Source organism: Mytilus galloprovincialis, chromosome 3 (assembly GCF_965363235.1).
Source record: "Mytilus galloprovincialis chromosome 3, xbMytGall1.hap1.1, whole genome shotgun sequence".
NCBI lineage: Eukaryota > Metazoa > Mollusca > Bivalvia > Mytilida > Mytilidae > Mytilus > Mytilus galloprovincialis.
This window is the reverse complement of record NC_134840.1, coordinates 106,125,499-106,269,677: the sequence shown is the minus strand read 5'-3', so window position 1 is coordinate 106,269,677 and position 144,179 is coordinate 106,125,499. Positions and strand designations below refer to the sequence as shown.

At 32.9% G+C, this 144,179-nt stretch overlaps 3 protein-coding genes and 1 long non-coding RNA gene across 8 annotated transcripts; 2 read left to right on the top strand and 2 right to left on the bottom strand.

Moving 5' to 3' along the window:
• Positions 1 to 24,240: 24,240 nt before the first annotated feature.
• LOC143069702 (2-oxoadipate dehydrogenase complex component E1-like) lies at positions 24,241 to 103,410 on the bottom strand. 3 transcript variants are annotated; one of them, XM_076244474.1, is made up of 22 exons: positions 103,232 to 103,410; positions 98,700 to 98,814; positions 97,900 to 98,074; positions 96,821 to 96,925; positions 94,238 to 94,349; positions 92,097 to 92,194; positions 91,639 to 91,702; positions 90,401 to 90,474; positions 88,983 to 89,120; positions 88,177 to 88,292; positions 86,633 to 86,708; positions 76,395 to 76,586; positions 75,668 to 75,769; positions 73,751 to 73,882; positions 72,910 to 73,030; positions 72,269 to 72,408; positions 31,548 to 31,704; positions 28,987 to 29,087; positions 27,645 to 27,992; positions 26,573 to 26,636; positions 25,887 to 25,972; positions 24,241 to 25,444 (listed from the first exon to the last, which is right to left on the bottom strand). In XM_076244474.1, the coding sequence occupies exons 1-22, from the start codon at positions 103,368 to 103,370 to the stop codon at positions 25,343 to 25,345; spliced, it is 2,757 nt and encodes a 918-aa protein (XP_076100589.1). In that variant the 5' UTR covers positions 103,371 to 103,410; the 3' UTR covers positions 24,241 to 25,342. The 3 variants fall into 3 exon arrangements, with proteins under 3 accessions (XP_076100589.1, XP_076100588.1, XP_076100587.1); XM_076244473.1 differs by lacking the exons at positions 94,238 to 94,349; positions 96,821 to 96,925; positions 97,900 to 98,074; positions 98,700 to 98,814; positions 103,232 to 103,410 and adding an exon at positions 93,968 to 94,102; XM_076244472.1 differs by lacking the exons at positions 94,238 to 94,349; positions 96,821 to 96,925; positions 97,900 to 98,074; positions 98,700 to 98,814; positions 103,232 to 103,410 and adding an exon at positions 93,788 to 93,949.
• LOC143069696 (uncharacterized) lies at positions 34,576 to 46,630 on the top strand. The gene is made up of 2 exons (XM_076244464.1): positions 34,576 to 34,637; positions 42,246 to 46,630. The coding sequence occupies exon 2, from the start codon at positions 42,259 to 42,261 to the stop codon at positions 43,990 to 43,992; it is 1,734 nt and encodes a 577-aa protein (XP_076100579.1). The 5' UTR covers positions 34,576 to 34,637; positions 42,246 to 42,258; the 3' UTR covers positions 43,993 to 46,630.
• Positions 103,411 to 111,406: 7,996 nt separating the features above from the next.
• LOC143069695 (uncharacterized) lies at positions 111,407 to 136,743 on the bottom strand. 2 transcript variants are annotated; one of them, XM_076244462.1, is made up of 12 exons: positions 136,486 to 136,743; positions 133,237 to 133,512; positions 132,470 to 132,574; positions 121,536 to 121,622; positions 120,553 to 120,841; positions 118,409 to 118,691; positions 117,218 to 117,457; positions 116,741 to 116,820; positions 115,896 to 116,006; positions 115,062 to 115,279; positions 112,156 to 112,320; positions 111,407 to 111,747 (listed from the first exon to the last, which is right to left on the bottom strand). In XM_076244462.1, the coding sequence occupies exons 1-12, from the start codon at positions 136,698 to 136,700 to the stop codon at positions 111,615 to 111,617; spliced, it is 2,202 nt and encodes a 733-aa protein (XP_076100577.1). In that variant the 5' UTR covers positions 136,701 to 136,743; the 3' UTR covers positions 111,407 to 111,614. The 2 variants fall into 2 exon arrangements, with proteins under 2 accessions (XP_076100577.1, XP_076100578.1); XM_076244463.1 differs by having other exon boundaries at positions 133,237 to 133,417; positions 136,486 to 136,621.
• Positions 136,744 to 141,561: 4,818 nt separating this feature from the next.
• On the top strand, positions 141,562 to 143,779 carry LOC143069694 (uncharacterized). Of its 2 annotated transcripts, none has more exons than XR_012976463.1 (2): positions 141,562 to 141,689; positions 143,445 to 143,779. It is a non-coding gene; the product is annotated as an uncharacterized LOC143069694 (long non-coding RNA). The 2 variants fall into 2 exon arrangements; XR_012976464.1 differs by having other exon boundaries at positions 141,575 to 141,636.
• Positions 143,780 to 144,179: the final 400 nt, after the last annotated feature.

Here is a 144,179-nt window from a genome sequence, read left to right as displayed (position 1 = left end):
CAAACCCAGTTATCTATATATAGCTTGCTATAAATAAACAACACCAGGTAAGTGTACCAGTTATTGGACATTTTACTTCCCTGTAGACATTCCTTTTCCAGAGCACCAGTAATCAAAATATGTAGGGGTAAGAATGTGTTTTTGAGTTTATTGGTATAAAATGATGAGACAGCAATCCAACAAAACAAAAAAAGAAGACATCTAAAAAACAACATATAAATGATCTTCAACCACAGATAGCTTATTTTGATCATTTTCAATTTTACTGTTCATGAATAAATTATGGCACTTTTATTTCTATAACACTTTATAAAAGCCTGGTTTTCTGTCATTTTGACAGCCTCCTGTTATTACATTTGTAAAGCCATTGTTAAAGCAAAAGACCACTTTCGAGTTCATCGGTTACCGGAAAAAAAACCTCATCAATTATACACACCTTTATGACGTCATTTACCAGATAGAGGGGATCGCCTATATCCCTGCACTATCAACGTTCATCAAGCGTCTTAGTGATCGTCATTGTGCAGGATAAACTAGAAATAATATTTGTTCTGTAGGTTCTTAATCACAATTCCCTAATGACAGCAGAGCTGAAAGACAATTTTGAGAATTCAAGTTGCCGAATAATTTGTACAATATAGCTTTGTAGATCTTTGTAGTTTTCCAACCACTCTCTGAACATTAGAACAGAATTGACAACGCCCCTAAACGCACTAATGATGTTCACTAAAACCAAAGTTTTTTTACGGAAATGCATTGAACTCGAAAGTTGTCTATTGAGGAGCATAACTCCTAAACATAAACCCCTCTGGTAGCATTAATGCTTAAAATGACTGCCAAAAAAAATGAGACAACACCTTCACTAATTGTTCTGACTCTGAAACCTTTTTAGCTCACCTGGCCCAAAGGGCCAAGTGAGCTTTGATCATCACTTGTCCTCGGTTGTCCAGAGTCCGGTTTCCTCGTCTGTGGTCATCGCTAACTTTTACAAAAATCTTCTCCTCTGAAACTACTAGACCAAATTTAACCAAACTCGGCCACAATCATCATTAGGGTATCTAGTTCAAAAAATGTGTCCAATGACCCGGCCAACCAACCATGGGCCAAGTGAGCCTTGCTCATCACTTGGCGTCCGTCATCCAGCGTCGGCTTCCGTCGTCGTTGCTAACTTTTACAAAAAACTTCTCTGAAACTACTAAACCAAATTTCACCAAACTTGGCCACAATCATCATTAGGGTATCTAGTTTAAAAATGTGTCCCATGAACCGGCCAACCAACCAAGATGGCGTCATGGCTAAAAATAGAACATAGGGGTAAAATATAGATTTTGGCTTATAATTCTGAAACCTAAGCATTTAGAGCAAATCTGACATGGGGTTAAATTGTTTATCAAGTCGGACAACCAGTTGTTGGGTTAATGAATTGGTAATTTGTAAGGAAATTTTGCAGTTTTTTGTTATTATCTTGAATATTATTATAGATAGAGATAAACTGTAAACAGCAATAATGTTCAGCAAAATAAGATCTACAAATAAGTCAACATGACCAAAATAGTCAATTGACCCCTTTAGGAGTTATTGCTCTTTATAGTTAATTTTAAACATTTTTCACAAATTTTGTAAATTTTTGTAAATTTCAACAAAATATTTTCCTCTGTAACTAATGGGCCAAGTTGGAGATAATTGTAAGTAAGTAGCAAGAATGTTCAGTAAACTAAAGTAAGATCTAAATACACATCACCATCACCAAAACGCAATTTTGTCATTAATCCATCTGTGTCTTTTGTTTAATAAGCACATAGACCAAAGTGAGCGACACAGGCTTTTAAGAACCTCTAGTTCTTATCTAATTGTCAGATCAACATTTTATAGACAATCTATGTTGGCATCAATTTTTATACAACCGGAAAAATTTTAATTTTTTGGTCGTATATTGCTATCACGTTGGCGTCGTCGTCCTGCGTCGTCTTGGGAATACTTTTAGTTTTCGCACTCTAATAACTTTAGTAAAAGTGAATAGAAATCAATGAAATTTTAACACAAGGATTATGGTCTCAACAGTTTAGGAATAAGGGGCCCAAAGGGTCCAAAATTGAACTTTGTGTGATTTCATCAAAAATTGAATAATTGGGGTTCTTTGATATGCCGAATCTAACTATGTATGTAGATTCTTGATTTTTGGTCCCCTTTTCAAATTGGTCTACATTAAGGTCCAAAGGGTCCAAAATTAAACTGAGTTTGATTTTAACAAAAATTAAATCCTTGGGGTTCTTTGATATGCTGAATTTAAAAATGTACTTAGAATTTTAATTATTGGCCTAGTTTTCAAGTTGGTCCAAATGGGGGTCCAAAATTAAACTTTGTTTGATTTCATCAAAAATTGAATAAATGGGTTCTTTGATATGCCAAATCCAACTGTGTATGTAGATTCTTAATTTTTGGTCCAGTTTTCAAATTGGTCTACATTAAGGTCCAAAGGGTCCAAAATTAAACTAAGTTTGATTTTAACAAAAATTCAATTCTTGGGCTTATTTGATATGCTTTATCTAAACATGTACTGTGATTTTTGATTATGGGCCCAGTTTTCAAGTTGGTCCAAATCAGGATTCCATATCAAGTATTGTGCAATAGCAAGAAATATTCAATTGCACAGTATTGAACAATAGCAAGAAATATCTAATTGCACAATATTGTGCAATAGCAATTAATTTTCAATTGGAGTTATCTTTCTTTGTATAGAATAGTAGTTGATAATATATGTTGGAAATTTGCCAGACATGCTTATGATGTCATTTTCTATTTGCCAATAACTTTATGTAAATAACTTCATTGGAAATTTGCCAATATAAAATGTTGCTAATGAAGCTTTTTTTCCTTATCTTTTCTTAAACCAAATTCATAATGTGACATAAACCTATGTTGTGTCAACTATTTAATCACAATCCACATTTATAGCTGTATCAAACTTAAAAGTTGTGTCCATACTTGTTCTCATTTCAGATTTCATAAATAAAAAGAACATTTCTTCAAACATTTTTTTGACAGGATTAATATTCAACAGCATAGTGAATTGCTCAAAGGCAAAAAAAAATTTAAGTTCATTAGACCACATTCATTCTGTGTCAGAAACCTATGCTGTGTCAACTATTTAATTTTAGATTTAAATAAGTTTGAAGAAGAAATCTTGAATTGATTTGTAAAATCTTGACATTTGTTTTGTGTAAAAAACCCATATAATGTCAAAAATTTGATCAATATCCAAATTCAGAGCTGTATCACGCTTAAATGTTTTTTCCATACCTGTCCCAACTGTTCAGGGATCGACCTCTGCGGTCGTATAAAGCTGCACCCTGCGGAGCACCTGGTTTAAATTTAGTCAAGTTTGTATAAGCCACATCACATTACTGTGCTGCAAACAGAGGCAGAGCTAAGATTTTAAACTGGAGTGGGGTGGAGACTACTGAAGATAAAAACTTGCCACAAGATCGAAATAAAAAAAAAAAAATTTTTTTGCCAAAAAAAGGGAGGGGGCAACAAACTTTTTCCCTATTTCTGCCCTACTTACTTATAAAGGATATCCTGAGAGAGTAATTTTTCTTGTTTAATCTGAATGTTTTTGAAGATTTAATGACCTGATACATAATGTTCAGGTTTAATACCACCATTGATTTCCCCCTACAAGTCTTTGTTAAATTTGCACTTTTCAATAAATCGAAATAATTTATCTTAACTTACAGTGAGTTGACTATGGGTGTTACCGTTTACCTGTAGCTATCGTTCAACCAGATTGAAAAATCTACCTTGATGCTACTTGTAAAAAAAATTATTCAACTAGCCCAAAATTTCAGCATGCTTTTTTCCTGAATTTTTTCTTGACCTAGGATTATTCTATCAAACCAGGTGCTCCCGCAGGGCGCAGCTTTATACGACCCCAGTGGTTGAACCCTGAACAGTTGTGGCAAATTTGGTCACAATATTCAAGCTTGATTCTGTCTGAATTTGGATTGTGATCAAATTTTTGACATAATATAGGTTATGTTACAAAATTAATGTGGTCAAAGATCTAACAAATCTATTGCACAATACTGTGCAACTGAAGATTTCTTCTTGAAACTTTTCAAAATTTGAAAAATTTTGAAAAAAAAGGAAGCCCTTCAAAAAATTGTAAACAAAAAATCCCCCCCCCCCCAACTTTTTGAAATCCCCTTGGAGTAATAAACCTTAAACTCGATCCCATGCTTTCCATTGCAGTATTGAACCTTGTAGTTCACTTTCAGAGAGATCCATACACTTAAACACAAGTTATTGGCATGATTGTTTGGAAACTAGAAACATGCTTCTTTTTTGGCCCTTTTTTGGCCCCTAATTCCTACATATTTTGGACAATTAACCCAAAACGTAATCCCAGCCTTCCCTTTGTTATATGGTACATTGTGGTATAATTTCAGAGAGATCCATACAATTACACATAAGTTATTGCCTTGAAACTAGAAAAATGTTTGTTTTGACCCCTTTTTGGCCCTTAATCCCTAAACTTTGGCATTATAACCCCAAAAATGAATCCAAACCTTCTACTTGTGGTTTTGAACATTGCGGTATGATTTCAGACAATTGAAATACTTCTACACAAGTTATTATCCTGAAACTAGAAAAATGCTTGTTTTGGGCCCCTTTTGGGCCCCTAATTCCTAATCGGTTGGGACCATCATCCCCAAAATCAATCCCAACCTTCCTTTAGTGGTTTTGAACCTTCTGAAAAAATTTCATGAAGATCTATTCACTTAAACTAAATTTATTATCCGGAAACCAATGTGTCTTCGGACAAAGACGACGCAGATGACGACATCATACCATTATACGATCCCAAAAATATTTTGGGGTCGTATAAAAATTGAAAGGGTAGAAATATATTTGGGTTTTCATTGTTTTAAATCCCCAGTATTGATAATATTTCTAAAATTTACCATAAAATCTTAATCAGTTAAATATTTTGTTAACTACATATTTAATATGTATGAAAATTAAAAACTGTTTTTATATAATAAATGATTCTTTAAATTTGTTACCCTCATACATAGTATTGTCCATTTGTCAGTGACACATGAAAGAGCTATCCAGGTGATTTCGGTTTCAATTTTCAGATGGATTATATGTTGTGCATTTCTTTATAATGTCCCTTCAAGCTTTTCATTTTGGATAACGATATTTGCAGTGTTTTTCTTTTGAAATTTATAATAAGAGGATTTTTGTGGAAAAAATTCTGTGTTTACTGAAGGAAATTCAATTTGCATAATATGGAATAAGTTATCTAAAAGGTTATAAAATATCAAACTTGAATGCAAGAAGGAAAAATAATTGCAACACATTCATTATAAATTTTGGGATATATTATAAGAGTGATTCACCTGCTTAAATGGAATATATATATCATGGGAATTATCATAGAAATGAAACAAAATGTTAAATTCATAAAGTGGATATAGTCTAATGTAGTGATAAAGTGAAATGAAAAAGTAAAATATTCCAAAATATGAATGTGAAATTGGAAATAATCATTATAAAGTTCTGGATCTAATATTGTTTAATTGGAATACATTATACATGTAATTGAAATAAAAACTCAACACTGTGGATATAAAAAATCAAGTGATATAGTGAAAATATATGAATAAACTTATCCAAAATATTTGTAATGTGAGGATATTCATTTTAAATGTGATAATGGAAATAATCAAATATTACAAAATTCTGTACCTGTTTTTAGGATATATATAGCATGGGAAATTTAACAGAATATTGATTTAGAGAGAAAATCTAGTTATATAATCAAAAGCATGAACAAATATTCGAAAACTTTCATCATGTTCATAAAATTAGAAAAATGTTATAAATTATTTCAGATAAAGAAAATGGAATACTGGATGAGATGGAAAATATGTAGAGTAAATAAAATTATTTATTCAAATATGATTTTGATATTTCAATATGAATATACATTAACAATTTGTACAAGGAACATGTCAAAAACAAATTATTTTGAGTTATTTCCCATTAAAAAGCCAAAGAGATATTAAAAAGGTTTTTTTTCAACAATATACAAGAATTCAAGCACTCATAGTATTTGGCTATGAAAACATTAAAGAGAAAATGTAGTGAATTATATGACATGCAATTAAATTCCCTTATAAAAACATATAGTCTTTATCTGGCTTGCCTTCTTCTAAAATCTTAAATGACAGTAAAAAAAAATCTCTTTTCCATCTAAATGTTGTGTTTTTTTGGAATTTGAATGATTAATTATTTCAGGGAAAACATACATTTCCATAACAAAAAGTCTAATAACAAAGTTAATTTCTTTACCTGTTTTAGGATTCTCTAATATAAAAACATAAGAAAAGGATTTTTGTTTATCAAATTCACAGTGTTTAGTTAATGTAAGAACATGAAATAAGTTTGTATCTAGTTATCAAATATAAGTGGTCATATTCTACTGAATTATCAGTATTTAGTTCTAAATCAATCCTAATTCTATCTCATTTTTGAATGATAGTTTTTCATATGTGACGTCATGCTGTTTCTAAATTTCATAAATTCAAATGTGGCATAACGTTTCTGCCTTTTCGCCATCGTATGTGACGTCACAATTTTTTTAATTACGTTGACGCTTGGACTGATTCGGATGTGTGTCTATTTTGTGATAAACTTGGGTTTAGTTTTCTGTAATTAGTTAATATTTCAGTTTCATTATGTATATCTCTTTCATATTCATTTGTTAACATTTACTGTTTGCAATAGCATTAAGTATTCTATATTATAAGGATGTTCTTATCCCGTGCATAAAAACAATGCCGTATTTGTCAAAACCTTTTCAACTTTTAATCTTCAGTGCTGTACAACTTTGTACCTTTTTCACGTTCGATCTTTTATATCTAGGCGTTATGTATTCAGGTTTAGTTTTCTGTAATTAGTTAATACTTTAGTTTCTTTGTGTATATCTCTTTCATATTCATTTGATAAAATTTACTGTTTGCAATAGCATGAATTGTTCTATATAATAAGAATGTTCTTATCCCGGGCATAAAAACAATGCCGTATTTTGCGAAACCTTTTCAACTTTTGATCTTCAGTGCTGTACAACTTTGTACTTTTTTCACTTTCGATCTTTTATATCTGGGCGTCACTGGTGAGTCTTGTGTGGGCAAGGCGCGTTTTTGGCGTATTGAATTTTAAACCTGATGCTTTTTGTTATCTATTAATCATGTTTTTCTGTGTCTAATATGTTCTCCTATTTATTTGTATTGTAGTCCTGTAATATTATGTTGTCATTTCAATGTTATATTTAACTTTGCCATTAAAGTGCGAGGTTTGGCATGCCTTAAAACCAGGTTTAACCCACCACTTTTATTCCCCTTTAAAAGTGTCCTGTACCAAGTCAGGAAGATGGTCATTGTTATATATTGTTCGTTTCTCTTTGTGTTGCATTTTAACGTTGAGTCGTTTGTGTTTTCTCTTATTTTTGAGATATTGAGATAAGACGTGGCACGGTACTTGTCTATCCCAAATTCATGTATTTGGTTTTCATGTTACATTTGTTATTCTCGTGGTGTTTTGTCTGATGATTGGTCTGTTTCTGTGTGTGTTGCGTTTCGATGTTGTGTCGTTGTTCTCCTCTTATATTTAATGCGTTTCGCTCGGTTTTGGTTTGTTACCCCGATTTTGTTTTTTGTCCATGGATTTATGAGTTTTGAACAGCGGTATACTACTGTTGCCTTTATCTAGCATTATTCATGCCATATAAACTAATTTAGACTGAATGCATATTATGTTATTCAATAAAGATAAAAATTGAAGCCTTGATGCCATATAAAAAAAATTATAAGTTTAAAAAACAAGAATGTGTCCTCAGTACACGAATTCCCCACTCGCACTATCATTTTCCATGTTCAGTGGACCGTGAAATTGGGGTCAAAACTCTAATTTGGCATTAAAATAAGAAAGATCATATCATAGGGAACATGTGTACTAAGTTTGAAGTCGATTGGACTTCAACTTCATCAAAAACTACCTTGACCAAAAACTTTAACCTGGAGCGGGACAGACGGACGAACGGACAGATGGACGCACAGACCAGAAAACATAATGCCCCTCTACTATCGTAGGTGGGGCATAAAAACTATCTCAGTTATACTACAACCGTAACCAATTAAACAGGTGAAGTGATAGGATAAGAAATACTTCAGGAAATAAGCATGCTGAAAGTTTTGGTTAGGTGAATAAACAAGTGAAACTGCGAGCTACTGCTCACTGATGATACCCCCGCCGCAAGTGGATAATATTAATAGTGTAAAAATATGCAAGTGTTCAGTAAACAGGAAGTTGTCAAGTGATGAATCTGAAAACGCATCACACGGTATGGCTAACATATATAAATGTTGATACCAAATTACAGAAAGGGTGGATGTGTAGTTCCTGAGAAAAATGTGACGAAAGTTTCATGGGACGGACTGACTGACGGACTGATGGACGGACAGACAGAGGTAAAACAGTATACCCCCCCTTTTTAAAAGCGGGGGTATAAAAACTGTACAGGTAGCATCAAGGTAGATTTATATCTACCAAACCAACCGGTCAATTTAAATGTCCCTATTGTATTGTCAATGTTTCAATCTGGTTGAACAATAGCTACAGGTAAACGGTAACACCCCTATTCAACTCACTGTAAAAAAAAAGAAATACTTGGCATAGGCATAAGTTTTATCCTGTCCAGTTCTATACCAAAAAAAATCACATAATGTTTCGTTGCATATAAGAAAATAACCATCACTGGAAGTTAACCAATTAAAGTTTCGCTTCTAATTTTACCTGTGTACAAGCTTTAGTAACCATATAACCTCAAGTTTCCAAAATATTCTATAGAAACACCAAGTAAAATAATATTGGTGCTTTCAAACACCCAAGATATATGTTGATGACCCTGAATTGTTTTACTACAATCAAACGTAAGATTAGTTTCCTACAACTGTCAAATTGAAGGGAATATTTTTTCAACTCTTTTTGTAAGCAACCAGATCGTACTATGATTTGGTGGTATAACTCCTTCCGGCAAAACTCTTACTTATAACAGTATTTCAAGTAAAATGACTTGTTTGATGTCCATACTTGTACATGTTATTATGCCAAATTTTTTTTAAACAATCATTTTTTGTGTACTCTTAATTTCAGAAATAGAGAGAATATGGCCTCATCAGGTGAAGACAATTGCACTCTATGCAATGATGATGATGGAACATCTACAGAAGCTGTCACATGGTGCACAGAATGTGAGGTGCTCCTATGTGCAGGCTGTGAAAAACATCACACAAAATCAAAATCATCTGAAGACCATAAAACTATGTCGACTAAAGACTACCATAACTTACCAAAACTCATGCTAGAAATAAGTAGCCAGTGCCGAGACCACAAGAAAAAGTTTGAACTCTATTGTTCGTTCCATGCCTGTCCCTGCTGTGTACAGTGCATCACTGATAAACACAAAAAATGTCAAGACCTGAAACCCCTGTCAGATATTCTGAAACAAGTAAAATCATCTGCCTCAGTTCAACTTTTTGAAAAAGATTTGAAGAATGTAAAGGAAAACTTAGAGGAGATCATAAATTATTTGAACAGCCGGATGAACACAAACAATAGTCAGAAAACAAAGGCTGCAGAACAAATTCGATCTATGAGGAAGTCGATAGATGATTTCTTAAACAAATTAGAACAAGACATTCTTGATGACCTAGAATCAAAGCATACACAGCTGAAATCTAAGATGAACACTTTACTACAGCAACTGAAAACACCAGCCAATCAATTAAGCCAATTGCATAGTGATTTTACAAAAATGACACAATATGCAACTAAGCTACAGATGTATGTTGGTCTGAGAGAAATTGAAAAAACTACATCACAAGCAGCAAAATACATAGATCAATTAAAAAGTGGAGACAATTTGGAGGAAAAGAACTTAGAGGTAACCATTTCGTCTTCTCTGCAATCAATTTTAAAAGAGGTCAAATCGTTTGGTGATATTCATGTCAATACCAGCCAATCTACTCTTCGACTAAATGCCGGAAGAAAAGATCAAGCACAGAACTTAGTACCAACTGTTCCTAGAATTGAGGAAATTAAACCAACAATGTTGAGAACTCTGACAATTCAAGAAGATATGGAGTCATGTGTACCTGTCTTTAGGATATTACCTGATGGTAAATATCTAATTCTTAATTACAATTTTTCAATTGAAAGTCATGCCCTGCTGCTATTTGGTAATGATGGCAGCTTTGAAAGACAAGTAATTACATTCAAAAAATATCCTTTTGATGTTTGCTATGTCACAAATAATACAGTTGCTGTCCCATTAGGATTCACAAACAAGACAGTACTGGTGGATTTAAAAAAGAATCAAATCATTCAAACAATTCATCTTTCTCATTATTGTTTTGGAGTAGCAAGTGACGGTAAAATATTGGCCATCAGATGTAACCGGAAAGGTACTATTGTTAATCTGAATGATATGTCTCAAACAATCTTAGAAGGAGTAAGAACAACACAAATATCATTATTTGAAGGTTATATCTATGGTACCATTTTCAGGGAAAACAAAGTCTGCTGCTACAAAAGTACTGGAGAACTTCTCTGGACATTTCAGCACCTAGACATTTACCGTCCAGAAGGAATTGCATTAGACAAGAATGGCTTTGTTTATATAGCTTCTTGTAAAAACAACGGAATAGTGGTAGTATCACCAGATGGTAAAACCTGTAAGACAATACTATCAGAAGCTGATGGAATCAATTATCCTGTGAGTATAGACATACAAAGGGAAACAGGAATTATGATAGTGTCAAGTGAAATAAGGGAAACAGGAGTTGCACATGAATTTAGTGGGAATCATTACCACACAGGTTTTATTTATAAAATCTGAAATGTGAATTTTTAGAGACTTGTATGCAGATGAATCAACTATGCTTCAGAAAAGTGTAATACAGATATGCAATTTAAAGCACAAAATGAATTCTAGTGTTGACAAATAGTGTTATTAAAATATCATGTTCATATATTCTGATATAACTAAATGTATGGTCCTTGACAAAAGACTGTGTTTCCAACAAGAAAAACTGGTTCTAACAATTGAAAACAAAAAATCTTAAAATAAACTATTAGGTTTTAGGAAGAAAAAAAAATTCTGTATTCTTATCTTTCATTTTTGCTAATATGCTTTGTCTATATGCTTTTTTGTGTTCCTTTCTCACATATGACATGGCTCTATACTGATACATCCTGCCATTGTGCACTTGTGCTATGGAAAATGTTTGCTTACATATTTGTTTGTTTTATAGTGATTAAGATATCGATGATAACACAATGTTGACTGCTGTACTCCTTATTTTTTGACATTTTTACTTATAACATGTATGTTGGTTTGTTTTGTTCACACATCATTGTCAATATAATGAAATTTTATGCGACTGTTTTACAAGTGAGAGGTTTTTAATTACCTAGCTATAAAACCAGGTTTAAACCACCATTCTTTACATAAGAAAATGCCTGTATCCAGGAATTTATTAGTTATTGTCAATTTATATGATATGTATTGAGCTTTTGATTTTGCCACTTTATTAGGGACTCTCTGTTTTAAATTTTCCTCAAAGTTTAGTATTTTTGTGATTTTACTTTTTTTTTAAATAGTTATATTCTTTGCTGATTAATTATTGCTATTTTTGTTAAAAGTGATTGTGCTAAAAATTTCTTAGTGAGAACAATTAAATTGCATAAAAGGATGGACAAGACTTATTTCAGATGGCAGTCTATGTTCAGCCTCAGCACCACTGCTTAAACAGCTTGGATTGATGAAACAGAATTATAAAGCCTGTTCATATCTCAGTCAAAAGTTTAAAGAAATGCCTGAAATAACCAATATTATTTCAGGCTAAATAAAAGTTACTCCAAGTCTGATAAATTCTGTTGTGTCCAATGAATAATCAAGTTCTTCAATAATTAATGCTTTGATCCTTTTGTTCCTAATTATCTTTATTTTTTTATCTTTACTTGTTGATTTGGTAAACTAAGCATTTGTGGCCTTATTAGTAGTTTAGTGAAGATCACACTATTTGACCTCTGGTTTATATTTATGCTTTATCATATTTTAATGGTTGTTATTCACTTAATATATAAATGCTATTTCATTTTGAAACAAAATACATGTATTCATAATATAATGGTCCCATTAAGAAGTCTCAAATTAAGCAGTGTCTTGTCAGAAAAAATAACTATCATTGTTCCTGATAAAAGTTGTAGGTTTTGAAACTGTTCGCTATTCTTAACACTCAAATTTTGGCATAACTGTTTTTTTTGTCAATATGTATAAAGAAAAATTACAAAAATACTGACCTCCGATGAAAACTCAAAAAGGAAAGTCCCTATTCAAAAAAATCACATCAAACGAATGAATAACGACTGTCATACTCCTGACTTGGTACAGGCATTTTCAAACATAGAAAATGGTAACTGTTTGGTGAATTTTGTTTTGAAATGTAGGTTATAGAACATAGGTATTGTCACAATATGATACATGTGATATAAGACTGATCTTTGTGTTCAGACATGGATAATCTATATGTTTGTTGTATGTTTAATATGTATAAATGTAGCATTTGTTTAATTTTATGTCATTTTTATGTATGTCCTATTATGTAAGAACAGTAGTAAAATTAATGGGTAATGATACATGTATATATCTAAAACATATTCATAATTGAGACAAATAAATTTCATCGTAATCATTTAATGACCTAAGTAAAATTATAAAACCTGATACTGAAAATTCAGAAATGCTTGCATTTAATATTGCAATGTGTCATTTTATACTAAAATGCCATCATACTCTTAGAGATATGAAGAAAAATCCTGTTTAATTCATATAAAAGAATTACAAAATGCAAATTTAGATGATATCGTATTTTTCCAAATAATTAAAACGTTGCAATAATTCCTGAATTAACAGTAATTACATAGATAATTTTGTTTAGAAATACTGTATAACAGTCCTTTGAATATTTTATAGCAAACCTAGCTCACACACCTTACGGTTGCAGTCTTGTAATTGACTGCTCCATACGCTTACATGCAAAACAGCTGATCTTTGAAAATAAAAAAATAAAAAATGCTACATAGAAATTTTTTTTCATGTTCATATCATGTATGTACTAATGTGAAATTGTGATTTAATCCAAAAAAAAGAGGGTCTTGCCACGAAGAATAAAAAGTTACGTAATCCTGAAGTTAAAACATTTTTTTTCTACTTTCTCTTTGCTATTTTTACTATGCCGCACCACTTCCAGTAAACATGATATCCTTCCACTTTCCTGGATTGATATCCTCCAAAAGATGCAAGATTTTTTTAAAGTCTATATATACGTTTCAATTCAGCATAAACCTATAATCAAACAGAAAAAATTGAGTTCAGAAAAAAATTCAGAAAAAAATGCACTATTTTGTTTCCCTCCATGTTTTGACATGCACCGGAAACTGGAGTTGTAATACAAGACTGGTACCTATAACAATAATTACATGTCTTAAAAAAATAAATCATTTACTTAGTTTCATTAAGTAGCCATATTTGAACATAAAAAGTGCTATTAAAATATCTGTTTGGCTGTATTAATAAAAATAACCCCACTTTTAAAGCAGTATCCCTTTCTGAAAACAGGCAAAATTTGGAAATCAGTCATGTCTATCAAATGATCTGTAAATCTCATTCTAGTCTATCTTTATGAATGTTTTCTTATTATTTGGATACTGTGAAACTAGAAGAGTATTCTTATCTATTATTTTTATTTTTTTCCCTCTGTTTGATTGAAGCACATTCAATAGTTTACCCCTCCCCCTTTTTTCAATGAAATCTAACCAAGTGGGCCTCTTGTTTAAGTCAAAATTGAAAAAGTACCCAAAACTTGTTCATATTGAAGAATTTGCTACAATACAACTATCTGAACACAAGGAAGACCATACCGTTCTCTTTTTTGAATATACTGGTCTTTATACATGCCTACCATATCATGGTTTTTAGACTGTACTTGACACACCAATGCATATAGAATTTGAAATAAAATTCAAGAAAAAACAAAATGAATACTCAAGTTGGTGTTTTTGGTAAGAATATTGATTATTTGTCACACCTAATCACAAAAATCCTTGTCACGAAGGATAGTTTTAGAAAAAATCTACTTTTTAAACAAATTTTTAACCCAAATATGAAAATTTCAATTATCCATGCAGTGCCGCAGACAGGAAAAGAAGTATAGACTCATGAAAAATGAACATTTTTGAAAATCTTTTCACCAAAAGTTCATTTTATACACATTCTGCCTAAATGTCAACAATTAAGCCATAAAAATAATAACCCTAAAGAAAAATATTACTTTGTATGTAGCTGTCTCTTCAACTTTGGGCTAATTTTCAATAAAACTGTGCAACTAGAATTTTCATCACAAGAAGAAGATTTCATTGAAAAAAAAATCTTTCTATGTTCTTTTTAATTGAAAATCATGTAAGTAATACCATCAGAATCTCAATTTGCCTGAAACTGTTGTGCTTTATATCTATAAATACTGTTGAATGGTGTCAGGTATAAAAAAGCATAATTATTACATAATTTCAGTTTTTTCAGTGTAACTTGATACCCCATGATTTTTTTCTCTTAAAAAGTCCTTAAATCATGATGTTTTATCATTCTGGGCACACAAAAGTCCACATGAGCTACTTCCGTGCAGTGAACATATGAAAAAAATACCCTATGCAGGTTGCAGTCTTGTAATTGACTGCTCCATAGGCTTACATGCAAAACAGCTGATCTTTGAAAATAAAAAAATAAAAAATGCTACATAGAAATTTTGTTTCATGTTCATATCATGAATGTACTAATGTAAAATTGTGATTTAATCCAAAAAAAAGAAGGTCTTGCCACGAAGAATAAAAAGTTACGTAATCCTGAAGTCAAAACATTTTTTTTCTACTTTCTGTTTGCTATTTTTACTAGGCCGCACCACTTCCAGTAAACATGATATCCTTACACTTTCCTGGATTGATATCCTCCAAAAGATGCAAGATTTTTTTAAAGTCTATATATATTTTTCAATTCAACATAAACCTATAATCAAACAGAAAAAATTGAGTTCAGAAAAAAATTCAGAAAAAAATGCACTATTTTGTTTCCCTCCATGTTTTGACATGCACTGGAAACTGGAGTTGTAATACAAGACTGGTACCTTACACATTGTATAAATGAAATATACTGACATGCGCAGTTGAACCCATGTGTCATTTATAATGACTTTTCAATAAAAGCACTGTTTGTGAGTTCCGTAAACTGTTTTCACCTGATATTTGTAATTACTTATGATATTTGTGTGCATTATCTTCAATATTTTGCAGATGTTGATAATCACTATCCATGTAATCATTTTGATCTGCCAAAGACACACATTGCTTTTTGCAGTTGTTTATGTATCTGGTGGAGTTGTGTGTTGAGTAACATAAGGTTATTTGTTAGTTCCATGTAAATATTTTTATTATATATTAAACTGTTAATAAAATTGTATATGATAAAAATTTGTGTAATGTAACTAAGAATTCTAATATTAAGTTTGACAGCAAGTGTGCAATCAACAAATGGAAGTTTTTAACGACCTTGACTGGCTATACAGCCCTTCCAATTTTGCTAACACTCCACCATTGACATAATTTAGCATTGTTAGACAGTTATGCTTCAATCTTTGATAGTTACATTTATACTTTTATTTCTTAGTCAAATTTGTTTTTTTGCAGACTTTTGAGAGCCTGATTTTACTTTAAGTATTTTATAACTTTGAAAATTTATAAAAAGTTTTTAAAATTGTTTGAAAACATCTTTTATAGTAAGGATTATTGTAGCTGTGCACTTAAAGATATCCACGTTTGATTTTTCTAATCAATGATAATTAAATACATTGTAGTAAACATTTTGCAGTCAAGGGATAGTTTTTAAAGGTCTGGAAACTATAATAAACAAAACAGATTAATAAAGGTATAACCTGTATTTCATTGTTGGTTTTTATTATGACAAATTCTCTGAAGTTTTATGTAAGTTTTCTTACTAGTTATATAGCAGGGTTTTTTGTCAATGTGTATTTTTGCAAACATACTAACTTTCATATGTTTGTAACCACAATAAGGTGAGGACCGTCTGTAAATAGTAAAAAAATACATAAGGACCTTAAAGCTACAGTTGCGCAGCTAGGACATAGTAAACCTACAATCATTTTATTGATATTTATCATTTCTTGAGTTTAAAAATGAATATTTATGCTGAGTAGCTTCTTGTCAAATAAGCTAGAAGTCTTCTTTAATTATCTTATATCTTAAAATTATTTATTGTTTAGACTGAATATCTACTCAAATATCTTTAATTTAAAAAAAATTAATTATTCAAAATTTATATATTTACTTTTGACAAAAGCCTCAACTAACCAGATCATTTTTTTATCATATTGACCAGCAGCCAATAAAAGAGGGGGGAATACCAGAGGGACATTCAAACTGACGACGCCATGGCTAAAAAAGAAAAAAGGACAGAGAAACAACAGTGATAAAACACAAGACTTAGCAATAAGAAACCAACTAAAAACTGGGAATGATCTCAGGTACCTTGGAAGGGTAAGCAGATCCTGCCCCACATGTGGAACTTTTAATCTCGGTAGGTCACATTCATGGAAAGGGTAAAGTTTTGTTTGTATGACGAAAGGAACATATCCTTTATCATCATTAAAAAGGATATTCCATAACAGCCAACCAACTCATGATGGCGTCTGTAAAAATTACGAAGGAACGATTTTAACTTCAACACTTTGAGCTCTTGGTTTGATATCTTCATTTTGAACAGCAACCGCTACAAAGGAAATCATGATGGGAAATACAACCCTTAGGAATATCATATCAATTGGGAGATATATTCTCAGTATGCAGGCGCTGCTAGAAAGTTGCTATATAGAAATATACGACATACCATGTGTATGGCAGATAACATAGCCTGATATAAACACTGCATAAACTCACAAAAATCTCATATATTATCTCAAATGAAAGTTTTATACCTTAAATTTTATTGACTGATAGCAAATAAAACAGTTTAATTATTATGACTGCACTTTTGATCAGTAAATAGTCCTATTACTGACTTTGTCAAATGACTTTAATGAGCTATTAAGTCTTATGTTAAAAGATAAACAGGTGTTATGGGGCAAAGTATTATACCTTGTATTGAATGGAAAATTACCAAGGAGTCTGAACATTTGACACTTATTCCAAAACCTCACCTAAAAAGTAAAAACACAAAAATACTGAACTGAAAATTCAAAAAGGAAAATCAAAAATCAAAAGGCAAAATCAAAAGTCCAAACACATCAAACGAATGGATAACAACTGTCATATTCCTGACTTGGTACAGGCATTTTCTAATGTAGAAAATGGTGGATTGAACCTGGTTTTATAGCTAGCTAAACCTCTCACTTGTATGACAGTCGCATCAAATTCCATTACATTGTCAACGATGCATGAACAAAACAAACATACTCAAAGAGTAAAAATGTCAAAAATAGGGGTACAACAGTCAATATTGTGTTATCATCTTAATATCACTACATAAACAACAAATGTAACAAAGTAGCACAAAAAGGCATACATCAAATTTAACATTCTCATTTTGCTTTTCTTATACGGCTGAATTTATCTATGTAAAGTCTACCCATAAATGAAAGAAGGTTTTCATTACTGGTGTAAAATTGCGCGTTTGAAATTCGCACAGGTAGACATAAAAATAATTTTGTCGTATGACGGCATACATAAATGCAGACTCACGTAAAGTAGATATAACAAAAAACAGACTTACAGTAAAAATAATAAATAAAATAATGGTGTGGTTCAAAGTATGACGGGACACATAAGTACAGTTTCACGTCAAATACATCCTTAAGAGAGTGTAGATCATAAATCTTAAACATAAATCCCTCTGGTATCAATAATTTTAAAACCAAACTGGCAGAGTGAATAAAATTCCTTATGAAGTATTATAAAGGCCAGATCAACATTTTATGATCAATTAGTGTTCCTTCGAAAAGAGTTTTTTTTTTCTGATTGAACTGAATGTTTTGGCAAATTTAAAGACTGATTCTTGATCTTCAGGCAAACTTTATTTTTTCTACTCTAAATTTCAGAAATTAAAAGAGAATATATGGTCTCACCAGGTAGGGACTTTTGCACCCTCTGTTTTGCTGTTACATGGTGCATAGAAAATGTGAGGTATTCCTATGTACAGACTGTGAAAAACATCACATAAAGTCAAGAACATTTGAAGACCATAAAAACCATGTCAACTAAAGACTAACATAAATTACCAAAATTCATTCTAGAAATAAGCAGCCAGTGCCGAGATCACAAGAAAAAGTTTGAACTTTTTTTTTTCTTTCCATGATTGTCCCTGCTGTGTCATGTGTCTCACTGATCATGCTGATAAACACCAGAAATGTCAAGACCTGAAACCCCTGCCTGATGTTCTGAAGCAAGTTAAATCATCTGTTTCAGTTCTACTGTTTGAAAAAAAATTTGATAACTACAGCAACTGAAAACACAAGCCAATCAAATAAGCCAATTGCAATGTGATTTTTCAAAAATGACACAATATGCAACAGAGCTACACACGTATGTTGGTCTGAGAAATATTGAGAAAACTACATCACAAGCAGCAAAATATATAGATGAATTAAAATCCAGAGACCAATTAGAAGAAAAGAACTTTGAGGTAGTCATCTCATCTGACCTGCAATCAATTTTAAAAGAGGTCAAATCATTTGGTGATATCAATACCAACCAATCTACTCTTTGACTAAAGGCCGGAAGAAAAGATCAAGCACAGAACTTCGTACCAACTGTTCCTAAAATTGAAGACATTAAACCATCCCTGTCTAGAACTATGACAATTCCAGAACATGTGAAATCCCCCTTGCCACATGTCTGTATGATATTACCTAAAGGTAAATATCTAATTCTTTATAAATTTATTGATGCAAGAAGTCATACTCTCCTGCTATTTGGCAACGCTGGTATCTTTGAAAGAAAAGTCTTAACATTCACAGAGTATCTATATGGTGCTTGCTATGTCAGAAATAATACAGTGGCTGTGGCTGTCACATTAGATGGTGCAAACCAGACTGTACTGGTGGATATAGAAAAGTATAAAATCATTCAAACAATTCAAGTTTCTCATTACTGTTGTGGAGTAGGAAGTGATTATTATCACTATTAGCCATCAGCAAAAGTACTATTGTTAATTTGAATGATATGTCTCAAACAATCTTAGAAGGAGTTGGCATCGCTTATATTTCATTATTCCAAAAAAAAAATATATATGGTACTATTTGCTCGGAAAACAAAATCTGCTGCTATAAAAGACATAAAAGTACTGGAGAACTTTTATGAACATGTCAGCATCAAGACAATGACAATCCACATGAACTTACATTAAACCAGAATGAATTTGTTTATATAGCTTCCCTTGTAAACAACAGAATAGTGATACTAACCCCAGATGGTAAAACCTGTAAGACAATAATATCAGAGTCTGATGGTATCAATCCTAAACATAACGACATAAACAGAGAAACAGGAATGATGATTATGTCAAGTCAGATAAAGCAAACAAAAGTTAAGAAGGATGATCGAAGTAATTTTTACCAAACAGCTATTGTTTATATAATCTGAAATCTAAATTATTAGAAACTCGGATGCAGACAACATAACTATGCATACATCAGAAAAGTGTATTGCAGATATGTAATTAAGAAAAAAAAAGACTTCTAGTGCGTTGAGGAATAGTTTTAAGAAATTAAGATCTTCATGAATTCTCATAAAGTGCATGATTGTAGCTAATGTCGAAACGAAAGACTGTTCAAACCAATAACTGCTTCTGAAAATATAAAACAATGTTCTGCATAAATCATTGAGTAAAATAATTTTAGGTATTAGAATTAACCACCATCTCTCTTACACACGGCATATTGATAACTAAGGTTGATCTTCTTCACGTACACTGAAGACTAAGAAGTAAAAAGAGTCTTGATGAACTTATTTTTTTGCCAACTGGTGATGGCGTCCGTAAAATTTACGAAGGGATGATTTCAACTTCACCATATGGAACTCTTGGTTTAATAGCTTCCTTGTGAGCAGCAATCCTCTATCAAGAAAATCATGATAGTAAATACAAGCATGGGAATATTGTATCAATTATGCTACTTAGATATGAAAAGTTTACAATTGAAAAGCTTAAATCGTCTCATTTGCGTAAAGATTTATTTTCAAACGATCCTCATAGAATAAACTTCTAGATGTAAGTCAAGATATGAGGCCAACTTAACTGTATCTGTAATATTATGTGTTGCTAATTCGATGGGATAGATGTGTTCAACATAGTCACCAAATTTGAATTATTTAGTGAAAGAACATCATCTATATAGCGGAAAGTAGACTCAAAGGTTATTGTTAACTTGTTATCTTTCTTCCTACGAAGTGCCTGTATGAAGTCAGCCTAATAATAAAAAGAAACAAGTCGACAAGAAGAGGGGCACAATTCGTTCCCATTGGAATGTCGACAGTCTGTTGAAAAACATGTCCTTTGAATGTAACAAATATGTTATCAATCAAGAAATCAATCATCTATAATGAGAGTTACAAAATAATTATATCTTGGGTGACTTCTATATGAAATAAAAAGTGCCTTCCTATTATCCCTCACACAATCATTCTCAAGCATAAGTTCATTAAAAAAGACATGAAAACAAACTTGTAAATGGGATAGCTTGTATTTCGTATATGCATATTTGTCACACTTGCTTTAAACTGTGTGACATTCTATAAAACTATCCAAAAGAAATAAACAGTATCATTTTATAGATGGGACAGTTGTCGTATATGAAAGACTTATGTGTTGTCAAGATATGCTAAAGTAACAAAGGGTTTGAATGGGAACATTTTAATACCGATTTAAAAGTCTCTTTATTTCAATCATCATGAACTGTTAGAAAGCTGGAATGCAATTGGCAAGTGTTGGCTCACAATTTGATGGGAAAAAAAATATATGATTTTTTAGCTATAATTTCCTTTATCTCATATATAAGGCATTGAATGTAAGTTGAGAACAAAGTTTTCTACAAAAGTGATGATTTCAGCTTTCCTGTTGTGAACTTACCATTTCTATGTAGCATGTTCCAGCAGCACATGTAAATATTCAAATTAATACGTTATTCCATGTGTTTTCTCTCATCATCTTGTCCTCTTTAAACGTGATCTACCGAATGAGACGTATCACAGGATACGTACTTACTTGAGCTACACAACGAGTGCAACATTTGATCTTCTTACCTTTGAAGAGCATCTGAGATCCCCTAGGGCTGGTGGGGTTCGTTTTGCTCAGTTTCAAGTGCTTCTTGTTGTGTTAAGAATAATGTTTTTCGTGGTTTGTTTGATGCGATGGGATTGTCAATTTGTAATCTTTATTTCATTTTTGCCTTTTGAGTTTGAATACTTGTATCCCTTTGGTATCATTCGTCTCTCTTTTAAGAAGAAGTTCGAGGTGTACAAGATTCTACCAGCATTGGATGTTGAATCACGCTTGTAGAAGGTTTCTTATTTCCACCTGGTACTTCTAGCAAGCTTTAAAAAATTTGTAAGGGTGCCACGGAACCTAGTGCTTCGCCTACTTTTGCTGTTAATCGTAGGCTCACCAAAAATAAGGGAAAAAATCAATAAAATTATTCCTATTCCGCCTGTCCAAGTTTGGTAACAATCCAGGATAGTTTATGAATCTATTTAATGTTTTAAAAACTTTACCTGCAGACTGTATGTAATATTAACCGGAAGAAAAAAGTCCATTTATAAACAAGATTTATTAGACCGTTGGTTTTCCCGTTTGAATGGTTTTATACTTGTAATTTTGGGGCCCTTTATAGCTTGTTGTTCGGTGTGAGCCAATGCTCCGTGTTGAAGGCCGTACATTGACCTATAATGGTTTACTTTTTTAAATTGTCATTTGAATGGAGAGTTGTCTCATTGGTAGTCACACCACATCTTCCTATATCTATAAGACACTAATTAACAGGTTTAACATTTTAACGAAATTTCCTTCCAGATACAGTAAGAAAGTTTTTTAAACAAAATTAAATTTTAAACACAGATTGAATGAATGGTATCCTTGCATAAAAAAAGTCCATGTATAAGCCTGCTGTTTGTTTTTATGTTTTATCTTTTTGCAGTTTTTTTTTTTTATTTTGTTATTTATTTCTTTTGCTTATGCATTATCTTTTCTATAGCTGCATGTAGTCTTTTACTTGTGCTTATAGTGTTTAATTTTGCATGTTTGCTCTGATATAAATACTATGTGCCACTATATATGTGCTGATATTAGACATTTGTTTTAATATATATCTTGCTTAGCTTTTATTCTACATGTGCTATCTATGTATTAATATATATATGTGCTGTCTGTCTGTATGTTTGTGTTGTATGTGTATCTGATGTTATTACAAGTATGTTTTGTTTATTAATATCAGTCAGTTTAAAGAGCTCTTAAGACTTTAAATAAAGATTACTTTACTTTACTTTATAAGTAAAACACGGAAAAATTTATTTATTTTACAAAATTTTCTTCTGGATACTTTTTTATGATCATAAACAAGCTTCTGTCCAAGTTTGGTACAAATCCAATATAGTTTAAGAAAGTTATTAAAATTTCGAAAACTTTAACCACAGAGTAAATGTTATGCTTTCTAGAAGAAAAACTCACCACGTCAACTTGTATTTTTGTCCATCTGAAAAACTTACCGCGTCAACTTGTATTTTTGTCCATCTGTTGAGTTAAGCCTTTTTCAACTGATTTTTATAGTTCGTTTTTATGCAGTACGGTTATACCACTGTCCCAGGTTAGGGGAGTGTTGGGATCCCGCTAATATGTTTAACCCCGCCACATCATTTAATAATTGCCTGTCCCAAGTCAGTAGCCCTTAATTCAGTGGTGCTCTTTTGTTTTATGTGTTACATCTTTTTTTTCTTCATTTTTTTATATAAATAAGGCCGTTAGTTTTCTCGTTTGAATTGTTTTACATTGTCTTAACAGAGCCTTTTATAGCTGACTATGCGGTATGGGCTTTGCTCATTGTTGAAGACCGTACTGTTATTTAAAGTTGTTAATGTTTGTGTCATTTTGGTCTCTTGTGGACAGTTGTTTCATTGGCAATTATACCACATCTTCTTTTTTTTTTTATATATTAGTCCATTTATAAGTAAAATACGGAAAAAACAGGTTTTTTTTTTACATAATTTACTTCTGGATATTATCTTATGATTATAAACAAGCTTATATCCAAGTTTGGTACAAATCAGGATTAGTTTAAGAAAGTTATTAAAATTGTGAATATTTGTGAATGCTGCTGCCAACTTCAATGACGGAATTTAGGATCGGAATGTCAAGCTTTATTTTTACTTAAGTTGAAGGCTTGACATAAAGGTTATTGATCTTGTCTTCAAGATATCTCAAAAAATCATTCTCCCTATCTTTTTGACCTCCTTGGAGTAACGACCCCCAAAACTCAATCCCAGCCTTCTCTTTGAGGTATGGATCCATGTAGTACAATTTTTAAGCGGTCGATCATAAACTCATACACAAGTTATTGTCTTGAAACAAAATAATAATGCTTGTTTTTACCCCTTTTTTTACCTTTTTCCTGCATATTTGTGGCAATTACCCAAAATTCTATCCAAGCGTTACGTTTGTGATATGGAAGCTTCTGGTACAATTTTAGAGATATCAGTACACTTACAAGTTATTGTCCAGAAACAACTAAAATGCTTGTTTTGGCCACTAATTCCTAAATTGTTGGTACTATAACCTCTAAAATCAATCCCAACCTTCCTTTTCTGGTAGTGAACCTTCATGTAAAATATCATAGAGATCCACCTGCTTAAACTAAAGCTATTGTCCTGAAACCACTTGTATCTACGGGCAACAACAACAACAACAACAACACCAAATCATGAAACAAACCCAACAATTTTTTTTGTGGTCGTATAAAAAGAGTCACATAACTTTCTTTGGGCATAAAACATTTAAATACCATACCCTGTTTATCTTTTATTACAGTTCAGTATTAGACAAAATATCACAGCTGATTAATATGATACAAAAACAATATAACAGAGCAAATCACTAACAACTTTTCAAAATACAAAAATATCACTGATTAGATAATAAAACATACAAATCAATGCAAATACACCAATATAGTGTTTTTCCCGTACTTTATCAATGCAAATACACCAATATAGTGTTTTCCCGTACTTTATCAATGCAAATACACCAATATAGTGTTTTCCCGTACTTTATCAATGCAAATACACCAATATAGTGTTTTTGCCGTACTTTATCTTCACTATTACTGCTGCAGATGTAGATAATATTTTTTGATGCAAATTAAAGATTGGATTTTTTTTTTAAATTGGCACAAATGCAATGCGCACATATCCCACATTACAGCTCAAAATTCAAGGTGAAACTTATTGTCAAACAGAAACTTTATTGTGTTTGGCAAATCAGGAAAAAAAAACACACATTTAAAGCCATCACTAATAAGTTTCTAGCTAAATATTAAATCATTTTGTTCAGTAGAGCCTGTCAAAAATGTCAAAGAAATATTTGTTGAATGAATGGAATTACAAATATAAACTGACACCGTTAATGCAAGAGTTTTAGTATAACTGATTTAAAATAACTCATTCTAATATATTGTTCACAAGTATCAATACAAAATTATGTTATTCTTTAAAAATGTTCTTAGATGAGAGTTTTTACATATATACTGGCTTGAAACTTAGAAGGCCTAAACAAAATAATAATCATTCAAGGCATTTATGGGTTCATTTTGATTTATCATTAAATAGAGACTAGATGGGACTGCATGAATTCCGATTGATAGATATCTTAACCTCCAGTGGCAAATTCTCCGATGGCCTAGACTATGATATTTTTGAATTCTAAAATTTGTCACTGTGACTGAATTAAAAATAAAAATCAGTTTCTGGTAAGTTATAGCTCTGCATTTTTAAGACTTGTGATGTAATGTATACACCGGTAATTTTAGTACAATGGTCAATTACAAAACTTCATACACATGTTATCCCACATATACATTAATGCTGAACATAATTTTTACATAATTGTTCCTTAACTAAATGTATCCTCAATGATTTGTATACTTTCTTGTCTATGTACTTCACCAATACCTGTAGCAGGAGAACCTAAATGATCTCTTCCAACATACCGTAACTACAATATAATAAAAATAAGTTCAGTAAGTAAAGTCCTCTTTATAAGTGACATAGAAATAGGTTTAGGATGGCGGTTCTTAATTTCTGTATTTCCCATTTTTTCTACATTTTTCCCTAGACTTCTTTTTTTTGTTCATAATAGTCTATTCTTTAAAATTTTAGCACCCTATTATAACCATTAGTCTCTTTAAATTTCATCCATTTCCTTATGCTTTTTTGTCTGTTTAATTCACGTCTCCAGCTAATAATAAGTAATAAATAAAAAACTGAAATTATTATTTTCTATAAAATACCGTCCAACATGTAAAATGTATTTTTAAGCAATTTGTTTGTCTTTTATTTATTTCTGGTAAATTATCAAATGACCAATCAGTTGAAATGATTCAGAAGTATTTCTTGGAACTAATTACATTGTATACAAATAAATTTTAAAACCTTACCGTGCATCCAACTAAATTATTAAACCTTGGAGAGACAAATGTCCATGCTCCCATATTCCTGTGTTCTTCTTGACTCCAAAGGAAATCTGAAAAACAACAATGAATATCCTGGTCTTGCTTGAAATACTATAAAATATTCTTCTAACTTTTAAATGGTTATGATGTAACCTTATGTGCTGCTGTAGTGTAAATCAATCATCGATCAATCAATCTAACAGTAGGTGTCATAATACTCAATTTGAGTTTAGAAATAGCATGTATTGGTTGGTGTTTGATGATCGACATAGATAGTATATCTCCATACACTGTATTGCTATTTGTTCGCCATCACTGGACATCACAAAGGTTTCGCGTAAAATTTTGAAGTCATAATACCAAATATCTGACGCCACAATGGAAAAGTGATTGTTGTATGATGTCAATAGTTCAAACGGAACAGATTCTCAGGTTAACCAGGACCGATTTCCAGATAGGGATGAGGTGTATTGAATTATCTTAGTGTTTCATTTGATGCTAAATACTGTTAAAAAAGGCTCTGAGGGAGAACTTTGTTAGGTAATCAAATTGACATCTTGAATCTGTTTGATTATGACTTTTTTTTAATACTTTTTTCTACTACCTTCTTTTAACATTATGCAATTTAAAAAATAGTCATTGCTGTATAAATCGTTATAATTAAAATATACCTGTAGCATTAGGATATTTGGTTACTTCTTGTTGAATTTCCCCTGCTGGGAATGGACATAGACTCTATAATGAAAAGTTAGTTTTCTTTTTAGTAAGTGGTGAGAATAATCTCTTTTAAATATATCAAAGACATAACAATATGTGTCAATACAGTGTAGGACACCATGGCACACTACCTCTATTATGTGTAAAGGTTCAATTACTGGAAAATCAGGGTCAAAATCATTTCTAGTGTATGAAAATCTTCTTGTGTACAGAATACAAATTAAATGTTTAATGAAATTTTTTTTCAAACCACATAATTAAAAACAAGAATGTGTCCAAAGTACATGGATGCCCCACTCGCACTATCCTTTTCCATGTTCCATGGATCGTGAAATTGAGTAATTATCTAATTTGGCATTAAAATTAGAAAGATCATATCATAAGCAACAAGTGTACTAAGTTTCAAGTTGATTGGACTTCAGCTTCATCAAAAACTACCTTGACCAAAAACTTTAACCTGAAACTCCCACTTTCATTTTCTATGTTCCATGGACCGTAAAATTGGGTAATTATCTAATTTGGCATTAAAATTAGAAAGATCATCTCATAAGCAACAAGTGTACTAAGTTTCAAGTTGATTGGACTTCAGCTTCATCAAAAACTACCTTGACCAAAAACTTTAACCTGGACGGACAAATGGAGCCACAGACCAGAAAACATAATGCCCCTCTACTATTGTAGGTGGGGCATAAAAAAAAAGTTCTCAAAAAATGGAATCATAATTTTCAGTCTGCATTATCCCAACTTTTTTGCCAATTGTGTCTGTTTGTTTTGTTCCCACAAAGACCCACATCATTGTCATTGTAATGATATTTTCTGCAAATGTCATAGACATACAAGTGAGAGGTTTTGCTAGCTTTTAAAACCAGGTTTAATCCACTATTTTCTACTTAAAATAATGCCTGTACTAAGTCAGGAATATGACAGTTGTTGTCCATTTGTTTGATGTGTTTGAGCTTTTGATTTTGCCATTTGATCATGGAATTTCCATTTTGAATTTTCTTTGATTTTACTTTTTAGAAGTACCTCTATTCTAACAAGTGCTACATCTTCTAACTTCGTGGAATCCCTCTCCTTATCCAATGTATAGAAATGTTTTCCGCTACAGAAAATGATCTTTTTGACCTTGTCACCTTTAACTTTCTTATCACCAATCACTGGTAAGAATGTTTTTCCAGGTAACATATCATCTAAGGTAGAGGTTGCTGCTGGTAAACGTAAGATTGTTTTAGGAGCTACCACCACCAATGGTTTTCTGAAGTTCCGAACCACCTGACGTCTGAGAAGATGGAAGTATTGAGCTGGAGTTGTAGCATTGACAACCTGAAGGTTGACATTGTCTCCGTCTACTTTGTGTTCACTACTGTCTGTTGCCTGGAAATAAGTGTTTAAAATTTAAAACAGGACAAAAAGAAGTCACTGAACTCAAATCTCAATCTTAGATCAATATGCAAGGCTTTGCTACACAATTTTAAGCTGTACATTTCTTTTTAAAATTAATGGAAAAATTACTTGGTAAAAACATATTTTTTTATAACTTTCAATTTTTTTTTACAAAAAATCAGATGTCCCAAATTCTCTTGAAAATAAATCTTGACCTTTGACATAAATGAACTTGACCTTATGAAATATCCTGCAGAAACCTTTCAATTCTACCTGGTGAGTGTTCAGGTACTGCTCCATTTATGTCATATGTTCGTAACATCATTAAGTAACTCTGAAATAACCGTTTTACAAACCTTGACCTTTGACATACATGACCTTGATCTTATGACATTACTTTTTAAAACCAATCAATTTTACATAATAAGCGTTCAGGTTCTGTTCCATCCATGCAATGTGGTAATAACATCAATAACTTGCTTTGTAATATCCATTTAGAAAACCTTGACCATTGACATAAATGAACATGACCTTATGATATAACCTGTAGAAACCTTTCAATTTTACTTGGTGAGTATTTATGTCATGCTCAATCCATACCATGAGGTAATAACATCACTTAGTCGCTCTGTAATAACCATTTTACAAGCCTTGACCTTTGACATAAATGACCTTGATCTTATGATATTACCTGTAGAAACCGTTAAATTTTACAGGATGAGTGTTCAGGTCCTGCTCGATCCATACCATGTGGTAGTAACATCACTAAGTCACTTTGAAATAACCATTTTACATACCTCAGCCTTTGACATAAATGACCCTGACCTTTTGACATTACCTGTAGAAACCGTTCAATTTTACAAGATGAGTGTTCAGGCCCTGCTCGATCCATACCATGTGGTAGTTACATCACTAAGTCACTTTGAAATAACCATTTTACATACCTCAGCCTTTGACATAAATGACCCTGACCTTTTGACATTACCTGTAAAAACCTTTCAATTTTACAGGATGAATGTTCAGGACCTGCTCCATCCATACCATGAGGTAATAACATCACTAAGTCGCTCTGTAATAACCATTTCACTGAAATAAGATGATTAATGTCAATGAGTTTAATGAGTTTGACTTTCAGTGACGCTTTTTTTTATATAACTTCTTACAACAGGTATTTAATATAGGTTAGAAATAAACTCATCATATATATCAGGCTTAAAATTGTGTATGCCAGTATGTGTTTTTTCTACATAAAACTGATCAGTGACGCTCTAAAGAGAAAAGGTTAAAGGCAAAATAAAGTACAATGTTGAGGACATTGAGAACACAAAATTCTTTAAGATTTTGCTTAATAATACAGCTAAGGTTATCTATTCCTTTAGAAGAAATTTCTTAAGATTTCAAAATAAATAAAGTTTTGTAAACAGTTAGTATTTTTATAGTGTGAACCTTTTTACCAAACAATAATGAGGAAGGGGGGGCAAGGGGTTTAGCTGTTATGCTGTTATGGGGCATTTAATTTAATTCTTTGTTATCTGTTATTCTGAAAATATATTTGCTGTTAGCTATTATTGTGTTATTCTTTGATAGCTGTTATTGGGCTTTTAGTTTTTTTGTTATCAGTTATTGTGATAATGTATCTGCTGTTAACTGTTATTGAAAATTGGAATGTTAGCATTTTTTTTACAGCCAAAATTCGGTAGAAAAATTCCAGTATATCTTATGATTATCCTTTGTAATACATTCCTTTTTTTTTTTGGACATTTATTTAGAATTATCTTATTTTTTTGTATGAGGATAATGTTCCTTGTTTCCCTTACGAGCATATTAAGGTAGCACAATACAAATATTTGTTCACACTCCCAATCAAACATTAACTATAAACTGATGTAATTTCTTCATTTCATCCTTCTATATATTTTATAAATGAGGTACCAAAAGAAAGAAGAAAGATTAATCTTTAAAATTGTGATAATTTCATTATGACATAATTATAATGTAATTAGTTGCTATATTGTGATGTCCACACTTGAATGAATTTAGCGTCTTTGTTCTTCATAGCATTCCAAAATATTTTATAGATTCTTGTACAACACAGCTTGACCTCCAAAACCGTGTCTCACCTTGATTTTTTAGCATTTATCTTTCGTTTAAGAGTGTAAGTGTCCAATTTCATCCTAGTTTGTTTTTTTGGTTTAATCATTAATAAACTTTAATGTATATTTTACTTTGTTGAACATATTTGCTGTTTACAGCTTATCTTTATAATAATTACTATTAAAACTGCAAAATTTCCTTAAAATTACCAATTTAGTGGCAGCAAGCCAACCCAACATTGGGTTATCAGGTTCATCTGAAAATTTCTGAGCTGAAAGAACTTTACCTTATGAACACTTTTAACCCCATATCAGATTTGCTCTAACTGCTTTGGTTTTTGAAATATAAGCCAAAAACTGCATTTTACCCCTTAGTTCTATTTTTAGCCATGGTGGCCATGTTTTTTGACAAAACAGAAAATAAAACACAAACTTTATTCTAGATTTTTGAAATAGTTTACACCAGACAGACGACGACAACGACGGACGTTAGAAAACATGATAAACAAATTTTGTAAAATTGTCCTTAAAGGACAATAACTCTTTAAGGGGTCAATTTTGGTCATATTAACTTATTTGTAGATCTTACTTTGCTTTACATATTTGCTGTTTACAGTTTATCTTTATCATTAATACTATTCAAGATAATAACCAAAAACTGCAAAATTTCCTTAAAATTACCAATTTAGTGGCAGCAACCAAACAATGGGTTATTAGATTCATCTGAATATTTCAGGGCTGATAGAACGTTACCTTATGTACACCAGATGAACCTAATAACCCATGTCAGATTTGCTCTAATTGCTTTAGTTTTTGAGATATCAGCCAAATGCATTTTACCCCTATGTTCTATTTTTAGCCATGGCGGCCATGTTTTTTGACAAAACAATAAATAAAACACAAACTTTATTCTTGATACCCTAAGGATCATTCAGCTAAAGTTTGGTTGGAATTGGTTTAGTAGTTTCAGAGGAGAAGATATTTGAAATAGTTTACACCAGACAGACGACGACGACGACGACGGACGCCAAGTGATGGCTAAAAAGATTCCATTACTGCAAAAAATTGTGTTAAGTTATTTCTCCACTCAAGACAGTTTAAAAATTAAAATTTAAGGGTTGAGAGTTGAGAAATATCGTAATACATGGGTTATAGTGGTGGAATCTGTCTCTAATGATTTATCATTCTTTTCAAAGATAGCATAAACTTTTGTTCTTTAGATGTGAGGTCATCAGACATGGTTGCCTTTTTTCATGACATCACAACAGGATATTTCAGAAGAAAATAAAACGTCATAACTAAGTTTCAACTAATCAATTGCTGAGAATAAATATTTCAATAGTGATGAGAAATATTTTTCTCACACTGCTCAGGAAATGTGAACATAGCACAAAAATAAGGGAAATAACAATTATCAACTTCTAAAATACAACAGTTAATTTGATATACATACACTCTCCACTAGCTATATATGTATCTATCATAATCTGTGCTCCATTGAAGAAGTCTCCAAACTGTGCTTCCCATATAACTAAACTTTTAGGGTCATCTATACTCATACCATACTCAAATCCTAACACGGCTTCTTCTGACAGAGAACTATTAGCTAACTGAAAATAAAAAAAGTACAATAGTTAGGGGACATCTATACTCATACCATACTCAAATCCTATCACAGCTTCATCAGACAGAGAGCTATTGGCCAACTGCAAATAAATAAAGTAAGATTGTTAGGGTGCACCTAATACTCTTACCATATGGAAGTTGAAAGCTTTACTACAAGTGTAACCAGGTGCTCCGCAGGGCGCAGCTTTATACGACCGCAGAGGTCGAACCCTGAACAGTTGGGGCAAGTATGGACAAAACATTCAAGCGTGATACAGCTCTGAATTTGGATTGTGATCAAATTTTTGACATTACATGGGTTTTTTACACAAAACAAATGTCAAGATTTTACAAATCAATTAAAGATTTCTTTTTCAAACTTTTTAAATCTAAAATTAAATAGTTGACACAGCATAGGTTTCTGACACAGAATGAATGTGGTCTAATAAACTTAAAAGTTTTTTTTTGCCTTTGAGCAATTCACTATGCTATTGAATATTAATCCTCTCAAAAAATGTTTGAAGAAATTTTCTTTTTATTTATGAAATCTGAAATGAGAAAAATTTAAACCCCCCCCCCTTTTTTTCACATCCCTATTTCCCTTTTTCCAAAACTGATATCAATTCAAATTTCTAATGGAGTTTGCAACAATAACTACTCTTTTAAATACATCATAAAATATTAAAATGTAAAATAAAGTGCTTGTTATCACTGAATGGTAAAGATTGGTTGGTAGTAAAAGTGAATATACATTGTTTATTGTATAAAACAATAAAAAAAACTTCATCAGCAACATTTTATATTGGCAAATTTCCAATGAAGTTATTTACATAAAGTTATTGGCAAATAAAAATAGAAAATGACATCATAGTCATGTCTGGCAAATGTCCAACATACATTATCTAAAAACATTTTAGATAAGATAAGGAAAAAAAGCTTCATCAGCAACATTTTATATTGGCAAATTTCGGATGAAGTTATTTACATAAGGTTATAGGCAAATAAAAATAGAAAATGACATCATAGTCATGTCTGGCAAATTTCCAACATATATTATCAACTACTATTCTATACAAAGAAAGATAACTCTAATTGAAAATTAATTGCTATTGCACAATATTGTGCAATTAAATTTCTTGCTATTGTGCAATACTGTGCAATTGAAAATTTCTTGCTATTGCACAATACTTGATATGGAATCCTGATTTGGACCAACTTGAAAACTGGGCCCATAATCAAAAATCAAAGTACATATTTAGATAAAGCATATCAAATAAGCCCAAGAATTTAATTTTTGTTAAAATCAAACTTAGTTTAATTTTGGACCCTTTGGACCTTAATGGAGACCAATTTGAAAACTGGACCAAAAATTAAGAATCTACATACACAGTTAGATTTGGCATATCAAAGAACCCATTTATTCAATTTTTGATGAAATCAAACAAAGTTTAATTTTGGACCCCCATTTGGACCAACTTGAAAACTAGGCCAATAATTAAAAATCTAAGTACATTTTTAAATTCAGCATATCAAAGAACCCAAAGGATTCAATTTTTGTTAAAATCAAACTAAGTTTAATTTTGGACCCTTTGGACCTTAATGTAGACCAATTAGAAAACGGGACCAAAAATTAAGAATCTACATACATAGTTAGATTCGGCATATCAAAGAACCCCAATTATTCAATTTTTGATGAAATCACACAAAGTTCAATTTTGGACCCTTTGGGCCCCTTATTCCTAAACTGTTGGGACCAAAACTCCCAAAATCAAACCCAACCTTCCTTTTATGGTCATAAACCTTGTGTTTAAATTTCATAGATTTCTATTTACTTATACTAAAGTTATGGTGCAAAAACCAAAAATAATGCTTATTTGGGCCCCTTTTTGGCCCCTCATTCATAAACTGTTGTGACCTCAACTCCAAAAATCAATCCCAACCTTCCTTTTGTGGTCATAAACCTTGTGTTAAAATTTCATTGATTTCTATTCACTTTTACTAAAGTTATTGTGCTAAAACCAAGAATAATGCTTATTTGGGCCCTTTTTTGGCCCTTAATTCCTAAACTGTTGGAACCAAAGCTCCCAAAATCAATCCCAACCTTCCTTTTGTGGTCATAAACCTTGTGTCAAAATTTCATAGATTTCTATTCACTTAAACTAAAGTTATAGTGCGAAAACCAAGAAAATGCTTATTTGGGCCCTTTTTGGCCCCTAATTCCTAAAATGTTGGGACCAAAACTGCCAAAATCAATCCCAACCTTCCTTTTGTGGTCATAAACCTTGTGTCAAAATTTCATAGATTTCTATTCACTTAAACTAAAGTTATAGTGCGAAAACCAAGAAAATGCTTATTTGGGCCCTTTTTGGCCCCTAATTCCTAAAATGTTGGGACCAAAACTGCCAAAATCAATCCCAACCTTCCTTTTGTGGTCATAAACCTTGTGTTAAAATTTCATTGATTTCTATTCACTTTTACTAAAGTTAGAGTGCGAAAACTAAAAGTATTCGGACGACGACGATGACGACGACGACGACGACGACGCAGACGACGACGCCAACGTGATAGCAATATACGACCAAAAAATTAAAATTTTTGCGGTCTTATAAAAATTGAAAGAAAACTGAACAGCAAAAATTTGTAACCTTCAAGTAAATATGTATGAAGCAAGAATTTCTCAAGTTAAATTTGAAAAAAAAAATAAACTGTACATTGTTTGGAAATATACACTTGCATAATATATATCAGTATAATCACAATATTTTGATCTTAAACAACTTCTTATTGAAAGCATTCTAAATTGGAATATGTCAAACCCAGTTATCTATATATAGCTTGCTATAAATAAACAATACCAGGTTTGTGTACCAGTTATTGGACATTTTACTTCCCTGTAGACATTCCTTTTCCAGAGCACCAGTAATCAAACTATTTAGGGGTAAGAATTTGTTTTTGAGTTTTTTTGAGACAGCAATCCAACAAAACAAAAAAAAGATAACATCTAAAAAACAACATATAAATGATCTTCAACCACAGAAGTCTTATTTTGATCATTTTCAATTTTACTGTTCATGACTAAATTATGGCACTTTTATTTCTATAACAATGGCAACAATCACTTTATAAAACCCTGGTTTTCTGTCATTTTGACAGCCTCCTGTTATTACATTTGTAAAGCCATTGTTAAAGCAATAGACCACTTTCGAGCTCATCTGTTACCGAAAAAAACTCATCAATTATACACGCCATGGCGTCATTTATCAGATAGAGGGGATTGCCTGTATCCCTGCACTATCAATGTTTATCAAGCATCTTAGTGATCGTCATTGTGAAGGATAAACTAGAAATAACATTTGTACTGTAGGTTCTTAATCACAATTCCTTAATGACAGCAGAGCTGAAAGACAATTTTGAGAATTCAAGTTGCTGAATAATTCGTACAATATAGCTTTGTAGTCTTCCAATCACTCTCTCAACATTAGAACGGAATTGACAATGCCCCTAAACACATGAATGATGTTCACTTAAACCAAAGTTTTTGACGGAAATGCATCAAACTCGAAAGTTGTCTATTGAGTAGCAAAACTCCTAAACATTAACCACTCTGGTAGGAATAATGCTTAAAATGAATACCAAAAAAAAATGCAACAACACCTTCAATAATTTTTCTGACTCTGAAACATTTTTAGCTCACCTGGCCCACAGGGCCAAGTGAGCTTTGATCATCACTTGACGTCTGTTGTCCAGCGTCCGGCGTCCTTGTCCGTCGTCATCGCTAACTTTTACAAAAATATTCTCCTCTGAAACTACTAGACCAAAGGAGTATGTTCAGTAAGGTCCTAAAATGGCCCCCTTTTTTAGCGTAAATTTCAAATTTGGATTTATCGACCAATATCACAATTAATTAAAGCTAATATAGTGACTAGATAGGAAATAAGCTATTTTGTTGAAAATTTTACGTTTCTACGTTACATTATGACGTCACAAGTTGCACTCATATTGTTTTTCACGAAAAATCAATGAAAATAGGTAAATTTCAATAGATTATTGGACAGAAAACATAGAGCGCATACGTCGACAACAAAGATCTTTTAAAATAATGTTTGTGAAGACATTTTACATGTCTTATTTGAATATTAAGTTTGTCGACGGCTGCGCTCTATGTTTCCTGGTCCTTAATTTGGTTGAAATCCAGCTCATTTTGTCAAATTTCACCAAAATCCCTTATCTTGACCTTTTTTGGGATGTAAAAATCAACGTCTTAGACTTAAACTTTGACAAAAACAGTTCTGTTTAACTTTCTCACATGTATTTAATGCAACTTAAAACCTTCATTGGCTTGTAACTATGAACTTTATAATTGGGGCCAAATATGGCCCTTACCGAACTTACTCCTTTAACCAAACTTGGCCACAATCATCATTAGGGTATCTAGTTAAAAAAATGTGTCCAATGACTCGGCCAACCAACCAAGGGCCAAGTGAACTTTGCTCATCACTTGGCTTCCGTCGTCCAGCTTCTGTCGTAAGCGTACGTCGTCGTTGTTAACTTTTACAAAAAACTTCTCCTCTGAAACTTCTTGACCAAATTTAACCAAACTTGGCCACAATCATCATTACGGTATCTAGTTCAAAAATGTGTCCGATGACCCGGCCAACCAACCAAGATGGCTGCAATGGCTAAAAATAGAACATAGGGGTAAAATGTAGATTTTGGCTTATAACTCTGAAACCAAAGCATTCAGAGCAAATCTGACATTGGGTTAAATTGTTTATCAAGTCAAGATCTATCTGCCCTGAAATTTTCAGATGATCGGACTACCAGTTGCCGAATTGCTGAATTGGTAATTTGTAAGGAAATTTTGCAGTTTTTTGTTATTATCTTGAATGTTATTATTAATATAGAAAGAGATAAACTGTAAACAGCAATAATGTTCAGCAAAGTAAGATCTTCAAATAAGTTAACACAACCAAAATTGTAAGTTGACCCATTAAGGAGTTATTGCTCTTTACAGTCAATTTTTAACAATTTTCATAAATTTTGTAAATTTTTAACAAGTTTCATAAATTTTGTAAATTTTTAACAAGTTTCATAAACTTTGTAAATTTTTAACAATTTTCATAAATTTTGTAAATTTTTGTAAATTTCAACAAAATGTTTTCCTCTGTAACTAATGGGTCAAGTTCATTATAGATAGAGATAATTGTAAGTAGCAAGAATGTTCAGTAAAGTAAGATCTACAAACACATCACCATCACCAAAATGCAATTTTGTCATTAATCCATCTGTGCCTTTTGTTTAATAAGCACATAGACCAAGGTGACAACACAGGCTCTTAAGAGCCTCTAGTTCTTATCTAATTGTCAGATCAACATTTTATAGACAATCTACGTTGGCATCAATTTTTTAAATTTAGTCAAGTTTGTATAAGCCACATCACATTACTGTGCTGCAAACAGTGGCAGAGCTAGGATTTTAAACTGGAGTGGGGCGGAGACTACTGAAGATATTCTGAAGGGCGTTTTGCATTTGCGCCGATCAGCATTTCATTTGCTCCGATTTTTTCTTTCATTTGCGCCGATTTTGTTTTTCATTTGCGCCTTTTTCCCTATTTCTGCCCTACTTACTTATAAAGGTTATCCTAAGAGAGTATTTTTTCTTGTTTAATCTGAATGTTTTTGAAGATTTAATGACCTGATACATAATGTTCAGGTTTAATACCACCAATGATTTACCCCTACGAGTCTTTGTTAAATTTGCACTTTTCAAAAAATTATGAATAATTTATCTTTACTCAAAAAAAAAGAAATACTTGGCATAGGTAAAGTTTTATCCTGTCCAGTTCTATACCAAAAAAAATCACATAATGTTTTGTTGCATATAAGAAAATAACCATCACTGGAAGTTAATCAATTAAAGTTTCGCTTCTAATTTTACCTGTGTTCAAGCTTTAGTAACCATATAACCTCAAGTTTCCAAAATATTCTATAGAAAACCCCCCAAAAAAATAATAATGGTGCTTTCAAACACCCAAGATATATGTTGATGACAGGGTTGGCAAAGTATTACCTACCTGGGAATTCCCGGGTGGAAAAACCCGGGTTTTCCCGGGCTGGGCAATACTCCCAGAAATGGGGAATACTGGGCATTACTGGGCAATATGATTTTTTTAGGCTTATTTTAACACAAAATAGTAAAGACTTGGTGTAGTTTCATAGTATTACAGCTAAATATATTTTTTATACATATAACCATTGACATACATTTCTAAAAGAATGAAAAATTCAATTTCATTCCCTTCTATGTAGACAAAATACAAGATTTGCACATTTAAGGAAACCTTGTTCATTACCATGCATTGTTTCAATAATCCATACTTTGAAGAAAAAAAATGTTTAAGTGAATTGTTAATTTCAAATTTTATACATTCATATTGCTAAATAAACACCCTAAGGGGTCATGCCATTAACACTTATAGAATTGAAAGGGCTGATTATTGTTACATAAACAAATCTGCATTCTATTCTGAAGGGCGTTTTGCATTTGCGCCGATTAGCATTTCATTTGCTCCGATTTTTTCTTTCATTTGCGCCGATTTTGTTTTTCATTTGCGCCGATTTTTTTTACAGGTAAACTACAGATTAATTACAGGTGAATAGATATAAGAAGATTTGGTATGAGTGCAAATAAGACAACCCTCAATCCAAGTCATGTTATTTTTCATTTACTATTATAGACCTCTTCCGTTAGCCAGGTGCACACTATATTAACATACTTTAAATTCAAGAGATAAAAACATAAGATTAAAGCACTCTGTTTATACTAAAATGACGAATTGATAATTTATTTACTGCATTCCAATCCATGAATAAAAACGGAATACGTTAAAATCACAAATCTGTTTTTGCTGAGTATTTATAGGCAACACATCTAATATATTGGGAGAGGACGTCTCTAATGTTGTTATAACTTGTGTCCAATCCCTTTTGCTACTTATGCAAATAAAATATGTTTAAACTAATATATTCCTTTCTTGTGATTTTGTCTCTTATTTATTTGTCGTAATTGTCAATAACGAAGTCCATCTTTTCTTTGTCTGGCTCACATACTTATTTATGTGTATGGCCGTCGATAGTTAAAAAATTGACTCCTCGGCTTGTTGTGCACAGTGTGCAATATGTCCGTTGTGTTACAGCAAAGTTCCGGAATAATATGATTCAAAATAAACTAAAACCTATATTTATAACCAGATTTTACCAATATACCTTCATGGTATAGTACATGTACAAATTTTAACTTACCTGTAAATCTAATTAGGAGCAATTATAAAATCGGCGCAAATGAAAAAATGAAATAGCCGCAAATGAAAGAATGAAAATTTTAAAAATCGGCGCAAATGTCATACGCCCATAGAATAATTACTTACTAATTAGTGACAGTACATATTCATCATATAAATGTATATTTTTTACATGTAATTGTTACTTCTTAATAGGAGTTATATTTATTTGAAGAAAAAAATGTTTGCTTTATATTTACAGTTTTACCAATCCAGACAAACAATAAAGGTTATATATCTTAAATGTATAACATTTGTTTTTGATCATTGAATCCTCTATAACATTCAGACCAGTATTTTATAATACCCAGTATTGCCCAGTATTACCCACTATATATATATATATATATCTTTATTCTCATCACCAAATACATAGGTACAGAGAAGACGTGCTTGTATAATACAATATATTAACTACATGAACATAAATATACAATATATACAACCAGAGCAAAGACAAAAAGAAATTATTCAGGAGGACACACTCGCTTGTTTATAATTCGTATAAACTTACATAAATTAATGAGATCTGTCCTAGTCGTAGACAACATAATTTTAGTAAATACTATAATATTTTGCCCTATACTAAAATTTCGATTTATAAATTTATTTCTCTCTTCTCTAAAATGTGAACAATTAATAATGTAGTGAAATTCATCTCCAATATCTTGCTTACATAAATGATACTTTCTTTTTTCCCTTTCTATATTGTACCATCTTCCAAGTTGGACTGGAAGTTTATGGTTACATATTCTAAATTTACATAATGTCAAAAAATCTTTTTCGTCTAAAATATTAAAATATTCCTCAAAACACAATACATTCTTAAAAATACAATAATTCAAGGTGTTGGAACAGTTTTGAATAGTCTCGTTCCATGTTTGTTTGAATTGATCACACAATCTTACTTTGATATTATATTTCAACCATACATCATTTAAAAAGAGCTGTGTGTTCCAGATATAAGAAAATCCACATTCATCGAATATATTTTTAACACATATTAACCATTTTTAAAATCTATGTGTTTAGTGCAATACAAGTGGTACAGTAGCTTATAAATAATACATGAATACTTTGACTGCTTTCCCATAATTAATTTAGACCAGTAGGATATCATCCTTAATTTTACATCAATAGAGAGTGGAAAACGACCTAGCTCACCGTATATCATACAGTTTGGAGTGGAAGATTTCAGATTTAGGAGCAACTTACAAAATTTTAGATGAACCTTTTCGACAATATCACAGTTGCTGAATCCCCATATTTCTGATCCATATAAAAGAACAGGTTTTACTACTCTATCAAAAAGATCTAACTGGCAAGAAACTGATAGGCTATGAAATTTCCCCCTTTTTAGTATCTTATACATCGCTTTCGTCCCTTTTTCAACTTGTAATTTAATCGCCTTTTTCATAATTTCCCGTTTTTGTCAGTAAGATACCCAAATAACTAAACTCTTAAACGATTTCTATTTCTTGTTCATCTAAAACAAAGTGTAAATTGTCTGGTAATCTTCCATATGAAAAACATAATATTTTGGTCTTGGATACATTTACTTTTAATTTTCAGTAGTTACAGTATTCATTAAAAAAATCTAACTGTATTTGAAGATCTTGTGGTGTTTCAGACATCAAAACAGTATCATCAGCATATAGTAATACAAGAGGCTGTCACAACGACAGCAAACCGGATTTATTTACATTTATTTGTGTCCTGGCAATATCACAAGAACCATTACTGATGAATGGTGAAAGTGAAAATCATCAATATCATATTTGACCTCCATTTTGTCATCAGTATCAACATTTTGAAATAATAATATTTGAAAAGATTAGATTGAATGGTTCATGAGTAAATGCAACAGCGTGAATGGAAACGCCATTTTACAATCTTTCAAGAACCATAACTCCTGAACAGTAGAAGTCAAAATCATCATTATGGAACTTGACCTCTATTTTGTCATCAGTAACAACATATTAAAATTTCAAAAGCTTTGGTTGAATGGTTCATGAGAAAATGCACGGACACGACGGGAAACACCATTTTTCAATCTTTCAAGAACCATAACTCCTGAACGGTAAAAGTCAAAATCGTCATTATTGAACTTGAACTCCATTTTGTCATCAGTAACAGCATATTAAGATTTCTGAAGCTTTGGTAGAACAGTTCATGCATAAATGCACGGACACGACTGGAAACTCCATTTTTCAATCTTTCAAGAACCATAACTCCTGAACGGTAAAAGTCAAAATCGTCATTATTGAACTTGACCTCCATTCTGTCATCAGTAACAACATATTAAAATTTGGGAAGCTTTGGTAGAACAGTTCATGAGTAAATGCACGGACACGACTGAAAACTCCATTTTTCAATCTTTCAAGAACCATAACTCCTGAACGGTAAAAGACAAAATCGCCATCATTTAACTTGACCTCCATATAGTTGTCAGTAATAACATATTAAAATTTTAAAAGCTTTGGTTGAACGGTTCATGAGTTAATGCACGGACAACATTTGATTGCCGCCTTTCAAGAACCATAACTCCTGAACGGTAGAAGTCAAAATCGCCATTATTGAACTTGACCTTTGTATAGTTGTCAGTAATAACATATTAAAATTTTAAAAGCTTTGGTTGAACGGTTCATGAGTTAATGCACGGACAACATTTGATTGCCGCCCGCCCGCCGTACATCCCCAAATCAATAACCGACATTTTTGTCACAAAAATCCGGTTAAAAATGATATTAAGAAATACATCAAGTTCATGTTCTAATTCTTCTGTAACTGTGAAAAGGCCCTTACAGTTTTTTGTTTGTAAAAAAATTTCCAAGACATTTAAAAAAACTGCAAACAAAAAAGGGGAAACCCAGTAAAACCCGGGTTTTCCCAGTATTTCCCACTGGGCTGGACAATACTCATAAAACCCGGTTTTTTGTCAACCCTGGTTGATGACCCTAAATTGTTTTACTACAATTAAATGTAAGATTAGTAATTCCTACAACTGTCAAATTGAAGGGAATATTTTTTCAACTCTTTTTGTAAGCAACCAGATCGTACTATGATTAGGTGGTATTACTCCTTCCGGCAAAACTCTTACTTATAACAGTATTTCAAGTAAAATGACTTGTTTGATGTCCATTCTTGTACATGTTATTATGTCAAAAAAATTTTAAACAATCATTTTTTGTGTACTCTTAATTTCAGAAATAGAGAGAATATGGCCTCATCAGGTGGTGACAATTGCACTCTATGTAATGATGATGATGGAACATCTACAGAAGCTGTCACATGGTGCACAGAATGTAAGGTGCTCCTATGTGCAGGCTGTGAAAAACATCACACAAAATCAAAAGCATCTAAAGACCATAAAACTATGTCGACTAAAGACTACCATAAATTACCAAAATTCATGCTAGAAATAAGTAGCCAGTGCCGAGACCACAACAAAAAGTTTGAACTCTATTGTTCGTTCCATGCCTGTCCCTGCTGTGTACAGTGCATCACTGATAAACACAAAAAATGTCAAGACCTGAAACCCCTATCAGATATTCTGAAACAAGTAAAATCATCTGCCTCAGTTCAACTTTTTGAAAAAGATTTGAAGAATGTAAAGGAAAACTTAGAGGAGATTATAAAATATTTGAATAGCCGCATGAACACAAGCAATAGTCAGAAAACAAAGGCTGCAGAACAAATTCGATCTATGAGGAAGTTGATAGATGATTTCTTAAACAAATTAGAACAAAAAATTCTTGATGACCTAGAATCAAAGCAGTCACAGCTGAAATCTAAGATGAATACTTTACTACAGCAACTGAAAACACAAGCAAATCAGATCAGCCAATTACAAAGTGAGTTTTCAAAAATGACACAATATGGAACAGAGCTTCAAATGTATGTTGGTCTGAGAGAAATTGAGAAAACTACATCACAAGCAGCAAAATACATAGATGAACTAAAAGGTGGAGATAATTTTGAGGAAAAAAACTTAGAGGTTATCATTTCTCCTGCTCTGCAATCAATTCTAAAAGAGGTCAAATCATTTGGTGATATCAATATTAATACCAACCAATCTACTCTTCGACTAAATGCAGGAAGAAAAGATCAAGCACAGAACTTAGTGCCAACTGTTCGTAGAATTGAGGAAATCAAACCATCAATGTTGAGAACTCTGACTATTCCAGAAGATATAAAATCTGACAGGGCACCCATTTGTATGATATTACCTGATGGTAAATACCTAATTATTAATCGCCATTATAGATATAAAAGTTGTACCCTGCTGCTTTTTGGTAATGATGGCATCTTTGAAAGACAAGTAATTACATTCACAGAATATTCTTTTGATGCTTGCTATGTCACAAATAATACAGTTGCTGTGGCATTAGGAGTAAACAAGAAGACGGTACTGGTGGATTTAAAAAAGAATCAAATTATTCAAACAATTAAACTTTCTCATGATTGTTATAGAGTAGCAAGTGATGGTAAAATATTGGTCATCAACAGTATGGAGAAAAGTACTATAATAATTGTTAATCTGAATGATATGTCTCAAACAATCTTAGAAGGAGTAAGAGCATCACATTTATCATTATTTGGAGGTTATCTCTATGGTACCATTTCCATGGAAAACAAAGTCTGCTGCTACAAAAGTACTGGAGAACTTCTCTGGACATTTCAGCATCATGACATTGACGGTCCAGTAGGAATTACATTAGACAAGAATGGCTTTGTTTATATAGCTTCTTGTAAAAACAACAGAATAGTGGTAGTATCCCCAGATGGTAAAACCAGTAAGACAATACTATCAGATGTGGATGGAATCAATGATCCTGTTTGTATAGACATAAACAGAGAAACAGGAATTATGATAGTGTCAAGTAAAAATAGGGAAACAGGTTTTGTACTTAAACGTAGTTGGAATCGTAAAGCTTTTATTTATAAAATCTGAAATGTGAATTATTAGAGACATGTATGCAAATGAATTAACTATGCATCAGAAAAGTGTAATACAGATATACAATTTAAAGTACAAAATGACTTCTAGTGTTGACAAATAGTGTTATCAAAATATCATGTTCATATATTCTGATAAAACTAAGTGTATGGTCATAGGATAAAGACAAAAGAAGAACCAGTTTCTAAAAATTGAAAATAAACTTTTTTTAAGTATCAAAATTAACCCTCATTTTTCATGTACAGGGCATATTAATAACTTATTTTAACCTATTCAACATACACTGTATTTATTAGTTTTATACTAAACTAAGAAATTTTTAAATATTGGATCCAAAAAGTTATCTGTTGAATTCTCCAACTGATTGATTTTCCAAGTGTTTCGATTGATTTTGCTAAAAAAATAACCTAGTGAGAATTATTAGATTGCATAAAAGGGCTAAAAGACTTATTACAGATGGTAATCCATATTCAGCATCAGCATCACTGTTTAAATAGGTTGGATGGATGAAACAAATACAACAACCACCACAAAATAGTGAAAAAAATGAGAGAACAAAAAAAAGTAAAAAAAAAGAGAACTGCAGGCCCTTCAGGAGATTCAACCGTAAATGCACCAGTAAAAGACAACAAACCATCCTGTCAGGATTGTAAGAACAATAAGTGCAAAGCATTCAAAGAAGAGGAGATTCAACAAGTTTTATCAACAGTCAGAGGTAATGGTACATTATATTATAAACTTAAGTTTACCGATAAATCAAGAAACACAGAATGGTATTTTCCAAGCAAGGTCCCAGCAAAACTAATACGAGAATTGCATGCACAACGTACAATGAGTGGTAAGAAAAGAAAATGGCCATTACAGCAGAATAAACACAAATTTTTCACAAAACCAGATCCAGCTGTTAATAGTGTACAATATATTTCAACTAAAGTCACAGCCGACATAAGCACTCAAACTGAAACCATCAATGGACAACATCAAAGAATTGAACATCAACAGTTATTAATTAGCCATAAGAATTGTTAACAACCGACCATACTTTTTAATTAAATCTAGAAATACTACAACATGTACAAAATATGAATCAATGACTTCAGCACCAAATACTGCATGACAAGTTTAAATAGATCATAAGGAACGTTTCAAACAAGCTCTTTTACAACAAGACATTCATTATGCTATGGAGAAAAGATTAGGAAAGGAAAATCAACGTGACTGCAGTTTTCAAATAGCTTCCGATGGAAAAATACGTGAAATTAGATACAACATAGATGGTACAATGGAATATTTATCAGGATACAGGAATCCAGTCATTGCACTAGAGTGGGATACGTTGGATAGTCTGTCAAATGCGTCAATTAATATCTTTAAAAATGTATTAGAAACACAGTTCAAAATTGAAATAAGTATAAGGAGAAAATAAATGTGTGAATAGTACATGTACAATTGTTAAATATGAAATGAAATAATGAATTGTAGCTACTATTTTTATTAAGCCACAAAGATGGGCAAAGAATAGATTTTTTAATAAAACCACATAGATTGGTACATTTTGTAATAAGAAAGTTATAGAGTTAAACCACATAGTTTGATATAAATGAGAATATAGATTGGTATAAATGAAAATATAGATTGGTATAAATGAGAATATTATAGAGTATAGCCAAATAGATAAGCAAATAATGAATTGCATGTATATAGAATATAGTTAATGTAAGAAGTACCAGTACTGTAAATATGTTGTTTTGTATGTTTTATGTTTGTACTTTTATTATTTAGTTTTTTGTTACATTTTTGTTTTAAAAGTATATTAATGCTGATAAAAACCATTTGGAGTTGGACTGGTCATTCAACTTCACACCCTGCACTTGTATAGGGCTGACCACCAAGGAGCATACAGCTAAATATTTTGTTTGTTTTTATGAAATTCTCAGTCTAGAATTCTTCTTTGCATATATGTCTTGTCTTATTTTCATTTTTAGTCTTGCTTTTCATATCTTATCTGGCAATTTTCTTAATCTGGCAATTTTCTTAGTCTAGCAATTTTGTCTAATATTGAATTTTTCATCTTATCTTGCACAAAATTCTATCTTTATCTATGCATTTTCTTGTGTATATCAATTTATTCTTCATGATTATTGTATATATTTTCTTTACGTTTAATGTTTTTGTACATATATGTGTATTTTCTCATGTTTGAGGACAAACATATTGGAGAAGGGGGAATTTATTAAAGGTGTTCTTTTAGGTAAAAGTTTTTAAAGTGAATTTTATTGAGAACATATATTATTTTAGAAAATATGAAATTATGAAAAAGTTTATCAAAAACTTTAATTTAATTACTAAGGTAAATTTTGTGAAACATGTCGCTTGTAAATAATTGCTCTGAGCAACACTTTGGTATCTTGTCAATTGTAATTAATTAATCTGAGCAATCTTATGTTTTAATTGTATCTCTGTAAATGACATTATTCGGTGTCTTCAGCCTATGCCAACATTTGATAAAAATATATTCAACCTATGCCTACAAACAAAATACAATAGGTGTTGTTATAACAATTATTAATTAATAAAAGGTAAAATACAGTCAGTATATTTAAGCATTAAATATTACTATTTAAAAATTCAGAAACAAAATTAAACTGTCAATTGTTCTTGAACAATTGAGAGGTCTGTCCTTTTCGTAATGTAAAATACATGTTCCAACAGACGTAGAATGTATTGAAAAGGTCAAGGTCAACCTTAAAAAGCTCGAAAACACACTAAAAATCCTTTATATAAGGTTAAAAACACTAAATTCGCTATCTGGGACATGACCTTGACCTTTGACCTTTTGATCTTTGTCAAGGTCATTAGTCCCAAATGTCATTGCTGAAGACCCCATGGGTCTAGGACCTTTGGTTATATAGTAAAAGCTGATTTTGTCTTTCCCGAAACCTAAAACAGGGGTTATGCCCCTTAAAAAAGGGTCAAATCTCTTTGGTCAAAATGTAACAAAGTTGCGCCATAATGACCCAAACATTTTCCACTATTTAAAACTTCTATAAGTATAATGGTTACTGAGTTGTATTGATAACAAGGTGTTAGGTCAAAGGTCAAGGTCAACATTCAAATTTGACCTTGAGGTATTTTTCAAAGATACATGAATTGATGATGAATGGTGAAGATCCTAGGTGTCTACGACTTACGGTTTCTGAGTTTTGGTGGCCAACCGACACCGGTTAATTTTCATAGGGGCATAACCCTACCAATGAGTCGTTGAATCTTTTCGATCCAAATGTAACGAAGAACCGGGGTCTGGTCCTGAACAAATTTCACCCTTTGTTTTTTTTCTACCTATTACGGTTACGGTGTTGGAATGATAACAAGGTTTTTGGGTTTCGGAGGGATTACTCCGAACCGACAAAATATTTCGACTAACAGGGTGAGTTCCGGATAGATATTCATGACACCGATACAAAGTGTGAACATGAAAGCGACACGTCTTACGGTTACGGAGGCTAACTTCATCAAAGTTTAACGGAAGAATAATAATAATAATTAAACTGTCAATTGTTCTTGAACAATTGAGAGGTCTTTCCTTTTGTAATGTAAAATACATGTTCCAATAGAAGTAGAATGTATTGAAAAGCTTTATTACACACTAAAAACCCTTTCAATAAGGTAAAAAAAACATAATCCGCTATTTGGGACATGACCTTGACCTTTGACCTGTTGACCTTTATTAAGGTCAATAGTCCCCAATGTCCTGAACATTTTGCACTATTTACTATTTCTGTAAGTATAATAGTTTTTGAGATATCCAATAAAAAGTGAAAGGTCAAAGGTCAAGGTCAACCTTAAAAAGCTTTAAAACACACTAAAAATCCTTCATATAAGGTTTAAAACACTAAATTTGCTATCTGGGACATGACCTTGACCTTTGACCTTTTGACCTTTGTCAAGGTCATTAGTCCCCAATGACATTACTGAAGACCCCAAGGATCTATGACCTTTGGTTATATAGTAAAAGCTGATTTTGTCTTTTCAGAAACCTAAAACAGGCTTTATGCCCCTTAAAAAAGGTCAAATCTCTTCGGTCACAATGTAACAAAGTTGCGCCATAATGACCCAAACATTTTCCACTATTTAAAACTTCTGTAAGTATAATGGTTTCTGAGATTATTCCATAACAAGGTGTTAGGTCAAAGGTCAAGGTCAACATACAAATTTGACCTTGAGGTATTTTTCAAACATACATGAATTGATGATGATTGGTGAAGATCCTAGGTGTCTACGACTTACGGTTTCTGAGTTTTGGTGGCCAACCGACACCGGTTAATTTTCATAGGGGCATAACCCTACCAATGAGTCGTTGAATCTTTTCGATCCAAATGTAACGAAGAACCGGGGTCTGGTCCTGAACAAATTTCACCCTTTGTTTTTTGTCTACCTATTACGGTTACGGTGTTGGAACGATAACAAGGTTTTTGGCTTTCGGAGGGATTACTCCGAACCGACAAAATATTTCGACTCACAGGGTGAGTTCCAGATAGGTATTCATGACACCGATACAAAGTGTGAACATGAAAGCGACACGTCTTACGGTTAACGCGGCTAAATTTGTTAAAGTTTGGCGGAAAAAGAATAATAATAATAATAATTAAACTGTCAATTGTTCTTGAACAATTGAGAGGTCTTTCCTTTTGGAATGTAAAATACATGTTCCAACAGACATAGAATGTATTGAAAAGGTCAAGGTCAACCTTAAAAAGCTCAAAAACACACTAAAAATCCTTTATGTAAGGTTAAAAACACTAAATTCGCTATCTGGAACATGACCTTGACCTTTGACCTTTTGACCTTTGTCAAGGTCATTAGTCCCAAATGTCATTGTTGAAGACCCTATGGGTCTAGGACCTTTGGTTATATAGAAAAAGCTGATTTTGTCTTTTCAGAAACCTAAAACAGGCTTTATACCCCTTAAAAAAAGGTCAAATCTCTTCGGTCAAAATGTAACAAAGTTGCGCCATGTTGACCCAAACATTTTCCACTATTTAAAACTTCTGTAAGTATAATGGTTTCTGAGATTATCCCATAACAAGGTGTTAGGTCAAAGGTCAAGGTCAACATACAAATTTGACCTTGAGGTATTTTTCAAAGATACATGAATTGATGATGATTGGTGAAGATCCTAGGTGTCTACGACTTACGGTTTCTGAGTTTTGGTGGTCCACCGACAACGGTTAATTTTCATAGGGGCATAACCCTACCAATGAGTCGTTGAATCTTTTCGATCCAAATGTAACGAAGAACCGGGGTCAGGTCCTGAACAAATTTCACCCTTCTTTTCTTTTCTACCTATTACGGTTACGGTGTTGGAACGATAACAAGGTTTTTTGGTTTCGGAGGGATTACTCCGAACCGACAAAATATTTCGACTAATAGGGTGAGTTCTGGATAGACATTCATGACACCGATACAAAGTGTGAACAAGAAAGCGACACTTCTTACGGTTACGGAGGCTAACTGCGTCAAAGTTTGGCGGAAGAATAATAATAATAATAATTAAAATGTCAATTGTTCTTGAACAATTGAGAGGTCTTTCCTTTTATAATGTAAAATACATGTTCCAATAGACTTAAAATGTATTGAAAAGCTTTAAAACACACTGAAAATCCTTTAAATAAGGTCAAAAACACATAATTAGCTATATTTGACTTGACCTTGACCTTTGACCTTTTGACCTTTGTCAAGGTCATTAGTCCCCAATGTCATTGCTGAAGACCCCATGGGTCTAGGACCTTTTGTTATGTAGTAAAAGCTGATTTTGTCTTTTCAGAAACCTAAAACAGGCTTTATGCCCCTTAAAAAAAGGTCAAATCTCTTCGGTCAAAATGTAACAAACGTGCGCCGTAATGACCCAAACATTTTCCACTATTTAAAACTTCTGTAAGTATAATGGTTTCTGAGATTATCCCATAACAAGGTGTTAGGTCAAAGGTCAAGGTCAACATACAAATTTGACCTTGAGGTATTTTGCAAGGAAACATGAATTGATGATGATTGGTGAAAATCCTAGGTGTCTACGACTTACGGTTTCTGAGTTTTGGTGGCCAACCGACACCGGTTAATTTTAATAGGGGCATAACCCTACCAATGAGTCGTGGAATCTTTTCGATCCAAATGTAACGAAGAACCGGGGTCTGGTCCTGAACAAATTTCACCCTTTGTTTTTTGTCTACCTATTACGGTTACGGTGTTGGAACGATAACAAGGTTTTTGGGTTTCGGAGGGATTACTCCGAACCGACAAAATATTTTGACTCACAGGGTGAGTTCCAGATAGGTATTCATGACACCTATACAAAGTGTGAATATGAAAGAGACACTTCTTACGGTTTACGCGGCTAAATTTGTCAAAGTTTAACGGAAGAATAATAATAATAAACAGAAGAAATACAGTAAGGTCTTTCCCTTTAGTAAAAGGAAAGACCTTAATAATAATAATAATAATAATTAAACTGTCAATTGTTCTTGAACAATTGAGAGGTCTTTCCTTTTGTAATGTAAAATACATGTTCCAATAGACGTAGAATGTATTGAAAAGCTTTAAAACTCACTAAAACCCTTTCAATAAGGTAAAAAACACATAATCCGCTATTTGGGACATGACCTTGACCTTTGACCTGTTGACCTTTATCACGGTCAATAGTCCCCAATGTCCTGAACATTTTGCACTATTTACTATTTCTGTAAGTATAATAGTTTTTGAGATATCCAATAAAAAGTGAAAGGTCAAAGGTCAAGGTCAACCTTAAAAAGCTTTAAAACACACTAAAAATCCTTTATATAAGGTTTAAAACACTAAATTCGCTATCTGGGACATGACCTTGACCTTTGACCTTTTGACCTTTGTCAAGGGCATTAGTCCCTAATGTCATTGCTGAAGACCCCATGGGTCTAGGACCTTTGGTTATATAGTTAAACCTGATTTTGTCTTACCAGAAACCTAAAAAAGGGGTTATGCCCCTTAAAAAAAGGTCAAATCTCTTCGGTCAAAATGTAACGAAGTTGCGCCGTAATGACCCAAACATTTTCCACTATTTAAAACTTCTGTAAGTATAATAGTTTCTGAGATTGTTCCATAACAAGGTGTTAGGTCAAAGGTCAAGGTCAACATACACATTTGACCTTGAGGTATTTTTCAAAGATACATGAATTGATGATGAATGGTGAAAATCCTAGGTGTCTACGACTTACGGTTTCTGAGTTTTGGTGGTCAACCGACACCGGTTAATTTTCATAGGGGCATAACCCTACTAATGAGTCGTTGAATCTTTTCGATCCAAATGTAACGAAGAACCGGGGTCTGGTCCGGAACAAATTTCACCCTTTGTTTTTTTTCTACCTATTACGGTTACGGTGTTGGAACGATAACAAGGTTTTTTGGTTTCGGAGGGATAACTCCGAACCGACAAAATATTTCGACTAACAGGGTGAGTTCCAGATAGGTATTCATGACACCGATACAAAGTGTGAACATGAAAGCGACACGTCTTACGGTTAACGCGGCTAAATTTGTCAAAGTTTGGCGGAAAAAGAATAATAATAATAATAATAATAATAATAATAATAATAAACAGAAGAAATACAGTAAGGTCTTTCCCTTTTGTAAAAGGAAAGACCTTAATAATAATAATAATAATAATAATAATCAGAAGAAATACAGTAAGGTCTTTCCCTTTAGTAAAAGGAAAGACCTTAATAATAATAATAAACAGAAGAAATACAGTAAGGTCTTTCCCTTTTGTAAAAGGAAAGACCTTAATAATAATAATAATAATAAACAGAAGAAATACAGTAAGGTCTTTCCCTTTTGTAAAAGGAAAGACCTTAATTTAAATGTCAATTGTTCTTGAACAATTGAGAGGTCTTTCCTTTTCGAAATGTAAAGTACATGTTCCAATAGGCGTAGAATGCATTGAAAAGCTCTCAAACACACATAAAACCGTTAAAAAATGACAAAAACAATAAATTCGATAATTTGGACATGACCTTGACTTTTGACCTTGTGACTTTTGTGAAGGTCATTGGTCCACAATGTCATTGTAAAAGACCCCATGGGTCTAGGACTTTTCGTTCAAGAGTTAAAGCTAATTTTACCTTTTCAGAAACCGTTAACGGCGGTTATGCCCCTTAAGAATATGTCAAATCCTTTCGGTCAAAATGTAAAAAAGTTGTGCCTCAGTCACCTTAAATTTTTTTACTGTTTACTATTTCTGTAAGATTAACCGTTTTTGAGATATCGACTAAAAAGTTGAAAGGTCAAAGGTCAAGGTAAACCTTAAAAACACTTAAAACACACTCAAAATGCTTAAAATAAGGTCAAAAACACATAATTCGCTATCTGGGACATGACCTTGACCTTTGACCTTGTGACCTTTGTCAAGGTCATTAGTCCCCAATGCCATTACTGAAGACCCCAGGGGTCTAGGACCTTTGGTTATATAGTAAAAGCTGATTTTGTCTTTTCAGAAACCTAAAACAGGGGTTATGCCCCTTACAGAAAGGTCAAATCTCTTCGGTCAAAATGTAACAAAGTTGCGCCATAATGACCCAAACATTTTCCACTATTTAAAACTTCTGTAAGTATAATGGTTTCTGAGATTATCCCATAACAAGGTGTTAGGTCAAAGGTCAAGGTCAACATACACATTTGACCTTGAGGTATTTTTGAAAGTCTCATGAATTGTTGATGAATGGTGAAGATCCTAGGTCTCTACGATTTACGGTTTATGAGTTTTGGTGGTCCACCGACACCGGTTAATTTTCATAGGGGCATAACCCTACCAATGAGTCGTTGAATCTTTTCGAATCAAATGTAACGAAGAACCGGGGTCTGGTCCTGAACAAATTTCACCCTTCATTTTTTTTCTATCTTTTACGGTTACGGTGTTGGAACGATAACAAGGTTTTTTGGTTTCGGAGGGATAACTCCGAACCGACAAAATATTTCGACTAACAGGGTGAGTTCCAGATAGGTATTCATGACACCGATACAAAGTGAGAACATGAAAGCGACACGTCTTACGGTTTAGGCTGCTAACTTCGTCAAAGTTTGGCGGAAAAAGAATAATAAACAGAAGAAATACAGTAAGGTCTTTCCCTTTTGTAAAAGGAAAGACCTTAATAATAATAATAATAATAATAATAATAATAATAATAATAATAATAATCAGAAGAAATACAGTAAGGTCTTTCCCTTTAGTAAAAGGAAAGACCTTAATTAAAATGTCAATTGTTCTTGAACAATTGAGAGGTCTTTCCTTTTATAATGTAAAATATATGTTCAAATAGACGTAGAATGTATTGAAAAGCTTTAAAACACACTGAAAATCCTTTAAATAAGGTCAAAAACACATAATTCGCTATATGGGACATGACCTTGACCTTTGACCTTTTGACCTTTGTCAAGGGCATTAGTCCCCAATGTCATTGCTGAAGACCCCATGGGTCTAGGACCTTTGGTTATATAGTAAAAGCTGATTTTGTCTTTTCAGAAACCTAAAACAGGGGTTATGCCCCTTATAAAATGGTCAAATCTCTTTGGTCAAAATGTAACAAAGTTGCGCCTTAATGACCCAAACATTTTCCACTATTCAAAACTTCTGTAAGTATAATGGTTTCTGAGATTATCCCATAACAAGGTGTTGGGTCAAAGGTCAAGGTCAAGATACAAATTTGACCTTGAGGTATTTTTCAAAGATACATGAATTGATGATGATTGGTGAAGATCCTAGGTGTCTACGACTTACGGTTTCTGAGTTTTGGTGGCCAACCGACACCGGTTAATTTTCATAGGGGCATAACCCTACCAATGAGTCGTTGAATCTTTTCGATCCAAATGTAACGAAGAACCGGGGTCTGGTCCTGAACAAATTTCACCCTTCGGTTTTTTTCTACCTATTACGGTTACGGTGTTGGAACGATAACAAGGTTTTTGGGTTTCGGAGGGATTACTCCGAACCGACAAAATATTTCGACTCACAGGGTGAGTTCCGGATAGGTATTCATGACACCGATACAAAGTGTGAACATGAAAGCGACACGTCTTACGGTTACGGAGGCTAACTTCGTCAAAGTTTGGCGGAACAAAAAGAATAATAATTAAACTGTCAATTGTTCTTGAACAATTGAGAGGTCTTTCCTTTTGTAATGTAAAATACATGTTCTTATAGATGTAGAATCTATTGAAAAGGTCAAGGTCAACCGTACAAAGCTTGAAAACACACTTAAAATCCATTATATGAGGTTAAAAACACTAAATTCGCTATCTGGGACATGACCTTGACCTTTGACCCAATGTCATTGCAAAAGACCCCATGGGTCTAGGACCTTTGGTTATATAGTAAAAGCTGATTTTGTCTTTTCAGAAACCTAAAACAGGGGTTATGCCCCTTATTAAAAGGTCAAATCTCTTTGGTCAAAATGTAACAAAGTTGCGCCGTAATGACCCAAACATTTTCCACTATTTAAAACTTCTGTAAGTATAATGGTTTCTGAGATTATCCCATAACAAGGTGTTAGGTCAAAGGTCAAGGTCAACATACAAATTTGACCTTGAGGTATTTTTCAAAGATACATGAATTGATGATGATTGGTGAAGATCCTAGGTGTCTACGACTTACGGTTTCTGAGTTTTGGTGGCCAACCGACACCGGTTAATTTTCATAGGGGCATAACCCTACCAATGAGTCGTTGAATCTTTTCGATCCAAATGTAATGAAGAACCGGGGTCTGGTCCTGAACAAATTTCACCCTTTGTTTTTTGTCTACCTATTACGGTTACGGTGTTGGAACGATAACAAGGTTTTTGGGTTTCGGAGGGATTACTCCGAACCGACAAAATATTTCGACTCACAGGGTGAGTTCCAGAAAGGTATTCATGACACCTATACAAAGTGTGAATATGAAAGCGACACGTCTTACGGTTAACGCGGCTAAATTTGTCAAAGTTTAACGGAAGAATAATAATAATAATAATTAAACTGTCAATTGTTCTTGAACAATTGAGAGGTCTTTCCTTTTGTAATGTAAAATACATGTTCTAATAGACGTAGAATGTATTGAAAAGGTCAAGGTCAACCGTACAAAGCTTGAAAACCCACTAAAAATCCATTATATGAGGTTAAAAACACTTAATTCGCTATCTGGGACATGACCTTGACCTTTGACCTTTTGACCTTTGTCAAGGTCATTAGTCCCCAATGTCATTGCTGAAGACCCCATGGGTCTAGGACCTTTGGTTACATAGTAAAAGCTGATTTTGTCTTTTCAGAAACCTAAAACAGGGGTTATGCCCCTTATTAAAAGGTCAAATCTCTTTGGTCAAAATGTAACAAAGTTGCGCCGTAATAACCCAAACATTTTCCACTATTCAAAACTTCTGTAAGTATAATGGTTTCTGAGATTATCCCATAACAAGGTGTTAGGTCAAAGGTCAAGGTCAACATACAAATTTGACCTTGAGGTATTTTTCAAAGATACATGAATTGATGATGAATGGTGAAGATCCTAGGTGTCTACGACTTACGGTTTCTGAGTTTTGGTGGCCAACCGACACCGGTTATTTTTCATAGGGGCATAACCCTACCAATGAGTCGTTGAATCTTTTCGATCCAAATGTAACGAAGAACCGGGGTCTGGTCCTGAACAAATTTCACCTTTTGTTTTTTGTCTACCTATTACGGTTACGGTGTTGGAACGATAACAAGGTTTTTGGGTTTCGGAGGGATTACTCCGAACCGACAAAATATTTCGACTCACAGGGTGAGTTCCAGATAGGTATTCATGACACCTATACAAAGTGTTAATATGAAAGCGACACGTCTTACGGTTACGGAGGCTAACTTCGTCAAAGTTTGGCGGAACAAAAAGAATAATAATAATAATAATAATAATAATAATAATAATAATAATAATAATAATAATAATAATAATCAGAAGAAATACAGTAAGGTCTTTCCCTTTAGTAAAAGGAAAGACCTTAATAATTAAAATGTCAATTGTTCTTGAACAATTGAGAGGTCTTTCCTTTTCGAAATGTAAAGTACATGTTGCAATAGGCGTAGAATGCATTGAAAAGCTCTCAAACACACATAAAACCGCTAAAAAATGACAAAAACAATAAATTCGATAATTTGGACATGACCTTGACTTTTGACCTTGTGACCTTTGTGAAGGTCATTGGTCCACAATGTCATTGTAAAAGACCCCATGGGTCTAGGACTTTTCGTTCAAGAGTTAAAGCTAATTTTACCTTTTCAGAAACCGTTAACGGCGGTTATGCCCCTAAAGAATATGTCAAATCCTTTCGGTCAAAATGTAAAAAAGTTGTGCCTCAGTCACCTTAACATTTTTCACTGTTTACTATTTCTGTAAGATTAACCGTTTTTGAGATATCGACTAAAAAGTTGAAAGGTCAAAGGTCAAGGTCAACCTTAAAAACACTTAAAACACACTCAAAATGCTTAAAATAAGGTCAAAAACACATAATTCGCTATCTGGGACATGACCTTGACCTTTGACCTTGTGACCTTTGTCAAGGTCATTAGTCCCCAATGTCCTTGGTGAAGACCCCACGGGTCTAGGACCTTTGGTTATATAGTAAAAGCTGATTTTGTCTTTTCAGAAACCTAAATCATGGGTTATGCCCCTTACAGAAAGGTCAAATCTCTTCGGTCAAAATGTAACAAAGTTGCGCCATAATGACCCAAACATTTTCCACTATTTAAAACTTCTGTAAGTATAATGGTTTCTGAGATTATCCCATAACAAGGTGTTAGGTCAAAGGTCAAGGTCAACATACAAATTTGACCTTGAGGTATTTTTCAAAGATACATGAATTGATGATGAATGGTGAAGATCCTAGGTGTCTACAACTTACGGTTTCTGAGTTTTGGTGGCCAACCGACACCGGTTAATTTTCAGAGGGGCATAACCCTACCAATGAGTCGTTGAATCTTTTCGATCCAAATGTAACGAAGAACCAGGGTCTGGTCCTGAACAAATTTCACCCTTTGTTTTTTTTCTACCTATTACGGTTACGGTGTTGGAACGATAACAAGGTTTTTGGGTTTCGGAGGGATAACTCCGAACCGACAAAATATTTCGACTAACAGGGTGAGTTCCAGATAGGTATTCATGACACCGATACAAAGTGTGAACATGAAAGCGACACGTCTTACGGTTAACGCGGCTAAATTTGTCAAAGTTTGGCGGAAAAAGAATAATAATAATAATTAAAATGTCAATTGTTCTTGAACAATTGAGAGGTCTTTCCTTTTGTGATGTAAAATACATGTTCCAATAGACGTATTATGTATTGAAAAGCTTTAAAACACACTAAAAATCCTTAAAATAAGGTCAAAAACACATAATTCGCTATCTGGGACATGACCTTGACCTTTGACCTTGTGACCTTTGTCAAGGTCATTAGTCCCCAATGTCATTGCTGAAGACCCCATGGGTCTAGGACCTTTGGTTATGTAGTAAAAGCTGATTTTGTCTTTTTAGAAACCTAAATCAGGGGTTATGCCCCTTACAGAAAGGTCAAATCTCTTCGGTCGAAATGTAACAAAGTTGCGCATTAATGACCCAAACATTTTCCACTATTCAAAACTTCTGTAAGTATAAGGGTTTCTGAGATTATCCCATAACAAGGTGTTAGGTCAAAGGTCAAGGTCAACATACAAATTTGACCTTGAGGTATTTTTCAAAGATACATGAATTGATGATGATTAGTGAAGATCCTAGGTGTCTACGACTTACGGTTTCTGAGTTTTGGTGGCCAACCGACACTGGTTAATTTTCAGAGGGGCATAACCCTACCAATGAGTCGTTGAATCTTTTCGATCCAAATTTAACGAAGAACCGGGGTCTGGTCCTGAACAAATTTCACCCTTCGGTTTTTTTCTACCTATTACAGTTACGGTGTTGGAACGATAACAAGGTTTTTTGGTTTCGGAGGGATTACTCCGAACCGACAAAATATTTCGACTAACAGGGTGAGTTCCAGATAGGTATTTATGACACCGATACAAAGTGTGAACATGAAAGCGACACGTCTTACGGTTTAGGCTGCTAACTTCGTCAAAGTTTGGCGGAAGAATAATAATAATAATAATAATAATAATCAGAAGAAATACAGTAAGGTCTTTCCTTATAGAAAAAGGAAAGACCTTAATAAACTGTCAATTGTTCTTGAACAATTGAGAGGTCTTTCCTTTTGTAATGTAAAATACATGTTCCAACAGACGTAGAATGTATTGAAAAGGTCAAGGTCAACCATAAAAAGCTCGAAAACACACTAAAAATCCTTTATATAAGGTTAAAAACACTAAATTCGCACTCTGGGACATGACCTTGACCTTTGACCTTTTGACCTTTGGCAAGGTCATTAATCCCCAATGCCATTACTGAAGACCCCAAGGGTCTAGGACCTTTCGTTATATAATAAAAGCTGATTTTGTGTTTTCAGAAACCTAAAACAGGCTTTATGCCCCTTAAAAAAAGGTCAAATCTCTTCGGTCAAAATGTAACAAAGTTGCACGGTAATGACCCAAACATTTTCCACTATTTAAAACTTCTGTATGTATAATGGTTGCTGAGATTATTCCATAACAAGGTGTAAGGTCAAAGGTCAAGGTCAACATACAAATTTGACCTTGAGATATTTTTCGAAGATACATGAATTGATGATGAATGGTGAAGATCCTAGGTCTCTACGACTTACGGTTTCTGAGTTTTGGTGGTCCACCGACACCGGCTAATTTTCATAGGGGCATAACCCTACCAATGAGTCGTTGAATCTTTTCGATCCAAATGTAACGAAGAACCGGGGTCTGGTCCTGAACAAATTTCACCCTTTGTTTTTTTTCTACCTATTATGGTTACGGTGTTGGAACGATAACAAGGTTTTTTGGTTTCGGAGGGATTACTCCGAACCGACATAATATTTCGACTAACAGGGTGAGTTCCAGATAGGTATTCATGACACCGATACAAAGTGTGAACATGAAAGCGACACGTCTTACGGTTTAGGCTGCTAACTTCGTCAAAGTTTCGCGGAAGAATAATAATAATAATAATAATAATAATTAAACTGTCAATTGTTCTTGAACAATTGAGAGGTCTTTCCTTTTGTAATGTAAAATACATGTTCAAATAGACGTAGAATGTATTGAAAAGCTTTAAAACACACTGAAAAACCTTTAAATAAGGTTAAAAACACCAAAGTCGCTATATGGGACATGACCTTGACCTTTGACCTTTTGACCTTTGTCAAGGTCATTAGTCCCCAATGTCATTGCCGAAGACCCCATGGGTCTAGGACCTTTGGTTATATAGTAAAAGATGATTTTGTCTTTCCAGAAACCTAAAACAGGTGTTATGCCCCTTAAAAAAAGGTCAAATCTCTTCGGTCAAAATGTAACAAAGTTGTGCCGTAATGACCCAAACATTTTCCACTATTTAAAACTTCTGTAAGTATAATGGTTTCTGAGATTATCCCATAACAAGGTGTTAGGTCAAAGGTCAAGGTCAACATACAAATTTGACCTTGAGGTATTTTTCAAAGATACATGAATTGATGATGATTGGTGAAGATCCTAGGTGTCTACGACTTACAGTTTCTGAGTTTTGGTGGTCAACCGACACCGGTTAATTTTCATAGGGGCATAACCCTACCAATGAGTCGTTGAATCTTTTCGATCCAAATGTAACGAAGAACCGGGGTCTGGTCCTGAACAAATTTCACCCTTTGTTTTTTTTCTACCTATTATGGTTACGGTGTTGGAACGATAACAAGGTTTTTTGGTTTCGGAGGGATTACTCCGAACCGACAAAATATTTCGACTAACAGGGTGAGTTCCAGATAGGTATTCATGACACCGATACAAAGTGTGAACATGAAAGCGACACATCTTACAGTTTAGGCTGCTAACTTCTTCAAAGTTTGGCGGAAGAATAATAATAATAATAATAATAATAATAATAATAAACAGAAGAAATACAGTAAGGTCTTTCCCTTTTGTAAAAGGAAAGACCTTAATTAAACTGTCAATTGTTCTTGAACAATTGAGAGGTCTTTCCTTTTTTAATGTAAAATACATGTTCCAACAGACGTAGAATGTATTGAAAAGGTCAAGGTCAACCTTAAAAAGCTCGAAAACACACTAAAAATCCTTTAAATTAGGTTAAAAACACTAAATTCGCTATCTGGGACATGACCTTGACCTTTGACCTTTTGACCTTTGTCAAGGTCATTGGTCCCCAATGCCATTACTGAAGACCCCAAGGGTCTAGGACCTTTGGTTATATAGTAAAAGCTGATTTTGTCTTTTCAAAAACCTGAAACAGGGGTTATGCCCCTTATAGAAAGGTCAAATCTCTTTGGTCAAAATGTAACAAAGTTGCGCCATAATGACCCAAACATTTTCCACCATTTAAAACTTCTGTAAGTATAATGGTTTCTGAGATTATCCCATAACAAGGTGTTAGGTCAAAGGTCAAGGTCAACATACAAATTTGACCTTGAGGTATTTTTTAAAGATACATGAAATGATGATGATTGGTGAAGATCCTAGGTGTCTACGACTTACGGTTTCTGAGTTTTGGTGGCCAACCGACACCGGTTAATTTTCATAGGGGCATAACCCTAACAATGAGTCGTTGAATCTTTTCGATCCAAATGTAACGAAGAACTGGGGTCTGGTCCTGAACAAATTTCACCCTTCGTTTTTTTCCTACCTATTACGGTTACGGTGTTGGAACGATAACAAGGTTTTTGGGTTTCGGAGGAATTACTCCGAACCGACAAAATATTTCGACTAACAGGGTGAGTTCCAGATAGATATTCATGACACCGATACAAAGTGTGAACATGAAAGCGACACGTCTTACGGTTAAGGCTGCTAACTTCGTCAAAGTTTGGCGGAAGAATAATAATAATAATAATAATAATAATAATAATAAACAGAAGAAATACAGTAAGGTCTTTCCTTATAGAAAAAGGAAAGACCTTAATAATAATAAACAGAAGAAATACAGTAAGGTCTTTCCCTTTTGTAAAAGGAAAGACCTTAATAATAATAATAAACAGAAGAAATACAGTAAGGTCTTTCCCTTTTGTAAAAGGAAAGACCTTAATAATAATAAACAGAAGAAATACAGTAAGGTCTTTCCCTTTAGAAAAAGGAAAGACCTTAATAATAATAATAATAATAATAATAATAATAATAATAATAATAATAATCAGAAGAAATACAGTAAGGTCTTTCCCTTTAGTAAAAGGAAAGACCTTAATAATAATAATTAAAATGTCAATTGTTCTTGAACAATTGAGAGGTCTTTCCTTTTCGAAATGTAAAGTAAATGTTCCAATAGGCGTAGAATGCATTGAAAAGCTCTCAAACACACATAAAACCGTTAAAAAATGACAAAAACAACAAATTCGATAATTTGGACATAACCTTGACTTTTGACCTTGTAACCTTTGTGAAGGTCATTGGTCCACAATGTCATTGTAAAAGACCCCATGGGTCTAGGACTTTTCGTTCAAGAGTTAAAGCTAATTTTACCTTTTCAGAAACCGTAAACGGCGGTTATGCCCCTTAAAAATATGTCAAATCCTTTCGGTCAAAATGTAAAAAAGTTGTGCCTCAGTCACCTTAACATTTTTCACTGTTTACTATTTCTGTAAGATTAACCGCTTTTGAGATATCGACTAAAAAGTTGAAAGGTCAAAGGTCAAGGTCAACCTTAAAAACATTTAAAACACACTAAAAATACTTAAAATAAGATCAAAAACACATAATTCGCTATCTGGGACATGACCTTGACCTTTGACCTTGTGACCTTTGTCAAGGTCATTAGTCCACAATGTCATTGCTGAAGACCCCATGGGTCTAGGACCTTTGGTTATATAGTAAAAGCTGATTTTGTCTTTTCAGAAACCTAAATCAGGGGTTATGCCCCTTACAGAAAGGTCAAATCTCTTCGGTCAAAATGTAACAAAGTTGCGCCTTAATTACCCAAACATTTTCCACTATTCAAAACTTCTATAAGTATATTGGTTTCTGAGATTATCCCATAACAAGGTGTAAGGTCAAAGGTCAAGGTCAACATACACATTTGACCTTGAGGTATTTTTCAAAGTCACATGAATTGATGATGAATGGTGAAAATCCTAGGTGTCTACGACTTACGGTTTCTGAGTTTTGGTGGTCAACCGACACCGGTTAATTTTCATAGGGGCACAACCCTACCAATGAGTCGTTGAAACCTTTCCATCCAAATGTAACGAAGAACCGGGGTCTGGTCCTGAACAAATTTCACCCTTCGCTTTTTTTCTACCTCTTACGGTTACGGTGTTTGAACGATAACAAGGTTTTTTGGTTTCGGAGGGATTACTCCGAACCGACAAAATATTTCGACTCACAGGGTGAGTTCCGGATAGGTATTCATGACACCGATACAAAGTGTGAACATGAAAGCGACACGTCTTACGGTTAACGCGGATAAATTTGTCAAAGTTTGGCGGAAGAATAATAATAATAATAATAATAATAATAATAAACAGAAGAAATACAGTAAGGTCTTTCCCTTTAGAAAAAGGAAAGACCTTAATAAACAGAAGAAATACAGTAAGGTCTTTCCCTTTTGTAAAAGGAAAGACCTTAATAATAATAAACAGAAGAAATACAGTAAGGTCTTTCCCTTTTGTAAAAGGAAAGACCTTAATTAAAATGTCAATTGTTCTTGAACAATTGAGAGGTCTTTCCTTTTCGAAATGTAAAGCTAATTTTACCTTTTCAGAAACCGTTAACGGCGGTTATGCCCCTTAAGAATATGTCAAATCCTTTCGGTCAAAATGTAAAAAAGTTGTGCCTCAGTCACCTTAACATTTTTCACTGTTTACTATTTCTGTAAGATTAACCACTTTTGAGATATCGACTAAAAAGTTGAAAGGTCAAAGGTCAAGGTCAACCTTAAAAACATTTAAAACACACTAAAAATACTTAAAATAAGGTCAAAAACACATAATTCGCTATCTGGGACATGACCTTGACCTTTGACCTTGTGACCTTTGTCAAGGTCATTAGTCCCCAATGTCATTGCTGAAGACCCCATGGGTCTAGGACCTTTGGTTATATAGTAAAAGCTGATTTTGTCTTTTCAGAAACCTAAAACAGGATTTATGCCCCTTAAAAAAAGGTCAAATCTCTTCTGTCAAAATATAACAAAGTTGCGCCGTAATGACCCAAACATTTTCCACTATTTAAAACTTCTGTAAGTATAATGGTTTTTGAGTTGTTCTGATAACAAGGTGTTAGGTCAAAGGTCAAGGTCAACATACACATTTGACCTTGAGGTATTTTTGAAAGTCTCATGAATTGTTGATGAATGGTGAAGATCCTAGGTCTCTACGATTTACGGTTTCTGAGTTTTGGTGGTCCACCGACACCGGTTAATTTTCAAAGGGGCATAACCCTACCAATGAGTCGTTGAATCTTTTCGAATCAAATGTAACGAAGAACCGGGGTCTGGTCCTGAACAAATTTCACCCTTTGTTTTTTTTCTATCTATTACGGTTACGGTGTTGGAACGATAACAAGGTTTTTTGGTTTCGGAGGGATTACTCCGAACCGACAAAATATTTCGACTAACAGGGTGAGTTCCGGATAGGTATTCATGACACCGATACAAAGTGAGAACATGAAAGCGACACGTCTTACGGTTTAGGCTGCTAACTTCGTCAAAGTTTGGCGGAAAAAGAATAATAATAAACAGAAGAAATACAGTAAGGTCTTTCCTTATAGAAAAAGGAAAGACCTTAATAATAATTAAACTGTCAATTGTTCTTGAACAATTGAGAGGTCTTTCCTTTTGTAATGTAAAATAAATGTTCAAATAGACGTAAAATGTACTGAAAAGCTTTAAAACACACTGAAAATCGTTTAAATAAGGTTAAAAACACTAATTTCGCTATCTGGGACACGACCTTGACCTTTGACCTTTTGACCTTTGTCAAGGTCATCAGTCCCCAATGTCATTGCCGAAGACCCCATGGGTCTATGACCTTTGGTTATATAGTAAAAGCTGATTTTGTCTTTCCAGAAACCTAAAACAGGTGTTATGCCCCTTAAAAAAAGGTCAAATCTCTTCGGTCAAAATGTTACAAAGTTGCGCCGTAATGACCCAAACATTTTCCATTATTCAAAACTTCTGTAAGTATAATGGTTTCTGATATTATCCCATAACAAGGTGATAGGTCAAAGGTCAAGGTCAACATACAAATTTGACCTTGAGGTATTTTTCAAAGATACATGAATTGATGATGATTGGTGAAGATCCTAGGTGTCTACGACTTACGGTTTCTGAGTTTTGGTGGTCAACCGACACCGGATAATTTTCATAGGGGCATAACCCTACCAATGAGTCGTTGAATCTTTTCGATCCAAATGTAACGAAGAACCGGGGTCAGGTCCTGAACAAATTTCACCCTTCGTTTTTTTTCTACCTATTAAGGTTACGGTGTTGGAACGATAACAAGGTTTTTTGGTTTCGGAGGGATTACTCCGAACCGACATAATATTTCGACTAATAGGGTGAGTTCTGGATAGGTATTCGTGACACCTATACAAAGTGTGAATATGAAAGAGACACGTCTTACGGTTAACGCGGCTAAATTTGTCAAAGTTTAACGGAAGAATAATAATAATAATTAAACTGTCAATTGTTCTTGAACAATTGAGAGGTCTTTCCTTTTGTAATGTAAAATAAATGTTCAAAAAGACGTAGAATGTATTGAATAGCTTTTAAAACACACTGAAAATCCTTTAAATAAGGTTAAAAACACTAAATTCGCTATATGGGACATGACCTTGACCTTTGACCTTTTGACCTTTGTCAAGGTCATTAGTCCCGAATGTCATTGCTGAAGACCCCATGGGTCTTGGACCTTTGGTTATATAGAAAAAGCTGATTTAGTCTTTTCAGAAACCTAAAACAGGCTTTATGCCCCTTAAAAAAAGGTCAAATCTCTCCGGTCAAAATGTAACAAAGTTGCGCGGTAATGACCCAAACATTTTCCACTATTTAAAACTTCTGTAAGTATAATGGTTGCTGAGATTATCCCATAACAAGGTGTTAGGTCAAAGGTCAAGGTCAACATACAAATTTGACCTTGAGGTATTTTTCAAAGTCACATGAATTGATGATGAATGGTGAAGATCCTAGGTCTCTATGACTTACGGTTTCTGAGTTTTGGTGGTCCACCGACACCGGTTAATTTTCATAGGGGCATAACCCTACCAATGAGTCGTTGAATCTTTTCGATCCAAATGTAACGAAGAACTGGGGTCTGGTCCTGAACAAATTTCACCCTTTGTTTTTTTTCTACCTATTATGGTTACGGTGTTGGAACGATAACAAGGTTTTTTGGTTTCGGAGGGATTACTCCGAACCGACAAAATATTTCGACTAACAGGGTGAGTTCCAGATAGGTATTCATGACACCGATACAAAGTGTGAACATGAAAGCAACACGTCTTACGGTTTAGGCTGCTAACTTCGTCAAAGTTTGGCGGAAGAATAATAATAATAATAATAATAATAATAATAATAATAATAATAATAATAAACAGAAGAAATACAGTAAGGTCTTTCCCTTTTGTAAAAGGAAAGACCTTAATAATAATAATAAACAGAAGAAATACAGTAAGGTCTTTCCCTTTTGTAAAAGGAAAGACCTTAATAAACAAAAGAAATACAGTAAGGTCTTTCCCTTTTGTAAAAGGAAAGACCTTAAATAAAGTATTTGCAAAATTGTGTTGTAGTAAAAACAGGATATTTTTTTTTAAAAATCTAAAAACACAAAAATTGAACAATAGAACCCTTGATACTAGCAAAGTTGCGTTGAAATAAATATTAAATTATTATAAAAAAAATAGAATTAATTTCTAATATTAAACACTTAAATATAACAAAACTTCAGAAAAAAGATACAAAAAGCTATTTTATTTGATCAACATTTTATGATAATTTTTGTTCATTATTTTGTTGTATTCAATATGAAGCATACTTCAACAAGCAACAAAATATACAAATATATAACATACTTCAACTGACACTTTTTTTTAAATCAAATTAATTTTGCAAAATAAAATTTAAAACAAATATAAAAAAAAGTGATGTTTTGGTTCAATTATAGGCAGCATCATAGGCATTATAGGTGCACCATTTATGTACTTTGTTTTAGTTAAGAAAATTCAAGTACTCCGTGTTTGTTTTTATTCATTATATTGAGTTGTGAAATGTATGGTTATATTTTGTGTCTCTAATTTGGAACTCCATCATTGGAATTGATAAATAGATAATAATAAGATAAATTGCAAAATAAGTGTAATTTATATAAACAAACTCTCGTGTAGACATTACTTTGTGACCAACCTTAAAAGATGTCCAAATTTAGGACCACTTTGTGAAACCACTAAGGACTAGAATATACCATAAAACCATCCTAAGACATGTCTTATATAATCCTGAGATAGTTTTGTGAAACTGACCCCAGAAACTCAAGGATAACAACATGACACCAGTTGATTGTGCAGATGCAGCATCATATCTTGTAATATGACTTTTGAGACGATCATATTAGTGAAATTTGTCTTATTTTATCGGAATTGTTTTGGAATTAATATTCATTTAAAATAGATATTTTACATGAGTCAGTATTTATGAAATACACGAGTTTCAATAGTGTTCTATGCCATTGTATTTAAAGTAATATATTTTACAAAAAAAACATTTTTATCATATGTTTTTATATTATTTATGAAAACGACACTGATATAATAGATATTTAATATGACTAAATGATTGTCCCTTTAATAAAAAAAAATCATAAAATCTTTTTTTTCCCCTATTATTTTATTATATTAATTTAAAACTAATTCCTTTTTGAAATAGAGATCCTCAACACACACAATGACAGTCTTTGACATATCTGCAATTCAAGTGAAATCGGTGACGTGTAGTTTTGTGAGAATTATAGAATAACTAATCGAAGAATTCAAATAGAGAAAAATATTCAACGAGTGACCAAACAACACATTAATTCACGAGTGCGCGTAGCGCATGAGTTAATTATCAGTGTTGTTCGGTCACAAAATTTCATATTTCACCTTTGGACATTGTAAACAATATTATTAATTCTCAAATTATCTCAATTATCAAAATTATCAATGTCTGTCATTTATGAGTAGTTTTCAGCAGTGGCCTTAAATATCAGAGTCGAACAGTTATTCGTCAGTGTAGTCTCGTCTGTGTTATCCAGATAAGAGTGCTTCCAAAGTCAACCAGGCTCAGCTACTCAGGAGAAACACTAACTCAAAAGACAGCTCAACACAACTGTTCAAGCCAGACAACTTTAACTTGGAATATTTCGAACATTTTGGACTTCTAAACTTATACTGTGAATGAATTAGTGAAATTAGTGACTTTATTAATTGGAACATTTGGACTTTATTTATTTGTAAATTGTTTTGGCATCATTATTATTATTTGGACCGATTACTATATAAAACTGTTACAACTTGCTCCTTGCTTTATAGTTTTGCCTGCCATTGCGTAAGTCTTGTGAAAGACTGACCCCCTGTACCTTGGGCTGTGCATGGTCAATAGTCCCCCTTAAACTCGTCGTAAATTGGCACTTGGTGACAAATGGCTGGAAAATAACTAATATTGTACAGGAAACTTAAAAGCCAAATAAGAGTTACAAATTATTGGGTTCATATATATATACAGGATTTTCTTTATGAAATAATTTTTCTTTATACCTTATGCAATCAGTCACAAGCACTACTTCATTCAAAAATAAAAAAAAGATGTGTCTGAGAGAACCAATGCCTCCACTCAAGCTTGATTATGGTCTGGGAACACAGTTATCGTCCTTTGTTTTTTGTTATCCATAAATATAGTTCTTAGTGTGGACAGTGTGTTACTTGCCAAATCTTTTGAATACCCCTTCTAAATGGTAATTTTTGAAATCTGAAGAAGAGATTTTATATGAATTTATAGGGTTAAATATACTTATGACGTAGGTGAGTACATCTCATGGATGTAATTCTTAATCACCTAGTTAATTGCGATGAGAACATGTTGTGAAAGCTAACATATTCTATATAATATAAATGTAATTTCATTGTAAGTATATCTAACCAAAGTCATATAAAATTTATTTCCCCATGTGTTATGCCTCAAATAGCAAGAAGGTGGTGAAATTACACTGTAAAAAAATTTATGTCATGAATTTTAAAGAAAAATGGTGATTTGGTCCATCTGAAAAATGTTAAAAATTAGCATTTAGGAAGTTGTCAAAAGATTTCAAGAGCCCCTCAACATAAAATTGCTCATATTTTGAGTTAAAGCTGATAAAAGTTTTCTATAATTTTTGACATAATTTGTTCCAAAAGTAGTACAAGACACTGTTGGGATTTTTATATTTTAAAGAAATGCACTAAAAAATAACTGTTCTCGGGCCTAAGAGATGAAATCAGTAAATATAGAATCTGTACTTTGGCATCTTCCCTGAATGATTTATACCTTTATACCTTTATCTTTGGATCATAAAATAAGCCAACAGCTTCTACTGACCCCTCATCTTGGAATGTCTTAATGCAGTTTCTAGTCTCATAATAATATATTATTAGACTTATTAAAAATAAAACTTCTTTAGGTGTGCGCAGCTAAACACTTAACACGAATATATGAATTTATACATTTATACAGGTTCCTAATTTTCGCCATTTAATGCAGACTTTAAATTTAAAATATTCAAAGTCTTTGCCGTCACAGTTAAATCTGACAGGTTATTCCACTGATCCACTATAATTGAAAAAATGTCGTCTTACACTGTTTTTTTTAAAAGTTTTAAGGAGTGACCTTTAGTATTATTAGATGGTGCTAAAGTAAATAGGCACATCCAGTTAATATCATCTATACAATGCAACACTTTGTAGACTTGTATCATATCATTTCTATCCATACGACATTACAAGGTTGACAAACCCAATAAATGTAGTCGGTCTTCATAACTAAGATGATATATATTTTTTACCAGTTTAGTGGCCCTTCTTTGTATAGATTCCAGTTTGCAGATGTCTTTTTAAAGGTATGGTGACCAGACACCTGTCACATATTCTTACAGCGGACGCACTATTGATTTATAAATAGTAAGAAACATATCTTGATCCATGTAATCAAAAGAATGATGAATAAGAGATACCTGTTTTTCAAATTTTAAATTAGACTCGAACGTTACTCCCAGATCCTTTTATTCTTTGACTGCAGATAATGCAATAAAATTTCAAGATCCATCCAACAGGGTATAACAACATTGTCAGGATTAATATGTAATACTTTACATTTAGCAGCATTAAATTTTAATTTCCAAATTTCTGACCATTCACATAAACTATCCAAATTTTCCTGTAACTTACAGCGCTCATAATCTAACAAGACTTTAGAATAATCTTTAGAATCGTCAGGAAAACTTTCATCATTTTGGCATTAAATGGTCAAAAATAGCATTCCTGGCCAAAGCTTTTTCCATTTTGAGGCATAAGTTGCATTCTGACTTACTCTCTGACAGGTTTTCATATGTCAATATTTGTGTTTGTAGGCTTTAATCATGATGCATTACTGTAGATTCTGAAATTACTGCGATGTTTTTATTAGTGCGAAAAATGCATCAGGGTTATAATCGCAATAATTTAAATTTACATTTTGGATTTTTTTACATGCTTTAAACAGGATTTTCACAATATCGCAAAAATTAAAATTGCATAATAAACTCATCATAGATACCACGATTAAATTTTGTATCTATGCCAGACGTGAGTTTGGTCTATAAAAGACTCATCAGTGACGCTCGAATTAAAAAAAAGTTAAAAAGGCAAAATAAAGTACAAATTTGAAAAGCATTGAGGACCAAAGTTCCTAAAACTTTTGCCAAATACAGCGAAGGTTATCTATTCCTGAGGTAGAAAAGCCTAAGTATTTCAAAAATTCAAAAGTTTTGTAAACAGTTAATTTATAAATATGACCATATTAATGATAAATCATGTTAAAACTGAAGTGCTGACTACTGGGCTCTTAGTCTAAAATGACAAAATGGAAATAATAAATGTATGCAATGTTTTCTGAATTTACAGTATTCCTTTATGAACTCTGAATCTACAGAAGGTAGATTATCTCAGACAAAATGTGTTATATGAATGGTCCTCGTCTAATGCCCTGTTTGGAGCAATTTAAATGTGAGGAGTTTGGGACATAAAAGTTGAAGATCATAATAAAGATTTCACTAAATTTGAATAAAAAGCACTTTACAATGTCTTTTGTATCTGTTTCATTTCACGTAATATCTTTTTTATTCTTCTGTACGGGACAGCAAATGTTTCAAATATATGCCTATTGAGACTAAAATTACATAAAAAAAAATTCACTAAAAAAAGAAAAATCTTTGTATCAGACCATACTGTCTGCCAAAAAAATTGTATAAGCAAGAACCTTTTTGTATTTAGATTTCTTGTATCAGGTAACCTAAGTATAGAAAAGATAAAAAAGAAACAAACTTTTATTTCCTATAGTTTCAGTTTCAGTACGCATTTTCAAAAATATATATGTGCTGCAGCCTGAATTGACCCTAAATTATTTTCAGTCTTACTTGCAATTGGCCAAGACCATTTTATACTCATTTGAGAAGTATTCTATTGCTTTTAATACATGATATATTAAATAGTAACGCATTAAAAAAATAATGTATTGCAATATTTTACTCTTTAAAAACCCAAATGTTAGTGTTAAAATCTGTTACTTTTAATGTAAAAATTTAACATGCAAAGTTGAATATAGAATTTAACATATTGTCTATAATATATATCCTATTGTCATAAATCTTTGTCAGCGGTCTCAAAATTTATTCATACCAAGTTTTACTGAGTTAAGTCTTACTACAGTTTTTTTAATTTATTTTGTGTAATGTATTTGAGAATTCAAATATTAAGTTTGGCAGAAAGCACACAATCAAACAATTTTCCAATTTTGCCAACATTACAACATTGGCCTAATTTTAAGCTAGTTGGACAGTTCTGCTAAAATCTTCGACCACTTAAAATTTTATAATTGTTTGTATGCACATTGAACAACAAATTTATGTGACATATAGAATTTTCTGACGTAAGACACTCAAATCAATGAATGTGTTCGTAGATAGTAGATGTTTTTGTGTTTTGTTAGATTGTTCCTTTTAAAATTGTTATATGATGATGACTGATGTACCCATATTTTGACTATTATATTTATTGTGTCTGTTTATTTAACGTATCAATGTAAATATGTCGTAAATTGATGAGACTGTCATTAAAGTGAGAGTGTTAGCGCTATAGAACCAGGTTTAATCCACCATTTTCTACATTTGAAAATGTCTGTACCTGAAGTCAGGAATATGACAGTTCTTGTCCATTCGTTTTTGGTGCGTTTTGTTGTTTGATTTTGCCATGTGATTATGGACTTTCCGAATTGATTTTCCTCTAAGTTCAGTATTTTTTGTGATTTTACTTTTTAAATTGGTATTTTATTGTCAGAATGGTGATTTTTTCTTACAAACTCAATATTTCTGGGTTAAATTGTAATGGAAAATTGTAAATTTTACTTTTTTAAGCTAGGAAGGAATATTTCATTTTAAAGCAGACTCTAAGGAGACAGATTTCAATCTTTTGAATAGTATCTTATTGTTGTTTATTCTTTTGTAAAAAAGAGATAAGTTCTAAAAGATTATTTTAAAATATCATTTGAGTTTATTATCTTATTATTGCTGGCAAAGCTTTATTTCAAGTTAATTTTTTTTAGTTATTTTTTTTTTTCACATGTTGCAGAACAGCTCATCACAATAGTGTGCATTTATCATTATACCAAAAGAAGAATTTAGGGTTAACTTATTGTTTCTTAAATCATTTCAATGATTTTATTTTAATATCCACAAACTTTATTCTCTGAAAATCTGGTTTTAACTGAATACATACCATGCCTTCCACAACAAAGGATGCTTGTAAAACAATAATTCAATTTTGAATATATATCAGCTTCAAGAAATTTAAATTTGTTAAACTTATCCCTTTCTCGAGAAATCTTTATTTGATTTTTTGCAATGGTTTTTCACCAACCTCAAGAAATCCTGTTTGATTATCAGTGACATGGTTCAATGGTATATAAACACTATCAGTCTTCTGGTCGACTATCATACCATGACGATGACTGAATGTTCCTCGACCTACATCCTGGCCACTTATCCTTACATTAAAACCTGTATGGAAACAAAAATAAATTTAGTTACCATGTTGATGACTAATAATCTCTTGCCCTACATTAAATATATTTGAAAATAAATTGAAACCTCAGTTACCATGACAATGACTAAATATTCTTAGCCCTCCATTTTGTCCACTAAATCCCGAGATTGTTTCCTCAGAGTATTTTTGTGATTTTACTTTTCCATGTGGACTCAATATTCTTTAACATTTAAAAACAAGTTCGCATTTTGCTAAATCAGTGACTACTTCTCCAAGGAATCATGAACTCAGGGAAAATGCACATTTTGAAAGAAACTAGATGTGTCCGAACAACACAAATAATCCAGCAAAAATTTTACAAGTTTTTTTCGAAATGGCATAGTAGTTTCAGAGAAGAAGATTTTTGTAGAATTTAACGGATGACTAGGGACACCAAGAGCTCACTTAATTGGCCCTGTTAGCCAGGTGCGCGAAAAACCAATTGCTGGTCATTCATTTTTAAGTGTACACCATACCTTGATACAACAAAGAACCAATAGCAAGAGCTTCAGCTGTAGCCCAGTCTAAGTCTCCACCATCTTGTATTTTCTGTAATCGTCTGTCTAGATGGGTCTTCTGTATAGTAGGATGTACATTCTACAAATCATAGTTTAAATTGCTGTGAAAAGTATTCAAATCAAATTTAGAATTTCTAGTTTCTAGGTATTTAGGAATCAGAATTTAAACATTGTCATGATTGTTCAATTGTACTTATTATAATTTTAATCCTTGATGAGTTTATTTGTAGTGAAATAATTAAATTTGCAACTTCTTTTAGGAAATATAAGCAAAATAATAATTAACAAGAATGTGTCCATAGTACACAGATGCCCCACTCTCAATATCATTGTTATGTTAAGTGGACCATAAATTTGGGGTAAAAACTCTAATTTGGCATTAAAATTAGAAAGATCATATCATAGGGAACATATATAATAAGTTTCAAGTTGATTGGACTTCATCTTCATGCAAAACTACCTTGACCAAAAACTTTAACCTGAAGTGGGACGAACGGACAAAGGAACAGACAGACAAACAGACGGACGTACAGACCAGAAAAACATAATGCCCCTCTACTATAGTCGGTGGGGCATAAAAAAAATCAAGGAATATCAATCATAAAAACACATAATGCATAAGTTAAATGAAGAGAGCATATAATTAATGAAATTATACTGCTTTCAAATTTAAATGTATACATTAAGATTCCAGTATCCAGTAAATAGTTATCAAAGGTACAAAGATTATAATTTAATACACCAGACGCACGTTTTGTCTAAATAAGACTCATCAGTGACGCTAAGATCAGTAACCTACCATATCTGAAGGGACAGAAACAGATTTAGCTCCAACAAATTTCAAAGTATCCAATGTGACACCAGTATCCCATGTTGTTACAACATCTCCAGCCTGCTGACAAATTGACCAGTCTGATTGCAGATGGAATGCCTGAAAAAGATTTTAATGATTAACACCAAAAGCCCATGGTTTTGAAATTACTTAATATATCTTATTCAATGTTGGTTGGCAGGCTGGGTCATTCAATTTTTTTTTTTATCAGATACCTAAATTATGTTAATATTCAGTTTTGGTTATATTTGAACAAGAAATTTCAGAGATTAAAAAGACTAAAGTGTCAATTTTTGCACATCCAACAGATTTAATGTAAATACATCATAAGCCTTTTAAGAAATCCACGACCTTGTGCAATGCCAACATTCAAAAATAGCAATATCAATTCATTCACCCAGTATGTTTAATTTTGTTTTTAAATTAAATGTACATGTTTAATTTTGTATAAAAGACATTTTTATCTGTGTGTATTAGTGTGTATCAGTACAGTTCATTCCGGTTATTTGCATAGCCTATTTGTCAGACGAAATTATGCAATAAAGCGGAGTATGCTTATATCCGAAATGCCAAAATACGGAGTCAAATAACATCGATAGTGCACATCAGTAAAAGGAAATCCTGAAGAAAGATGAACGTCCATAATCCTCTTACAACATATTGAATGATTATTTATTCTAATAAAAGTTATTTGTCTAGTGTCATGCATTTTATTTCATTTTTTATTTTTTCAATAAAGTTTATAAACACATTTAGTTTTAGTTTGTTTATGTACCGACTTTTCCTTTACCGGAGATACGAAAATAAAATTGTTCTAAAAATAGATTTGTTTCTATGACCCGGATGTACAAATTATATTGGTTTTTTTTTACGCTTTGATTAAAACAAACTGTTGAACAATGCTACACAGTTTATAATCATTTGATACAATAAATGTGTAATGAACTGCCTTTAATATGCAGTATTTACCGATTGCACAGTGATGTAACACTGTTACTTTAACCTCGTTAGTTTCGTATATGCAAAGCACATGTAATGGGGCCCTGCACGGGTTATTTGCTGGACACGAGTGTTGAAAGTGAGAAAATATAATAATTTTAAGTTAATGTTCTTTTAAAAAAATATTAAAAATGAAAGATTGATGTATGAAATTCTTCAACCATATATAAATGCCCTGTAATATTTAACATAAATGTAGATCCCCCCTAGCCAAATTACGAGATTGCACATTGGATAATGATCGACAATTAGCAAAGCGTTATTGTTTTAAAAATACACCCAAAATGTAATCTATGAACAATTTTTGAAATGAAATCAATAATTAACACCTTTTGAGATAGAAGATCATAGAATGGTTGTGTTTTTACAACAATCAGCTGATTGACATTTTAATGCCCTCGAGGCTTAAAATAGAATATGGGAAACTTTACCTGTGTACACATCGAGGCCTTTTTTATAATCATATAAACACGAAAGAAACTGTTTTTAAACTTTATTTAAAGAACACAGAAGTAAATGTGAAATAACATAAAAAATAATGATGCATTCAAAAAAAATATACTTACCAAATTGCTGTTTCCGGTCAAAACATCTTGTCAGTTTTAACTAAGCATATCTAGCTGCGATTATTTTCTATGCAATTAACCGAAATGCCACTTGTGGGGCTATGCATATAACCGTACAATTTAACATTAGATGAATGGGAAATGGTTTTGTGCAGGAGAAAAGTATGCAATTAACCGAATTATGCTATTAAGCAGTATGCAATTAAGTGGAATCGACTGTATAACAAACCTTAGGCACACATTTATCTTAGTGTATCAGTGTAACCAACCTTTGGCACACATTTATGTTTGTGTATAAGTGTGTATAAGTGTAACAAACCTTTGGCACATGTTTTTCCACCATATCTAAATTATTAGATAATTCTTTATTCCACTCAGCAACTTCTTTATCTAAAACTTCTTTATTGCATATACCATCAGTCTGGAAAAATAAGAGGCAGAAAATTGGCCAAAGCATGCAGAAATTTGTAAAAAAGTAGTTTAGGGATCATCAATTTTGTCATGTTACTATTGACAGTAGACTCCATGTTACATAAAAATTACAAAACCTCATTCTTGCTTAAAAATTCATACAATAACTTATAAAATTCTGCATCTTTCAATCATCTTGCTTCAGTTTACCATCATTTTCAATTTACATGTGGACTTTGTCTAATCATGAAATATAACTCTATTCATCGCTGTAAAAAAGTTTAAGGTCATCATGTGAATCCCTAAAACAGTTGTTGCATTAATAGTTCTAAACATGCAGACAGCATAGCACTCAACTTTGATAATAATTTGAAAGTATAGGTCTGCGGACTCTGTTTCATTTATTTTCATTTTACATGTTATGAAATTACATTTTCTGAATATTGTGCCTCTTTGGTTCTATCCTGAAATGACTTTCCCCAGGGCCCAGGAATGTTAAAACCCACACACTTGAAAGCCAAGAATTTGAGAAAAATATGTCACAAATCATGAATCTTATGAATGAAAATATGAATATAAAGGCTCTCATTTTAAGAATGAAGGCCTAAAACCATGAACTTTAATACTGTACTCACTATAACCTGTTCTGAAAACATATCTGGAATACTTTTTCTTTGATTTATAACATTATACATGGTGGGCTGTGTAAAGGTTGGATCATCAAGTTCGTTGTGTCCATATTTACGGAAACAAATAAAATCTATTATTACATCTTTACCAAATGTTTGTTGATACTGCATAGCTAGAGATGTAGCTCTTATAACTTCCTACAAAACAAAAGTCGTATTATCTTTAAGGTCTGATGATCATTTTCCATACAAAATATACACAAATATTTTTTGGGGTGTCAAATAAGATTAAACTGGACTCTCCAAAAAGAAGAATTTAAATAAAACTAAGTTTTACGTGCAAAATTCAAACTAGAAAATTAAAATTAACAAAAGTACTTAAATCTTTTTTTGGAAACTCTGATTAATAAATTGAAAAGCATATATGTATAAAAGACATCTAATTAATTTGATGTTACCTCCCAATCAAAAACAAAAAGACTATTTTTGTTTTAATTTTGTATGAATAAGTAGTGCTAGACTTAATGTTTTGTTCCAACTTTAGATGTGTATTTACACATGTATTAAAACATGTGGAGCAGGATCTGCTTACTCTTCTGGGACACCTGAGATTAACCATGTTTTTGACTTATGAGTTTTAATGTCCCTTAACTTAGTGATTGACTTAAGGTTTTATTCCAACTTTTTCATGTGTATTTACACAAGTATTAAAGCCTTTGCATTTTCCATTTACTTGTGGAGCAGGATCTGCTTACACTTCTGGAGCACCTGAGATACTCATGTCTTTTTACTTGTGGGTTGTAATGTCCTGTCGGGAATTTAGCGCGAATATTTACATGTTAATGTTGCTACTTGACTTATGTATTTATGACGTTACTTATATAGCAATGGCTAGACGTTAGAATAAACACGATCTATACACAATGCATTTTATCTACTTTACACAACATTTATGGTGCCGTGACTGTCGGAAACAATGGAATCGAAGTTAAAAGCAGTACGTAGAGGACACAGAGGGCAAGTTACAAAGTTATTCAAGAAATTCGATGAGATTGAAAATAATTCGGACTTAGACAAAGACGATGTGAAATTAATTTCGGATGCAATTGAACAGAAACAGAGGACTATCGTGGATTTGAATGAAAAGATACTGGATTTAACGTCGGAGGAGGATGTAGCAGAGGAAATTCAAGAGTCTGATGAGTATATGTTTAATTTAGAGTCCAAACTTCGAAAAATTAGAAAAATTACACATTCTGATTCTATTTCTCAAAATGTAGCATCAACGTCTCTAGATCCAAATGCAAACAGTTTTACTCCATCTTACCCCACAAATTCATCGCTTACCAATGCCAATGTTATACGCAGCAATGAAACTGAAATTAATGTACAGCCAACCAATTTTGATAACTTCCGCTCCATGCAAAATACCCAACGTGACTTGCAGTCTACAAATAACTTGTACAACCAAGGTTTTTCTTCGGTATCAAATAGCAGTCAAAACCACAGATTACCAAAACTAGATTTACCGCACTTTGATGGGGAAATTTTACAATGGCAAACCTTTTGGGATTCCTATGAATCAACTATTCATTTCAACAGTACTTTGACCGAGATACAGAAATTTAGTTACTTGAAGGCCCAACTCCATGGCCATGCCGCCCAAACTATTGAAGGTTTCGCACTGACAAATGCCAATTACACTACAGCCGTCAATTTACTCAAAGAGTGTTTTGGATTGCCCCACAAGATAATTCATGCCTACATGAAAGCTTTAATGGAACTTCCTTCACCGTCAAATGATTTAAACAGCCTAAGAAGGTATGGAGACCACCTAGAAACGTACGTAAGAGGTCTTGAATGTTTGGGTCAAACACAAGAAATGTATGGCGCGCTACTAGTACCTATAATTATTAGTAAACTACCAGTAGAAACGAGAAAAAGTATTGCCCGTGAATATGATAGCGATCATATAACTCTAAACAACCTCAGAAAAGAAGCGAGAATTCTTGAAGCGGGACAATTTACCGACCGCGAAGGTTTACATACTACCGCAACATTTCTGACCGAAGTTCGTAATAAAACTCAGCGAAATTTCAATACAAACAATCCACGTTTCAATGACAAAAAACGTCCATGCATCTACTGCACTGGTGTACATTTTCCGGGAGATTGCACGACAATTTCTGACGTGAATGAAAGACTGAACATCGTAAAGCAAAAGAAAAAATGTTTTAACTGTCTGGGAAACCACGGTGTTTCCGAGTGTAAATCACGTAACCGATGTAAGAAATGCAACAAGAAACATCACACCAGTATTTGCGGGGAACAAGCTACAGATGGAAAAGGACAGGACAGCAAGGAGAAATCAACCGTTGTAAGCTTGGTAAAAACAGAAGAACCAGAAACAGCAGTAATGTATACCTCACAACACACAAGTGTTTTATTGAAAACAGCTATTGCAATATCATATGGGAAACAGATCACAGAAGCTAGTATTTTGTTTGACGAAGGTGCCCAACGTCCATTCATCACTCAGAGCATAGCCGAAAAATTACAGATAAGACCAAGCGGAAGGGACACAATTGAACTGTCAGCTTTTGGAGACAAGGAAAAGAATATACACCATTTGGATACAGCAACCGTTCAACTACAAACTGACAAAGGTGAGATTGTAAACATTAATGCATTGATTGTTCCAGATATTGCAGTCCCTCTTCAAAACCAGACGAAATACCTTACACGCAATTTGCCATACTTGAAAGATTTAAAGCTCGCACATCCTGCAAATAACGCTGATAGCTTTGAAATTTCACTCTTGATAGGAGCCGATTATTATTGGGATATAGTTCAAGATCACATGATTAGAGGGAATGGTCCTACAGCAGTAGCATCAAAAATTGGTTACTTGTTATCTGGACCCGTAATAACACTGGGGTAAAGCTGATGACCGTAACTGCATTCACGGTCATCCCAAGATGTCGGATGAAAAATTAGGTCAGTTTCTGTATTGTCTGTTAAAGTGTTTCTATATCATTTTCTTTACAAATCATACATTGAAACGATGTAAATTTATAAAAGAATCACTCACAAATCACTAATTACTTCCGAGAAATGTGCATGGAACGGGAAATTCGATTTGAAAAAATCGTTAAGATGACCGTAAATCATAATCAAAATATTTTCAAGATGACCGTAACATAAAACAAGGATGACCGTGATTGGTAAAAAGATGACCGTAACTTGTAAAGGATGACCGTAATTTGTAAAGACTGACTGTAATTTATATAGGACGACCGTAACTTTTATAGGATGACCATCAATTCTAAGAAATATCCGTATTGTATTCAAAGCTTTTTTGTTGAGTTTGTCGATCTCAATAGGGGCTCGGTTAGCGGATATAAATATGTTTCATAAATTTCTTTTTTTAAACTATAATATAATTGGCCATATTTAGGATTTATAACAATGATAGTAAATTGCATATTTCTCGTAAACAATGAAATATTTATTGATATCGACGTTAAAATTTTAACACAAATTTACAGCGATACGACGAAAATTTGAAGAAACATGAATGTGTCCCTAGTACACGGATGCCTCATCTACACTATCATTTTCTATGTTTAGTGGACTATGAAATGGGATAAAACTGTAATTTGGCATTAGAATTAAAAAGATCATTCCATAGGGAAAATGTGTACTAAGTTTCAATTTTATTCAACTTGAAGCTGGACAAACGGACAAACAAACAGACGAACGGACGAACGTACGCACAGACCAGAAAAACATAATGCCAATAAATGGAGCATTAAAAACATTAATAATACATACGAATATTTGGTAATCGTAATGTGTATGGGTCCAGAGGAAGCAGATTAAAATCTTAATTTGTCTTGATATATGCAGGCAGAAACACTTTTGAAATAGAACAAAATAATCGAAGCTCTGTGTTTATCGAGAAAGCGATAAAAGTTAACTGTAATGTTTGATATAATAACAAAATTTTAAAAAGTTAATAGAAACAAATAAAACGACAATTTTCTTATTTCAAAAACACCATTTGCATAAGTTTTCAATGTATCTATTACATAGTAATGCAAAACAATAAGATATCAAGTCGACGACATGGTTCTTATCGGGGCCTTTTATAGCTGACTATGCGGTATGGGCTTTGCTCATTGTTGAAAGCCTTACGGTTACCTATAGTTGTTAATGTTTGTGTCATTTTGGTCTTTTCTGGATAGCTGTCTCATTGGCAATAATACCACATCTTCTTTTTTATATATAGTATCTATAAGTTGGATGTAAAAAATGCATAACCTCCGATTTTTTTTTATCACAGACGGAGAACATATCAATCTTTTAGTTCAGAAATTTTCGTGTCTGCCCTTCCATTATGTGAATCAAGAAAAAATTCCCCAAAACATGTAACGATTGTATCGAAAAGAGAAAAATCGAGTGCACCTTTTTATGTAAGGGCATGTTAGGGGTGTATATTTTGTCTTTAAAACGTACAAAGCAAGAGTATTTTATATAGCATCTCGCTTCAGATTCTATCATTATTATATATCAAAGCTACAGGTTGACTTTATAACGTAAAAAAATGACAGTACGAAAAAATGAAATATATGGGTCAATTGAGATACCTATCTAATGAATCACAAAAACAGAGTAGGTGTGTTCGAATAGCTATTTTTTTCTAAAAGTACTTGACGACAGTCTTTTAATTTGGATGATGAAAATGTGTGTGTTATAACTAGGGTTTATAATCTTCAACCACTGAAAATGTTTAGTCTGCCCTTCCACGAAATATTTAATTAGAATTTTTTTAAATGCTTAAGAATTTTCAAAAATTCCATCTGACATCCAAACAGACAATATTTTTAAGTTGAATCAATGCAGACAAGATCATTAACTAATGCTCATTAGCTAGTAGATACATTTGTATTTTAAAATATAACTGACATATAACGATCGATCGTAATGGTGCTATGTGGATAAATTTATCAGTTTTCAAGAGCAAAATTGGCAGAGCGTCATCCCTACAATGGCTTCCATTTCTACGACTGTGAGCATGAACTGGCGTAATGGGGAGATAATTTTGAAGAAGTAGAATCCTGACTGTATGAATAACATTTCTGTATATATACAAATTGACAACGTTCCGCCTTGTGATACGCTTTTCGTGCAATACTATTTTAAGGATCTACTTTGCTGGAGCTCACCTTCACTGTTTATTCGAATAAAATAACAGAAATTTTCAAAATATTTCTGTTATTTTATTTGCACGACAAAATGAAAGACGACATAATATCAATGGGTGTACATGAAATTTTTTGGCATTTTTAAAAATGTGTATTTATTATATGTCATTAAAAGGAATCCCAGAAACAAACAAAAAAATCTTTTGTCGGGCAGTTGAAGTCTGTGCACCGCATGTCTTTTGGCAAATTCATTTTAAAAATTGAACCCTCTACTGTAAAAAAGATACATATGGTAATCTTTGCATCTGAAGCACGTCTTATTTTCTTCTACCTATAGGATAAAACTTTCATATTAATATGTGTATACCAACACGATTAATCATTTGATACAAAAAGATAGTTATATAAATAAGGATATTTCTTAGAATTGAGGGTCATCCTTTAAAAGTTACGGTCATCATTTACAAATTACGGTCATCTTAAAAGCAGTTACGGTCAGCCTTGTTATGAATCGCCGATTCTGTTACGGTCATCTCGATTGTGATTTACGGTCATCTTGGCGATTTTTTCAAATCGAATTTCCCGTTTCATGCACATTTCTCAGAAGTAATTAGTGATTTCCGAGTGATTCTTTTATAAATTTACATCGTTTCAATGTATGATTTGTAAAGAAAATAATATAGAAACACTTTAACAGACAATACAGAAACTGACCTAATTTTTCATCCGACATCTTGGGATGACCGTGAATGCAGTTACGGTCATCAGCTTTACCCCAGTGAATAAGAAACGGAAAGAAATCATTAACTTCATCAGTTCTTTTGAATGTTACTTCACACCATGCAGAGGAAAGCGAGATCGAAAAATTTTGGAATCTAGAATCGTTAGGAATACGTTTACCACAACAGGACGATGAGGAGAGTTTTGTAAAGACTTATCAACAGGACTGTATCAAATTTGAAAACGAACGTTATTTTGCCAAGTTGCCATGGAAACTGGATCATCCGGACTTACCTTCAAACATCATGATCGCTAAAACAAGGACAGAAAGCACAATTAGAAGACTATGTCGTGAACCACATTTAGTAAGAAAATATTCAGAAATTATTGAAGACCAAATGAAGAGAGGGTTCATAGAGAAGGTAAACGATAAAAGCGACAATGGTAAAAGCACTCACTATATACCACATCATGCCGTAAAAAAGGATTCAACAACAACACCAATTCGTATTGTGTATGACTGTAGCTGTAAAAAGTCGCCACATCACGCAAGTTTGAATGATTGCCTAATGTCAACTCCGCCAGACTTGAACGACTTGACAAAAATATTAATGGGATTTAGAACCAAGAAGTACGCAATAAGCACGGACATTGAAAAGGCTTTCTTACATATTGGATTAGATGAGAAAGATCGAGATTTTACACGCTTTTTTTGGTTGAGCGACACAGATAATCCCAGCAGTACTCTTACAACATATCGTTTTAAATCTATTTTGTTTGGTGCAACAAGTTCACCGTTCATCCTAAATGCAACACTGCTTAAACACTTGGATGCATGCAACACAAATGTATCAGCAATGATGAAGAATGACCTTTACGTGGATAATATTTTGTCCAGTTTGGAAAATGAAGATGACGCCGCAAAGTATTTTGTACAAGCCAGATCATTGATGTCGGATGCTGGATTCAACCTTCGTTCATGGAGTTCAAATTGCTCAAAACTTACAGATTTAGCCAAACAACATGACGTATGTGAAAAAGAAACTTTTGTCAAAATACTTGGACTGAAATGGGATACAGTTAAAGATACGATCACTTTTCAAAAAGTCGACTTATTTGATATTGAACTACCAAATTTTACGAAACGTGAAATTCTTAAACAGTCGTCACGTATTTACGATCCGCTAGGATTACTTAGCCCTGTATCCGTACGAGAAATTTTAATGCAGACATTGTGGGAACAGAAGTACGGATGGGATGAGCCACTACCATTAGAAATACAGACAACATGGAAAAATTTAGCCAAGGATTTGGAGAAAACGACTTATACAGAATTGAAAAGACCGTATTTTCCAAATTTACCAGATCAGAAAACCCAACTTCATGTTTTTGTAGACGCTAGTACAACTGCATACGGAGCAAGTGTTTACATATGTTACCATCATGAGTCATCTTTAGTTATTGCAAAGAATAGAGTAGCACCTCTTAAGCAACTGACACTACCACAGCTGGAATTAATGGCCGCATTGATTGGAGCACGACTAGCCGATCATGTTAAATCAGTTTTACACATAGAAGACAAAACGTTTTGGTCAGACAGTCAGATAGTTCTACAGTGGTTATCAACTTCAAAGCAATTGAAAAGGTTCATACGAAATAGAGTAACGGAAATACGCAAATTGACCAATACACAAGAATGGAGATATTGCCCAACGAAAGATAATCCGGCTGACCTTCTTACTAGAGGAATCAACGTGTCACAGTTTGAAAAGAATACACTATGGTTCAACGGACCAGAATGGATCACTGATACATCAAAATGGCCGTCGTGGAAGCCAAATGAGACAACAGTATTACTAACCAGTACAGATACAGAAGATACAAGTACAGCGGACAATGCAATAGATAATAAACAAGGAATACACCAAATTGTGCAAATTACTAGATATAGTACATTATCAAAATTACTACGAATAACAGCTTATCTATTACGATTTATACGAAATTGCCGTTCGCCAATATTACAGAGAAATAAAGCAAAATACGTTTCAAGAGAGGAATTGCAGGATGCAACAGAGTGTTGGATACTAAATTGACAAAGAACTTCATTTAAGGACGAAATGTTATACTTGAAATTAAAGGATACTAAACCTACTGTTTTAGTTAGACAACTTAGATTGTACCTGAATAACAAAGACACAATTTGCTGTGGAGGGAGAATTCATAACGCACCTGTTTGTGAAAATACGAAATTTCCTTATTTGTTACCTAGAAGTCATCCTTTTACAAAATTAGTTGTTCTTGATATACACAAGTACATGAAACATTCAGGAGTTTTATCAACAGTGACTCAGATACGACAAACTTACTGGATATCCAGAATTCGCCAATACGTAAGAGGAATTTTGCGAAATTGCGTAATTTGTCGAAAAATCAACAGTAAACCATATACAGCACCTGATCCGCCGCCACTCCCAAAAGTTCGATTACTGGAAGCGCCGCCTTTTACAATTACCTGCGTCGACTTAACAGGAGCGCTGTACGTTCGAGATACACATGATACTGAAAACAAGGTTTTTATATGTCTATTTACTTGTGCTTCAACGAGAGCCGTACACCTGGAAGTTGTACCGGACTTATCAGAAAAATAATTTCTACAAGCCTTTAGAAGATTTGCTAGTCGTAAATCTAGACCACACACCATGATTTCGGATAATGCCTCGACATATTTAGCCGCCTCGGAAACATAAAGGAGATTAACCGATTCACCATCGCTAAACGATACGTTATCAACATACGGAACAAATTGGAGATTTATACCGAAAAGAGCGCCCTGGTATGGTGGATGGTGGGAACGCTTTATAGGAATTACAAAAACTTGTTTGAGGAAAACATTAGGCAGATCTTACGTTACCATGGATACACTTCAAACAATTCTGACAGAAATAGAAGCCATCATTAATGATAGACCATTGACATACGTATCACCGGATATTGAAGACGAGGAGCCGTTAACTCCGTCACACTTACTGTAAGGAAGAAGAATAACTTTAACGCCGTATCCACAACCGAATATTGAGTACATTGTCGTGAATAGTGGAAAACAAGAACTGCATAAACATTTGAATAAACAGTCGAGTTTAATGGAGCATTTTTGGAACCGGTGGAAATCCGAGTATATAACGACGCTAAGAGAGTTTCATCGCCAAACAGGAAACAATTTACCAACTATTCAAGTTGGAGATGTATTGCAAGTCCAAGATGATAAATTACCGAAAAACCGATGGAACATTGCCGTTGTTGATGAATTGATCACCGGAAACAATGGTTTTACACGAGTAGCTATAATACGAACTAGTGCAGGACGTACTTCACGTCCTATAGTAAAACTGTACCCGCTCGAAATCCGAACAAACATTAACAGTTTAGATGACAAAAATGATGATACTTCGAATTCAACAGAGAGATTGACAAGAGTTCTACCAAAACGAGAGGCATCTGTCCGAGCTCGAGAGAACATCAAGAAATGGACTACCCAAAAGTGATAGACTTCGTTAAAAGTGAAAATTTAATAAGTGAATTATTTGAATTTGTTTTAGAAAGACAATTAATTATTTAATTAGACAATTAATTATTTAGTTTTCAGTAATATCTATTCGATTGACATTTAAAGTGATTAATAATTTTATATTTTAACTTTTGCCGGCCCCGAGAATGTCGGGAATTTAGCGCGAATATTTACATGTTAACGTTGCTACTTGACTTATGTATTTATGACGTTACTTATATAGCAATGGCTAGACGTTAGAATAAACACGATCTATACACAACGCATTTTATCTACTTTACACAACATGTCCCTTTAGTGGTATCTTTTACCTCTCTTTTAGAAATAATGAATCACAGGAAAAAAGAATGTTTGAAATAAAATGTGTTTCTAATATGAAATACAGGCAAACTCTAATACAATTGGATTAAAGTGCGGTAAAGCAGAAAACACAATAAAGAACAAGAATGTGTTCCCAGTACACGGATGCCCCACTCCCACTATCATTTTCTATGTTCGGTGGACCGTGAAATTGGGGTCAGAACTCTAATTTGGCATTAAAATTAGAAAGATCATATCACAAGGAACATGTGTACTAAGTTTCAGGTTGATTGGACTTCAACTTCATCAAAAACTACCTAGACCAAAAACTTTAACCTGAAGCGGGACAGACGAACGGACAGACGCACAGACCAGAAAACATAATGCCACTCTACTATCGTAGGTGGGGCATAAAAAGTAAAACACCAGAAAAAAAGAAGAAATCTCACCTCTGGATAATCAGCGTTTACATGTATAACAGGATAAGAATTTATTTTTGCCAGACAACTGCTGTACAAAGAAGATCTGAAAAAGTAATATCGTGATTTAATAGCAAGACTATACTGACATTTGGAACTTATTAACTTCATTTTAAATTAAAAAATATGTGTTCTGATGTCTATATGCCTATAAAATTAACCATGTCAGCGTTATAGCTGTAACCATATAAATAAAAGTTGTGCTTAAGATTATAAAATAACAATCTCACAACATAAAAAAACAAGAAATCTGAGGTCAGACTTGTGCCTTTCATAATAGACAACTATCTATAGAATATTTAGTTTTAAATCAAAATAAAAGTGTTTTATTTTTTTATTTTAAGACAAGAGGCTGTCACAACGACAGCAAACCGGATTTATTAACATTTATTTGTATCCTGCCAATATCACAAGAACCATAACTGATGAACAGTGAAAGTGAAAATCGTCAATATCAAATTTGACCTCCATTTTGTCATCAGTATCAACATATTAAAATTTAAAAAGCTTAGGTTGAATGGTTTATGAGTAAATGCACGGACACGACTGGAAAAGCCATTTTTCAATCTTTCAAGAACCATAACTCCTGAACAGTAAAAGTCAAAATCGTCATTATTGATCTTTGACCTCCATTTTGTCATCAGTAACAACATATTAAAATTTGGGAAGCTTTGGTTGAACAGTTCATGCGTAAATGCACGGACACAACTGGAAATGCCATTTTTCAATCTTTCAAGAACCATAACTCCTGAACGGTAAAAGTCAAAATCGTCATTATTGAACTTGCCCTCCATTTTGTCATCAGTAACAATATATTAAAATTTGAAAAGCTTTGGTTGAACAGTTCATGAGTAAATGCACGGACACGACTGGAAAAGCCATTTTTCAATCTCTCAAGAAACATAACTCCTGAACGGTAAAAGTCAAAATCGTCATTATTGAACGTAACCTCCATTTTGTCATCAGTTACAACATATTAAAATTTGGGAAGCTTTGGTTGAAGAGTTCATGCGTAAATGCACGGACACGACTGGAAACTCCATTTTTCAATCTTTCAAGAACCATTACTCCTGAACGGTAAAAGTCAAAATCATCATTATTGAACTTGACCTTCATTTTGCTGTCTGTAACAACATATTAAAATTTGAAAAGCTTTGGTTGAACGGTTCATGAGTAAATGCACGGACAACATTTAGATACCCCCCGCCCTGGCCGTCCGACCGCCCGCCATACATCCCCAAATCAATAACCGACATTTTTGTCACAAAATTCCGGTTAAAAAATCCTGTTAAAAATCTTTATTTTAAAACAGCTGTGATATAATTTTTATAATGTTACCAAAATGTTAGTATCAAAGTAAATGCTTGAATAAGATATAATGTTCTTTGCATGACTAATGTGCACCCATGTTAGTTTGATATGCATATTTTGAGCTTGAGCTCGGAGATGTTCAAATCAATTTTCATAAGCTGACAAAACAATACTGTACATCCTTCCTCTCTTGTATATTTTACCTTGCTCTACTAGGTTCTGTGGTAAATCCTAGCTGATTATTAACAATGATATGTATACTCCCTCCAACATTAAAATGGGGACATTCGGCAAAACCAAATGTCTCAGCTACCACACCCTTAAAAACAATAAACATATTATAAAATTGATATTAGCATTAAAAAACTTGCGTGTTAGTGGATATTTTATTTCATGGTAGTGCTGAAGTCTGCATTCATGTCTATTGGAAATTGTCATTCGGTGAACATTAAATTTTGTGGTTAACCTATACACACGATGAAAATTGGTATCTAACTAATAATTAAGAATTCACAGTATCAAAGCTTCTAACTAGAACAATATACTGAGACAGTCTCGATGTGATAGCTCTTTAGAAAGCTTCCCTAACAAAGAAGTGGCATCCTTCCCCAATACATAATTCTGATCATAAGGCAGTCTTTTAATTTTACAACCAAATGTTATATTTGTGCAGAAGCCTGGCAATTTATCCATTTAGTTTAAGGAGGAAGACCTAGGTTGAGGGAAATAACTCTTAAAATCATCAGTACGTTTGTGTCAACCATTTTCATAAATATATTTTAAGCTTCTAGGTTACATAGATTATTTTCAATCTGTTTCAGGTAAATGCTTAAAGTACATTGATGAAACGTGACTTTTACAAACACATAACTGATTTAAAGAGTTATCTCCCTGAACCAAGGTCTACCACCTTAAGTGAGTTATTGTTGTGGATTTCATAAATACTCTAATAAACAAATAAACTGTTTCAATATCTTAAACATCCATTGTAAACTTATAAAACTCTTACCTGGGCAGAAAATGAAGCATCACCATGCACTTGAACACATAATACTCTTTGACCTGAAGTATCTGTTTCACTATAATCTCTGACCTTTAACCTTTGTTGTTTAGAACGTGCCTTACCAACTGCAACAGGATTGTTGGCCTAAAAGTCAAATTTCATTTTATGTTCAAGAACACATAAATAAAAACTATTCAACAGGATATTCTAGTAGAATATAAATATACATGCTAGTCGTGGAGGAAAAAGATGGTATGATCTGCAGTGTTAGCCTCTTCAACTCACTCACCCAGGTGTTGCAAGTTTATATATAATACATTCTTATTTTTCATCAAACAAGAATCAGTCCTATGATAATTATATATTTAACCAACTTCTTATCTTGGCAATCATTTATGAATCGTATTTTGATATACTTTGTTAAACTTTCTAAAAAAAATAACTTACAAAATTTTCAAACATAAAATTGAATATATTTTATTCACAAATAAAATCTGAGTGAAAAATACATTGCTTACATAAAAGAAAGAACAAGTGAAACTGAGAGCTACTGCTCACTGATGATACCCCCGCCGCAAGTGCATAATATTAATAGTGTAAAAATATGCAAGTGTTCGGTAAACAGGAAGTTGTCGAGTGATGAATCTGAAAACGCATCACACGGTATAGCTGACTTATATAAATCCTGAAACCAACTTTCAGAAATCCTTGTATTGTTGTTCCTGAGAAAAATGTGACGAAAATTTTCAACTTGGCTATCATGTGTAAAATCATACAAGTGTTCGGTAAACAGGAAGTTGTCAAGTGATCAATCTGAAAACGCATCAAATCAGTAATAAAGGGGAATTATTATGAATAAGATTATAATGCCAGGGAAATTAAATATAGGATCAGCATAAAGTAAGATTAACAGTTTTGAAGTTGCTAGTTTAAGCAGTTTTATAATTAAGTATTTTGAAGCTAATATATGATTATAAAATCTTTAATAAAACTGCTGACCTGACTGTGCTGTTTTGCCTAAAATCTGAAATTATTATATTTGCTTAATTTTAAGATTTAAGATACATAAATGTGTATCCAAAGATTAATTTAATCAGTGTGTCATACACAACAGGATTTATAATTAATTAAAAACTTCTTCGACTTAACCCACATTTTTTGCTCTGTGCTCTAACATGTTTATTAAAATGTGAGTCTTAGATTTTTCTAGAAAAATAATCACACCAAATTCTAGTACAAACTCTTTCCAAATTGTCAAATTCCCCTTCCTATATGAAGACGTTCCACTGTTTCTATCTTACAGAATTTACTTTTCTGGATTATTTAGATATGCATGTACAAGCAGAAATGAATTTTAAGGATCATGAATGTAAGTGAAAAAGAAAAAAAATGCTACTTCAATTTTGCTAATTAAATAAAATTACCTCAAGATGAGAGGGATTTGGAATAAGTGAAACATGGATATCCTTTCCATGATATTGGATATCTTCTGATGTATCTACAAAGAAACAAGTCTACAGTCATATTAAACAAGTCTAGTAATTTCAAATTATTTACAAGAGTAATTTAACTTAATTCTTTGAAACCAACATTTATTTGTACATGATTAATATTTTGGCTAATCACAGATTAAAAACCTTTCTCCATATGAAGTTTTCTGTACTTAAACTTAGCTTGTGTAAACTATATATACAGTATGGACTTTTTCATTGTTGAATCTCATACTGCAACCACAGTAGTATGTTTCCGTAGAGACAAGAGTGTAAACATATACATTCTGGTCTCTATGGAAACATACTACTGTGGATTCATTTAATTTTCGTGGGTATCAATTTTTGTGGATAGGGGATAACTTGTATGTTCGTGGATATTTAATTTTGTGGTTTTACTGAGGTCTGCATACAACAAGACTATAGAAAATTTGTCATTTGTTTAACATTTAATTTCGTGGTTTACCTGTACCCACGAACCCACAAAAATTGGTATCCAACGAATAATAATGAATCCACAGTACTTATTTTATAATACCATATCATTTTTGTGCTATTTTTCTGAGTGGTGTGAGATAAATATTTCTTATCACTTCTCAGCAACTGATTTGTAGAAATTTAATTATGATGTTTAATTTTCTTGATTTCTTCTAAATTTCCTATTACAAAGTTCTGAAAAAAGGCAACAATGCCTGATGACGTCACATAAAAAGAACACAACTTTCTGCAAATGTTTGAAAAGGAAGGATAACAAGATGAACAGACACAAAGACCAGAAAACATAATGCCTCTCTTCTAACGTAGGTGGGGCATAAAAATCATAAGAGAAACAGATACCGCCACTATAACTTGTATATTACATATTTCTCCCCTCTCAACAATTAAATTTTAATTACTTAAAAACCTTGGCAAGCCTCACACTTAACATTTAAAATTTAACGCTCTCGAGTGGAGAATATCATAGAACACTTACTGCAGTGATTGAATCTATATGTAATGTACTTCTTATTTACTTCTCAAGTTTGGTTAAATTTCTTATCTTACTTCTTTGGATTCATATATTTTCATGTGTATCAATTATTGTGGATAGAGGAAAAACATAATTTTCTAAAATATTGAATTTTTAATTTTTCAAAAGTTTGAACAATTTTTTATGATTTTTTAATACTTACAAAGATGAGATAATACATCCCCAGTTCCTTTAGCACCTGGAGGCAGTTCTGATTTTCCTTTCATCTAAGTAAAAATAAAGATACAGGTACATAAAAATGTATAACTCCATATGAAGCATCAAAGTAAACAAGTCCTCAAATAACTTCTTAATATTTGCTGACAAAGTCGAAATAATTAAAATAATTGATAGTTGTTAAAGAATTTATAGCTGTGAGGTTTCATCATTTGTGCCTTTCAAATTGGCAAAATTTGTTTATAATATAATGGAGCATATAAATTTATGATTTATTTCTAACGGTAACCACGAAAATTGGTATACCACGGAAATAAATTATTTTACACTTGTTAACTGCTTAGTTAGCTTACATTTTTTTACAAAGGAGATTGTACAAAAAAGGAAATTAACAAAAAAAATTATGATGGCATAAGTTATAATATTACTTTTACTATATTTTACCTTTTGAAACATGATTACAGGTGGGAACTTCAACATGCAGGTAAGGAAATTAAGTCTCCCTCTGTGTGGCATACACATAACTATATGTGAGATGTCATCTGAAAAGAAATAGTGCATACAACATACAACTAAATATAACTACAGTATAACATAGGAACTTATATGCTACACTACAATTTGCTTCTTGACAAACATCAGTGCTGGCAGTATGACTTATTTCCCATTAAGGTGATACCTAACACTACAGGGAGATAACTCTGTAAAATTAGCAAAACATTTTAATTACATTCTGTTGTTCAGGGAATATTAATCTTCTTAATGATCAAAATAAGTGTTTGTCAAACTGCCATATAACCAGTGTAATTTTCCTGATAAAACGGATGGTTCAAATTTTTTGAAATTTTTATATTTTTTTTAAAGGGTCTAAGTAAATACTTTGTCAAAATTTTATGAAAATTAAACGAGCTAAATTAATTTTAGTAAAGGTTTTTCGGTACCACCTTAAATCAAGTATCTTCTGCCATCTCTGATTGTTAAAAAGCATAAAACAATTGGCTTAGATAATTAATGAAATGTGCAAATTTTGAGAAAGGAATGTTGTAATAAAATTGAGCATTTTATCTTAATTTGATCACTGTTTTAACAAATTTTTATTTGATTAAATTTTTTTTTCTAACTTTGCTGTATAAGGGGAAATAACAGATAATGTAACTTTATTTTAGGAATGTGTCAAGAATTTACCTGTTTTGGTTTTTGAAGCAAGAAAACAAGCTGGGCTAGCAACCTCAATATTAATTTATATTTTCAAAAGTACATTTTTTTAGCTATTTTCTCATATTTTATCTTAAAATTCTATCTTTTAGTTTTCTTTTTATATCACAAAATTGGGTTTTTAATGCATCATCCATATCTTAAAGTCATAAGAAACCTCAAATTAAAAAAAATAATGCATATGTTTTTTTATAACTCAATGGATAGTTTTCATTATAAAACTTATATGCATATATACTTTTTCTGAAGAAAATTCTTTAATTTGTTCACATTAAGAAGAAGTTTACTTTATTTTAAGGAAGCAATTCCCCGACATATCTTCCGTATGCAAAGTGACCTCTGCGTCACCCATCTCATAAAAATCGGGTGATCGCAATACACATGAATGAAAAAAAACTATAATCTGATTGTACATGTTAAACATGTGCTCAATATTCATGCTTTTTTGTTGATTGTTGACAAACAGGTGACAATCATTTATCTTCAGCTTCAAAACACAAACTTTAATTACCTCCATATTTTCACAACACTGACAGATTGAAAAAAAATTGACAATTATACAAAATTTTGAGAAAAAAATTATAAAATCCTGCACAGAAGACTAAGTTTATGATGTTTGTATGCATTGGTTCAAGAATTGGAATAAAATTTTTTTCACCGGTCAATCGTTGATTATGACTTTAACCTTGAAAAAAGAACTGTGACCCATATTTTATCATTATTTTTTTTAAAAGCATGACATGAACTACATTTTCGAAAATCATTACAAAAATATTCAGATTATTTAGCTTCTCACCCCCATCAAAAAAGTTTTGTATTTATATAACTACACTCAATCAATTGAAACAGAAGGTGAATATGTCATGGTTTGATTTAATTGTGAGTAAAACAAATTATCTCAATCCATTGTTCGTGTTTACCTTGGGAACTGTAAGAGAATATCTCATCAAATATAGCCATCATACTTTCTCCCCCTTCTCCACCATACCTCTTTACTGTGGTAAACTTACCTTGTGCACTGTAAGAGAATATCTCATCAAATATAGCCATCATACTTTCTCCCCCTTCTCCACCATACCTCTTTATTGTAGTAAACTTACCTTGTGTACTGTGAGAGAATATCTCATCAAATATAGCCATCATACTTTCTCCCCCTTCTCCACCATACCTCTTTACTGTAGTAAACTTACCTTGTGTACTGTGAGAGAATATCTCATCAAATATAGCCATCATACTTTCTCCCCCTTCTCCACCATACCTCTTTACTGTAGTAAACTTACCTTGTGTACTGTGAGAGAATATCTCATCAAATATAGCCATCATACTTTCTCCCCCTTCTCCACCATACCTCTTTACTGTAGTAAACTTACCTTGTGTACTGTGAGAGAATATCTCATCAAATATAGCCATCATACTTTCTCCCCCTTCTCCACCATATCTCTTCACTGTGGTAAACTTGTTGGCAAGGAAGTGGTCAAAAGCCTAAAGAGATTAATATACTTAAATTTCTATTCTTCTCCCATTTAATGAAAATTAGATCTTTGAATTTGCTCTTGTCGACTAACTTTTTAAAGATTGATTCCTGCATGGTTATATCCTGCTAACATTTAGAATGATTCCTTTCATTCTTGTTAACAATGATCAAATCCTACATCATTGATCATTTGTACATGTATGCCAATGATGATCCCTTAATTCCTGACAGAGAGAGAAACAATAAAACATGCTTACACACTTACATAATAATACAAGAGGCTCTCAAGAGCCTGAATCGCTCACCTTAACTCTTTTGGTTAAATCTCTCATCAATGATTATTTTGGCTTTTCAATTTATTTAAATGTTTTTTGGATCGTCCTATTTTCTTCAAAAGCCAAAAAAAATAATCATTTTCTCCTATGTTCTATTTTAGCCATAGGAGCTATGTTTCTTGACATACAAGGAAATAAAATATAAAATTCTATACTAGATACTCTGAAACTCATTTAGCCTAAGTTTGGCTGAAATTGATACAGCAGTTTCAAAGGAGAAGATTTTTTAAAGTAAGTCAACATGATGAACAAATTGTGAAAAAAGTCTTTAAAGGGCAATAACTCCTTAAGGGGTCAATTGACAATTTTGGTCAAATTGACTTAATTGAAGATCTTACTTTGCTGAACATTATTGCTGTTTACAGTTTATTTCTATCTATAATTATATTCAAGATAATAAACAAAAACAGCAAAATTTCCTTAAAATTATCAATTCAGGGGCAGCAACCCAACAACAGGTTGTCTGATTCATCTGAAAATTTCAGGGCAGATAGATCTTGACCTGATAAACAATATTATCCCATGTCAGATTTGCTCTAAATGCTTTGGTTTTTGAGTTATAAGCCAAAAACTGCATTTGACCCCTATGTTCTATTTTTAGCAATGGCGACCATGTTTGTAAATAGATCACAACTTCGGATACAATTTACAAACTAGATACCCTAAGGAACATTCAGTTAAAGTTTGGAAGTATTTGGCCAAGTAGTTTCAGAGCAGAAGATTTTTGTAAAAGATTACTAAGATTTACGAAAAATGGTTAAAAATTGACTATAAAGGGCAATAACTCCTAAAGGGGTCAACTGACCATTTCCGTCATGTTGACTTATTTGTAAATCTTACTTTGCTGAACATTATTGCTGTTTACAGTTTATCTCTATCTATAATAATATTCAAGATAATAACCAAAAACAGCAAAATTTCTTTAAAATTACCAATTCAGGGGCAGTAACCCAACAACAGGTTGTCTGATTCATCTGAAAATTTCAGGGCAGATAGATCTTGACCTGATAAACAATATTATCCCATGTCAGATTTGCTCTAAATGCTTTGGTTTTTGAGTTATAAGCCAAAAACTGCATTTGACCCCTATGTTCTATTTTTAGCAATGGCGACCATGTTTGTAAATAGATCACAACTTCGGATACAATTTACAAACTAGATACCCTAAGGAACATTCAGTTAAAGTTTGGAAGTATTTGGCCAAGTAGTTTCAGAGCAGAAGATTTTTGTAAAAGATTACTAAGATTTACGAAAAATGGTTAAAAATTGACTATAAAGGGCAATAACTCCTAAAGGGGTCAACTGACCATTTCCGTCATGTTGACTTATTTGTAAATCTTACTTTGCTGAACATTATTCCTGTTTACAGTTTATCTCTATCTATAATAATATTCAAGATAATAACCAAAAACAGCAAAATTTCCTTAAATTACCAATTCAGGGGCAGCAACCCAACAACGGGTTGTCTGATTCATCTGAAAATTTCAGGGCAGATAGATCTTGACCTGATAAACAATATTACCCCATGTCAGATTTGCTCTAAATGCTTTGGTTTTTGAGTTATAAGCCAAAAACTGCATTTGACCCCTATGTTCTATTTTTAGCAATGGCGACCATGTTTGTTGATAGATCAAAACTTCGGATACAATTTATAAATTAGATACCCTAAGGAACATTCAGTTAAAGTTTGAAAGTATTTGGCCCAGTAGTTTCAGAGGAGAAGATTCTTGAAATAGTTTACGACGACAGACGACGACAGACGACAGACAACAGACGACGACAGACGACGGACGACGACGGACGCCAAGTGATGGCATAAGCTCACTTGTCCCTTCGGGACAGGTGAGCTAAAAAAAGGTTTTTATCTTAGACAGGGTTATAGTTTTTAACTTACAAACCATCTAGGTCTTTGGTCATAAAACTTCACTAGGTACATGTACTCAGAGTACAAAATTTGTGCTTGAAACACCAACTCCATTTGGAGGTGGTTGATATTAGAATATATAATTTAAAATTCAAGCATTTAAAGGAATAAGATGTTGAGAAGATAATTTTCAAAATGAAATGTGAAGTTTACAGGTGTCACCAGCAGAAAGTGGGAGAGTTGACAGGTTTAGAAAGTGTTCTACATATAAGATACTAACCTGACATTTTAACATTAACTTGGCCAAGTCTGCTTTTCTCTCGTCTGGTATCAACGATTTTCTCTGAGATTCAAATGTATGAGCAAACCATTCTCTTTCTTCTGTCTGAAATGAGTAGATACAAAGAAACAATAAAAAGCCAAACAAAATCATCACTCTGAGACACATACAGCTTCTGTCAGATTGAGTTTGTCATTATTATGGTGGTTTGTATTGCATAAACTTTTGTTTTTAGCGTTGTTAACTATTTTATGTGTATTGAATGTCAAACCTACATAACTATGAGAAAATACAACACAACAGTATTAAATCCTCTTAAAGACACAGATTTTCTATGGTTTTGAAAATGAGAGGTAGTTTTTCAATCAGTTTTTTTTTAGATAATTCTGACATAAAACTTCTTCCAGTTGACATTTCCAACAAAGGTAAAAATCAAAGATAAAAATATTTGTATAACTAAAATGACTATAATACTGTATTCCTAAAGTAAAAGACCACAAAACATCAATTTTCAACTTAAGGTGGCTCGGGACTATTCGACTGCGCATAATTTCACGCATGAATTACAAAAGTATTTGTCGTAAATTCTATATAATTTTTTTAAATATTTTGATTGATTAGAAATCTTAAATCATTGTAGTAATGTGAATAATAGAATATTTTCGTTATATTCCGTATTTGTTAAAGGGTCAAAATGACATTTCACCCATTTTCACGCCAAAACTTGGGTTTTAAGGCAAAATATATTTTTTTCCTTATCGGTGACCTATTTTTTTATTTGCTCATTCTTTGAAGCTATATTTCAGCTTTTTATTTTACAGTTTTGGACCAAGCGTCATAGAACGTTTTTTTGATAATCCGATAAAAATATGTCAACACCTCTATTTTCCCTATCATTTCATTGAAAAATGGTCCCTTTTACATACCTGTTTAAAAGTAAAATTTTGAGCTTAAATGGTCCGTGACCCCTATTTTTTTTCGACCGATTTGATTTAATTTCTGTAAAGAATAAAATAACAAAAAATTACGGTACTTCTGATAGAAACTTTTAATAGGCCCCGAGCCACCTTAATTCATACCTGCAAATAATCAAATTCCACAGCAATAGGACCACAATAGATATTCTCTAGTGTATCTGTTAACTGGGCTGTTGTTAGTTTTGATGCACCATTATTCAAAATTCCATTTACATCAAACTGAGTTGTGGAGTCTTTAGACAATCCATAATTTGATAAATCTATTTCGGGTACACCACTGAAAACAACTCAACAGGTCTATAAAACATTCTATTAAATTTGCAACATACTAAATCCTAAATGCATGCACAGAATAACTTCACTTCATAGTGATGATTGTTAATCTTTATTACATCTAAGATGTAAGATAATTTTTCAATCAAATTTTTATTTTCTTGAACAAAATTTCAGCTGATCCTTTGTTTCCATCATGCTATGAACACTAAATTAAAAATTCAGTATCTATACTTTTATGATAATTTTACTCTAACATTAAAATTCTACATTTAAAAGAAATCCTTGTGGACTTCTTTTCAGTATATCAAGTCATTCCCAAGGTATGTCAGACATGTGGCAATGTCCAGTAGAAAATGGTTGGGTCCAGTAAAAGTTCATCAATAACTGGATCAAATGACGATTTTAGATGTAAGAATTTTGTAATACTGTATGTGGTGTACTCATAATGAAAAAGACTACTAAAACACTGACTGGACCAGTAATGCTTGAAAAATAACTGGACCAAAAGACCACTGAGGTCCAAAAAAAACTTTGAAACATCTAGTATATATACAAATAAAAATAACCTCTAAAGAATTGTCAAAATGGAACAAGGAAAAAATTTCAGATTCGAAGAAAATACAAACCATCTTTGCTGAAGTCCTAAGGGATCCAAGGTTGCCTTTTTATGACCATGTTTTCTGTAAGCTTCTGTCAGTCTGTAAGCTTGGAAGTTCTCACTAGTAACAACATTCTGTGGAACTACAAATTTACAGATTTCTCATATATAAAAGGAATTGAGACAAGCTAAGTAATACACATAAAAGTCACATCAATTTATATATTTAACATTTTTAAAGGTATTTTTGTTTATTTTTAGAAACTAACAAGTAGAAGAGTCAACATTTTTGTTTTTCTTGAAAATGTGAGAAAAAAAAGGTGAAAAAAATAGTGGAGTATTCAAGTAGACAGATTTCAATTAAATTTGTTTTACCTAAAAGACAAATATCTAAATGCCATGCATATATATCATATATATGCAGTATATTTTTGTTAAAAGAAAATGTTAGGGTCCTGTGTATTTAAAGGCAGAAATAAATTGTAACAATTTTAAGAAGTTACCATCTGAATAACATGATAAAAGGGGGGATTCTTTGTGAAGGAAAAAGAAAAAATGAAATGGACATTTATGCATTTCTAAAAGGGGTCCTTTAACTTTGTATTCTTATATCATGTATGTTCTTAAGGTTTTTCTTTTCTTTTCTTTATAATTCAAATTATGCTGATGCTGTAAAATCCTGATGAAAATTAAAGTCATAAGAAACCTCAAATCAAAAAAAAATAATGCATATGTTTTTTATAACTCAATGAATAGTTTTCATTGTAAAACTTATGTACATATACTTTTTTCTGAAGACAATTCTTTAGTTTATTCATATTTAGAAGAAGTTTACTTTATTTGAATTGCTTCCTTCCAGCAAGCAATTCCCCCGACATATTTTCCGTATGCAAGTAACCTCAGTGTGACCCATCTCGTAAAAATCCAGTGACCACAATACGCATGGATGTCCTTAAAATAAACTATTATCTGAATTTACATGTTAAACACGTGCTCAGTTTCCATGCTTTTTTGTTTATTTTTCGTCAATTGTTGACAAACCGGTGACTATCGTTCAACTTCGGCTTCAAAACACAAACTTTAATTACCTGCCATATTTACACAACAACACTGACCGATTGAAAAAAGAATTGACGATTATACGAAATTTACACGAAAAAAATGATAAATTCGAGCACAAAAGACTAAGTTTATGATGTTTGTATGCATTGGTTCAAGAATTGGAAGAACATTATTTTTCACCGGTCACTCGTTTCTTATGACTTTAATTAAAAAATTTCTCATCTTTCATTTCTGTAGCTGGGTTTTTTTCCACTCTTCTTCTTTAAACTTTTACATGTTTTGCACTCTACCATTCTGTAATCTGCTCTTTATACTCTCATTCATCAAAAAGTCTGTTAATTTATATCTATGTTGGCATTTTTCATTTGGACTTTATTGTTTCTGTAGTTCTATTGTTTACCTCTTGTAGCTTGTGTTTCTCTCAGTTTTAGTTTGTAACCCAGATTTGTTTTCTCTCAATGGAATTATGACTTTTAAACAGGGATATAATTGAGAATGGAAATGGGGAATGTGTCAAAGAGACAACAACCCGACCAAATAAAAAACAACAGCAGAAGGTCACCAATAGGTCTTCAATGTAGCGAGAAATTCCCCCACCCGGAGGCGTCCTTCAGCTGGCCCCTAAACAAATATATACTAGTTCAGTGATAATGAACACCATACTAATTTCCCAAATTGTACACAAGAAACTAAAATTAAAATAATACAAGACTAACAAAGGCCAGAGGCTCCTGACTTGGGACAGGCGCAAAAATGTGGCGGGGTTAAACATGTTTGTGAGATCTCAACCCTCCCCCTATACCTCTAGCCAATGTAGAAAAGTAAACGCATAACAATACGCACATTAAAATTCAGTTCAAGAGAAGTCCGAGTCTGATGTCAGAAGATGTAACCAAAGAAAATAAACAAAATGACAATAATACATAAATAACAACAGACTACTAGCAGTTAACTGACATGCCAGCTCCAGACTTCATTATTACACTGACTGAAAGATTATGATTTCATCATATGAACATCAGGCACAATCCTTCCCGTTAGGGGTTAGTATCATACCATCATAACATATATGAGAAGAACATAACCCGTGTCATGCCAACAACTGGTTTTTTAATAAATGTGTTTAGTTCCGATGCAAAGACACTATAAGTGAATCAATATTAACGCCAAAATATGCAATCTTTAATGACCTGACAACAGTATCGTAACTATATCCTTTCTTAATAAGTCTATTCAAAGGTTTTTTTAGTTTCTGAGGTGAATACTGACACCTTTGTGCTTTATAAGGAATATTTCCATAAAAAATTGGATGTGAAATACCTGAACGTATAAGAAGTCTGCATGTTGAGCTATATTTACGAATGATATCCTTATACCGATGATAAAATTTAGTAAATGTTTTGACTAGTTTGTGATATTGAAAACCATGGTGTTATAATTTTTCAGTAATGCATAAATTTCTCTTGTTAAAATCTAAAACATTGTTACATACACGAGCGAATCGTACAAGTTGAGATATATAATATAAACAGTGTAAGATGGTGACAAGGGAACGTCACCATCTAAAAATGGATAATTAACGATAGGAATTGAAAAATCATCTCTTTTATCATAAATTTTAGTATTCAGCTTTCTGTTAGTGATATAGATATCAAGATCGAGGAAAGGGCAGTGGTCATTGTTAGTATAAGCTTTATTTAAAGTAAGTTCAACAGGATAAATTTCTTTAATATACATACTGAAGTCGTCATTATTGAGAGCCAAAATATCATCCAAATATCTAAAAGTACATTTGTATTATTAAATTTGTTTATCAGATGTTGTTTCGATGGGTCTTTGCTTATTTTTGTCATAAATTGTAACTCATAGCAATACAAAAACAGGTCCGCAATAAGTGGTGCACAGTTAGTCCCCATTGGAATTCCGATATCCTGACGATATACGGAATCCCCAAAGCGAACAAAAATGTTATCTAGTAAAAATTCAAGGGCATAAATAGTATCAAAGCATGTCCAATTGACATAGTTTTTTTGTTTATTGCTACTAAAAAATGACCTAAAAGAGTTTGAACATATATATTCACATTCTGACTTTTTAAATGCCCATTTAATTAGGTGTGTGAATTTTTTCTTAATGAGAATGTGAGGCAATGTGGTATACAGGGTAGAAAAATCAAAACTTTGAACAGATTCAAAATCACCAATATAAGCATGCAATTTATCAAGTACTTCCAACGAGTTCTTGACACTCCAAAAGTAATTAATTCCACTATTTTCGAAAAGCCTATTTGAAAAATTTATTATCAGGTTTTTAATTGTACCAAGTGTGCTGGTAAGAAGAATAGACAATTTAGTAGTGGAACAATGGTTTGAAGACGAAATAAATCTATATTTGTAAGGTGTTTTGTGTAGCTTCGGAAGCCAATACATAGTTGGGACTTTCATTGTATATTTGGCTCTGCTTGTAAAGCGGTAGCTAAAAGTTTATGTTTGTTACAGATGTCGTTTTCTGAAAATGGAGTCAGTTGGAATGTTGGTGAATTGGTGATTTCTTTTTTCAGAACCTCAATGTAAAATTTACGTCAAACAATAATAATATTATTAGCAGCTTTATCGGCCAGGACAAAAACAAATTCCTTGGCTAGTTCTTTTAGTTTATGTTTTATACGAGAAATAGGTTTATTGTGGTTATTGTTAATATAAAATGTTCTTTAAAATGTTGAATACGTATATCAACTATCTTCATTACTGAATTAAAAAAAGAGTCCAAAGATTTTTTGTCAGCTTTTTCCTGTTTTATCCATTTCATACAGTAAGTATGGAGTGAGTCGTGGATGATATTACGACACTCATTCCACTTAATAATTGAATGGGGACGATATTTAGGTGCTTTAACTACATGTACTACTGGTGCCTTTATCATATTTATTTATATATATATATCAATCATTTTGAAAATAATTTTAAACTAAATAATTTAGTTCATCTGCAGGCTACCAAACAATTTGTATTATATAGCAATGATTTTTTTTTATTCACATGTTGATTAGGTTTTTTTTGTAATTTATATGCCAGTACTTGCATGCAACAGTATACAGTAAATTTGTAATCATGAGTTGTAGCTTATAGTATATTTAAAGAAGAAAAAAGATAATATTTGCTTCTAATGGGGGCTCTGGTCCTCTGTTAAACACTGTCAGTGTGTTGCAGTGGCAGAGTTATGGGGTTGGAACCCGCCGAACCCCCCCCCCCTTTTTTAACCATCAATGCATTATAATGGGGAAGTATAGTAGGAACCCCCCCCCCCCCCCCTTATCGTGGGTTGAAAACCTTTTCAAAAATGGCTGGATAAGCTCCGGTGTTGCACCTAGGACTAACTAAATATAATAGTCCCAGGTTGTACAGATTTACACTGTAAATCACACACCTCCAGTTTTAACCAATCAACGAACAGTTTCAGAAACATTGTATCCTTGAAAACCTACAACACATTTTATACCTTTTTCGGGTGACAATCGTTGTTCTTTCCTTCTATGTCCATAAATTCCATTTTCTGAGTGATATAAAGATGTGTATGCATATGCTGATTGGAATATCCGTGGGGCAGAGTGAAGTCTCCACAACGTTAACATTGACATTGTTTTCGGTTCTACAACTTTTCTACCTCAATCATAGAGAGCTTCAAAAGACAGGTGCGCGAAACTTTCGAAAGGTTATGATGATATTTTTTTAATACCGAAATATGTCCACATTTATAAAAATATGTGTCATTATATGTCACGTACTATGCTAGTTAGTCCTATAACGCATATCTTCGCTTTTCCATTCAATATTCAACGTTTGAAAATTAAGTTGGTATTTCTTAAGAATTGTATAGTAAGAAGCTACTATACAAATCCTTGGTATTTTATTTTTCTTTAATTTTATTTTTGGAATTCGGTCGGCAGCTTTACAATAGAAAAAAGAAAAGAAATAGTAACTGGCAGAATAAATGAAAAAAGTATACAAATTATAAGAGAAAACATAATAGGAAAAGGGGGGGGGGGGGGGGGGCAATACCTTTTTGTGTTAACCTGTTATGGCCATTTTCAAGGTGTTGTTTACTGTTACCTGAGATCAATGTAAGCTGTTTTCAGTCCACTTTGTTAACTGTTATCAGCATTTTTGCATTTTTTGCCAAAATCGAGATGTTGTTAACATGTTGCCCTCTTTAAATTTAAAGGACTAGAATGAATACACAAAGTGGTCGTAGATTGAATGATAGCCGGGAATGATTAATCGTTGGTTGTTTGGCGTCCAGTGGCAAATATTTCATGCATATTTAGGGCGATCCGTAGATTTATATTGACCTATATAATTGTTGTTATACAGTACACGTTAGGTACAAACGACAATGGAATAATTGTAGATTTATACCAATACCTCACAGGCACTTTAAGTTTTAATTGTATCTGAAATAATAAGGTATCGCTAGGAATTTTGTTCAGAGACAAGTGAATGTGCAATACCTATAATAGGACTTGAAATCAAATTAAGACTACCAACTATGTAGTCTCAGTGAAAACTAAGAAGATTTCACTATCAGTGCCCCTCAAAATTTACCTGTAAATTTGCTTGCTTTGCACATTTCAAGTCATAATTCCTCTTATCACTGCCTTTTGATATGAATTAAAGATATATATGACATTTAAGATATAGGGTGGCATGGGTCCCAGGATGTGTCCAAAGTTGGGAATTCCTTTCTGTAAATAATTAATTAATATTATATATAGAAAAGAAATATTTGTTTGACCATCTATTTTTTATTTATGGAAAATACTTTCGAAAAATTCATTTATAATTGAACCATTTCTAGTAAAATGAAGCTTTTGTTTTTCGTGATTCAAAGAAACCTTTAAATCTTGATAGTGCTAGAACCAATACTTTCTATTATTGATAAAAAAAAAAATCATAATAAAGTAATCATTATAATTTTTATTAATGATTGAAATATTTTGTTGAAAATAACCAATGTGCAAAATACATTAAGCAGAAATCAACGACCTATCAGATAAAATCACAAACCTGACAACTGTAAATTCATTTATTTTCGTGGATATCTAAAATTATAGATAATGTGTTGAACCTTAAATGTGTTGTTCACATGAAACCACAAAATCAACGAAAATTGTATCCAACGAATAATGCTGAATTAAAAGGCTATAAAAAAGGAACATTACAAGAAGAAAGAATACAACCGATTATGTGCAGTTGAATTCAAGTAAAAATGTAAATCAAGAGATGACTGAAGTATCAGAAATATAATGAACAAATGGGCCAACCAAAGATAATGGGAAACAACAGGGGCTGCCTTTTATTCAACACAGTTTTTGACAGCCAGATAAAAAAAAATGTTATGTAACCACTTTTAATACATTAGAAAAACCCTAATAATATAAATTAAAATTTTAGATATTAATGTTCAGTGTTGATATTGCTACAGTTCAGTGATTACTATGATAACAAGTGAACTGATTTTGACATACATTGTGCTGCACTGCAATCTGTTAATTAGTGTATATTTGTTATGCTATATATTACCAATGACTTAAGTGATTGTCACAGTTAGCACCCTTTATTTCATCTCATTTAATATTTTTTGTGCATAACAAATGAAAGAAATTTTGTTTCTAACTGAACATAAAAATGGTCAAGAATATTAAAAAAGTGATATGCAAATGAAAACAAAAAAAGTTGGCTCTTCATACAGCTATATATTGCAAATTGTGAAATGTTAAAAGACCGGTAATGTACGACATTTTCATTGCAATAAAAAGCATAGATTTTCTTATGAAGTGTTGTACTCTTACCTAATGAAGGTAAACTGAAGGGACGAGGGGAGGGGAGGAGAGGGGAGGGGAGGGGAGGGGAGGGTAGAGGAGAGAGTGTGTGAGAGCAGAAAAAGAGTGAGAGGATAGAGAATTATTATGAAAGATACTGAGGGAAATAGGAGAGAAGACAGTATGCGTGAGGGACAGCAGACATAGTGGGTGAGAAATGACCGACTAACTGTGTTGATGTGTTTTGGAGAGAGGAGAATGAGAGTGTGTGTGTGTGTGTGTGTGTGTGTGTGTGTGTGTGTGTGTGTGTGTGTGTGTGTGTGTGTGTGTGTGTGTGTGTGTGTGTGTGTGTGTGTGTGTGTGTGTGTGTGTGTGTGTGTGTGTGTGTGTGTGTGTGTGTGAGTGTGTGTGTGTGTGTGTGTGTGTGTGTGTGTGTGTGTGTGTGTGTGAGAATAACGAGGGGTTTGAGTGGTGACAGAGTATGGTAATGTTAATCTTACATACTCTGTTTCGTTTGATGGGTTTGAGCTTTCGATTTTGTCATTTGCTTAGGGACTTACGTTGAGATTTTTTATTTATTTTACTTTTGGTTGATTGTATAGGGAATCACTGAAGCATGTCCAGATGCCCCATCATAGGCAGTCAGTGGGCCCCCACTTATGAAAATTTCTGGATCCGCCATTGATACCTTAAGGCTTCATTACTTGTATGCATGTCTTTTGTACTTTATCTTATTGTCATGATTCAGTCGGACTGCTTGAAAACAAATTATAGTTTCTTGTCATGTGAAATACTCACGAAAGTACCATAAGTATAGTATATAGCTTCCTAGCTTGCAAGGCTTACATGTCTGTCAGTCAGCGTTTTCATGACTTTATGAACCTGCAGTAATCAAGTTTTCGTGGTGAGGTCTGAATCTCAAGTACCAAAAAGCTAAGAGTAGGGCAACTATATTAAGTATATGTAATGATTGTAAGGAGTACATGTCTGACTGGTAGGTTTCGGCTACGTGTGGGTCTCCTTATATAGTATAGTTGTAGGGTGTAGATGTTTATGTGGCAGAATTTATCAGAACTCCTTTTCCTAGTCAATGTTAAGTATTCAATGTTTTCTGTTTTTCAAATAAATTGTACTAAAAGCAATAAGTCAACTATATTAGTTGTATGAAATGATTGTAAGGTGTACATGTCTGTTTGGCTGTATTCATCTGACCTTGACCTTATTTTTAAGGTTCATTTGTCAATGATAAGTTTTAATGGTGGTGTTTGTTTCTCAAAAGGATTGTACATGTCTGTCTGCATGTTTAATCTGACCTTGACCTCATTTTGATTGGTTTTCAGTCAATCAAGAGTTTTCAGTGATATGTTTGTTTTTTTAGATACTTTATGCAATAGGTCAACTATATTTAGTATATGGAAAGATTCTATGGTGTACAATTTGACCTTTTGACCCTGTTTCTTTGGTCATTATTAATTAATTTTGGTATTTATGTCTGGTTCTTGAATACCAAAAGCGAAAGGCTAACTTTATTTGTTATATTGCATGATCTTAAGGTATACATGTCTTCATGGCAGGGTTCATCTTACCTTGACCTCATATATATAAACATTGATGTTAAAATTAACCAAAACTGAAAGTAAAACCTTATGTTACTTTATAAATTCAAAGATAAGTAAAGCAGCAAGACATCAGTGTGTCCATTTGTATACACATGTATATATGTAGGACTCGGAACTGCGATGGTACTCAGAACCACGATGGTCACACTGAAGTGCGATGGTCCACGATGAAGTGCTTTGGTTAACAAGTGTGATGGTGTCATTATGACGCTAACTTGTTGATAACAACGCTGAAGAGCGATAGTGGTTACGCTGAAGTGCGATGGTCTGCCTGTGATATAGAGTAAAATGAAAATGTACACGAGATGTTAAATAAAATAACATTATTCAGATTTGACCAAAGTATCTGCTAGCCTCGCATTTGAAATTTTTTAATTTCTGTTTCGATCAAACCAATGACTTTAAAATATTCATTTGCATGAATTGTTTTAATCTTATTTTGAAGTTGCCAATTATTATTTAGATAAGAACGCAGTTACTGTAGATTGTCTGAAAATATGGTATTCATGGCGTCTATGTCTATGTAAAAGTACTTGTCACGTTTTCCACCAAAACATGGAATTAGCTTATTCGCCGCTGAGGAGAATAAAATATGTATCATATGGAAGTACAAGTAGTGACAAGTCAGGTTAATTACGTCATAACATGTCGTAGAAAATAAATTAAACACTATAACCACAATAAAATACGGCTACAGCGATGGTGTTCTTACAAATCAACTTGATATAGTAAAAACATTGCTTACGCTAGTAACTTAGTAGGTAATTTTAATAATCATTAAATTGTCCACACAAAATTGTGTAAATATAAAAAAGAATATGTGGTGTGATTGTCAATGAAACAACTCTCCACAAGTGACTGCTCAAACATGTTTGGGATTTGAATCCTGCATTACTTTTTTTTCACATTTCTTTTGTTTGCATGAAACTTTTATTTACAAAATCTTATTCTCCTGTCTGCAAATCTATGCTGTTTTTGATTTAACGTTGTACATGTATATGAAAACGTCACAATATTCAAACGTCATGCCAAACCATAGCACCATAGCTCTTCAGCTAAAGGACCATCTTACTTCAGCTTGGACCATCGCACTTCAGCGTCCCAATCGCACCTCTGAGACTTACATATATCCATTTGCCCGGACTTTACCTTTTTCTTTACTTTTTTGTGTTCGACCTTTTCTTGAGTAGAATAACTTCTAACCAGATGCTCCGTAGGGCGCAGCTTTATACGACCGCAGAGGTTGAACCCTGAACGGTTGGGGCAAGTATGGACACACCATTCAAGCTGGATTTAGCTCTAAATTTGGATTTTGATTAAATAGTTGACACAGTATAGGTTTCTGACAGAATGAATGTGGTCTAATAAACTTAAAATATTTTTTTGGCCTTTGAGCAATTCACTATGCTGTTGAATATTAATCCTCTCAAAAAAATGTTTGAAGAAATTTTCTTTTTATTTATGAAATCTGAAATGAGAAAAATTTACCCCCCCCCTTTTTTTCAAATCCCTCTTTCCCTTTTTCCAAAACTGATCTCAATTCAAATTTCTAATGGAGTTTGTAACAATAACTACTCATTTTTAAAAATACATCATAAAATATTAAAATGTAAAATAAAGTGCTTGTTATCACTGAATGGTAAAGATTGTTTTAATTTATCAGTTGGTTGTAAAAGTGACTATACATTGTATATTGTATAAAACAATGATTTAAGTTGATTCAACTACTATTCTGGACAAAGAAAGATAACTCTAATTGAAAATTTCTTGCTATTGCACAATATTGTGCAATTAGATATTTCTTGCTATTGCCTAATACTGTGCCATTGAAAATATTTGCTATTGCACAATACTGTGCAATTGAAGATTTCTTGCTATTGCCTAATACTGTGCAACTGAAAATATTTGCTATTGCACAATACTGTGCAATTGAAGATTTCTTGCTATTGCACAATACTGTGCAATTGAAAATTTCTTGCTATTGCACAATACTGTGCAATTGAAGATTTCTTGCTATTGCTGAATACTGTGCAATTGAAAATTTCTTGCTATTGCACAATACTTAATATAATAATTTTGGATCCTGATTTGAACCAACTTGAAAACTGGGCCCATAATCAAAAATCTAAGTACATGTTTAGATTCAGCATATCAAAAAAGCCCAAGAATTCAATTTTTGTTAAAATCAAACTTAGTTTAATTTTGGACCCTTTGGACTTTAATGTTAACCAATTTGAAAACGGGACCAAAAATTAAGAATCTACATGCACAGTTAGATTTGGCATATCAAAGAACCCCAATTATTCAATTTTTGATGAAATCAAACAAAGTTTAATTTTGAACCCCGATTTGGACCAACTTGAAAACTGGGCCAATAATCAAAAATCTAACTACATTTTTAGATTCAGCATATCAAAGAACCCCAAGGATTCAATTTTTGTTAAAATCAAACTAAGTTTAATTTTGGACACTTTGGACCTAAATGTAGACCAATTTGAAAACAGGACCAAAAATTAAGAATCTACATGCACAGTTAGATTCGGCATATCAAAGAACCACCATTATTATATAATTTTAGCTGAAATCAAACAAAGTTCAATTTTGGACCCTTTGGGCCCCTTATTCCTAAACTGTTGTGACCAAAACTCCCAAAATCAATCCCAACCTTACTTTTGTGGTCATAAACCTTGTGTTAAAATTTCATAGATTTCTATTTACTTATACTCAAGTTATGGTGCGAAAACCAAGAATAATGCTTATTTGGGCCCCTTTTTGGCCCCTAATTCCTAAACTGTTGGAACCTCAACTCCCAAAATCAATCCCAACCTTCCTTTTGTGGTCATAAACCTTGTGTTTAAATTTCATTGATTTCTATTTACTTAAAACTAAAGTTATAGTGCGAAAACCAAGAAAATGCTTATTTGGGCCCTTTTTGGCCCCTAATTCCTAAAATGTTGGGACCAAAACCCCCAAAATCAATCCCAACCTTCCTTTTGTGGTCATAAACCTTGTGTTAAAATGTCGTAGATTTCTATTCACTTTTACTAAAGTTAGAGTGCGAAAACTAAAAGAAAAGCAGACGACGACGCCAACGTGATACCAATATAAGACCAAATTTTTTTTAAATTTTTGCGGTCATATAAAAATGAAAGGGGGACAGTAGTTTAAGTAATAAAAACCAGTTACAACCAATTTTCAATGATTTTCTTCTTTCACCATTGATTTTCCACTATTAGTCTTTGTTAAATTTTCACTTTTAAAAAAATGCGGAGAATTTTATCTTTGTTTCAAATAAAGAAATACTTGGCCTGAGTAGTTTTATCCTGTCCAGTTCTGTAGCCAAAATTTCACATAACACTGCATTGCATATGAGAAAATAACTCTCACTGGAAGTAAACCAATCAAATTTTTACCTTTTTTTATCTGTGTACAAGTCTTAGTAACCATGTACTCTCAAGTTTCCAAAATATTCTATAGAAACACCACATAAAAAAATAATGGTGCTTTGAAATACCGAAGATATATGTTTTTTCCCATTTTTTTTTACTGCTAGGTCAAATTCAAGGGAATATTTGTTTTACTACTCTTTTTCGTATGCAACCAGATGTTGTTCATTGAGAAGACTTCATAAGAATGATTTACTTGTGTCTAATCCATTTTGTTTTAATTCAGCAAATTAAATATGTTTAAACTTTGTGATGTACAATGAGCTGGTGGTATTACACCTATGTGCACATGAGCTGGTGGCATTACACCTATGTGCACATGAGCTGGTGGCATTACACCTATGTGCACATGAGCTGGTGGCATTACACCTATGTGCACATGAGCTGGTGGCATTACACCTATGTGCACATAAGCTGGTGGCATTACACCTATGTGCACATGAGCTGGTGGCATTACACCTATGTACACAATGTGTTGATATTCAGCAACAAACTACAACCACTGAATTGAAGGCACATACAGAATGTCAAGAGGGTTGACTTTTTTGTGTAAAGAATATACATATTGAACATATTTAAATCTAAAATTGTCCTCAGATATTTTGAAAAACAGTATAGAGTTATAGATCTCTCAATTTTTAAACTTGTGTAAAGAATATACATATTGAACATATTTAAATCTAAAATTGTCCTCAGATATTTTGAAAAACAGTATAGAGTTATAGATCTCTCAATTTTTAAACTTGGGATAGGTTTCAGCAATCATGGCAATTTTATAAGCTTTAACAAATAAAAGTTAAATATCTAGTTCATTCTTTAAGAAAAAAACTTTTATTTAATATTCCCCAGACTGTACATAGTCAATAATTTCATCTAGGTCCTCTCGATTGGAACTGGCTTTTTGTTCTGGTCCACATTTCTTGAGTTGCAGATGAAGGAATAGATCAAATTCCTTTTTTTTTTTATTCTTCTAGGATCATCAGCATCCAAAACAACATTCATCCAACATCATCGTTTAACCTTGCTGTTAAAATACTGTGAACCACTGCAGAAAGATGTGGATATCTTTTCTTTACTTTGATCTCCTGAACTGACCATCTTGAGGATTTCTGGTTGAATTCTCTCTGAAATCTGAAGATAAAATTAATTTAAAAATTAGATGTATATTTGTTATAGATTATAAATTGTTGGTGTGACTAAAATGATTTTTAGCTTATTACCCTATTACATAGTTTTGTACTTTTTTTCACCACACAAAGCAGCGATGAATGTGTTTTTATAATATCTTTTGTTTAAGAACAAGGACGTAATTGACTTTGACATTTTTTTTAAGAGCTGGTTAAAAATTTCAAAAAATTTTAATATATACACTTACTTGTTTGTTCCGCATAAAAAACATTAATAGCCCATTGAGTTGGTTTATATCTAAAATTGCCAACCAGACTAAGGGTTATTCCACAAAAGATCCTCAATGGGCCACAATTGTATATTGTTGACATAAAAATTGACAATAATTATAACAGAGGGAAATAAAAATACCTTGGAGCTCCATTATCTTTAGTAAGAGCAGGTCTACCAATATGGATGTTATGGTCCAAAGCAGCCAACTGATTTCTCACTCGATACATATCTGGCCTGTAGACATGTGGTTCAGAATTATAGGCAGAAATAAGGTTTTGGAAGGATTCCAAATCTGAGATGCTCCTGAAAAATACATGTTGGAGAATGCTGTTATATAGAAGGTAAGTCAAAAACTATAATAGAAAAGACAGGATATTGAGTACTCAGTGTAAAGAAAGGATATATGTTGTACATGTAGTAATGACATAAACGATACAAATTTCAATACACCAGATGTATTTTCGACAATTAACCATCATTAGACTAAACAAGAATGTGTCCAAAGTACAAGGATGCCCCACTCGCACTATCATTTTCTATGTTCAGTAAAAAACAATTAACCTGAAATTTGCACTATCATTTTCTATGTTCAATGAACCGTGAAATTGGGAGAAAATTTGGCATTAAAATAAGAAAGATCATATCATAGGGCACATGTGTACTAAGTTTCAAGTTGATTGGACTTCAACTTCATCAAAAACTACCTTGACCAAAAACTTTAACCTGAAGCCGGACAGACGGACGAACGGAAGGACGGAAGAACGAACAACGGACGCACAGACCAGAAAACATAATGCCCCTCTTCTATCATAGATGGGGCATAATAATCAATACTAAGAAGTCTGGAGCTGGCATGTCAGTTAACTGTTAGTAGTCTGTTGTTATTTATGTATTATTGTCATTTTGTTTATTTTCTTTGGTTACATCTTCTGACATCAGACTCGGATTTCTCTTGAACTGAATTTTAATGTGCGTATTGTTATGCGTTTACTTTACTACATTGGTTAGAGGTATAGGGGGAGGGTTGAGATCTCACAAACATGTTTAACCCCGCCGCATTTTTGCGCCTGTCCCAAGTCAGGAGCCTCTGGCCTTTGTTAGTCTTGTATTATTTTAATTTTAGTTTCTTGTGTACAATTTGGAAATTAGTATGGCGTTCATTATCACTGGACTAGTATATATTTGTTTAGGGGCCAGCTGAAGGACGCCTCCGGGTGCGGGAATTTCTCGCTACATTGAAGACCTGTTGGTGACCCTCTGCTGTTGTTTTTTATTTGGTCGGGTTGTTGTCTCTTTGACACATTCCCCATTTCCATTCTCAATTTTATTTCTCACAACCAAGAGGCATTATCCACCAAAGATCAATAGGTGGAGATCTCAACACATATCATATATCTAGAAACAAAATATTTTCTTATAAATAGAATTTAAAAGATATCATCCATAAGCTATTGATATAGAGATATAATTTAAGATTTTGGGCTTTCAACCATATCAAGGTTAAAGTGAAACAATTCCTGGGTTGAAGTCAAGGCAACCATGACCTTTTCTTACTGACATATCACCTTCCCATAATACATCTGCTCACTACCAGGTATGTAACAAAAGTTATGTACCAGTCACTACCAGACACAAACTAGAGGCTCTAAAGAGCCTGTGTCGCTTACCTTGGTCTATGTGAATATTAAACAAAGGACCAAAGGACACAGATGGATTCATGACAACATTGTGTTTTGGTGATGGTGATGTGTTTGTAGATCTTACTTTACTGAAAATTCTTGCTGCTTACAATTAACTCTATCTATAATGAACTTGGTCTAGTAGTTTCAGTGGAAAATGTTAGTGAATATTTACCAATTTTTATGAAAATTGTTAAAAGTTGACTATAAAGGGCAATAACTCCTTAGGGGTCAATTGACCATTTTGGTCATGTTGACTTATTTTTAGGTCTTACTTTGCTGTACATTATTGCTGTTTACAGTTTATCTCTATCTATAAAAATATTCAAGATAATAACAAAAAACTGCAAAATTTCCTTAAAATTACCAATTCAGGGGCAGCAACCTAACAACCAGTTATCCTTTTCATCTGAATATTCCAGGGCAGATACATTTTGAACTGATAAACAAATTTACCCTGCGTCAGATTTGCTCTAAATGCTTTGGTTTCAGAGTTATAAGCCAAAATCTACATTTTACCCCCATGTTCTATTTTTAGCCATGGCGGCCATCTTGGTTGATTGGTCCGGTCACGCCACACATTTTTAAACTAGATACCCCAATGATGATTGTGTCCAAGTTTGGTTAAATTTTGCCCATTATTTTCAGAGAAGAAGATTTTTGAAAAAGTTAATGACGAAGACGATGGACACCAAATGATGAGAAAAGCTCACTTACCAAAGGGCCAGGTGAGCTAAAAAGAATAAACAAATGCCAGATGCCAATGCCCAACGCCAAGTGATGAGAAAAGCTCACTTGGCCATTTAGGCCAGGTGAGCTAAAAACGGCAAAATTTCCTTAAAATTACCAATTCAGGGGCAGCAACCTAACAACCGGTAATCCGATTCATCTGAAAATTTCAGGGAAGATAAATCTTGACCTGATTAACAATTTTACCCAAGTCAGATTTGCTCTAACTGCTTTGGTTTTTGAGTAATAAGCCAAAAACTGCATTTTACCCCTATGTTCTATTTTAAGCCATGGCGGCCAGCTTGGTTATTTGGCTGGGTCACCGGACACATTTTTTAAACTAGATACCCCAATGATGATTGTGGCCAAGTTTGGTTAAATTTGGCCCAGTAGCTTCAGAGAAGATTTTTGTCAAAGTTAACGACGACGGATACCAAGTGATGAGAAAAGCTCACTTGGCCCTATGGGCCAGGTGAGCTTAAAAGGATAAACAGACACAGGCAGACAAGATGATTCTATATATCCCTAAAACTTTGTTTGCTGGGGGATAAATATGCAATATATATGGATTTACAAAACATCATATAAAGTACCTTCTTTTTATTTGTCATTTTATCAAAAAAATTGCAAACATACCTGCAATTCAAATAGTAAGGTATGTCTTTTAACAGCCTTATATCCATAACAATGTATCGCAAGGCTGTATGAGCATCTGATCCCTTTTCCATATATTTATTTTCCCTTTCTTCAGACAATGGCCCATGGTTGCATTTGTTGTTGTCAAATGAGTCGTCATATGACAATAACCAAGTGTGCTCATTTACAACATGGTGTAAAATTTTAAACCAAGAACCCTGAAATAATTTAACAAATATTTTTAGACACAAAATAAAAAAAAAAAATGCTCCATAATTCTAAAATAGTTTCCCTACAACATGTACTACGATTTATTTTCATGGATTACAATTTTCAGGGAATTGAAGAAAATGTATATTTTTGTGGATATTAAATTCTTCATTTTGCCGAAGTCTGCATGTACAATGTATATATACAAGCTTATAACAAATGTAATTTGTGGTTCACCTATATCTATTAAATCCACAAAAAAATGGTATCCAACAAATAATATTGAACCCACAGTATCAGACAGTCAAGCAGATATAATGTAAATAAATTATAAAATTTAATTTAACTATCTAAAACTCTTATGAAGAAAAAAATGATAGTATACATGACAGTGCAGTAACCAAACAAAAATCAATAATCTTAAGCCAATGAGATTGCCTACTGGTATACACAATGTTGAGCTTTAAATCCTACCTATGCTGACTATGCAGTATGGGCTTTGCTCATTGTTGAAGGCTGTACGGTGACCTGTAGTTGTTAATTTTTGTGTCATTTTGGTCTCTTGTGGAGAGTTGTCTCTTATACAACTCCTTTTTTCTATGCTAGGTTTTGTGTTAAATTTACCTTAAATTCACCTTCGTTTTTACTAACAGATGCACAATGCCAATAATGATTCATAATTTCTTTTGTCCACTCTAATAATAGTATGTTTTCCTTCCCTCTTTTTTGAGAATCCTGCAACAACAAAAAAAGAAAATTATACATCCCTAAATACAAGTCAATGAATACAATTGCACATTTGCTACATGTATGTACATTTCACATCTGTCAAGCAATTATCAATTCCTTTATCATCACATGTGGAAAATGGGTTGTCCCAAGTCAGGAACCTCTGGTCTTTGTAAAAGAGGAACTAAAGATACCAGAGGGATAGTCAAACTCATAAATTGAAAATAAACTGACAACGCCATGGCTAAAAATAAAAAGACAAACAGACAAATAATAGTACAGAAGATACAACATAGAAAACTAAAGACTAAGCAACACGAACCCAACCAAAAACTTGGGGTGATCTCAGGTGCTTCAGAAGGGTAAGCAGATCCTGCTCCACATGTAAGTCTTGTATTATTAAATTTTAGTTCATTCGAAGTTTTGGAGTTTAGTTTGACGTCTATTTTCACTGAATTTGTAGGCCAGCTGAGGACTGCACTGAGGCACATTGGTGGCCTTCTGCTGTTGTCTGCTCTTTGATCAGGTTGTTGTCTCTTTGACATATTTCCATTCTCAATTTTATGTTTCCTCTTAATACGTTATACCCAATATCAATTCTATTATATAATGTTAATATCTGATTTAAAAATCAAATGACTGCTATTGTACCATTTACAGCAATACTTTTTTTATTACTTTGCAGTAGTAATATTTATGTCCATTACAAAAAGTAAATATCTAAACTATTATATGCTTACCTTTATAATTTTCTTTCCAAGATTTTTGATGCCATGCCAAATGTCAAATGAGTGTTTAATGCTAGCATACTGTGGTTTTTCTGGAAAATAAATATGTTTTTTTTTAATAAAAAAAATAATTGAACATTATCAATTAATAAATTTATTTAGGTGACACAGACTTTACCTGGCCAAATGATCTAAGAAGTTCATTGATGCACTAGCCTATCAACACTGAAGTTGTGAACTATAACTATGCCTGAAGCAGGTGCTTCAATTCTAATCTTTAAATTGACAAAAAATTAACAGTTCCCCTACCTTAGGTCAGTGGTTCTATACATGCAATCTGCCTTCCTCTACCAATAAAAGCTGACCACAGTATTAACACTCAATCAATCAATCATATTTTTTCCTTTTCATAAAACTAATATTATTACACATGTATAAAACAAAGTTATGACAAATTAAAAAAAAGTGAAACACTTGTCTTGTACTTACTCATTAATGCTCTGATTTGTGGGCGTGAATTGGTTACGACTTCTATGATATTTAAACCAGCATCTGTCAAAGTCTTTAAACCTTTTTCAAAACACCTTTTCTCCAGACTGGTATTTTTGCCTTCAGTCGTTGGTTCATCCATGGTAACTATACACAGTATCCTCTTTGTTTCCATTTCCATTAATGTATATGTACATGAATGTGTACAACTATGTGTACAGTGATCCATCCTACTGTCACCTTAAAAGAAACAAATAGAAAAAAAATGTCAGTTAAAGAAGAATTACAATACCAATATGAGAAATTGTTTACCTGTTTCACTCAAAATGATTAAATAGCACCTTGACTAAAACAAAGCTCTAAATTTTCATAAAAGTTTTGACAAAATATTTTCTTTGGCATACTTTGACAATAAAATAAAAATTTCAATAAAACTTGAACCATGCAATAAATCAGAAATATTTCCTTTGATATATAGCAGTTTAACAAATACTAATTTTGATTATTGAGAAGCTTGATATTTCCTTCATAGAATGTGATTATACCATTCAGCTGATTTTAAAGAGTTATCTCCCTGTTTTGTTAAGTACCAACTCAATTGAACTTTTTTATCTACTGTAAATACACTTGATGCATAAACAAGTACTGTGCATTCATACATTTTTTAGAGGTAGGAACTACTTTGATCATACTGTGTACAAGTACTGTGCATTCATTACTTTTCGTTGGATACCAAATTTCCAGGATATCTTGAGAAAAAAAAAATTGCCTGTATGCAGACTTGGCAAACCACAAAATCAACTTCCACAAAAATTGGTATCCATGAAAAATAATTCTAAAGTGTCTGTCAAAAAGAGATATCCAAACAATATAATTGTGTCTAATTATAAGGTTGTGAAAAGAGACAACAACTTATACTTTAAAAAAAAGAAATAAGATTCTAATATTTACATTTTATTCCATCAAAGTCATCGAGAATCAAAATTTACTGTGACTTGACTGTAAGTGTTGCTCTCCACCTATTGCAATTCATTCAAAATTATGACCAAATTACAACATTAAAATTTGTTAATAAGTTTCCATGGGAGATAATCTAAAATCATGACTTTTGAAATATTTCTATTTCAAAATTTAATATTTAGTTTACTTCGAAGACTGCTCCTTATCTTTATGTTAAACTAATATACTTACTTAATACTACAATTTCCTTTCTGCTAAACTCTGTATAAATATCCTCAAGGTGCTTCAGCCAGTACTCTTCAATTGATGGCACAATGTAGGATTTCTGTATTTTGGAAAATGCTGAAGAATTCAATATAGGAAGGCCAAGTATCTTGCAAAACAATTCCATTTTTTGGAAATCGCTTCCTGATGAAACTGTTGCAGAGGCCAACATCAAATCCCCACAATGCATTCTTCTGTTTAAGATCGGTTGTGAGCACCACTTGTTCAGTATATGACCTTCTCTGCACACCTGATATAGAAATGAACATTCAAATGGATTAGTTAGCTGCAAGTAGTCTGCCAAATACTATAGTATTATGTATTGGCACTGGTATAGATTCAAGGTTTGCTGTATTGGCCTCGAGACACGTAGGGTCAAGGGCCAATACAGCTGACCGAGAATCTATACCAGTGCCAATACAGAAACAGCCAGTCCATAACTATTTTATTAAATGATTATAAGAAAATTAAAAACTGTAATCAATACAGGGCCAATACGGCTTTTTTCCCGCCTTTTTCTGTATTGACCCCGTTTTTCTTTTTAAAAAAAAAATGATCAATACAGGGCAAATATAGCTTTTTTCCCTGCTTTTTTCTGTTTTGGCCCTTTTTTCCGTATTTGCCCTGTTCGAAGAGAAATATCAAATGTTGGTTTATATTGACAGTGAAACATTTTCAGTATTGCACATGCTGATTTATCCGTATTAGGGCTTATTTACTCATCATTTAATATAAACATTGCCCTAAGAATGTATTAAAATGAGTATTGAGAAAAATTGAACTAAGCTAAACTCTGACCCTTGAAATCGCATATAATTATTAAAATTATTAAAGCCTTTAAAAGTTACATTAGTTTTGTTTGTAAGTGAACAGGATGATATAATCTGGATCATTTAGTGTAGAAAGGTCAATTAGTGTTACTAAAAGTGTATATATGATATTGCCCTAGAGGTGTTTAAAACGGCATTTTTAACCTGAAATTTTAATTTTACACATCAATTTTGGTTAAACTAGATACATGTATGAGCCAATGCATTACCCATATTTTTTTTAAAACACATTGGCATTTATAAAAAATGTCTTCAAGAAAAATATATTTTTGGTAATGCCTGGACTACGGTAAATATACAAGTAAAAGATTTTCGAGTCAAAACATGAAGCTATTTTTGCTAATTTATTTTTTTTTTTTTTTAACCCTTTCAATGCTGCACAAAAAAATAGAAAAATGGCTGCTGCTGCTGCATTTTTTGTGTGTTCATTCATTAGAACAGTATATTCCTTTTCAGACTGCTGCATCTTTTTTATTATAAGAGATACAGAAAAAGTTATTGCATGAAAAATGCTCAGGAGAGTATTAACTGTAATGTTAGGCAGTTATTTCAGTAAAATTTTTATCAGGTTACCTGCATTTTCAGGTAATTAACAGGTAAAAGGTGTAATTTGTTACATTTGTGTTGAATTTTGAATAAAAACTACTTTTAGTCTTCATCTATTTTGTTTTTTTATCTGCCATATAATAACGAAGACACAATTGCTCGATTCCGTAGCGTATTGCACCATACACAATGTATTATGTAATCATGGCACAAATCAGTGGCTCCGTCCTCAAAATTTTCAGTCAACCTCCGTTTTCCCCCCCTTTTTCTACGTCTCGTAATGATCGATCAAATCATATTTCCCACATGAATTGAATGTAATAAACACATTGAGATGACAAGAAACCTTTTAACTAATCCTCGTCATCAGTTTCGCCATAGAATTGCTGAAATATTTCCATATTTACAGCTTCGTTTCTGATTTCTGCCATTTGCATTTGTCAAAATATTTGTTTTTATTTTCCTTCAATTTTCCTTCTACTGCATGATTTTACAATAAAAATTGCCAGGATTTCAAGCGCAAATGAGACCTTGCATATCCTTGATTCATACAATGAAAAATTAGAGAGGACCCGAATGAAAACCGAATGGTTTAAGAGTCCTTATGAAAAATCCGTTGTCATCGCCGCATATGCTGCAAATAGCAGTGGCGGACGGCGTATGTCATCGCGGCATATGCTGTGTATAGCGTTGAAAGGGTTAATTGGTTTTTCACTTTAGTTTATGTTTGCTTACCCAGGTGATGTAAAATGCAGATCCAATAGTTTCTGTTTTCAAATCAACCTGCCTGTTGCAATCAGACATTGTACAAATCTGCTCTGTATTGGTGTTGGCCAGCATCAAAAGGCAATCTCTGTACACCAACAGTGGTTGTTCTGAAATAAACTTGTCAATATTTTTAGTTGTTATTCTCTTCACTCCTGGACCCATATCTATAGCTTCCTCTTCTGACTTGTTCCCTTCAGTTGTGTCATTCTCAGCCTCTTCAATTTTCTGTTCCTCTGAACCATTTACTATATTTGGTCTGGTAATAAAAATGTTTGTTTCTGTTACTTTTATAATGCATAGTTAAATGTAAACACATATGACACATAGATATATTGTAGGGTATTGGGTCTCATCATAAAATTTTGGGTAAAAGTGCTTGCTCAGGTTTAAAAAAACACCCCATTTGTATTGCTGTTACACCGAGTGTTTGAAAAAATCCCAAACCTATTCATATATTTCATTGGATAATTGAAATTTATGACTCATTGACAAATCAACCTTAAAAAGTTTGAAATGATGGTAATGTTAAAGTTTATAATCCAGATAACCATGGTTATAGTATCTTATTTTATCATTTCTTTTGGATATTTCTGTAAATATTTGCATCAATAAGCACAAAAAAGGTAGGACTTTGTAACTATGTAAAAATTTCTAGCCAGCAATGAAAATTTCATGTCGAAATTAGGTCCCAAAGTTCCCCCAAAAATTTGCTCTTAAAGTCCACCCGTTAAAATTGGCTTCAGCGTTATGATGTCATAGGAAGGTGTCCCGAGAATAGCCATGCCAGACATCATAATTATTTGGACTAGGGATGCTCCCGCAAATTACTAGGGGGTAGATGGTCTTATTTTGACCAAACAATGGCAGTTATTTCACTTACCGGTGCAGATTTATTTTTTTAATCTTTTTTTTAAAATGGCAGAGTTTGACTCTTACATACTACAGCTTACCTTAGTGTTATGTTAAAACTAGGTTGAACTTCATGGTCATCATCAGATATTTGGTCATCAACATTTCCAGAAATATCAATACTGAAACTGAAATAAGATCAAATTGAATCAAGATATTACACATTTGAGGGTTGTCACTAAGGATAGTCCATGAGTCCTGGCCTCATGACAATCAATATGGGCTCATCTTTTTTATAAACTGGTGAATTTGAAGGTGCATCAAGATTGTTAAAATGTTCAAGTATATCAAAATATATTGTCATTTTATAGCAAAAGTTTACAAGTAATCTTAATTTGACATAATTTCCTTGTAGTCCAGTCAATCTAGCATAAATGTGACCCTCACATTGAAGTAATTGCAACAGAAGGTTTTTAAATTTTAATCTTTGGCATTATACCTAGAATATACACAAAAAAAAGTCAAAAAAAATCTAACTTGAGGAAACCTAAAAAAATCCAATGGAGATTTGCAATGAAATGGGAGATAACTCTACAAATAAAGGGCTGCGCTTTAGCGCATGATACGCCCGTTGCTCTTTTAACTTGTCTATTATGCTTTAAATGAATTTATATGATCAACCAGAAATATATATACAAATCAAAAGGGATGTTACATTAATATATTCACCAAAGTTTCATAAAATCCCCCTTTTTTAAGTATAAAAATTCATTACTTAAGAAAACGTAAAATCTAAAATTTATAAAAATGGAAAGGGAGCTTATGTCAATAGATATAAACAATTTACCAAAGTTGCATAAAATTTTGTGAAAGTGTTAGTTATTGTCCCAAAATTGGAAAATCCCCCCTTTTTTAAGCATAAAAATTCATAACACGGAAAGGTAAAATCTGAAATTTATAAAAATTGAAAGGGAGCTTACATCAATAGATATAAACAATTCACCAAAGTTTCATGGACATTGGTGAAAGCCTTTTTGTCTTTGAGTTATTGTCCGAAGTGTTGAAAATCCCCCTTTTTTTTATGAATAAAGCCCCATAAATCCAAAACTTAAAATCTGAAATTTATAAATTAAAATTGAAAGGGAGCTTACATAAATAGATATAAACAATTCACCAAAGTTTCATGGACATTGGTGAAAGCCTTTTTGAGTTATTGTCCGAAGTGTTGAAAATCCCCCTTTTTTTTATGAATAAAGCCCCATAAATCCAAAACTTAAAATCTGAAATTTATAAAAATTGAAAGGGAGCTTACATCAATAGATATAAACAATTCACCAAAGTTTCATGGACATTGGTGAAAGCCTTTTTGAGTTATTGTCCGAAGTGTTGAAAATCCCCCTTTTTTTATGAATAAAGCCCCATAAATCCAAAACTTAAAATCTGAAATTTATAAAAATTGAAAGGGAGCTTACATCAATAGATATAAACAATTCATCAAAGTTGCATGGACATTGGTGAAAACCTTTTTGAGTTATTGTCCGAAGTGTTGAAAATCCCACCTTTTATATGAATAAAGCCCCATAAATCCAAAACTTAAAATCTGAAATTAAAAAAAAACGAAAGGGAGCTTACGTCAATAGATATAAACAATTCACTTAAGTTTCATGGAAATTGGTGAAAGTGTTTTTGAGTTATTGTCCGAAGTGTGGACGACGGACGGACAGACGGACGGAAGGACCAAGGTATACCATAATACGTCCCATCTAAAAGACGACGGGCGTATAAAAAGGCAGAAATAAAAAAAATATCTTCTTTAGAGTATAATAAACAACTGTAAAGGTGTTTTCATATCTTTCATAAATCTACAACCTAGATTTCATAATTCATTAGCTGACCATTTATTAGATTTTTCCATGTTTCTAGGTAAAGAATCTCAAATTTAATAAAAATAATTAAGCATCTATTCTTCTTTTTGAGGTTTAAAGTATCTTGAAACAATGTAAATGCTTAACAAATATAATTTACAGATATAAACAATACCAAATATTCACATTATTTTTTCAAAATGGTCACAAAGCCATAAATTTGCAATTTCTTTAAGGAAAAATGTGCCCAAAAAAATTAAATTACCCATAACACTTCAGTTTTGTACATTTCATGAGCTGAAGATTACATAATGTAGTCGAATAGGAACTTATAACCCCATAAAAAAATCATACTTCACATGAATTTTAAGTAAATCAACCAAAAACTGATAAAAAAAAAGACTATTTTGCAGAGTTATCTCCCTTTCCAATATTAATCTCTATAGGAAATTAACTAGAGGCTCTCAAGAGCCTGTATCGCTCACCTGATTCTACTTGGGTTTTTGAAATCATATAAAAAAATATAAAATTTGGCTAAAAGTGACAACACAACCTCATTTATAAGGAAAGGAATATGTTTAATTTCATTCAAAAGTCCCCCACTGGCGGCCATCTTGGATGACGGATCGGCTACAAAGTAACAACACTTGGTCAGCACCTCATAAGGAACATTCATGCCATGTTTGGTTTTATTCCATTCAGTGGTTCTCTAAAAGAAGTCATTTGTATGCATTTCCCATAGGGTCCTATGTTAAACTAAGTCCCCTGCTGGCGGCCATCTTGGATGATGGATCGGCTACAAAGTAACAACACTTGATCAGCACCTCATAAGGAACATTCATGCAATGTTTGGTTTTATTCCATTCAGTGGTTCTCTAGAAGAAGTCATTTGTATGCATTTCCCATAGGGTCCTATGTTAAACTAAGTCCCCGGCTGGCGGCCATCTTGGATGATGGATCGGCTACAAAGTAACAACACTTGGTCAGCACCACATAAGGAACATTCATGCCATATTTGGTTTCATTCCATTCAGTGGTTCACTAGAAGAAGTCATTTGTATGCATTTCCAATAGGGTCCTATGTTAAACTAAGTCCCCCGCTGGCGGCCATCTTGGATAATGGATCAGCTACAAAGTAACAACACTTGGTCAGCACTCCATAAGGAACATTCATGCTATGTTTGGTTTAATTCCATTTAGTGGTTCTCTAGAAGAAGTCATTTGTATGCATTTCCCATAGGGTCCTATGTTAAACTAAGTCCCCCGCTGGCGGCCATCTTGGATGATGGATCGGCTACAAAGTAACAACACTTGGTCAGCACCCCATAAGGAACATTCATGCTATGTTTGGTTTTATTCCATTCAGTGGTTCTCTAAAAGAAGTCATTTGTATGCATTTCCCATAGGGTCCTATGTTAAACTAAGTCCCCGGCTGGTGGCCATCTTGGATGATGGATCAGCAACAAAGTAACAACACTTGGTCAGCACCTCATAAGGAACATTCATGCCATGTTTGGTTTCATTCCATTCAGTGGTTCTCTAAAAGAAGTCATTTGTATGCATTTCCCATAGGGTCCTATGTTAAACTAAGTCCCCCGCTGACGGCCATCTTGGATGATGGATCGGCTACAAAGTAACAACACTTGATCAGCACCACATAAGGAACATTCATGCCATGTTTGGTTTCATTCCATTCAGTGGTTCACTAGAAGAAGTCATTTGTATGCATTTCCAATAGGGTCCTATGTTAAACTAAGTCCCCGCTGGCGGCCATCTTGGATAATGGATCGGCTACAAAGTAACAACAATTGGTCAGCACTCCATAAGGAACATTCATGCAATGTTTGGTTTCATTCCATTTTGTGGTTCTCTAGAAGAAGTCATTTGTATGCATTTCCCATAGGGTCCTATGTTAAACTAAGTCCCCCGCTGGCGGCCATCTTGGATGATGGATCGGCTACAAAGTAACAACACTTGGTCAGCACCCCACAGGGATAATTCATGCTATGTTTGGTTTTATTCCATTCAGTGGTTCTCTAAAAGAAGTCATTTGTATGCATTTCCCATAGGGTCCTATGTTAAACTAAGTCCCCGGCTGGCGGCCATCTTGGATGATGGATCGGCAACAAAGTAACAACACTTGGTCAGCACCTCATAAAGAACATTCATGCCATGTTTGGTTTCATTCCATTCAGTGGTTCTCTTAAAGAAGTCATTTGTATGCATTTCCCATAGCGTCCTATGTTAAACTAAGTCCCCCGCTGGCGGCCATCTTGGATGATGGATCGGCTACAAAGTAACAACACTTGGTCAGCACCTCATAAGGAACATTCATGCCATGTTTGGTTCCATTCCATTCAGTGGTTCTCTAGAAGAAGTTCAAAATGTAAATTGTTAACGACGACGACGACGGACGACGACGGACGACGACGGACGACGGACGACGACGACGGACGACGGACGCCAAGTGGTGAGAAAAGCTCACTTGGCCCTTCGGGCCAGGTGAGCTAAAAATGCTGATTTTGAGTTTTCCTCAGGTTACATTTTATGGGATTTTTTTCTGTGTATATTTGGGGCTAAATGCTATATATTAGGACTTCCACATTTTCTGTTGCAATAAGTTTATGGTTCAAACTTAGTTTGACTGGACTATTGCTTTATTTTGTCATGAAAACTGTAAAGATAACTGTATAGCACTGAAAAGTTTTCTTTTTGTTAGACTCACTATGGCAAACATGAAAAATCCCTAGACTCGCCTTCAAAAATCCTTAGTGAGAACCCTGATAAATATAATTTTTTTTAGAAAATAAAAGAACAAAACAGTCATACATTGACATATTATACATGTATGTTTCAGATTCTTTTTTCACATAGAATACAAGTTAATATTTAAAATGACAAAAACATAAAACAGTGTAGATTCTGTACGCTATCTGGAAGTCACGATTTTCGAAGCGATGATTTCCAACTGGCTAACAGGACGGTTTTGCCTACTGTGACTTTTCTCATCATTTGTTTACTCCTATATCTATAAAGTGCTTTGAACATCTTCAAGGTATGTATAGCATCATAAATATGAGAAACTGTAACAAAAACCTGCATTAGAATATAAAATATACGTGTGCATCACACCAACTTGATAGAAAAAAGTGAAATCGATGGACAATTTTGCTCTCATAGTACAAAACAAATAATCTTTTATTGCAAATATTTGCATCAGTTTACAGTTAAATATATACTGTTTCAATATTCTTTTCGTATTAAGTAGAATATTTGTATTTCCCATAAAAAATATGTTTTCCTTGAGGATCCCAAAATAAATTACTGTATGATCAGTCTAGAACTGACTGTATTCTAGAAGCGATTTCAGATTTTTTGACTGTATGACCAGTCGTGATTTTGAAGGAGAAACAAACAACAGCCATTTGAAGGTACAATGTATATACCTGTCTATATGATATTATGAACTGTCCAGGGAACTATAACATGCAGTTTCATTCATCAGACAATACAAAAAATATTTCTGATGATTTTTATAGATGGCAAAATAATTGTATTTTTGTTCCTTCAGTCTTATTTAAAATCAAATGCTTAAAAAGCAATACATGATTCGCTTGTGGACTTCGTAATAGTGTATCGTTGCAATTATCTGTTTAGCTATTACATTTTTAGAGACTATTTTCACCGTCCGCCGTTGACCAATTGATGATAACATAAATTTAGCTTGTCTCTTTTAAAATTACAAAAACTGAATGAAGAAAGCTTTGCGTAGGGGGATAATTCGTGATATAATTTGGGTAAGTTTACAGAAATCATTACCTTTATCAATAACAAATGAATTTAAAATGAAAAGGATTCTATCAGTTTACTTAAAGCAATTTCTGGGTTAATCCATATATGTCATTGTACTCGTTGCATTTGTTAATTGCGTGGCAACTTGTGAAAATGATAATAATTTGCTTATGTACTTTCACCCTTTTTAACAGGATTTTCCACAGAAAAAATGGGTTGGTAGGTTGAAGGTTAGTGCGCCCATTAAAACGTTTTAACCCGCTTTACTAAAATTTTAAAATAAATTGGGACTTGGATTGAGAGTTGTCTCATGGGCACTCATACCACATCTTCTTATTTATATTATTTTGGTGATGTTAGAATGCTGCAAAACATTGTCCATGCCCTTCTTTACTCATGAACCATTCAATTAAAGCTTTTAAAATTTTAATTTGTCGTTACTGATGCCAAAATGGAGGTCAAGTTTGATATTGACTGTTACTAATCATGAGGTAGGATTCTTGAAAGATTTAAAAAAGGTGTTTCCAGTCGTGTCCGTGGATTTACTAATGAATCCTTCAATCATACAACTTTTCAAACTTCAATGTGTTGTTACTGATGATAACATGAAGGTCAAGTATGATATTGATTATTTTCATATTCAATGTTCAAGAGAGATTGAAAAATGTAAGATATAAATAAATTTTAAAAAATCTGGATTGCTGTCTTCTGAAAGGCTCTTGTTTTGATTTTCCTTGGGAGTCGGCTATGTTTTTTATCTTCATTTTTCATTTACATCTGCCCCTTTGTAGAAATATTTAGGCTAAAAGTTGGTATTAGTCGACCCTGAGGAAAACTTTGGGATGGGGTGAAAGGGAGGCAAATCATTAATATCTAGTCCACTGACTTTGTTATTTGAAAATTGTTTATGAAATGTACATGTTAAATTCAAATCAATATAAATGCTGTAATGCATTCAAGTAAAAGAAAGATATATTCTTTCTTCAGGATAATCCAATGACAGAGGCTCGCTGTTTTTATTAAACAAATGTACGGTCAAAGGATTTTGCAGAACTTGTAGATCATTGCATAATTTGTCATGATTTGACAAATGTCCGAACAAAAAACTTCAAACTGATACCTTTAATTTCTATGTAAGTTACTCAATCAATATATACCTGACTATAATTATAAAATGTTTCACAAAGGTAGACCAAATTTGCATAATTTATCAAAGGGAGGTAATTATGAGCAATTTATATTTTAAAGATATTAATATAATATATTTTTGAATCTATTTTATAGTGAAATGTTCTTATTTTTTATATATTTATTTATATAAAAAGATGACTTGATTTAATAAGACAGACAACATTTCACAGGTAAAAACCAGTGGTTGATCTAGAAATTTTCATAACAGGGGGCCCACTGACTTCCTAAAGGGGGGGGGGGCGATTCCGTCACGCTTCAGTGCCCCCTAAATCCGCCTCTGAAAAATATCCAGCCGTTAAACATGCATTTGTTCCAATATATTGTTATGCTATGATTTATCTGATTTCCATATAATCAACAACTACATCTCTGTCCCCAGATAAAAATATCTTCATAATCAAATTCTTCTATTACTGTTAACAGTGGTAATGGAACTATATTTCTACCTTACTACTAAATTTATATTTGTACTGAGATCTGAAAACAACTCACTTTTACATGTATTTCACTAACCTTATTTATCATGATATTATTTTCACAATTACGATCTTTGAAATTACCTCTGTTTTTCTTCCCTATAATTCATGACAATTTTCTTTTTAAAAGGATGATATTGACTTGAATATTTCAGGAAATTTTTTCAAGGATAATTTGTGAAATTATTTCCCATCATAATACATTTTTTTTTAACAATTTCGCTTTATTTCAAATACACTATTATTATTTCATTGTTTTTTTAAAGGATAAGTTTTTTCTAATAACTATTCAATAAGTTAACTACCCAGATAGAATTTCACAGCAAAGGAAAAAATATCCCAGGGAAATATTTTCCTCCGGATAAAAAAATAACAACAACTACTGTGACATTTTTTCCTCTGGATCAAATTTCACCGGATATAATTTTGCTTTACATTGTCACCTGTTAAGAAGAAATGTGGAACAGAATCTGAACAGAATGACACTGATAGCATATCATTAACACAAAAACTTAGTTCTGTTTCAATTAAAGATAACAGCCATATTCTCGTAAATAGCAGTAACAATTCCGCCAATGATCATAAAAGTATTGTTACGAGTTCGAAATTGTCCACAAAGCATACACAGACTGAAGATTCCCCTGTCATAAATCAAAATGAGACAAACACAAATGATCAAGTGTTATTAACAGAAATTTTACAGTTAGTTCCTACAGTACTTGAAAATTTGAAAAGTTGCAATAAACAAAATATGTATGTGAAGTTCCATACATTGATAAACGAGGACACGCTTACTTTGAATAATATTCCAAAAGTTTATACTAAAATATCAAACACAACAAATGTAGACAAGTTAAAATGCTACCATATAATGTGTACAATTGTAAATAAAAAATAACAAATACCCATGGTCAGTAAAAGGACCTCAACAATATAATTAAACATATAACAAAGTGTAAAAAATCAATCTAACAATGCACATGTTCTTTGTGGTATCTTAAACTTGATCTCCACTTAAACGATTTTCCACATAAATCACACTTGAGTACTCTTCCACCATGTACTGCAAGGAAATGTTCCTTTAAAGATTTCTGTGAATTGCATGAAGCTCCGCATCCTTCTTTGCTACATATGATGCTACTTGTCTCATTAGTGTGAACTAATGTGATGTGTTGTTTTAATGTTTCTTTGTAAGCAAAAGTCTTGTCACACACATCACATCGGTGTCTAAGAACTGGTTCGTGTGTTGTAATATGCCCTCTATAGTTCCAGAGTGTGTTAAAGCCTCGGTCACACACTTTACACTTAAATCTAAACTCTTGAGTATGTTTGCCCTTATAATGTATATTTAGTCCACCAGCCGTTTTAAAAACACTGCCACATTTATCACATAAGAACGTCGTAAAATGCTTAGTTTCTGAATTATTTCCAGGAGCATGTGCATTTTGTTTGTGTCTTTTTACATTTTGTTTATATTTGCTAGAATAACTACAAAAAGTGCAACAATACATGGAAGATGGTTCTGTTTTTACTTCTTCCTCTTCTTCAAAGCTTTCATCTAATGCATTAACAATGAATGAGTCAACCGTTTTCCTATAAAAAAAGAAAGTTTTCATTTAAAAAAGAGAACAAAAGTCACCTATTTTATCATTTCTTTTAGAACATAAATGAAAATAAAAAAAATCCCACCTGCGCTTTCTCAAAGAAACTTTTACAGTGTGTTGTACTACTTTTGGGACAATTATATCAAGATTATAGAAAACTTCATCGGCTCTAACTCAAAATATGGACAATTTTATGTTTAGGGCGTCTTGAAATCTTTTGACAGCTCCCGAAGTGCTAATTTTCAACCTTTTTCAGCTGTACCAAATCACTACTTTCCATTAAAATTCTGGACCCAAATTTTTTTACAGTGTAATTTCACCCCCCTACTTGTAATTTGAGGCATTAAACATGGAGAAATAAATTTTGAAGGGGTATAAAAATTAATGGCAAGTAACCCACTGTCAACACTAGGGACTATATTTTGTGAGCAACAAAAATCAAGGGACAATTGTGGTCTCGGACCTACTGTGGATATGCTTATGAACCGGCATGCACATGAGGCCTTTGTAGCGTTATTAAGTCGACTGCGCAAGCAGATGCGACATTTAGGGATCACTATCCATCATATGTGTCATTGTCAGCATCAGCGTCTCAAAAATATTTCTTCACAACAACATGTGATATAATTTTGATATTTGGCTCAAAGCCTTATCCCATTGTGTAGCAATTTTATAGTCGGGCTCATTAATCTATTGTTGAAAATTGTAGTTTCGTGGCAACCTATTTCTCGATGACTTGGATGGAAGACCCACATCTAAATTTACTGTTTTTCATTTCAAATATTTCAAATTATCTATAATTCAAAAATACATGTCTCTCATCTAGAGGTTTGTCTCCCGTTATATATTTTGCTATGAGTTCTATCACTGCTTCACTGTGTTGTCGTTTTGAATATTTGAGTTTTTTGCCTCAGCAAAATTTGAGGTAATATATGTAAATTTAAGTAATTACAACTTAATACAACATGCAGTGATTTGTTTAAAAACTTGAGGTATTAAGGTGAGAATTAACGAAATTATACCCCCCCACTTCTAAAGTCCATGTTTTGAAAAAAATCAACTTGAGACTTTGTACACATGTTCCCTATGATATGCTCTTTCTAATTTGAATTCCAAATTAAAGTTTTGACCCAAATTTCTCAGTCTACTGCACATGGAAAATGATAGTGTGAGTGGGGCATCCGTGTACTAAGGACACATTCTTGTTGTATAACAACTCAATCTGTGTGTTTGTACAATTTTAAGTATAAACATGATAAAGGAGGACATTTCTGAAACTTATATATACAACAAACCTTCCTCTTGTTTTAGCAACATTTAAACATCCTTATACTTAATGTAGTAAGTCGAGTACACCCTATCAACCTAAAACATGTTTCATAAGTTTTCAGGATGTGAATTTATTGAAATATATTTGTGTTATTTATATTTATAAAAATGCCACCTTCTAATGTATTGTAAATAACTTTGAAATCACCACTAGAATACAGTGAAATTAAGACTGATCATACTTTTTCAAAATATACAAGCGAGACTGATCGTACAGCGAGAAATTCATACAAGTGTAATTTTCTTATTTCTGGCTTCTGGCTTCAAAGATCTGGTTGAAACTTTTACCACCACTTGAAATATACTTCATTTAGTTAATTAAGTCTGTGTTTTACGTTAATTTTGTACACTAAGACGGTAAAAAGATTGTTTTTAGGTTCACCGACTGATATTCCTTAGTGATGCACTTGAAAATCCCTTAATTAAGGCAAAGATACGAATAATGAATGTGCTGAATTGAATTCTAAACCATTTCAGAATATCGATGTCAGCTGAATAAATCATTAATGTACAGATGATCAACTTACCGTTTAATTCAGTATATCCATCAAATTTAAAATGTGATCCAAAAAGTTCTTGCTTCGAAAATCTCAACTTCCGGATAGCGTACAGAATAGTATCTACACTGTGCTTTTGATATAAGTTCCAATATATGAGATAAAGAGTGCACTACTGATGCATGCATGTCTTTAAGCACTATTTCAAATATAACTGCTGCTAACAGAAAAAGATAATTTAGGAGTTATAAATTAATGTCAGATATATAATAACAACTTACTCAGAAGGATTAATACAACTTTTGGATTGTTCTAATGCACACTGCTTTCTATATTCTGAATCTGCTTTGTTCAAATGTGTCATTCCAGACATTCCTGACAGTTGACTGAAAAGTTATAAAATTACATCGTAACCAACTATACACAGATCAATGTGGTATGTAATATTAAGTAAAATAGAATTTTATACTTTCGCTTTATGAGCGTGGCTATAACTATTGCTTTTACTTTTATGTTGGCACACAGGCATAAAAGAACGCTTTAAACATATCACCTCTTCTGTTTCTCCAATGAATACTTTAATTCTATTTAGTACAGTTTTGACATGCAACATGTGTCAAGTTTGAGTTCTTTAAGATTCTGTCAGAAACAAGTACATGTATGTTTATTTACTTATTCTACATTCTTCGAATTATCAGTGGAGATATGATAAGCATTTGCTTTTTTTGGTGGAAATTGAGTTAACATGATAAAAAGCAAATCGACAGTCATGTAAAATATTTAAAAGGTTTTGGATTGTTCAATTTGACTCTGATTTCCCAGTGGCAGATCCAGGGGGAGGGTTCCCCCCCTTTTTTTTGGATGATCAATGCATTTGAATGGGGACATATAGTTGAACCCCCCCCTTTTTAAAATTGCTCGATCCCCCCCTGTTTCCACACATATAAAGTTTATTCACTACATCAATGTTATACCTATTTAGATGAAATGTTATTTTTAAATAAGTCAAGAGAGAAAAAAACAGTTTATAAAGTTAAATTTTACATACATTAACATATGATCTGATTCCTTGTTGGAACAGGATATTTGTGATATGTCTGGTTTGACATCTTCTTCCATGAATCTGGCTGGTTCCTGGTCGAACCAGGATCTATCAGATTCATCTGGTTCTTCATCAGCTGGCTCTTCTTTGAATGTTGTTATCCAATTACTAGTGCTTTCCATAATTTCTGAAACAGAATTGTCTTGTTCAGACGGCCCTGCAACTGTAGTTGAGGCACTACTTTCATAGCAGGGTGCTTTATTCCATTGACTACCATCATACCTTTAAAATATAACCATTTGTTAAGAATTAGCATTTTTACTCTTTAAAATAAATGGTTGATTGGGGAGGGGTGGGGTGTATAGGGCAAAATTATTCATTTGCTTGACCAGAATGTTTCTTTTCATGTTGCCAAATGTATCATTTTGTATGATGTCATAAATCTAATTTTAGCTATATTTTTTATATTGACCGTCAATATACATATAAATAAAAACATTATATAGCGTCAATATACTGAAAATAAATTGCTTTGCTGAGCACAGCTGGATATGACCTCAGCCCTCCAACCCTGAAAAGTTGGGACCAAAATGGACACAATATTCACAATTGATACAGGTCTGAATTTGAATTGTAATTAAATTTTTGACACATAATAGGTTTCTAACACAGAATACCCGTAGTCAAAGAATTTCAAATTGGTTAATATATGATTTGAAATTATATTTATTTTTTTGCTTTTGTCTAATAGACTATGCTGTTGCAAATTGACTCCCCTCCCCATGCCCTGTTTTTTTTTTCTTTTGTGCAAACACTATGCTGTTGAATATTAACACCCAGAAAAATTATTTAAGAAATTTTCTTTTAATTTCTGAAATCAGAAACGAATAAATTGCTTGACTGAGCGCAGCCTGATACGACCACAGAGGTTGAACCCTGATAAACTGGGGCAATTTTGGATACAATATTCAAGCTTTGACATAGTATAGGTTTCTGACACAAAATAAATGTCAAGATCTTACAAATCTATTGCAAAATATTGTGCAATTAAAGATTCTTCTTGAAATTTCAAAAAAAAAATGAAATTTGAAAAATTAAAAATAAATTTGAACCCCTTAAAAAAATTGAAACCCCTCAAATTTTTGTAATCCCCCTTTGAGCTATTACCCCCAAACTCAATCCAAGCCTTTCCTTTGTAGTATGGAACCTTGTAGTAACATTTTAGAGAGATCCATATTCTTAAACACAAGTTATTGTCTGGAAACTGGAAAAATGCTTGTTTTTGGTCCTTTTTGGTCCCTAATTCCTGCATGAATTGGTCAGTTACCCCTTAACTCAATCCAAGCTTTCCTTTTGTGATATGGAACCTAATGGTACAATGTCAGAGAGATTCTAACCTTCTTCTTGTGATTGTGGTATAATTTCAGAGCAATTGAAATACTTATATACACAAGTGCTTGTTTTGGGCCCCGAATTCCTAAATGGTTGTAACCATAATCCCAAAATCAATCCCAATTTTCCCTTTGTGGTATAACCTCTTATTAAATTTCATACAGATCTATTTACTGAAATTAAAATGATTGTCTGTAAACCAAACGTGTCTTTGTACGACTCTGGCGATGACGCAGATGAAGACATAGACATCATACCATAATATACGATCCCAAATATTTTTTTTGGCAGTAGTATAAAAAAGTTGACTCAAGATATGGTCAGTATCTCAATTCAAATTTCTTATTGCAACCATTATTACCCATTTAAATACATCATCAACAAATATAAAATAACATACATAGCCATGGCTAAATTTGATATTTAAATAATTTAATATTAACTGCTAAAAATGAATTGACAGAAAATCACCTCAAGACAATCATCAATTCTTATTAAATGATTTACAAGCAGTGTAGGGGAGGTATTGAAACATTTTTTTTTTAAATTGATTTGGATTACCTCCCTTCCACTGCTTTTAAATTGTCTCAATTGTCCATTAACCAGGGGAAAAAAACTTGTCTTTCCCCTTTAATTGCCCCTAATTCCTAAATGGTTTGAGCCATAAACCCAAAATCAATCCTAACCATCCCTTTGTGGTATTGAAACTTGTGGTATAATTTCAGAGAGATTCATACACTTTAACACAAGTTTTAAATTGTCTGGAAACTACAAAAATTCTTATTTGGGCCCTAATTCCTAAACAGTTGGGACCATAACCCCCAAAATCAATTCAAACCTTCCTTTAGTGGTTTTAACCTTGTGATAAAATTTCATTGATTTCTATTATAAGAAAGTTATTATTTAGAAATCATCTGTCGTCAGAAGACACTGACGTCATCAACGACAAAGTGATAGCAATAAACAACCAATTTTTTTTTTTGAACTTTTGCGGTTGTATAAAAAATTAAACAAGGATTTGGATACATAAAATATACTTTGAAACATGGGATCTATATATTCAATTAAACAGTAAAATATGCTACACCATATATATGTTATATATTTGTATGTTACAAGGAAGAAATACCTTTTACCGTCAATTATCAAATGGTCAATTTGGTTACAGTTAGCATCAAATTGGTCAAAATTTTACTGTCATTCTTCAAAATATCCTTATCATGATTTGTCATAGTTCTCAAATAATTATTCTTACCTTTATTTTGGAAAAAAATTAAGGTGATTCTTCAAAAGTGTACACTTTATCGTCATGCACCAAAAAATTCCGTTAATGTCATTTGGCAATTTTTTTTACCATTTTCGTCATATAACCCCCGTTGCCACCCTCTTATTATTTACAATTATATTTTTAAATAGGTAAAGAAGCCTGAAGGTAAACTATGACACAGGAAGTAAAGAAAAACTTATATATTTTATTTAATTTTATTCATTATGACATTAAACATTTCATAAACAAAAAATAAAGAATTCAAAACAATTAATGTTTAACCATCAAAAATCATTTATAAACAAATATTTTTATTCAACATGTTTTAAAAAAAAACATTTATTGTTGATGAGTTTGTGCTAATAAAATATTTGTATTGGTGTATTTGAAAACAGCAAAACAATTGGGGTGCGATCGAACCTAGGGGGCGAAAGTGTGTTTGGGGCGAAAGGATCCCAAACCTGTATTTTCAGGGACAAAAACTGACGACGATTTATTATGTCTGTCGTCTCGATCATTATTTCATAGCTGCTAGCACCGAGAGTTTACTCAAGCAAGCTCAGTAGCTTTTTATTGATTAAACCGTACATAACTACCTGTCTAATAATACTTTTGCCACTTCAGCGTGAGATTTCGCTCCAATTTCTTCTTTTAAAGTAGCCCACCGGTCATACTGGTTACCAATGTAGATTTTGCTTTTGTTGATTAGGGCATTTCTTTCAGCCTTCTTTCTTTTTCGGTCCGAATCTGTTAATGAAACCGGTCTTCCTGCACGTTTGCCTGGTACTTTCACTTCAGAATCCGATGACATTGTTCAATTTGAAAGCACGCTAACACATGCGCAAACAAATGACATGAAAACGGGTTGAACTATTGACTTGCAAGTCAATAATTACATCATCAGGGTTTTATTTGGCTTGTTTTGACAAAAATGAACCAAACTGCCTACTACGATACCAGAAGAGCAAATTATAATCAATTGAATAAATACTATACTTCCATTATAATGTTTGGAAAAAAAATCACTGCATGATTATATATATTATTAATAATTTTTATTTTATACTCTCAAAGCACAGGGAGCTGCCATTTGATTTTATGAGGGGTGGGATAACAGTGGGCCACGTTGGGATCGACGGGCAAGCATGAAATTTGAAAAAAGCTAGGACAGGTTTTGATCTAAAAAATAAAAAGGCAGGATGACAATTTATAGCTCCCTAATATCTCGAGCCTAATATTAGCTATATAGGCCTAATATGTATACGTACAGTCTAGTAACCCTTTAATTAATCAATTCCCAATAAACTATTTGTTACAAAGTCAATGAAGATCAATGAACAATTCGATTGTACTGTACAAGTTAATCAGGAACTTTCTAAACTAAGAACATTAGTATAGAAAGTCCCTGACTTAATAAAAATCAATAGAAAAATGAGGGGAAAAAATAATTTTAGTTTTATTTTATATTTAAGTTCACTGCAAATTGCCAATTTTCCTCTTTGTCTCAGCACTATGCAGTGGCGGGTCCAGGGTGGGAGATGGGGGTTCCGGGGGTTGGAACCCCCCTTTTTTTGGGACGATCAATGCATTTGAATGTGGCTGGAAATCGCCCCTGTCGTTTGTATAATATAATGAAGGTTTGCAATGAATCAAAAATCAGTGTCTTATTCAGATCCAATCATTAATATAAATCCGTGAACATGCAATAATTAAATGACCCCCCCCCCAAAAAAAACCTCCCCCCAATAATAAAAACTATGCATTTATCAAATATGAAGCTCCATAACGGGATCCATGTTTTTATTAAAAACTAACTTGAAATCATCGAAAAACAGTTTATACGGTACATATGTTTGCTGCTAATGGTTGTGAAGGTATATGATTGCTGCTTATATGGTTTTGAAGGTGCATGCTGGCTGCTTATGGTTCTGAAGGTATATGCTTGCTGCTTATGGTTGTGAAGGTACATGAATGCTGCTTATGGTTGTGAAGGTGCATGCTGGCTGATTATGATTCTGAAGGTATATACTTGCTGCTTATGGTTGTGAAGGTACATACTTGCTGCTTATGGCTGTGAAGGTGTATGATGGCCGCTGCTTATAGTTCTGAAGGTATAATTATGCTTGCTGCTTATGGTTGTGAAGGTACATACTTGCTGCTTATGGCTGTGAAGGTACATACTTGCTGCTTATGGTTGTGAAGGTACATACTTGCTGCTTATGGCTGTGAAGGTGTATGATGGCCGCTGCTTATAGTTCTGAAGGTATAATTATGCTTGCTGCTTATGGTTGTGAAGGTACATGCTTGCAGCTTATACCTGTTATAGTTGTTAGGCTTGTTAAGCTACATGCTTGGTTCTGAAGGTATATTCTTGCATGATTATAGTTCGAAGGAAACACGTCTGCAGTTATTGTTCTGGAGGTACATGCTTGATGCTTATAGCTGTAAGAGTAAATACTTGCTGCTAATAATATTCTGAAGGTACATGCTTGCTCACGGCTTATAGTTGTGAAGGTGCATACTTGCTGCCAATGGTTTAAAGGAAATACATTTGTGCACATGCAGTTTATGGTTCTGAAGGTGCATGCTTGCTACTAACTTATAATTGAGAAGATATTACTTGCTGTTTATGGTTCTGAAGGTATATTCTTGCTGCTTATGGTTCTGAATGAATATTCTTGCTGCTTAAAGGAAATACGTCTACAGTTATGGTTCTAAAGGTATATGATTGATGCTTCAGTAAAGCTGTGAGGGTAAATACTTGCTGCTAATAATATTCTGAAGGTACATATGCTTGCTCGTGGCCTATAGTTGTGAAGGTACATACTTAATTACTGCTAATGGTTTAAATGAAATACGCTTTTGCACAGTTTATGGTTCTGAAGGTGCATGCTTGCTACTAACTTATAATTGTGAAGATACTTATATCACTTATTCTTGCTGCTTATGGTTCTGAAAGTATAGTTTTGCTGCGTATGGTTCTGAAGATATAGTTTTGCTGCTTATGGTTCTGAAGGTATAGTTTTGCTGCGTATGGTTCTGAAGGTATAGTTTTGCTGCTTATGGTGCTGAAGGTATAGTTTTGCTGCTTATGGTTCTGAAAGTATAGTTTTGCTGCTTATGGTTCTGAAGGTATAGTTTTGCTGCTTATGGTTCTTAAGGTATAGTTTTGCTGCGTATGGTTCTTAAGGTATAGTTTTGCTGCTTATGGTTCTGAAGGTATAGTTTTGCTGCTTATGGTTCTGAAAGTATAGTTTTGTTGCTTATGGTTCTGAAGGTATAGTTTTGCTGTGTATGATTCTGAAGGTATAGTTTTGCTGCTTATGGTTCTAAAGGTATAGTTTTGCTGCTTATATGAAGGTATAGTTTTACTGCGTATGGTTCTGAAGGTATAGTTTTGCTGCGTATGGTTCTGAAAGTATAGTTTTGCTGCTTATGGTTCTGAAGGTATAGTTTTGCTGCTTATGGTTCTGAAGGTATAGTTTTGCTGCTTATGGTTCTGAAAATATAATTTTACTGCGTATGGTTCTGAAGGTATAGTTTTGCTGCTTATGGTTCTGAAAGTATAGTTTTGCTGTTTATGGTTCTGAAAGTATAGTTTTGCTGCGTATGGTTCTGAAGATATAGTTTTGCTGCTTATGGTTCTGAAGGTATAGTTTTGCTGCTTATGGTTCTGAAAATATAGTTTTACTGCGTATGGTTCTAAAGGTATAGTTTTGCTGCTTATGGTTCTGAAGGTATAGTTTTGCTGCTTATGGTTCTGAAAGTATAGTTTTGCTGCTTATGGTTCTGAAGATATAGTTTTGCTGCGTATGGTTCTGAAGGTATAGTTTTGCTGCGTATGGTTCTGAAGGTATAGTTTTGCTGCGTATGGTTCTGAAAGTATAGTTTTGCTGCTTATGGTTCTGAAGGTATAGTTTTAATTTGCTGCATATGGTTCTGAAGGTATAGTTTTGCTGCTTATGGTTCTGAAAATATAATTTTACTGCGTATGGTTCTGAAGGTATAGTTTTGCTGCTTATGGTTCTGAAAGTATAGTTTTGCTGTTTATGGTTCTGAAAGTATAGTTTTGCTGCGTATGGTTCTGAAGATATAGTTTTGCTGCTTATGGTTCTGAAGGTATAGTTTTGCTGCTTATGGTTCTGAAAATATAGTTTTACTGCGTATGGTTCTAAAGGTATAGTTTTGCTGCTTATGGTTCTGAAGGTATAGTTTTGCTGCTTATGGTTCTGAAAGTATAGTTTTGCTGCTTATGGTTCTGAAGATATAGTTTTGCTGCGTATGGTTCTGAAGGTATAGTTTTGCTGCGTATGGTTCTGAAGGTATAGTTTTGCTGCGTATGGTTCTGAAAGTATAGTTTTGCTGCTTATGGTTCTGAAGGTATAGTTTTAATTTGCTGCATATGGTTCTGAAGGTATAGTTTTGCTGCTTATGGTTCTGAAGGTATAGTTTTGCTGCGTATGGTTCTGAAGGTATGGTTTTGCTGCTTATGGTTCTGAAGGTATATTCTTGCTGCTTATAGTTCTAAGGGAGCACGCTTGCATCTTATGGTTTTGAAGGTACATACTTGTTACTTATGGTTGTGACGCCGATACATGCTTGCTGCTTAAAGTTGTATTAAAAGGTACATACTTTCTGCTGATAGTGTTTTTCAAAAGTACATGCTTAATTGCTGCAATGCAGCTTATGATTCTGATGGTACACGTATACTGCTGATAGTTTTGCATGGTTCTGTAAGTATGTCCTCAATTGATGCTTATTATTCTTACGGTTCATGCTTGTGGACGGTTTATGGTTCTAGTTGATAGTAATTGCTTGTTGCCTATGCTGATTTAATTATTCAATGTTTGAACATGCTGTCAGCTCACTCTCGGTTATGTCATAGATGGCTATTATATCTATGGTTATGGCTCCGTGTTGAAGGCCATACATTGACCTATAATGTTTTACTTTTATAAATTGTTATTGGGATGGAGAGTTGTCTCATTGGCACTCACACCACATCTTCCTATATCTATATTATGTTTAGTTGCTTTTGGGCCACTGTGAGTATATATAGACAGCTGACCAGCTTTGATTTTTTTTTATCTTTAGTTGCCATTAGCTGGATGATAATGTATGAGTTTTTTCATGTTTGTATTTGTTACAATTTGAAATATTTCATTATGACTTTTCTTGTTTAACTTGAATTATAAAATTGAGTATGGAAATGGGGAATGTGTCAAAGAGACAACAACCCGCCGGGGCGGATGCAGGAATTTTCGAAAGGGGGCACCCAGGGCAAAGGGGGGGTGCAAAACATATGTCCCGATACAAATGCATTGATCGGCAAAAATAAAGGGGGGTGCGCACCCCCGGACCCCCCCCCCCCCCTGGATCCGCCACTGACCCGACCATAGAAAAAACAACAACAGAAGGTCACCAACAGGTGTATGTTTTTGATTTTTGCATGTCTTTCCGCATTGTATACTTGAAAAATAATTGAGTTTTCTTTCAAAGAAAAAGTTTGCACATTTTATTCAAAAATCTCTACATAGCTTATGTTTGTATCTGTGTCATCCCGACTCAAAATAAAATTGTCTATTCAAATAAAATTTGAATGTTTCTTTATTAATCTAAACTCAGGGCCGAAAATGAAAAGGGGCGAAAGAACCAAATTGCAACAAGATACAACTAAGAACCAAAATCATAGTGTCACACGCAATATCGATGGTGTTATTGCAAATGAGACTTTTAATACTTAAATTGTAAGTATTTGGACAATCAAATAGATAGATTTTGAAGACATTCTTTTAATAAGGTATTCAAACATAATTTTGAAAAAAAGATAATACATAGGAAACGATATGTTGTAACTTGTAGGGAAAAAAATAAATTTTATTTGGAAGGTCAGGGTGTGTTATCTAATTTATATCAAACTATATATATGTAAGAGATATTGATATACAACTGTTTTGATATACTCAAACAAGTCTTTGATTTGAACTACTCGGGAATCTGACCAATAGTTATACAAGATGCATGAAAAATTGTTATCCAAGGGGAATAACTCCTAGATAAGAAAGGGGGCGCTGACTGACCTACAAGGGGGCGGGACACTCCAGTCATGCTTCAGTGATTCCCTATATGATCAACCAATTTTTCCCACGAAAAGGGGGGCCCTGGGGCCCCTCTCCCCTGGATCCGCCTATGCAGATCAAGTTAATCTATTTAGGTGACAGTTTACTGTCACAGAAATCTTTCGAAATATTCCTTTTAAAATTTAAGGGTTACCAAAAATTATGTCTTAATATTCAACTTTATTTCCTCTTTAAAATTTACAGCAAAAAGCTGGATCTAAGAATTGGAAATAATATATGTTTAATATTTAAAGTTTTTAGTGTGCCCAGATTTGCTTGAAATTTTATGGGCACATTCTTATAGACCAGTTGCATGTACCATCACTGATGAATCTTGTTCCTAAATCATAGAAATTGCCTATCTATAATAAATACATGTAGGTAAGAAAATTATTGCTGTTTTGAGTCAAACAGCATGAACAGTGATGGAGGTTTCTCAAATAAACCAACAATATCTTTATTTTGTCCATAAATTCAGAATTCCTCAAACTTTCGCTCAAGATCTGATCAACGTCAACTCATCTTGAATTTATGTCACCATGAATCAGCAAGTTAAACATTGCACTACATTGCAGGGGATCATAGAAATTAATTCTAAAATTAATAATTAAACCTTTATTTCTTTCAAGAAAACTTTATGTCCACAGACTTTTACTTTATTTTAACAGTTACACAGTTAGTTTTCCAAAATCAAGGCCATTTTCAAGGGCGTCATAAAGTGATAATGTTGTGTCTCTACATTAGCTTATCTTCCCATGAAATTAATAGCAGTATGTTGTATTAAGGCAAAGTGTCCATAATTGCATAAAATGCAAGGTTATGGTAACTGTATCTTACAGTATAAACTGGTCCTCAACCAGTATAAAATAATACAAATTTTAAAATCCAGTTATTTTTCAATGAATCACTAAACTTTTAAGATAGATTTTGCAAATCTCCTTATCCATGTTATCATATAAGATATGTGTAGTACAGGTTAACTTATTATATTGAAAGACATTAGAAGAAGTGGTATGAGACAACTCTCCATCCAAGTCACAATTTGTAAAAGGAAACCATTATAGGTCAGAAGTACGGCCTTCAACAAAGAGCCTTGGCCTAGGACAGGTGCAAACAAATGCAAAAAATTTTTTTTTAAGGCACACGTCTGAATTTAGAATTTGAATTCACCTGTACATTTGTAGTTCTAAATTGTTTTAAGTACCAATATGTTTTTAAATATGTATTGGCTTCTAACATTTGTCTAAAGTCTTTTGTGGAATAATTTTGTTGAAAAAATAATTTTAATTCATCTTTGTCAAAAAATATCTGTGTGGTTTACAGCAAATCATCTCTCCTAATCAACATGACTTCAGGCAAGAAAATTTCTTAGCATGGTTGAAAAGTTTACCTTAGTTTAATAAATTGTAATTTTATATTTTATTAAATCATTTCAGGTATAAATGAAGAAAACATAATACTAGCAGTATGTGGCCTTTAATTATGCACTTTGTTAGGACGAATGCTGTGTATATGACTTTCCCAGTGGCAGTTGTAGTTGGTTTTGTTGGATATAATTTTGAAGCTGTTATTGGAAGAGCCGAATCACCATGGAAAACAAAAAGTATTCAGGAAGAGCGAGACGAAAGACAGTTTAAAGAACTGAAAGAACATAGCCCCAGTGATGTACCAAGTTTGAAATCTAAAATGGATATACCAAAAACAGTTTTGAATAGAAATGACAAAAGTCAATTGAATCACTGAACAATAGCAATAAATTTTTATGTTTTCAGATGTTATTTTTTTTTATTTGCAAGATTTTTTTTTAGCAATGATCATATAATTTGGTCACTATACAGTTAATGAGAATATTTAGATCAGAACTTGATGAATAATTTTTCAAAGGTTTGAAAGGAAGAATTATTCAAATGACTAAAATAAAGAGTTCCACTTTTCAGATTTGAAAAATTTGATTTAAAAAAAAAATTAAATTAATACATTAATTTGTACTCATCATGAATATTCCTGAAATATTTGCCACTGGCAAAATGATCAACAATTAGTCATATTTTTAAAGTACTACAGAAATAGTTGTCACAAGTAATTTGGTGCTAGAACAATGTAATTTGAATTTATCCTTTATTACAAAATGAAGGTAATAAAGGAAGCACATAAAAACGTTTTAGGAGACT

Bases quoted from the DNA above. Each gene is read 5' to 3' on its own strand.
- LOC143069702 (XM_076244474.1), bottom strand. From the start codon at position 103,370: ATGTCAATGTTAACGTTGTGGAGACTTCACTCTGCCCCACGGATATTC. The intron at 94,350-96,820 runs GTTAGTATCTTA...TAATCTCTTTAG, and splicing joins AGTTAATGTTAAAATGTCAG to GCTTTTGACCACTTCCTTGC. The intron at 90,475-91,638 runs GTAAGTATTAAA...GTTTCTTTGTAG, and splicing joins GGATGTATTATCTCATCTTT to ATACATCAGAAGATATCCAA.
- LOC143069696 (XM_076244464.1), top strand. From the start codon at position 42,259: ATGGCCTCATCAGGTGGTGACAATTGCACTCTATGTAATGATGATGAT.
- LOC143069695 (XM_076244462.1), bottom strand. From the start codon at position 136,700: ATGTCATCGGATTCTGAAGTGAAAGTACCAGGCAAACGTGCAGGAAGA. The intron at 118,692-120,552 runs GTAAGCAAACAT...TTTCTATATCAG, and splicing joins CTGCATTTTACATCACCTGG to GTGTGCAGAGAAGGTCATAT. The intron at 116,821-117,217 runs GTAAGTACAAGA...TTTATTTTCCAG, and splicing joins ACAAATCAGAGCATTAATGA to AAAAACCACAGTATGCTAGC.